Genomic DNA, 144,179 nt, shown 5'->3' with positions numbered 1-144,179 from the left:
AGAGCTCTATAATAATAGATAATGTCATGTTTATAGGCTGAGCAGAGCTCTATAATAATAGATAATGTCATGTTTATAGGCTGATCAGAGCTCTATAATAATAGATAATGTCATGTTTACAGGCTGATCAGAGCTCTATAATAATAGATAATGTCATGTTTATAGGCTGATCAGAGCTCTATAATAATAGATAATGTCATGTTTACAGGCTGATCAGAGCTCTATAATAATAGATAATGTCATGTTTATAGGCTGAGCAGAGCTCTATAATAATAGATCATGTTTATAGGCTGAACAGAGCTCTACAATAATAGATAATACCATGTTTATAGGCTGAGCAGAGCTCTATAATAATAGATAATGTCATGTTTACAGGCTGATCAGAGCTCTATAATAATAGATAATGTCATGTTTACAGGCTGAGCAGAGCTCTATAATAATAGATAATGTCATGTTTATAGGCTGAACAGAGCTCTATAATAATAGATAATGTCATGTTTATAGGCTGATCAGAGCTCTATAATAATAGATAATGTCATGTTTATAGGCTGAACAGAGCTCTTTAATAATAGATAATGTCATGTTTACAGGCTGATCAGAGCTCTATAATAATAGATAATATCATGTTATAGGCTGAGCAGAGCTCTATAATAATAGATAATGTCATGTTTATAGGCTGAGCAGAGCTCTATAATAATAGATAATGTCATGTTTATAGGCTGAACAGAGCTCTTTAATAATAGATAATGTCATGTTTACAGGCTGATCAGAGCTCTATAATAATAGATAATGTCATGTTTATAGGCTGAGCAGAGCTCTATAATAATAGATAATGTCATGTTTATAGGCTGATCAGAGCTCTATAATAATAGATAATGTCATGTTATAGGCTGAGCAGAGCTCTATAATAATAGATAATGTCATGTTTATAGGCTGAGCAGAGCTCTATAATAATAGATCATGTTTATAGGCTGATCAGAGCTCTATAATAATAGATAATGTCATGTTATAGGCTGATCAGAGCTCTTTAATAATAGATAATGTCATGTTATAGGCTGATCAGAGCTCTTTAATAATAGATAATGTCATGTTATAGGCTGAACAGAGCTCTATAATAATAGATAATGTCATGTTATAGGCTGATCAGAGCTCTATAATAATAGATAATGTCATGTTATAGGCTGAACAGAGCTCTATAATAATAGATCATGTTTATAGGCTGATCAGAGCTCTATAATAATAGATAATGTCATGTTTATAGGCTGAACAGAGCTCTATAATAATAGATCATGTTTATAGGCTGAGCAGAGCTCTATAATAATAGATAATGTCATGTTTACAGGCTGATCAGAGCTCTATAATAATAGATAATGTCATGTTTATAGGCTGATCAGAGCTCTATAATAATAGATAATGTCATGTTTATAGGCTGATCAGAGCTCTATAATAATAGATAATGTCATGTTTATAGGCTGATCAGAGCTCTATAATAATAGATAATGTCATGTTATAGGCTGATCAGAGCTCTATAATAATAGATAATGTCATGTTATAGGCTGATCAGAGCTCTATAATAATAGATCATGTTTATAGGCTGAGCAGAGCTCTATAATAATAGATAATGTCATGTTTATAGGCTGATCAGAGCTCTATAATAATAGATCATGTTTATAGGCTGATCAGAGCTCTATAATAATAGATAATGTCATGTTATAGGCTGATCAGAGCTCTATAATAATAGATAATGTCATGTTATAGGCTGATCAGAGCTCTATAATAATAGATAATGTCATGTTTATAGGCTGAGCAGAGCTCTATAATAATAGATAATGTCATGTTTATAGGCTGAGCAGAGCTCTATAATAATACATAATGTCATGTTTATAGGCTGATCAGAGCTCTATAATAATAGATAATGTCATGTTTATAGGCTGATCAGAGCTCTATAATAATAGATAATGTCATGTTATAGGCTGAACAGAGCTCTTTAATAATAGATAATGTCATGTTATAGGCTGATCAGAGCTCTATAATAATAGATAATGTCATGTTTATAGGCTGATCAGAGCTCTATAATAATAGATAATGTCATGTTATAGGCTGATCAGAGCTCTATAATAATAGATAATGTCATGTTTATAGGCTGATCAGAGCTCTATAATAATAGATAATGTCATGTTTATAGGCTGATCAGAGCTCTATAATAATAGATAATGTCATGTTTATAGGCTGATCAGAGCTCTATAATAATAGATAATGTCATGTTATAGGCTGATCAGAGCTCTATAATAATAGATCATGTCATGTTATAGGCTGATCAGAGCTCTATAATAATAGATAATGTCATGTTTATAGGCTGATCAGAGCTCTATAATAATAGATAATGTCATGTTATAGGCTGATCAGAGCTCTTTAATAATAGATCATGTTTATAGGCTGATCAGAGCTCTATAATAATAGATAATGTCATGTTTATAGGCTGATCAGAGCTCTATAATAATAGATAATGTCATGTTATAGGCTGAACAGAGCTCTATAATAATAGATAATGTCATGTTTATAGGCTGATCAGAGCTCTATAATAATAGATAATGTTTATAGGCTGAGCAGAACTCTATAATAATAGATAATGTCATGTTATAGGCTGAACAGAGCTCTATAATAATAGATAATGTCATGTTATAGGCTGAACAGAGCTCTATAATAATAGATAATGTCAAGTTTATAGGCTGAGCAGAGCTCTATAATAATAGATAATGTCATGTTTATAGGCTGAGCAGAGCTGTATAATAATAGATAATGTCAAGTTTATAGGCTGAGCAGAGCTCTATAATAATAATTAATGTCATGTTTATAGGCTGATCAGAGCTCTATAATAATAGATAATGTCATGTTTATAGGCTGATCAGAGCTCTATAATAATAGATCATGTTTATAGGCTGAACAGAGCTCTATAATAATAGATAATGTCATGTTTATAGGCTGAACAGAGCTCTATAATAATAGATAATGTCATGTTTATAGGCTGAACAGAGCTCTATAATAATAGATCATGTCATGTTTATAGGCTGAACAGAGCTCTATAATAATAGATAATGTCATGTTTATAGGCTGATTAGAGCTCTATAATAATAGATCATGTTTATAGGCTGAGCAGAACTCTATAATAATAGATAATGTCATGTGTATAGGCTGATCAGAGCTCTATAATAATAGATAATGTCATGTTATAGGCTGATCAGAGCTCTATAATAATAGATAATGTCATGTTATAGGCTGAACAGAGCTCTATAATAATAGATAATGTCATGTTTACAGGCTGATCAGAGCTCTATAATAATAGATAATGTCATGTTTATAGGCTGAACAGAGCTCTATAATAATAGATAATGTCATGTTTATAGGCTGAACAGAGCTCTATAATAATAGATAATGTCATGTTATAGGCTGAACAGAGCTCTATAATAATAGATAATGTCATGTTATAGGCTGAACAGAGCTCTATAATAATAGATAATGTCATGTTTACAGGCTGATCAGAGCTCTATAATAATAGATAATGTCATGTTTATAGGCTGAACAGAGCTCTATAATAATAGATAATGTCATGTTTATAGGCTGAACAGAGCTCTATAATAATAGATAATGTCATGTTATAGGCTGAACAGAGCTCTATAATAATAGATAATGTCATGTTATAGGCTGATCAGAGCTCTATAATAATAGATAATGTCATGTTATAGGCTGATCAGAGCTCTATAATAATAGATAATGTCATGTTATAGGCTGATCAGAGCTCTATAATAATAGATCATGTCATGTTATAGGCTGATCAGAGCTCTATAATAATAGATCATGTTTATAGGCTGAACAGAGCTCTATAATAATAGATCATGTTATAGGCTGATCAGAGCTCTATAATAATAGATCATGTTATAGGCTGAACAGAGCTCTATAATAATAGATAATGTCATGTTTATAGGCTGATCAGAGCTCTATAATAATAGATAATGTCATGTTTATAGGCTGATCAGAGCTCTATAATAATAGATAATGTCATGTTATAGGCTGAACAGAGCTCTATAATAATAGATAATGTCATGTTATAGGCTGATCAGAGCTCTATAATAATAGATAATGTCATGTTATAGGCTGATCAGAGCTCTATAATAATAGATAATGTCATGTTTATAGGCTGAACAGAGCTCTATAATAATAGATAATGTCATGTTATAGGCTGATCAGAGCTCTATAATAATAGATAATGTCATGTTATAGGCTGAACAGAGCTCTATAATAATAGATAATGTCATGTTTATAGGCTGAGCAGAGCTCTATAATAATAGATAATGTCATGTTATAGGCTGATCAGAGCTCTATAATAATAGATAATGTCATGTTTATAGGCTGATCAGAGCTCTATAATAATAGATCATGTTTATAGGCTGATCAGAGCTCTATAATAATAGATCATGTCATGTTATAGGCTGATCAGAGCTCTATAATAATAGATAATGTCATGTTATAGGCTGAGCAGAGCTCTATAATAATAGATAATGTTTATAGGCTGATCAGAGCTCTATAATAATAGATAATGTCATGTTATAGGCTGATCAGAGCTCTATAATAATAGATAATGTCATGTTTATAGGCTGAGCAGAGCTCTATAATAATAGATAATGTCATGTTTATAGGCTGAACAGAGCTCTATAATAATAGATAATGTTTATAGGCTGATCAGAGCTCTATAATAATAGATAATGTCATGTTATAGGCTGATCAGAGCTCTATAATAATAGATAATGTCATGTTTATAGGCTGATCAGAGCTCTATAATAATAGATAATGTCATGTTTATAGGCTGAACAGAGCTCTATAATAATAGATAATGTCATGTTATAGGCTGATCAGAGCTCTATAATAATAGATAATGTCATGTTATAGGCTGATCAGAGCTCTATAATAATAGATAATGTCATGTTATAGGCTGATCAGAGCTCTATAATAATAGATAATGTCATGTTATAGGCTGTATTTGATCCAATGTAAATAACATTTTGTTGGTGTCCCACTTCATCTCTAAAGTAATAATTACCATACTTTCTAAATGATAATTCTTTAGTTCAGCCTTTCCTTGAAATGGCTATTTTATTTTATGTTTTTTTGTAGACTTACAAACGTTTGCTAATATGTTCAGTCTCCCCAAAACGCTTGTCCTTTTGCTAATATGTTCAGTCTCCCCAAAACGCTTGTCCTTTTGCTAATATGTTCAGTCTCCCCAAAACGCTTGTCCTTTTGCTAATATGTTCAGTCTCCCCAAAACGCTTGTCCTTTTGCTAATATGTTCAGTCTCCCCAAAACACTTGTCCTTTTGCTAATATGTTCAGTCTCCCCAAAACGTTTGTCCTTTTGCTAATATGTTCAGTCTCCCCAAAACACTTGTCCTTTGGCTAATATGTTCAGTCTCCCCAAAACGCTTGTCCTTTTGCTAACATGTTCAGTCTCCCCATAACACATGTCCTTTTCATGTCAACAATGCTTCTGAAAAAACCTACACTCGATCCCTCCGATGTCAACAACTACAGACCAGTATCCCTTCTTTCTTTTCTCTCCAAAACTCTTGAACGTGCCGTCCTTGGCCAGCTCTCTTCCTATCTCTCTCAGAATGACCTTCTTGATCCTAATCAGTCAGGTTTCAAGACTGGGCATTCAACTGAGACTGCTCTTCTCTGTGTCACGGAGGCTCTCCGCACTGCTAAAGCTAACTCTCTCTCCTCTGCTCTCATCCTTCTAGACCTATCTGCTGCCTTCGATACTGTGAACCATCAGATCCTCCTCTCCACCCTCTCCGAGCTGGGCATCTCCGGCAAGACGGAGCTGCTCTTCCTCCCGGGGAAGGACTGCCCGTTCCATGATCTCGCCATCACGGTTGACAACTCCCTTGTGTCCTCCTCCCAGAGTGCTAAGAGCCTCGGCGTGACCCTGGACAACACCCTGTCGTTCTCCACTAACATCAAGGCGGTGACCCGGTCCTGTAGGTTCATGCTCTACAACATTCGCAGAGTACGACCCTGCCTCACACAGGAAGCGGCGCAGGTCCTAATCCAGGCACTTGTCATCTCCCGCCTGGATTACTGCAACTCGTTGTTGGCTGGGCTCCCTGCTTGTGCCACTAAACCCCTACAACTCATCCAGAACGCCGCAGCCCGTCTGGTGTTCAACCTTCCCAAGTTCTCTCACGTCACCCCGTTCCTCCGCTCTCTCCACTGGCTTCCAGTTGAAGCTCGCACCCGCTACAAGACCATGGTCCTTGCCTACGGAGCTGTGAGGGGAACGGCACCTCCGTACCTTCAGGCTCTGATCAGGCCCTACACCCAAACAAGGGCTCTCCGTTCATCCACCTCTGGCCTGCTCGCCTCCCTACCTCTGAGGAAGCACAGTTCCCGCTCAGCCCAGTCAAAACTGTTCGCTGCTCTGGCACCCCAATGGTGGAACAAGCTCCCTCACGACGCCAGGACAGCGGAGTCAATCACCACCTTCCGGAGACACCTGAAACCCCACCTCTTTAAGGAATACCTGGGATAGGATAAAGTAATCCTTCTAACCCCCCCCCCCCCCTTAAAAGATTTAGATGCACTATTGTAAAGTGGTTGTTCCACTGGATATTATAAGGTGAATGCACCAATTTGTAAGTCGCTCTGGATAAGAGCGTCTGCTAAATGTCTTAAATGTAAATGTTATTTTATGTATTTCTCCAACATTTAGAAATCTGAGTTTTGCGGGTATACACACTCTACGCAAGGCCTACAATAGACACACGTCAAAAGTTTCATTTATAACTTGTTTGCCATTCTGTGAGACAATTAAGTTGTGATTTTGTGGTGGGGGGACTCTGATGGTATACACATGTTACAGTTAAGCAATAAGACCAGAGGAAGTGTGGTATATGGCCAATATAGCATGGGTAAAGACTGTCCTTATGCACAACACAACACAGAGTGCCTGGATACAGCCCTTAGCCGTGGTATATTGGCCATATATCACAAACCAGAGGTGGCTTATTGCAATTATAAACTGGTTACCAACGTAATCAGAACAGTAAAAATACATGTTGTCATACCCATGGTATACGGCCTGATATACCACGGCTGTCAACCAATCAGCATTCAGGGATTTAATCACCCAATTTAAAATTTAGCTTTAACATTATATTATAACATAAATTCCTAGAGTACAGAACAACATTTTCAAGTATAGAATTTCAGTATGCTGCTTTAAAACAACACATTCGTTCAAACCCTTTGGACAGTTAGAGTCCGTTTTAAGACAGTACTTACTGGTGGTAATCAGATCTCCTGACTCCTCTGTCAATATGACCGTTATCTCTCCCTTTCTTCACTCCAAAAACTGCATCCTCTTCTTTCTCTTCCTCCTCTTCTTTTACAGTAACATCCCCCTCCTCCTTCACTCTGAACGCGTCTTCCTTCTCCTCTTTCATGACAATGTTCAGCCACAGAGCTTCTTTCTCCGTCCAGCAGACCTCCCCTTCTTTAGTAGGCGAGGAATACATCAGTGAGCTCATGGTCGGGGATGTTAGCTAGCTAGTTAGCATGAGCGACTAGTTTAGTGCTAGGCTAACTTATCAAGCCAGCTAGTTGACTAACAATGTACCTATAACATTTAAATGGGGGCAATTAACTAGATGTCAGAAGTATATTTAAAACACAGAGGCAAATATGCACAGAAACAGTCTAAATGTTTCGGCTGTAGGCTACCAAGGTGGCTGACTCGTTGTTGTTGATCCGTTCCGTCCACTAGATTATACGTCACGCTGCAGCATCGCCTGAAAGACGCACATCGCCGTCTGCTGACTGGAGGGAAATGCAGTTAAGATTGTTGTTTTTTTTGCACACAAATTTATTTTTCATTCCTTTCATGAAATAATAATATTATATTGAGACGTTCAAATAGAGCACTGCATATTTTAAGTGAGAATTTAAAACATAATATCATTCACATCTGTATTTAAGGTAGTTTCATATTCATAATTTTATTTATTTTTTATTATTATTTAATTTTTTATTTTATTTTTGGGTTTACAGTAATGTATTCGCTAACTATTATTTTTTTATTTTTTTAGTTTGCACAGATCTTTATTTAACTTGCTGTAAATAACAGTAACATGCAAAACATAAACATAACATAACAGCCAGAGGGAATCCAAAGAGATTAGAGAAAAATAAAAAAAACTATTATATCAAATCAAATACAGACATATATCGAATACATTTTTTTGACATATTGTTTTGTATACGTTTTAAAGATTCTACGTACTGTTCCAAATCAGATAAAAAAATTAAGAAAAGGGGCTTTTTCTTCATAAATTTTGATTTGTGGATAAAAGATTTTCCTAATAAAATAAAGAGATTTATGACATACTCACGTTCAATTGTGGAATCAGTGTAGTAAAATAATATGTCAAACTTAGTAATATCAATGGTTGTATGCAATTTGCGGCTAAGATATAGTTTTACATCAGTCCAAAACACTTCGCTATATAAACAATTACAGAATAAGTGTTCAATAGATTCAGTTTCTAGTTCACAAAAACTGCATTCACTGGTAACGTCAAATATATATTTAGAAATCAAGCTATTACACGGATAGCATCTATGGATTATCTTAAAGGAGATCTCCTTTACTTTATTGGTCACCATAAATCTGTGTGGAGTGAGCCAAGCACGGCGCCAGTTTACATCAGACGATGAAGCCCAACAAAATATCGCAGAGGGAATAGACTTCCTGTAGAAAATATCCCTTATTAAACGATTGTTGAATTTCGTATCTAGTAGACCACTGAATATCGCTTACAATCGGAGATAATCCAAAATATGCATTATTCTGAAGTAAAGTTTTTATCCCACTAGGTATAGCTTTAATAACAGTGTCATATTCCTTGCTTGAAACCTCAAAGTTGTATATTTCCATAAATTCTCTCTGTGTAAATAGATTCCCACTGTTATTAACCAATTGGCTGACAAGAACAATGTTTTTCGAGAACCATTTATGGTTAAATAACATCTTATTTCTATGTAATATTGACCCATTGTTCCAAATAAAACATTTATGAGGTGAAAAGTTGTGTTTATACAACAAAGCCCAGCACATTAAAGCCTGCTTGTGAATAACTGTTGTTGCTGTTGAAAGAAGCGTTCCGTCCACTAGATTATACGTCTCACCAACAGCATCGCCTTAAATTCCCAGACCGCCATCTGCTGACTGGAGTGGGTAACGCAGTAGAGTAAAATGTTTATTTTAGTTTCAGACAAGTTTAATTGTAGGAAGCATAAGTTTTTACTCACCAGTGTAACAACACAGTGTGGTTAAAGACTTAGCAGCCTAGTTGTAGTCACGATATGGTTACCTATAAGTACAAACAGCTATGTTTTTGTGTTATTACATATTTATTCACTTATTTATGGAAATCTTCTAAACTACCCACAATGCACTAGTTCTTAACGTCATATGTATTATCAACTCTATGCTACCGAGTTTGTATGCCAGTGTAACGGTGTAATGCAGTTACATTTAAAAAATGTATTTAACCATTATTTAACCAGGAAAGCCTGCTAAGGACAAATTATTATTTACAATGACGGCCAAACCCCTGCCAAACCCCGGCCAAACCCTAACCCAGACGATGCTGGGCCACTGTGCGTTGCCCTATGGGACTCCCTGTCACGGCCTGTTATGATACAGCCTAGTTTTGAACCAGGGTCTGTAGTGACGCCTCTAGCACTGAGATGCAGTACCTTAGATCGCTGCTCGTGTGTTTACATTACAGTCAGTGATAAAGGATGTGATTCTGGGTAACTCAATGTGATTCTGGGTAACCCACAGCAGATTTCTGGAGAAATTGGAAATTGAGTGGTCCTGGGATACAAATGTATAAAGTTGACATTACATCATAAAATCCACCTTTTACATCATAAATTAGCAATTTATGTTTTAGTAACTTCTGTTGTTGGTTTGGCCTCTCTTTATATGTTATTTGCCGAATCTCAGTTTTCCATGTGGGTTTTATGCTGAAGTTCCCTCTATCAAGTTGGTAGCAAACTGGAAAATGCATCTTCTTTAGGAGTGCTATTTATATCCTGATCATTCATCCACACTGCATCTTCTTTAGGAGTGCTATTTATATCCTGATCATTCATCCACACTGCATCTTCTTTAGGAGTGCTATTTATATCCTGATCATTCATCCACACTGCATCTTCTTCAGGAGTGCTATTTATATCCTGATCATTCATCCACACTGCATCTTCTTTAGGAGTGCTATTTATATCCTGATCATTCATCCACACTGCATCTTCTTTAGGAGTGCTATTTATATCCTGATCATTCATCCACACTGCATCTTCTTTAGGAGTGCTATTTATATCCTGATCATTCATCCTCACTGCATCTTCTTTAGGAGTGCTATTTATATCCTGATCATTCATCCACACTGCATCTTCTTTAGGAGTGCTATTTATATCCTGTCACTAGTGATCATTCATCCACACTGCATCTTCTTTAGGAGTGCTATTTATATCCTGATCATTCATCCACACTGTGTGTCTCATCAATGCAGGTAATTTATGACATGTATAAAGTATGTGTTTTATAAACTCATGAACACCAGCCAGTTTATCAGCCCGGTTCTGTTAGTTTAGGTGGATTATACTTCTTCACCACCAGAGGGGGACGTTGAGTAATATTCCAGGTTAATTTGATATATTTTGAAACTAAAATGGATGACAGTTTATTCTGATGTTGTGAATATGAGATTACACATGGAAACTATGTATTTATTTTATTATAGTACATTAGGAATTAGTAGGAATTGTTAAATCCACCATGCGATCACAAAAACTTTGATAGACATTTCAACAACAAAAAAGTTAATATACATCTTGATTTCTTTTTTTGTTAGTATATTATACGGCAGATTTGTGGATAATTACTATCGGAGTGCTATTTATATCCCGTCACTACTGATCATTCATCCATACTGTGTGTGTCCCATCATTGCAGCTTTGGAAATAAATGAACTATCCATCCATTGCTCCTTCCTGTGTTGACTCACTGACTTGAGAGACGGGAACAGGAAGGTCGATATCTAGCTCAAGCTTCACCTCATACCTTTCATGAACTGTGTGGTTGTGTTATCTAGAGGAAACCCGTTAGCACGGTAGGCTCTGGTGCCTTCTTGCTGTGGGCTCAAATCGACAGAGGAAATCAACCTGCTTGCTACTTTTTGTTTTGACAACTTTTCATTAGGGATGTTATGTTTGATACCGGAGCTACGAGGCCTGCGTCCAAATCGCTAAGCAGTAAACTTCAAAGCAGTGTACCGATGCCTGTATCACTTTATCAGCAGCACGTCATCAATGGCGTCTGAAGCTTCATTTGATCAAACAACCACCTGATTGGTTTGGTATTGGGCTTGTTCGACATTGCAGGCGACTGCCGACTGACTGATCTACACATCACCTTACAACATAAATAACTACTCATTATTATTTATAAATCAGTCAGCCAGTGACCATTTACCCACAATGCAGCATGGATTTGATGCTCTCGAACACGGCCAGTGGTTTAGTAGATGACAAAAAGGCCCCACTGCGCATGCGATTCGGTGCTCAAACCTGTTGAACCTACATTGCCGTTCAAAAGTTTGGGGTCAATTAGAAATGTCCTTGTTTTCCATGAAAACATTCATGAAATGAGTTGCATAATGAATAGGAAATATAGTCAAGTCTTTGACAAGGTTTTAAATAATGATTTTTAATTGGAATAATAATTGTGTCCTTCAGACTTTGAATCCTTGCAGCAATTACAGCCTTGCAGATCTTTGGCATTCTAGTTGTCAATTTGTTGAGGTAATCTGAAGAGATTTCACCCCATGCTTCCTGAAGCACCTCCCACAAGTTGGATTGGATTGATGGGCACTTCTTACGTATCATACGGTCAAGCTGCTCCCACAACAGCTCAATAGGGTTGAGATCCGGTGACTGTGCTGACCACTCCATTATAGACAGAATACCAGCTGAATGCTTCTTCCCTAAATGGAGCTGTGCTTTGGGTCATTGTCCTGGTGTAGGAGGAAGTTGGCTCCAATTAAGTGCCGTCCACAGGGTATGGCACGGCTTTGCAAAATGGAGTGATAGCCTTCCTTCTTCAAGATCCCTTTTACCCTGTACAAATCTCCCACTTTACCACCACCAAAGCACCCCAGACCATCACATTGCCTCCACCATGCTTGACAGAAGGAGTCAAGCACTCCTCCAGCATCTTTTCATTTTTTCTGGAACTCACGAATGTTCTTGTTTGTGATCCGAACACATCAAACTTAGATTCGTCTGTCCATAACACTTTTTTCCAATCTTCCTCTGCCCAATGTCTGTGTTAGTTTGCCCATCTTAATCTTTTCCTTTTTTTAAACGGTCTGAGATATGGATTTTTCTTTGCAACTCTGCCTAGAAGGCCAACATCCCGGAGTCGCCTCTTCACTGTTGACGTTTAGACTGGTACTATTTGATAAAGCTTCCAGTTGAAAACTTGTGAGGCGTCTGTTTCTCAAATTAGACACTAATGTACTTGTCCTCTTGCTCAGTTGTGCACTGGGGCCTCCTTCCATTCTGGTTAGAGCCAGTTTGCGCTGTTCTGTGTAGGGAGTAGTACACAGCATTGTACGAGATCTTCAGTTTCTTGGCAATTTTTCGCATGGAATAGCCTTCATTTCTCAGAAATAGAATAGACTAACAATTTTCAGAAGAAAATGATTTGTTTCTGGCCATTTTGAGCCTGTAATCGAACTCACAAATGCTGATGCTCCAGATACTCAACTAGTCTAAAGAAGGCCAGTTTTATTGCTTCATTAATCAGAACAACAGTTTTCAGCTGTGCTAACATAATTGCAAAAGGGTTTTCTAATGATCAATTAGCCTTTTAAAATGATAAACTTGGAGAATATAAAATATAGAATATATTTTGATTTGTTTAACACTTTTTTTTGGTTACTACATGATTCCATATGAGTTATTTCATAGTTTTGATGTCTCCACTATTATTCTACAACATAGACAATAGTTAAAATAAAGAAAAAACATTGAATTTGGAGGTGTGTCCAAACAATTGACCGGTACTGAATATGCATTGTGGAGGAGAACTGATCCTAGATCTGTACAAAGGCATAACATCTACAGCAGAAACAACTGTCTGTGTTAAAAAGGCCCAGCTGGATTGAATTGCGCCATTTAAAATGACATATTTGAATGTGAAATGATTTTCGGCTAAAATATCCTGGTTGTGGGTAAAGTTTATTTATTTTATACAGTAATTTTAGCTCATCTTTATCAAGGGTATCAATAACTAGGTGCTTATTTTGATATCTAGTTATTTGACTGAATCAGAAATACAGATGTGGAGTAGATGTAGAGTTTGTTTTAAATTCTCATAAAAAATCTGAACTAATCAAACAACACTTGTTGCTCTTTGTACGTGTTGATATAATATTCATATTTAATGGAGAGGAAAAAAACGTTTCCCTAAACTGCTTTATAATGTTATAATTCAATGAAGAATAAAAATAGTTTTCCCTCCAACTGCGTTTCCTCCCTCCAGACAGCAGATGGCGACATGTGTCTTTCAGGCGATGTTTCTAGTGTGACGTGTAATCTAGTGGACGGAACTCTTCAACAACTGCAGCCACCTCGGTAGCTCGCTAGCCAACAAAGTCGGCACAATCAAGTTCTTTAGACAATTTCGTGGTTTAATTGCCATTTTGCTTTAAACATACTTATGTGGAAACAACTAGCTACCCCATTAAATTTAATATTTACGTTGTAAGTCAACTAGCTGGCTGGTTAAATTAGCACTAGTCTAGTCGCTAATGCTAACTAGCTATTATCTCCGACCATGAGTTCACTAAGCTACTCTCCTCCTGTTAAAGAAGAGGATGTCTGTTGGACGGAGAAAGAAGCTCTGGTGAAAGAGGAGGAGGAAGAGGAGGCTGTTACAATACAAAAACAAGTAGAGGGTGAGGCTGTTACAGTGAAAGAAGAAGAGAAAGACGTTACAGTGAAAGAAGAGGAAGACGTGTTAAGAGTGAAGGAGGAGGAGGATGTTACTGTGAAAGAAGAGGAGAAAGACGTTTCCGTGAAAGAGGAGGAGGATGTTACTGTGAAAGAAGAGGAGGAAGATGCAGTTTTTGGAGTGGAGGATGAAGTGAAAGAAGATGAAGACGTTTTTGGAATTAAGGCTGAAGAGGGGGAGATTACTGTCACATTAGAGGAGGACGAAGAAGAGAAGACTGGAGAACTGATTAACACCAGTAAATACAGTGAGTACTATCTAATAAAACAGGGACATTGATCTGATTAACACCAGTAAATACAGTGAGTACTATCTAATAAAACAGGGACATTGATCTGATTAACACCAGTAAATACAGTGAGTACTATCTAATAAAACAGGGACATTGATCTGATTAACACCAGTAAATACAGTGAGTACTATCTAATAAAACAGGGACATTGATCTGATTAACACCAGTAAATACAGTGAGTACTATCTAATAAAACAGGGACATTGATCTGATTAACACCAGTAAATACATTGAGTACTATCTAATAAAACAGGGACATTGATCTGATTAACACCAGTAAATACAGTGAGTACTATCTTATAAAACAGGGACATTGATCTGATTAACACCAGTAAATACAGTGAGTACTATCTAATAAAACAGGGACATTGATCTGATTAACACCAGTAAATACAGTGAGTACTATCTAATAAAACAGGGACACAAACCATTTTGAGAACTTGTTCTCAACTGGCCTACCTGGTTAAATAAAGGTAATATATATATATATAGTAACTTTATTGACAACACCCAAATGGATACGGTCATTAATGTGGTTCTTCAATAATTACACATAATTCATAATACTGTAGCTGTTTAGTTACAGTCACATGTTCAACTATCATCAGCTGATCCAGGAAATCATTTTCTGAATGACAGTCACATGACAAACATCACGACATGCAACAACAACCAAAGTGCTTCTTCATTCATTACTCTGGTAAAGACAGTTATGCCGTGCTCCATGTTGGATCCAACATCCCTAACAAATTGATGTTTATAAAGTGTTATTGTCTACTTGATTTACTGTAGGGTCTCGTTAGTCTGTTTGGAAACAGAGATACTTAGCTCATCATGTGTAGAGAACTGTTCCTTGATGGATAGGCTATTGTACAACACACAGAGATATTTTCCTATATTTGTTGTTATGGGTCCTACAGTAGGTCTATGTTGTTGTTAGGTGAAGTTATGGGTCTTACAGTAGGTCTATGTTATTGTTAGGTGAAGTTATGGGTCCTACAGTAGGTCTATGTTATTGTTAGGTGAAGTTATGGGTCCTACAGTAGGTCTATGTTATTGTTAGGTAAAGTTATGGGTCCTACAGTAGGTCTATGTTATTGTTAGGTGAAGTTATGGGTCCTACAGTAGGTCTATGTTGTTGTTAGGTGAAGTTATGGGTCCTACAGTAGGTCTATGTTGTTGTTAGGTGAAGTTATGGGTCCTACAGTAGGTCTATGTTGTTGTTATGGGTCCTACAGTAGGTCTATGTTATTGTTATGGGTCCTAGAGGACACTATGTATGTCATGCAACAACAACCAAAGTGCTTCGTTCATTACATAGGTATGTTTGTTGTTAGGTGAAGTTATGGGCCAATTTGGCAAACAGTGTACAAACCCTCATTGTCAGGCTGATGGAAAAGCCAAAGAGCATTTTACTGGTTGAAGTGTTTTTTACGTACAAAGTGGTTGATTTGCGATGACGACACAAACATTATATTAAGCAGGACATTCAAACGAGCCTTACAATTATAATCCAAAGTAGTGTGAAATGAACTCATCATCAACCTGGAAATGGAGGTTACTCCCCTGAATTTCCCCCATTCACATTCAGAATACATTGTGAAAAACTAAAATCTTTGCTCACCATTTTTGCTCCAGGCAGATATACTACATCCATAACTAGTGGTTTCCTCATTACCAGATATACTACATCCATAACTAGTGGTTTCCTCATTACCAGATATACTACATCCATAACTAGTGGTTTCCTCATTACCAGATATACTACATCCATAACTAGTGGTTTCCTCATTACCAGATATACTACATCCATAACTAGTGGTTTCCTCATTACCAGATATACTACATCCATAACTAGTGGTTTCCTCATTACCAGATATACTACATCCATAACTAGTGGTTTCCTCATTAGCAGATATACTACATCCATAACTAGTGGTTTCCTCATTACCAGATATACTACATCCATAACTAGTGGTTTCCTCATTTCCAGATATACTACATCCATAACTAGTGGTTTCCTCATTAGCAGATATACTACATCCATAACTAGTGGTTTCCTCATTACCAGATATACTACATCCATAACTAGTGGTTTCCTCATTACCAAATATACTACATCCATAACTAGTGGTTTCCTCATTAGCAGATATACTACATCCATAACTAGTGGTTTCCTCATTACCAGATACACTACATCCATAACTAGTGGTTTCCTCATTACCAGATATACTACATCCATAACTAGTGGTTTCCTCATTACCAGATACACTACATCCATAACTAGTGGTTTCCTCATTACCAGATATACTACATCCATAACTAGCGGTTTCCTCATTAGCAGGGAGGAGTTTCTGCAATCAAATTGTGTGCGCATTGCCTTCGTGCTGCAATTTTAGCAAACACAGAAAGGGACCTATATTGGAGACCAATAGTTGTCTGGCACACTGCTTAGAGTTACAACAACTTTAATAACTTATTTCTAGTTACTACTGATTTGAAAACAAGACAAAATATGATTGTTGCTAAGTTGACTGTCTTAATGGTCAAATAATTTAACAGAAGTCAATTGTTGTACAAGTTCATGGGTATGATCTGGGCATCACCTTTTACCTCAAATAAACAGTGGATTTCTGCTGTTGTGGGCATTTAACCATCTGTCTGACTTTGTTGTTCACACAGGAGAGATATGGGACTATCGTGGATCCTCTGGGGAGCCTCAACAACCTCATGATGCTGACGAGGCAGAGAAGAGTCTCTCCAGATCAGAACACCTCAATAAACACCAGCAGAGACCCACAGGGAAGAAATCTCACTCCTGCTCTGACTGTGGGAAGAGATTCACCTCATCAGGCATTAAAATTCATCCGAGAATCCAGACAGGAGATAAATCTTTTAGCTGTACTCAATGTGGGGTGAGTTTTACTCAGTCAACCAGCCTCATATCACACCAGAGAATACACACAGGAGAGAAACCGTATCGCTGTGGTCAATGTGGGAAGAGTTTTTTAAAATCTAGAGATCTGACGGTGCACCAGAGAATACACACAGGAGAGAAACCTTATAGCTGTACTCAATGTGGGAAGAGTTTTGTTCAATCTGGCCAGCTCAAATTACACCAGAGAACACACACAGGAGAGAAACCTTATAGCTGTGGTCAATGTGAGAAAAGTTTTGGTCAATCTGGCCATCTGACAGTGCACCAGAGAACACACATAGGAGAGAAATCTTATAGCTGTACTCAATGTGGGAAGAGTTTTGTTCAATCTTGCCAGCTCAAATTACACCAGAGAACACACACAGGAGAGAAACCTTATAGCTGTTGTCAATGTGGAAAGAGTTTTGCTGAATCTGGCAATCTGACAAGACACCAGCAAGTACACACAGGAGAGAAACCATTCCACTGTTCAGATTGTGGAAAAAGATTCTCAACTTCACAGAATTTGAAGATGCACCAGAAAACACACACAGGAGAGAAAGCTTATAGCTGTGATCAATGTGTGAAGAGATACTTTGATAAAAGATCTCTGATCAAACATCAGAAAATTCATGAAGGAGTTGTTTCATGATATCAATGAATTAATGTCACAATGTAGAATGTTTAAACATTGTAGTAGGAGTATTTTAATGATGTCACAATGTAGAACCCTAAACGTTTGTCCCCTGTTCTATTGATTTCAACATGATATGGATATTAGCCTCAGGGGGAAAATCCAGTCTCTGAAATGGAAGAGTACTATTTATGAGATTTAACAAAAAGTGACTAACAAAAAAAGAGCTGTGTTACACTTACCATGTTGGTGACCCACTTGAATCAAAATGCAACACTTCAAAATGTAGCGAGCTGTTTTCTACAAATTGTCCTCTAACCAGGGATGTACACATTATTCCCAGATTCCGTGTGGTTTTTGAGCTGTTCGTTTTAACAGGACGTGTAAACTCATCTTCCTCCTTTCGCACAATTGATTGCCAGCAGCATACCACCCTGCATCCCACTGCTTGCTTGCTTCTGAAGCTAAGCAGGGTTGGTCCTGGTCAGTCCCTGGATGGGAGACCAGATGCTGCTGGAAGTGGTGTTGGAGGGCCAGTAGGAGGCGCTCTTTCCTCTGGTCTAAACAATATCCAAATTCCCCAGGGCAGTGATTGGGGACAGTGCCCAGTGTAGGGTGCCGTCTTTCAGATGGGACGTTAAACGGGTGTCCTGACTCTCTGAGGTCATTAAAGATCCCATGGTGCTTATCGTAAGAGTAGGGGTGTTAACCCCGGTGTCCTGGCTAAATTCCCAATCTGGCCCTCATACCATCATGGATATCTAATCATCCCCAGCTTACAATTGGCTCATTCATCCCCCTCCTCTCCCCTGTAACTATTCCCCAGGTTCTTGCTGTAAATGAGAATGTGTTCTCAGTCAATTTACCTGGTAAAATAAAGGTAAAATAAAAAAATAAAAATAAAAATTCCACATGATATCGATGAGTTATGACAAATAAGTGTTGTGTTCCTTTGTTTAGTGACCCCTACATTTAAATGCATCACTCCAAAATGTAGCTGACTGTCTTCTGCAGGTTGTCCTCTAACCAGTGAGGTAACAGATATCTCCCATTTCCATGTGTTGTGTTTATTGTGGCAGATGTTTATGTATATAGCACATGTTATGTTTAGGTTTTCAATTTATCACAAACTGTTTCTGCATATTGGTTATTGATTTGGACACGTTAAAACTGTGTTTTGACATTGGGGATATCCCACCTAGCAACATGTCATTGAAAAGCTGTTGAAAGTAGACTATGCAACCAAATATTTCATATTTACATTTCATGTAACATTTAGTAATGATTATTTTTAATGCAACCAATTTTCATTTTTTGGGTACAATTATATTGACATTGTTGCCCTGCTATTAGAATATCAGGGTTCATTCTCAGATGTGCCAACCCAAATGTACTAGAGCATGACATTGGGGACTGGGCCCCGTTCCAACAACATGCCTATCTAGTGAACCCTGAAAAGAGAGAGAAGCTCCGCAGTGAGGTGTGGAAAGTTACTATGGATATTGCAGGAGTTTCCTCTTGAAATCAGACATGTCCGTGGTAAGGACAACTTGGTTGCTGATTGTCTCAAGGGTGGGCAGTCAAAAAGATTTGTGTTTTGCGTTTAACCAGTGTGTTACCATGGATCACATATTATTTTGACACGTTTTTCCGTGTTGGAGATGAGTTTTATCTCTTATTATTTTCTGTAGGTTTTTGAAACTGCACTGTTGGTTAGGGGCTCGTAAGTCAGCATTTCACTGTTAGGTCTACAGGTCTACACCTGTTGTATTCGGCACACGTGACTAATACAATTTGATTTGAGTTTATTTTTGGGTTCCTTCCAAGGGGACGAGAGTTCTAGAAGCTAGTGAGTTTTAGGATTCTATAGTAAGAAAAAGGAGAATAAAATAATACGATTGTATATTATTATTTAAATAATTGTTTTTAATTGTTGACAGCCAGTAGACCCCATGTTTATATTGGTGAAGGTGAAGCATTGTAGTTGATTATAATGTGAAATGGAAGTTGTTTTCTGTTGTTGGTAAGCAAACTTGTCCATCAAAAATATAGGACATATTTGTTGTCTTAAGGGTGAAGGTGTTACAGGCTTTGGTTTTTCCATTTATGTTTTGAGGTTGGACTTTAGCGCGTCTAGCTCGTTAGCCCGTCTAGCTCGTTAGCCCGTCTAGCTCGTTAGCACGTTTAGCTCGTTAGCACGTCTAGCTCGTTAGCCCGTCTAGCTCGTTAGCTCGTTTAGCTCGTTAGCGCGTCTAGCTCGTTAGCCCGTCTAGCTCGTTAGCCCGTCTAGCTCGTTAGCCCGTCTAGCTCGTTAGCACGTCTAGCTCGTTAGCACGTCTAGCTCATTAGCACGTCTAGCTCGTTAGCCCGTCTAGCTCGTTAGCACGTAGGACGCACTGATTGGTGTCACCTCGTTAGTCAGTATGTGTTACACCTGTGCTGGCTTGTCCATCTCGTTAGTGGGAAGGTGTTTCACCTGAGCTGGTCCAGGTTCTATTTAAGAGTGTCTGGCCCAGTGCTCCAGTTGTCTTGATACATGTGGAGAGTCAACACCTTTAGTTGTTCCACCTTTTTGGTTTACTTCCTGTCTTTAAGTTTGGTGTGGGTTTTTCTTTTGTTTTCCTCTTCTTGGGCAGATTTAGTGGGTCTCATGGGTGGGTGTCTTTTAGGTCCCAGTTGTTGTTACTAGTCAACTTTCAGTAGACACTGTGAGCAAAACTGCAAGATTATGTTATAATACTTTTATTGAATCAAATGGTTGTTTTATGCAACAGAATAGAGGGTTCTTATAACTATTATGTCTGTGTTCTACTGAGGATGGGCCTCTGGGAGAAAACACTGACAGGAGATTTGCAATGTCTTTTGGGTGATAAAACCTAAAGAGACTGCATTCCAGAACATGAGTTAATGTTTCTGTTCTATATGGTACCAGGGAGAGATGACCCCAGGGCCAGACCCTGGTCTCTACACAGAGTACTGTTTTTACAGAAGATACACTCTGCTGAGAATTATGTGTCTTTCATACAAGTCTTAACCTTGTGACCCGTTCTATACATCTGTTGTTGGTCATGTAGGTTAAAAGGGGTGTGTCTTGGCTGTAAAAGACCTTTGTACTTTTGTCTCGGGGCTCTCAACGAATCTGGGGGTGATTCATCTCTCAATGAATCATCTGGGGGTGATTCATCTCTCAACGAATCATCTGGGGGTGATTCATCTCTCAATGAATCATCTGGGGGTGATTCATCTCTCAACGAATCATCTGCGGGTGATTCATCTCTCAATGAATCATCTGGGGGTGATTGTTCGACCAGCCATCATTATCATAGGGCACCCAATTGATTGACTTTATATGTGTGTTGTATTGACCTGCTCCCTTATAAGTGAATAAAGATTTAGTTTAAGAATAACTCTGACTTGTGTGATAAGTTTGTCTCAATTGATATTAAAGAAATTAACCACCACATTTGGCGACGGGGATGTGAATCTTCACTTGGTGACCGCTCCTGCCGACCTGGGTAAATGGTGCACAAGGGATCCCTCAAACTTGGGATCTCAGGGAAACCACACTGCGGGAACGGAGCAAATGGACCCACCTTTGATCTGAGAGGCAGTGAGCCGAGTGGATACCACATCTCCAACGTAGTTTAAAAAGGAAGAGGTGAGCGAAAGACGCAAAGTGGAGTTTTTAGAAAATCCTTGTAGGCTCTGAGTGTGTATTCCTGTGTGGAGGTGTAAACAGGGCCCAGTCAGTAGAATCTGAGGCTGAGTCAGCTATCTGTGCAAACTGGATGAAAACTAGAATCTGTGTTTACTAGTTAAGACCATTTATGATATAGTATAAGATAGTAAGGTGCACCTGTAATTGTTTTAAACCTGGACCCCATTTTAGAAGTATTGAAAGATGTAAATGTATTTGATTCATTATCCTAGGAACTAACTATGAGATACAAATTAGAAAATATTCCTGCAGGTTAAAATATTGTTGAAAAACAACTCATTGATTAGGTATGTTTGTGAATAGCACTGTGTGACTGTGATATGAGAGTTGTGTGACTGTGATATGAGAGTTGTGTGACTGAGTCTTAATCTGATGTTTGGATAATAACATAGAGATCTATAGTTCCTCCTAGAGATCTGTAGTTCCTCACAGAGATCTATAGTTCCTCCTAGAGGTCTATAGTTCCTCCTAGAGATCTATAGTTCCTCCTAGAGATCTATAGTTCCTCCTAGAGATCTATAGTTCCTCCTAGAGGTCTATAGTTCCTCCTAGAGGTCTATAGTTCCTCCTAGAGATCTATAGTTCCTCCTAGAGGTCTATAGTTCCTCCTAGAGATCTATAGTTCCTCACAGAGATCTGTAGTTCCTCTCAGAGATCTGGACTGCCAAAATAGCAGGATGATGTCCTCACCCCTGCCTCGCCTCTCTACCTCTGCTAGTCCTTATTCTCTTGTTGTCTATATCCATTCCATGGACTTTATTCATTTCTGAGAAGATAATTTGCACACATTTGTATGCTAATAGATTTCAGTTTGTATTGACTGCTATGTAGGTTAAATGTACACTTCAAATGCAGCTGTCCTACAACATATCTGTACCTTCTTGATCCCAATTGCATTGTGTCCATGTTCTGTCCTATAAGAATTTCAAAGGAAGAGAAAATGTGTCAAAGAATAGTCTTACAAGCATTAAAAGATATGTATAAAATAAATATTGAAATATAAATATTGAAAGATATATGGCATCAACATACAATGTAATGTAAAATAGAAGAACATATTGGAGAAAGCACTAGCCAATACAGTACTGCCATACAGTAACAGTACTGCCATACAGGCATAATATCACATTTCAAGATATCTTTGTACACAAATTGTTCAATATTTTATCAGGCTGACTTGAAAGATTATACGCAACATTTTGCTGCGTGGCAATACTGTGTTTGGATTCTGAAGAGCATTTATACAAAAGAGGTAGTCTAGACACTGTATTAATACCATTATGCATTTGAATCCCATCTACAGCTACCATCTAAGATATTAATTTCCCTCCACAAGGGGGCGGACATGTAACATTTCCAAAACGGGATAGTATTGTACATGTAACGTTTCCAAGATGGGATAGTATTGTACATGTAACGTTTCCAAAATGGGATAGTATTGTACATGTAACGTTTCCAAGATGGGATAGTATTGTACATGTAATGTTTCCAAAATGGGATAGTATTGTACATGTAACGTTTCCAAAATGGGACAGTATTGTACATGTAACGTTTCCAAAATGGTATAGTATTGTACATGTAACGTTTCCAAAATGGGATAGTATTGTACATGTAATGTTTCCAAAATGGGATATTATTGTACATGTAACATTTCCAAAATGGGATAGTATTGTACATGTAATGTTTCATCTCGTCTGGACAGGTCACCGTCCTTAGTTAGCTTCGTTAACTAACTAACTAACTAACTAACGTTAGCTAGTTCATTATCACAAAAGTGAGAACTGCTCTAGATTGGAAACTTACGTTAATGAGTGTAAAGCCATGTTGGCTTTATAGAAACGATATACAATATATGGGAAAGAATACAGTTGAGGAAATAATCCAAACCTAGTTGTGCCTAGTTAGGACATAACGTTAGCTAGCTAGCTAACGGTACTGTACTGTAGCTCATACAACGCCGACGGTCAAACCCGGCTTTCTAATATTTACGTTCATTAACTATAGTAACGTTATGGAAGATATTCACAGAAAACCATCATTGTCTTCGTTATTCATTATTAGTATGTTATATTATTATAATAAATGATTTCGAGACATATTCAGAGCCAAACATCAACCCAACTTAACCTTTTTAACTGTTGTCGCATCCAAACTTGTCACCATCGTTTTCAGTTGTAATTGCGAAGTTCCCGGAAGAAGTCCAGCAACAACGGAGGTTCCTCGATGAACCCACCTTCTAACAAGTTCTTTGAAGAACCTTTTGGGGCTGTTTTTCATTGACCAAGAACCCTACGGTTCTTAGGGGATCTGAGAACAACTCCAGTTGAACCCTTCATTTTTAGAGTGTAGTCGGCTCTATTTACTCTCAGATTCAAACATGATGATTAGTATCAACGATCAAGTCAGCTGCTGCTGCTCCAATACAGTATGAGGTGAGACGGTGAACTGGGCAGTCAGCTGCTGCTGCTCCAATACAGTATGAGGTGAGACGGTGAACTGATGTTGAACCGGGCAGTCAGCTGCTGCTGCTCCAATACAGTATGAGGTGAGACGGTGAACTGATGTTGAACCGGGCAGTCAGCTGCTGCTGCTCCAATACAGTATGAGGTGAGACGGTGAACTGATGTTGAACCGGGCAGTCAGCTGCTGCTGCTCCAATACAGTATGAGGTGAGACGGTGAACTGATGTTGAACCGGGCAGTCAGCTGCTGCTGCTCCAATACAGTATGAGGTGAGACGGTGAACTGATGTTGAACTGGGCAGTCAGCTGCTGCTGCTCCAATACAGTATGAGGTGAGACGGTGAACTGATGTTGAACTGGGCAGTCAGCTGCTGCTGCTCCAATACAGTATGAGGTGAGACGGTGAACTGATGTTGAACTGGGCAGTCAGCTGCTGCTGCTCCAATACAGTATGAGGTGAGACGGTGAACTGATGTTGAATCATAATGATTAAGTTAATTAAAATGAATTAGTGAAACTATAAAAAAAATAGTATTTGTCATATTAAATATATTACTCTATTGTTATCATATAGAAACATCATGGAATATTGTACATCATATTAAATATATTACTCTATTGTTATCAGATAGAAACATGATGGAATATTGTACATCATATTAGCATCAACATACATTATTGTTTCATACAATTTCACATAATAAGGATATTTAATATTTTCAAGTTCAGAAGTCAGAACCCATCACCTGCTATGTAAAAGAGACAGAAGAATGCACAATGGTCAATGCTATCTGGGATCCTTGGGACATCCCTACCCTAAACCCTAACCTTAACCCCTACCTTAACCATTTTAAATGTCAACTTCAACGGGCTAGGACGTCCCAAGGATGTATCTCTACCTGAAAATACATGATCTAAGTGATTGATAGTTGGTATTCAGCAGTCATAAAGCCTTATTTACTTTAATGAACTACTAAAATAGTGATTTAGTCAGACAGCATAGACAGCAGCTCTACACATTATTGACTGACTGATCCATTCATCCTTCCATCCCTCCTCAGCCTTCCTCTCCTCTGAAGACCCAGTGAGGGTGGAGCTCAGTCAGAGAGCTGTTGAGGGACTGGTTAGGCAGAACACTTCTACAGCCAGAGAGGTGAGAGGTCACACATGGTTTAGATGGTAAATATTTATGTCCCCTTAGCGGTTCATCACGTCAGCAAAAGGGAATATGTTCCATCTATGTTTATTTACATTAGTGCAAATTGTCCACTGATATTGGTGTAATTTCTCACCTCCCTTGGCTGTATGAAGTTAATTTCCCCTCAGGCACACACATTTGTTCTTTGATATTACGAAGGTCATTTGTGTATAATGTACTTTTCCCAACATCTCTTTACATTGCTGATGCATATTTGGTGGCCTGACTGTATCCATACTATATCAAAAGCCCATCCTGGTAGATCTGAACCTAATGCAGCTTGGAGTGATCAGATGACAGAAGTCACATTTAGGTGCCAGGTGTAACTGAGGCCATAGATACTCCATATCCATTACTTTGAGTGTTTTATATAATATGACTAAATGTGTTTCTTTCTGTGTTACAGGGACAGTCAAGAAATGGAACAGCAAGGCCACAGAACATGACATAAGCAGAGCTGTTTGATAATTTTGTTTGTTTTTTAATAGTTGAATCCTTTGACGTTGATTTAAAAAAAAGGGATACTAAATATCATACATTTTGACAGTGGAAGATATGAATTTATACTGTTTTCTTTCTTTTGTACATATCTGTTAATTGGTTTCCCAAGAGTGTTGATTGGTCAGTCATTGGGTTCATTTGTTTTACAGTATGTTCAAATCAAATCAAGCTTTATTTATACAGCACATTTCAGACATGGATGCAACACAAAGGCTCCACAGGAAAAAAACAAATATTTAGTACACAACAAACAGAATAATAACAACTGAAAGACTAATGAGCATTCTGATGAAATGCCATTGATTAAAAATCCTAAAATAGAAGAGGGGAACAAACAAAGAGTCACTGACAACAACCACAACTAAAATATAACTTGTTTTTTAGGAGGGTCTCTGATAGACACTAGACACTGAAAGTTGACTAGTAACAACAACTATGACCTAAAAGACACCCACCATGAGACCCACTAAATCTGCCCAAGAAGAGGCAAACAGAAGAAAAACCCACACCAAACTTAAACACAGGAAGCAAACCAAAAAGGTGGAGCAACTAAAGGTGTTGACTCTCCACATGTATCAAGACAACTGGAGCACTGGGCCAGACACTCTTAAATAGAACCTGGACCAGCTCAGGTGAAACACCTTCCCACTAACGAGATGGACAAGCCAGCACAGGTGTAACACATACTGACTAACGAGGTGACACCAATCAGTGCGTCCTACGTGCTAACGAGCTAGACGTGCTAACGAGCTAGACGTGCTAACGAGCTAGACGTGCTAACGAGCTAGACGTGCTAACGAGCTAGACGGGCTAACGAGCTAGACGTGCTAACGAGCTAGACGGGCTAGACGTGCTAAGGAGCTAAAGTTCAACCTCAAAACATAAATGGAAAAACCAAAGCCTGTAACACCTTCCCCCTTAAGACAACAAATATATCCTATATTTTTGTTGGACAAGTTTGCTCACCACCAACAGAAAACAACTTCCATTTCACATTATAATCAACTACAATGCTTCACCTTCTAGAATATAAATATGGTGTCTACTGGCTGTCAACAATTAAAAACAAGAAAAAAACACGTATTTCTAAATAATAATATACAATAATATTCTTTGTTTCTCCTTTTTCTTTCTATAGAATCCTAAAACTCACTAGCTTCTAGAACTCTCGTCTTCCTAAAACTCACTAGCTTCTAGAACTCTCGTCTTCCTAAAACTCACTAGCTTCTAGAACTCTCGTCTTCCTAAAACTCACTAGCTTCTAGAACACTCGTCTTCCTAAAACTCACTAGCTTCTAGAACTCTCCTCTTTCTAAATCCCACTAGCTTCTAGAACTCTCGTCTCCTTGGAACGAGCCCAAACAAAACTCATCTCCAATACGGAAAAACGTGCAGTCAAAATAAATAAAGATCCATAGCAACGCACTAGCTAAACGCAAAACACAAATCTTATATCCATTTGGGGGGAAATCAGGTTGAACCTGCTCTTGAAACTAACACAACAAAACACACATGGAAATGGAGATATCTTTTACCTCACTGATTAGAGGACAACCTGCAGAAGACAGTCAGCTACATTTTGGAGTGATGCATTTAAATGTAGGGGTCACTAAACAAAGGAACGCAAAACTTATTTGTCATAACTCATCGATATCATGTTGAAATCAATTGTGCCGAGAGGAGGGAGATGAGGTTGCACGTCCTGTTAAAACTAACAGCTCAAAAACCACACGGAATCTGGGAATAATGTGTACATCCCTGGTTAGAGGACAATTTGTAGAAAACAGCCAGATACATTTTGATTCAAGTGCGTCACCAACGTGGTAAGTGTAACACAACTCTTTTTTGTTAAATCTCATAAATAGTAACTCTTCCATTTCAGAGCCTGGATTTTCCCCCTGAGGCTAATATCCATATCATGTTGAAATCAATAGAACAGGGGACAAACGTTTAGGTTTCTACATTGTGACCCTATTAAAATATTCCTACTACAATGTTTAAACATTCTACATTGTGACATTATTTCATTGATATCATGAAACAACTCCTTCATGTCTTTTCTGATGTTTGATCAGATAACTTTTATATAAGTATCTCTTCCCACAATGATCACAGCTATAAGATTTCTCTCCTGTGTGTATTCTCTGGTGTAGAGTCAAAGTGAAAGATGCCGCAAATCTCTTCCCACATTGACCACAGATATAAGGTTTCTCTCCTGTGTGTGTTCTCTGGTGTAGAGTCAAAGTGAAAGATGCCGCAAACCTCTTCCCACATTGACCACAGATATAAGATTTCTCTCCTGTGTGTGTTCTCTGGTGCACTGTCAGCCCTCCAGATCCACCAAAACTCTTCCCACATTGGTCACAGCTATAAGGTTTCTCTCCTGTGTGTATTCTCTGGTGTGATACCAGATGGCCAGATTGACCAAAACACTTCCCACATTGATCACAGCTATAAGATTTCTCTCCTGTGTGTATTCTCTGGTGTAGAGTCAGAGTGAAAGATTGACCAAAACTCTTCCCACATTGATCACAGCTATAAGATTTCTCTCCTGTGTGTATTCTCTGGTGTAGAGTCAGAGAGCCAGATACACCAAAACTCTTCCCACATTGATCACAGCTATAAGATTTCTCTCCTGTGTGTGTTCTCTGGTGTGATACCAGATGGCCAGATTGACCAAAACTCTTCCCACATTGATCACACCTATAAGGTTTCTCTCCTGTGTGTATTCTCTGGTGTAGAGTCAGAGAGCCAGATTGACTAAAACTCTTCCCACATTGATCACAGCTATAAGATTTCTCTCCTGTGTGGATTCTCTGATGAATTTTAATGCCTGATGGTGAGGTGAATCTCTTCCCACAGTCAGAGCAGCAGTGAGGTTTCTTCCCTGTGGATGTCTGCAGGTGTTTCTTGAGGTGTTCTAATGTGGAGAGGCTCTTCTCTGCCTCTTCAGCATCATGATGTTGTTGAGGCGCCCCAGAGGATCCATGATAGTTAAGTATCTCTCCTGCGTGAACAACAAAGTCAGACAGATGGTTAAAGGCCCACAACAGCGGTAATCCACTGTAAAAGGTGATGCCAACAGTGGAGCCATGATGTTGGACAACAATTGACTTCTGTCATGAATATTAAAATTATTTGATATTTGCCTTAAAATGAGCAAGAATAGTCATATTTTGTCTTGTTTTCACATTAGCAGTAACATAGATGATTGTAGGCTAGAAATACGTTATTCATGTTGTTGAAACTCTAAGCAGTGTGCCAGACGACTTTTGGTCTCCAATATAGTCCCCTTTCTGTGTTTGCTAAAATTGCGGGACGAGGGCAATTTGATTGCAGAAACTCCTCCCTGCTAATGAGGAAACCGATAGTTATGGATGTACTATATCTGCCTGGAGCAAAAATGGTGAGCAAAGAGTTTAGTTTTTCACAATGTATTCTGAATGTGAATGGGGGAAATTCAGGGGAGTAACCTCCATTTCCAGGTTGATGATGAGTTCATTTCACACTACTTTGGATTATAATTGTAAGGATATTTGAATGTCCTGTTTAATATAATGTTTGCTAAAGCATTAAGAATTATGTGTAATTATTGAAGAACCGCGTTAATGACAGTATCCATTTGGGTGTTGTCAATAAAGTTAAGATTTTATTGATTTATTTAACCAGGTAGGCTAGTTGAGAACAAGTCCTTTATTTAACAAGTTCTCATTTACAACTGCGACCTGGCCAAGATAAAGCAAAGCAGTGCGACACAAACAACACAGAGTTACAAGTGGGATAAACAAACGTACAGTCAATAACACAACAGAAAAATCTATATACAGTGTGTGCAAATGGATTAACCTGTTGGGGATAGGGGGCAGTATTTGCACGGCCGGATAAAAAACGTACCCGATTTAATCTGGTTACTACTCCTGCCCAGAAACTAAATATGCCTATAATTGTTTGATTTGGATAGAAAACACCCTAAAGTTTCTAAAACTGTTTGAATGGTGTCTGTGAGTATTACAGAACTCATTTGGCAGGCCAAACCCTGAGAAGATTCCATACAGGAAGCGCTCTCTCTGACCATTTCATGGCCTTCTTGATCATCTCTAACCAAAACAGGGGATCTCTGGCATGACGTGACATTTTCTAACGCTCTCAGAAGGCGCCAGAAAGCTGAATGGTGGCTTTGCAGGCCATGGCTGAAAAACATTAGCGCATTTTGTAAGTGGTCGATCAGAGAACAATGAGACTGGAGGCACGTGCACGAGCCGACACCATGTTTACTTTCTCTCTCTTTGAACGAAAACAACGACTCCCGGTCGGAATATTATCGCTTTTTTTACGAGAAAAATAGCATAAAAATTGATTTTAAACAGCGGTTGACATGCTTCAAAGTACGGTAATGGAATATTTTGAAATTTTTTGTCACGAAACGCGTCGGGCGCGTCACCCTTCTTTACCCATCGGATAGTGTCTTGAACGCACGAACAAAACGCCACTATTTGGATATAATGATGGATTATTTGGAACCAAACCAACATTTGTTATTGAAGTAGCAGTCCTGGGAGTGCATTCTGACGAAGACGGCAAAGGTAATCAAACTTTTCTAATAGTAAATCTGAGTTTGGTGAGTACCACACTTGGTGGGTGTCTAAATAGATAGCCCAGCATCACAGGGCTATCTACTCAGAATATTGCAAAATGTGCTTTCACCGAAAAGCTATTTTAAAATCGGACATAGCGAGTGCATAGAGGAGTTCTGTATCTATAATTCATAAAATAATTCTTTTTTTGTGAACGTTTATCGTGAGTAATTTAGTAAATTCACCGGAAGTGTTCGGTGGGAATGCTAGTCACATGCTAGTCACTTGCTAATTTAAAAAGCTGGTTTTTGATATAAATATGAACTTGATTGAACAAAACATGCATGTATTGTATAACAATGTCCTAGGATTGTCATCTGATGAAGATCATCAAAGGTTAGTGCTGCATTTAGGGGTTGCCACAATGGCGGTGGAACATTTTAGAAAGAGAGGGTCCAGATTGTCTAGCCCAGCTGATTTTTACGGGTCCAGGTTTTGCAACTCTTTCAGAACATCAGCTATCTGAATTTGGGTGAAGGAGAAGCAGGGGAGGCTTGGGGAAGTAGCTGCGAGGGGTGGGGAGCTGTTGGCCGGGGTTGGGTTAGCCAGGAGGAAAGCATGGCCAGCCGTAGAGAAATGCTCGATTATTGTGGAGTTATCGGTGGTGACAGTGTTTCCTAGCCTCAGTGCAGTGGGCAGCTGGGATGAGGTGCTCTTATTCTCCATGGACTTTACAGTGTCCCAAAACTTTTTGGAGTTAGAGCTACGGGATGCAAATTTCTGTTTGAAAAAGCTAGCCTTTGCTTTCCTAACTGACTGTGTATTGGTTCCTGACTTCTCTGAAAAGTTGCATATCGCAGAGACTATTCAATGTTTTTGTGCTGGTCGGGGGCAGTCAGGCCTGGAGTGAACCAAGGGCTATATCTGTTCTTAGTTCTACATTTTTTGAAAGGGGCTTGCTTATTTAAGGTGGTGAGGAAATTATAATGAAAGAAAAATCAGGCATCCTCTACTGACGGGATGAGGTCAAAATCCTTCCAGGATACCCGGGCCAGGTCGATTAGAAAGGCCTGCTTACAGAAGTGTTTTAGGGAGCGTTTGACAGTGATGAGGGTTGGTCGTTTGACCGTGGACCCATAACGGATGCAGTCAACGATCGCTGAGATCCTGATTGAAATCAGCAGAGGTGTATTTGGAGGGCAAGTTGGTCAGGATAATATCTATGAGGGTGCCCATGTTTATGGATTTAGGGTTGTACCTGATGGGTTCCTTGATAATTTGTGTGAGATTGAGGGCATCTAGCTTGGATTGTAGGACGGCCGGGGTGTTAAGCATATCCCAGTTTAGGTCACCTAATAGAACCAACTCTGAAGATAGATAGGGGGCAATCAATTCACATATGGTGTCCAGGGCACACCTGGGAGCTGAGGGGGGTCTATAACAGGCGGCAACAGTGAGAGACTTATTTCTGGAGAGATTCATTTTTAAAATTAGAAGCTCGAACTGTTTGGGCATGGACCTGGGAAGTATGACAGAACTTTGCAGGCCATCTCTGCAGTAGATTGCAACTCCTCTCTTTTGACAGTTCTATCTTGACTGAAAATGTTGTGGTTGGGGATGGAAATTTCAGAATTGTTGGTTGCCTTCCTAAGCCAGGATTCAGACACGGCCAGGACATCACGCAGGGCCTGGGTTAACCTCTATATCACCCGAGGAACAGAGGAGTAGGATGAGGGTACGGCTAAAGGCTATCAGAATTGGTCGAATAGTGCGTTGGGAACAGAGAATAAAAGGAGCAGATTTCTGGGCGTGGTAGGATAGATTCAAGGCATAATGTACAGACAGGGGTATGGTAGGGTGCGGGTACAGTGGAGGTAAACCTAGGTGTTGAGTGACGATGAGAGAGGTTTCTCCTCTGGAGGCACCAGTTATGCTAGGTGAGGTCACCGCATGTGTGGGAGTTGGGACAAAAGAGCTCTCTGAGCCATGTTGAGTAGGACTAGGGGCTCTGCAGTAAAATAAAACAAGGATAACTACCATAAACAACAGTATACAAGGCATATTGACATTAGAGAGACATAAAGCGAGGCATAAAGCAATCACAGGTGTTGATTGGGAGAGCTAGCTAAGACAACAACGGGTAAGACAACAGTTAATCAGCTAAGATAATAACTGGTAAAATGTCGATGAATGGGCAGAGAGGGTCAGTTAACTACATACGGGGCCTGAGTTCGAGGCTGTGGCCGACAGATAAACAAAACAAACAAAATGGAGTACCGTGATTAATGAACAGTCCAGCAGGCATCAGCTATGTAGCCAAGTGATCATAGGGTTCAGTGAACAGCAATATATGAAACAGGGAAACCATTAGGAAGTCGTTACTACGCTAGCCGGGAGATGCGCCTGGCTTGAGGCTAACTGGTGCTAGCTTCGGGACAAGGGCATTAGCCACTATAGCCACTCCGGTGCAAAGGTCCAGAGCTTCCGGCAGGAATCCGGTGATGTAGTGGCTTCTAGTCGTCTTAGTGAAGAATCTGGGAGGCATCAGCTGTGTAGCTGAGTGATCATAGGGTCCACTGAGCAGGCCGGGAGATGCGCCTGGCTCAAGGCTAGCTTCGGGGCTGGGCCACTCGGTGGCAGCTAGCTAGCTGCGATTATCCGGTGTAATGGTCCAGAGCTTACGGCAGGAATATGGTGATGTAGTGGAGAAAAACAGTCCAATATGCTCAGGGTTGATATTGTGCTGTGCAGACTGGCAGGTATTATCCAGGCTAAAAGCAGCTGGGCTCCCTCTAGTCAGGTTATAGTGATGACTGGCTCGCTCCCTCCGTCTAGTCAGGTTATAGTGATGACTGGCTCGCTCCCTCCCTCTAGTCAGGTTATAGTGATGACTGGCTCCCTCCCTCTAGTCAGGTTATAGTGATGACTGGCTCCCTCCCTCTAGTCAGGTTATAGTGATGACTGGCTCCCTCCCTCTAGTCAGGTTATAGTGATGACTGGCTCCCTCCCTCTAGTCAGGTTATAGTGATGACTGGCTCCCTCCAGTCATTTGTGTTTAAATTATTTAATCAAACAGTGTGCTTAAAGCATCAGACAAGTTCAGTACATATAGTTGATTTTATAAAAACACATGGGGCGATTTGTAGAAAGAACAGATGACTCTTGGTTGACCAAGATGTATTTTAGTTGGGGACAGCACTAGAATATAATTTTGGGGCCCCTGAGTGGCGCAGCGGTCTAAGACACTATCTCAATGCTTGAGGCGTCACTACAGACACCCCGGTTCGAGTCCAGGCTGTGTCACAACCGGCCGTGATTGCGAGTTAAATAAAGGTTACATTTTTAAAAATGAAATAAAACATAGTTCATTCAGAAAGTTCACACCCCTTCCCTTTTTACACATTTTGTTATGTTACAGCATTATTTTAAAATGGACTAAAAAAAATAGAATCCTCATTAATCCACAATAATGAAAAAGTGAAAACAGGTAAAAAACAGAAATACCTTATTTACTGAAGTATTCAGACCCTTTGCTATGAGACTCGAAATTGCTTTCGGGTGCATCCTGTTTCCATTAAATCATCCTTGAGATGCATCAACAACTTGTTCGGAGTCCACCTGTGGTAAATTCAATTGATTGGATATGATTTGGAAGGCACACACCTGTCTATATAAGGTCCCAGAGTTGACAGTGCATGTCAGAGCAAAAACCAAGCAATGAGGACGAAGGAATTGTCCGTAGAGCTCCGAGACAGGATTGTGTTGAGGCACAGATCTGGGGAAGGGTACCAAAAAACACTCTGCAGCATTAAAGGTCCCTAAGAACACAGTGGCCTCCATTCTTAAATGGAATACTCTTCCTAGAGCTGGTCACCTGGCCAAACTGAGCGATTGGAGGAGGAGGGCCTTGGTCAAGGAGGTGACCAAAAACCTGATGGTCACTCTGACAGAGCTCCAGAGTTCCTCTGTGGAGATGGGAGAAACTTCCAGAAGGACAACCATCTCTGCAGCACTCCACCAATCAGACCTTTATGGTAGAGTGGCCAGATGGAAACCACTCCTCAGTAAAAGGCACATGACGGCCTGCTTGGAGTTTGACAAAAGGCACCTTAACTTCGGCGATGTCATTTTCAAAATAGCCTCCAACACTCTACTCAGCAAACTGGATGCAGTCTATCACAGTGCCATCCGTTTTGTCACCAATGCCCCATATACCACCCACCACTGCGACCTGTACGCTCTCGTCGGCTGGCCCTCGCTACATATTCGTCGCCAAACCCACTGGCTCCAGGTCATCTATAAGTCTTTGCTATGTAAAGCTCCGCCTTAACTCAGCTCACTGGTCACCATAGCAACACCCACCCATAGCACACGCTCCAGGAGGTATATCTCACTGGTCATCCCCAAAGCCAACACCTACTTTGGCCGCATTTCCTTCCAGTTCTCTGCTGCCAATGACTGGAACGAATTGCAAAAATCGCTGAAGTTGGAGACATATATCTCCCTCACTAACTTTAAGCATCAGCTATCTGATCAGCTTACCGATCGCTGCAGCTGTACACAGCCCATCTGTAAATAGCCCATCCAACTGCCTACCTCATCCCCATGTTTTTATTTACTTTTTTGCTCTTTTGCACCCCAGTATTTCTACTTGCACATCATCATCTGCACATCTATCTCTCCAGTGTTAATTTGCTAAATTTTAATTATTTCGCTACTATGGTCTATTTATTGCCTTGCCTCCGTACTCCATTTGCACACATTGTATGTAGATTTTTCTATTGTGTTATTGACTGTTCGTTTGTTTATCCCACGTGTAACTCTGTTGTTTTTGTCGCACTGCTTTGCTTTATCTTGGCCAGGTCACAGTTGTAAATGAGAACTTGTTCTCAACTAGCCTACCTGGTTAAATAAAGGTGAAATACATTTTTTTTTTTTTTAATCTTAGCTTTATTGACAACACTCAAATGGATACTGTCATTAACGCAGTTCTTCAATAATTACACATAATTCTTAATACTGTAGATGTTTAGTTACAGTCACATGATCAACTATCAGAAGATCCAGGAAATACTTTTCTGAATGCCAGTCAAATTACAAACATCAGGACATGCAACAACAACCAAAGTGCTTCTTCATTCATTACTCTGGTAAAGACAGTTATGCCGTGCTCCATGTTGGATCCAACATCCCTAACAAATTGATGTTTATAATGTGTTATTGTCTGCTTGATTTACTGTAGGGTCTCGTTAGTCCGTTTGGAAACGGAGATACTTAGCTCATAATGTGTAGAGAACTGTTCCTTGATGGATAGGCTATTGTTCAACACACAGAGCTATTTTCCTATATTTGTTGTTAGGTGTAGTTATGGGTCCTACAGTAGGTCTATGTTATTGTTAGGTGAAGTTATGGGTCCTACAGTAGGTCTATGTTATTGTTAGGTGAAGTTATGGGTCCTACAGTAAGTCTATGTTGTTGTTAGGTGAAGTTATGGATCCTACAGTAGGTCTATGTTATTGTTAGGTGAAGTTATGGGTCCTACAGTAGGTCTATGTTATTGTTAGGTGAAGTTATGGGTCCTACAGTAGGTCTATGTTATTGTTAGGTGAAGTTATGGGTCCTACAGTAGGTCTATGTTATTGTTAGGTGAAGTTATGGGTCCTACAGTAGGTCTATGTTATTGTTAGGTGAAGTTATGGGTCCTACAGTAGGTCTATGTTGTTGTTAGGTGAAGTTATGGGTCCTACAGTAGGTCTATGTTGTTGTTAGGTGAAGTTATGGGTCCAACAGTAGGTCTATGTTGTTGTTAGGTGAAGTTATGGGCCAATTTGGCAAACAGTGTACAAACCCTCATTGTCAGGCTGATGAAAAAGCCAAAGAGCATTTTACTGGTTGAAGTGTTTTTTTAAGTACAAAGCGGTTGATTTGCGATGACGACACAAACATTATATTAAGCAGGAGATTCAAGCGAGCCTGACAATTATAATCCAAAGTAGTGTGAAATGAACTCATCATCAACCTGGTAATGGAGGTTACTCCCCTGAGCAAACATCTTTTCTCACCAGCAAACATAAAAAAGGGCCTCCAATCTTAGATGTTACTACTAATGTGAAAACAAGACAAAATATGACTATTGTTGCTCATTTTAAGACAAATGTCAAGTAATCATTACATTCATTACAGATGTCAATTGTTGTTCAACATCATGGCTACGCTGTTGGCATGACCTTTTACAGTGGATTTCTGCTGTTGTGGGCCTTTAACCATCTGTATGACTTTGTCATTCACACAGGAGAGAGACGGGACTATCGTGGATCCTCTGGGGAGCCTCAACAACCTCATGATGCTGATGAGGCAGAGAAGAGTCTCTCCAGATCAGAACTCCTCAAGAAACACCAGCAGAGACCCACAGGGAAGATAATTAACCTCTCTGACTGTGGGAAGAGATTCACCTCATCAGGCATTAAAATTCATCAGAGAAGCCACACAGTAGAGAAAGCTTATTGCTGTACTCAATGTGGGAAGAGTTTTGATACATCTAGCCATCTTATTGTACACCAAAGAACACGCACAGGAGAGAAATCTTATAGCTGTGATGAATGTGGGAAGAGTTTTACTCATCGAAGCAGCCTGATATCACACCAGAGAATACACACAGGAGAGAAACTTTCTAGCTGTGATGAATGTGGGAAGAGTTTTACTCGTTCAACCAGCCTGAAATTACACCAGAGAACACACACAGGAGAGAAATCTTTTAGCTGTGATCAATGTGGGAAGAGTTTTACTCAACTAGGCAACCTGATAACACACCAGAGAACACACACAGGAGAGAAACCATATAGCTGTGATGAATGTGGGAAGAGTTTTACTCAATCAACCAGCCTGAAATTCCACCAGAAAAAACACACAGGAGAGAAACCTTTTAGCTGTGATCAATGTGGGAAGAGTTTTACTCATCGAAGCAGCCTGATATCACACCAGAGAATACACACAGGAGAGAAACTTTCTAGCTGTGATGAATGTGGGAAGAGTTTTACTCGTTCAACCAGCCTGAAATTACACCAGAGAACACACACAGGAGAGAAACCTTTTAGCTGTGATCAATGTGGGAAGAGTTTTACTCAGCTAATCAACCTGATAACACACCAGAGAACACACACAGGAGAGAAACCATACAGCTGTGATGAATGTGGGAAGAGTTTTACTCATTCAACCAGCCTGAAATTACACCAGAGAACACGCACAGGAGAGAAACCTTTTAGCTGTGATCAATGTGGGAAGTGTTTTACTCATCGAAGCAGCCTGATATCACACCAGAGAATACACACAGGAGAGAAACCGTATATCTGTGATGAGTGTGGGAAGAGTTTTACTTGCTTGCGCAATCTGACTCTTCACCAGAGAACACACACAGGAGAGAAACCCTATAGCTGTACTCGATGTGGGAAGTTTTTTTTTAAATCTAACCATCTGACGATACACCAAAGAAGACACACATGAGAGAAACCCTATAGCTGTACTCAATGTGGGAAGAGTTTTGTTCAATCTGGAGAACTGAAGATGCACCAGAGAAGACACACAGGAGAGAAACCCTATAGCTGTACTCGATGTGGCAAGAGTTTTGTTCAATCTGGCAAACTGAAGATACACCAAAGAACACACACGGGAGAAAAACCTTATAGCTGTGGTCAATGTGGGAAGAGGTTTGCTGCATCTAGCACTCTGACTCAACACCAGAGAACACACACAGGAGAGAAACCTTATAGCTGTGATCAATGTAACAAGAGATACTCTGATAAAAGACATCTGATCAAACATCAGAAAATACATGAAGGAGTTGTTTCATGATATCAATGATATGTCACAATGTAGAATGTTTTAACATTGTAGTAGGAGTATTTTAATGATGTCACAATGTAGAATGTTTTAACATTGTAGAAGGAGTATTTTAATGATGTCACAATGTAGAACCCTAAACGTTTGTCCCCTGTTCTATTGATTTCAACATGATATGGATATTAGCCTCAGGGGGAAAATCCAGGCTCTGAAATGGAAGAGTTACTATTTATGTGATTTAACAAAAAGTGACTAACAAAAAAATAGTTGTGTTATACTTACCATGTTGGTGACCCACTGGAATCAAAATGCAACACTTCAAAATGTAGCTAGCTGTTTTCTACAAATTGTCCTCTAACCAGGGATGTACACATTACTCCCATATTCCATGTGGATTTTGAGCTGTTAGTTTAACAGGACGTGCAACCTCATCTCCCTCCTCTCACACAATTGATTTCAACATGATATCGATGAGTGATGACATAAATGTTGTGTTCCTTTGTTTAGCGACCCCTACATTTAAATGTTTCACTCCAAAATGTAGCTGACTGTCTTCTGCTGGTTGTCCTCTAATCAGTGAGGTAAAAGACATCTCCCATTTCCATGTGTTTTTTTAGTTGTGCTAGTTTCAACATCACGTACAACCTGATTTCACCCTTAATCGATATCAGTGATTTATTGCTACTTGTCAAAACAACAGTGTTTCTGGTGCTTGTGCAGTTTATAAGGAGCTTGTTTTTAAAAAGTAATATGATTATTGTGGCAGATGTTTGTGTATGTAGCACATGTTATGTTTAGGTTTTCAATTTATCACAAACTGTTTCTGCATATTGGTTATTGATTTGTACATGTTAAAACTGTGTTTTGACATCGGGGCTATCCCACCTAGAAAAATGTCATTGAAAATACCTTGAAAAAAGGACTATGCAACCAAATATTTATTTATGCAACCAACTGACAATTTTGGTACAATTATATTGACATTGTTGCCCTGCTATTAGAATATCAGGGTTCATTCTCAGATGTGCCAACCCAAATGTACTAGAGCATGACATTGGGGACTGGGCCCCGATCCAACAACATGCCTATTTAGTGAACCCTGAGAAGAGAGAGAAGCTCGAAATGAGACATGTCCCTGGTAAGGACAACTTGGTTGCTGATTGTGGGCAGTTAATAAGTTTAATAAGGACGCACTGATTGGTGTCACCTCGTTAGTCAGTATGTGTTACACCTGTGCTGGCTTGTCCATCTCGTTAGTGGGAAGGTGTTTCACCTGAGCTGGTCCAGGTTCTATTTAAGAGTGTCTGGCCCAGTGCTCCAGTTGTCTTGATACATGTGGAGAGTCAACACCTTTAGTTGCTCCACCTTTTTGGTTTGCTTCCTGTCTTTAAGTTTGGTGTGGGTTTTTCTTTTGTTTTCCTCTTCTTGGGCAGATTTAGTGGGTCTCATGGTGGGTGTCTTTTAGGTCCCAGTTGTTGTTACTAGTCAACTTCCAGTGGACACCCCCATAGTGTCTTTCAGAGCCCCTCCTAAAACCCCACCTGTTTAGTTGTGGTTGTTGTCAGTGACTCTTTGTTAGTTCCTCTTCTATTTAAGGGACATTTCTGGTTTCCTGCTGGGGAACGTAACAACAAACAAACTTCTATTTTGGGTTGGATGTTGCATCATATTGTTAATATTTTAATCAAATGGCATTTCCTTAGAATGTTCATTAGTCTTCCATTTAATCTTGTTTTTTATCCTTAAGTTTGTTATGTAGTAAATGTGAGTTTTTATTCATTTTTTTCTTTCCGTGAAGCCATGTCTGAAATTTGCTATATAAATAAAGCTTGATTTGAATATATTGCGAAACGAATCAACCCAATGACCGACCAATCAACAGACTCTTGCAAAAGCAACACATATTTTGGGCAGCAGGTAGCCTAGTGGTTAGAGCGTAGGGCCAGTAACTGAAAATTTGCTTGATTGAATCCCCAAGCTGACAAGGTAAAAATCTGTTGTTATGCCCCTGAACAAGGCAGTTAACTCACTGTTCCCCGGTAGGCCGTCATTGTAAATAAGAATTTGTTCTTGCCTAGTTACATACATGTAATTTTTTTAAACAAAAAATATATATCTTAGTATGAAAAACAGTATAAATGATGTATATCAAAAATAGTGTTGAAATCAACAAAGGATTCAACTATTAAACATTGAAACAAACAAATGGATCAACCAGATCAATCCCACTTTTCCAGCCTGCTGAAGGCGTGGTGGAGTGGTAAACACCACCCCCGGCTCTACCAGGGGCTTGAGGTGGTCTCCCACAGCTCTGCTTATGTCATGTTCTGTGGCCTTGCTGTTCCATTTCTTGACTGTCCCTGCAACACAGAAACACATTTAGTTATATTATATAAAACACTCAAAGTAATGGATATGGAGCATCTATGGCCTCAGTTACTCCTGGCACCTAAATGTGACTTCTGTCATCTGATCACTCCAAGCTGCATTAGGTTCAGATCTACCAGGATGGGCCTTTGACATAGTCTGGATGCAGTCAGGCCACTGAATATACATAAGCAATGTAAAGAGATGGGGTGAATAAGTGGGGAAAGGTACATTTGACACAAATTACCTTCATAATATCAAAGAACAAATGTGTGTGTCTGAGGGGAAATTAACTTTCATACAGCCAAAAGGGGTGAGAAATTACACCAATATCAGTGGACAATTTGCACTAATGTAAATAAACATAGATATTCCCTTTTGCTGACGTGATGAACCGCTAAGGGGACATAAATATTTACCATCTAAACCATGTGTGACCTCTCACCTCTCTGGCTGTAGAAGTGTTCTTCCTAACCAGTCCCTCAACAGCTCTCTGACTGAGCTCCACCCTCACTGGGTCTTCAGAGGAGAGGAAGGCTGAGGAGGGATGGAAGGATGAATGGATCAGTCAGTCAATAAAGTGTAGAGCTACTGTCTATGCTGTCTGACTAAATCACTATTTTAGTAGTTCATTAAAGTAAATAAGGCTTTATGACTGCTGAATACCAACTATCAATCACTTAGATCATGTATTTTCAGGTAGAGATACATCCTTGGGACGTCCCTAGCCCGTTGAAGTTGACATTTAAAATGGTTAAGGTAGGGGTTAAGGTTAGGGTTTAGGGTAGGGATGTCCCAAGGATCCCAGATAGCATTGACCATCGTGCATTCTTCTGTCTCTTTTACATAGCAGGTGTAAAATAAACACAGACAAGACAAGTAGGCACGCAGTGCATTATGGTCATTGTAGTTTAAAATAGCATCTAATTATGTAGGGTGACCATACGTCCTCTTTTTCCCGGACATGTCCTCTTTTTGGACCTAAAAAAATGCGTCCGGCCGGGATTTCTAAATCGCCTAAAATGTCCGGGATTCGGCTTTTGCTTCCTACAGTCGCCATTCGTTGTGTGCGTTTTGGGGGTTTTGCATTGCTTTGACCTTTTTCAAGCGCTCGTACTAAGACCGAAACAATTGTTAACGCTGTGATAGCACCATATTCTGTCGACATAGCTCAGAAAGCACTAGAAGACATACCTTACTGTGGTGTTTCTACTGATGGGAGCAATCACGGTGCTGTGAAAATATTCCCTCTGCTTATTCAGTATTTTGATTGGAAGAATGGTGGCGTGCAAAGTAAATTAGTCGAAGTTAAAAACACTCCAAATGAGACAGCTGATACGATCGCGCAATACATCAAAGAAACACTGGAAAATAATGGGATTTTTTCCAAATATATTGCATTTACAGTAGGGTGACCATACGTCCTCTTTTTCCCGGACATGTCCTCTTTTTGGAAAACTAAAATTTGGTCACCCTAAATTATGCCAATCTGTATGTGGGGTTGTTAGAGAAGAATGTGATTGTCAGCCCTAACAATCCATTCTAGCACCTCACCAGGCTCTGAAAAAGTCTTCATTGATGACGTGTTCCATCTATTCCAGGGGACAGCAGAGGAACTTCATCGATTCCACTCATTCATCAATACAAGCAGTCAACATCTGAAATTCACCCTCACCTTTGATAAGCATGAAACAAGTTACCCGATGGTTGGACAATACTTTTCTCGTTAATCATCTTAAATACTTCAACTGGAAATCAACCAATCCTCCATTGTTAACGCAGTGGAAAGGTCAAATGCTTTATTATCTACACATGTAAAGTGAGTGAGACGGAGAGAAATAAAATGGTTAGGTTATGGTAAAGTTTATAAAAGATCAAATAAAATATTTTTCCCACAAATTGTTTTAAGTCCCAATGCAAAGTTACACCTCACGGTTCTATTTTTGGAGTTATTACATAAAACCAATAAGAATTCAGAAGAATGATAAAGGCAGGTGTGATGTAATATGGAAGACCGGTCTATTCCCTGTGATGTAAACAACAACAGAAAGAACTTCAAATTAAACCAATCGTTTAAACCAACGTTTTGGAAATACATAACGCTATCTAACCAAATATCAAAGAATGTTAGCTATATGCAGTTATCTTAGCCAGCCAGCTAACATTAGCTATTTAGCCAACTAGTTATGGTCAGCGAGCTGGAGCCCAACTACAAGAGACCAGTTAGAACCCGATTAACAAAACCCAACTAAAACATAACTGCAGATCAAAAGAGCAGAGACATAGAGAATGATGGCTGGGAAAATCCTCAACATCCAAAATAGATAGATTCCAGAAGTCAGTCAGCTAGTGCGCTAGCAGTAAGCCAAGGTGGAAAAAGTGACAAAACTCCCGTAGTCGACTTCACAGAGAACATGCTGAAAAGTAGTGATGGGGAAACAAAGCTTCCTGAAGCATTGACGCTTTTCAGCCTGTTGTGTCAACAAAAAAAACAAAAAAACGAGCAAGCAGGTTGATATCCCACGGCAAGAGGCACCAGAGCTACTGTGCTAACGGGTTCCCTCTAGATAACACAACCACACAGTTCATGAAAAGCATGAGGTGTGACTAACGTTTGCAAGCTTGAGCTAGATATCAACCTAGTGTGACCTTCCTGGTCCCGTCTCTCAAGTCAGTGAGTCAACACAGGAAGGAGCAATGGATGGATAGTTCATTTATTTCCAAAGCTGAAATGATGGGACACACACAGTATGGATGAATGATCAGTAGTGACGGGATATAAATAGCACTCCCACAGCAATTCTCCATAAATCTGCCCTATAATATACTAACAAAAAACAATCAAGATGTCTGTCAAAGTTATTATGATCATATAGTGGATTTAACAGTTCCTAATAATTCCTAATTTACTATAATAAAATAAATACATAGTTTCCATGTGTAATCTCATATTCACAACATCAGAATAAACTGTCATCCATTTTAGTATCAAAATATATCAAATTAACCTGAAATATTACTCAACGTCCCCCTCTGGTGGTGAAGAAGTATAATCCACCTAAACTAACAGAACCGGGCTGATAAACTGGCTGGAGTTCATGAGTTTATAAAACACATACTTTATACATGTCATAAATTACCTGCATTGATGAGACACACAGTGTGGATGAATGATCAGTAGTCGACAGGATATAAATAGCACTCCTAAAGAAGATGCAGTGTGGATGAATGATCAGAATATAAATAGCACTCCTATAGAAGATGCAGTGTGGATGAATGATCAGGATATAAATAGCACTCCTAAAGAAGATGCAGTGTGGATGAATGATCAGTAGTCGACAGGATATAAATAGCACTCCTAAAGAAGATGCAGTGAGGATGAATGATCAGGATATAAATAGCACTCCTAAAGAAGATGCAGTGTGGATGAATGATCAGGATATAAATAGCACTCCTAAAGAAGATGCAGTGTGGATGAATGATCAGTAGTCGACAGGATATAAATAGCACTCCTAAAGAAGATGCAGTGTGGATGAATGATCAGGATATAAATAGCACTCCTAAAGAAGATGCAGTGTGGATGAATGATCAGTATATAAATAGCACTCCGGAAGAAGATGCAGTGTGGATGAATGATCAGGATTTAAATAGCACTCCTAAAGAAGATGCAGTGTGGATGAATGATCAGGATATAAATAGCACTCCTATAGAAGATGCAGTGTGGATGAATGATCAGGATATAAATAGCACTCCTAAAGAAGATGCAGTGAGGATGAATGATCAGGATATAAATAGCACTCCTAAAGAAGATGCAGTGTGGATGAATGATCAGGATATAAATAGCACTCCTAAAGAAGATGTAGTGTGGATGAATGATCAGGATATAAATAGCACTCCTAAAGAAGATGCAGTGTGGATGAATGATCAGTAGTCGACAGGATATAAATAGCACTCCTAAAGAAGATGCAGTGTGGATGAATGATCAGGATATAAATAGCACTCCTAAAGAAGATGCATTTTCCAGTTTGCTACCAACTTGATAGAGGGAACTTTAGCATAAAACCCACATGGAAAACTGAGATTCGGCAAATAACATATAAAAAGAGGCCAAACCAACAACAGAAGTTACTAAAACATAAATTGCTAATGTATGATTTAAAAAGTGGATGGTTTATGATCTAATGTCAACTTCATACATTTCTATCCCAGGACCACTCAATTTTCAAATTCTCCATAAATCTGCTTTGGATTACCCAGAATCCCATACCTTTATCACTGACTGTAATGTAAAGACACGAGCAGCAGTCTAAGGTCCTGCATCTCAGTGCTAGAGGCATCACTACAGACCCTGGTTCAAAACTAGGCTGTATCATAACAGGCCGTGACAGGGAGTCCCATAGGGCAATGCACAGTGGCCCAGCATCGTCTGGGTTAGGGTTTGGCAGGGGTTTGGCAGGGGTAGGTCGGTCATTGTAAATAAGAATTTGTTCTTAGCTGGCTTGCCTGGTTAAATAATGGTTAAATACATTTTTTAAATGTAACTTCATTACACCGTTACACTGGCATACAAACTCGGTAGCATAGAGTTGATAATACATATGACGTTGGGAAATAGTGCATTGTGGGTAGTTTAGAAGATTTCCCGAAATAAGTTAATACATTTGTAATAATGCAAAAACATAGCTGTTTGTACTTATAGGTAACCATATCGTGACTACAACTAGCTTACTAGGTCTTTAACCACACTGTGTTGTTACGCTGGTGAGTAAAAACTCATGCTTCCTACACTTTAACTTTTTGTCTGACAATAAAATAAACATTTTACTCAACTGCGTTACCCACTCCAGTCAGCAGATGGCGGTCTGGGAATTTAAGGTAATGCTGTTGTTGTGACGTATAATCTAGTGGACGGAAAGCTTCTTTCAACAGTAGCAACAGTTAGTCAGACACCACGGTAGCTCGCTAGACAAAATAGCCGAACAATAAAGCTCTTTAGATGCTTTAGTGTATATTAGCCACTGTGTTTTAAACCCACTTCTGTCGTCTAGTTAGTTATCCGATTTAATTTCATATTTACGGTGTTTTTGTTATTGGTCAGCTAGCGGGCTGGTTAAGTTAGCATTAGCCTAGCTAGCTAACATCCCCGACCATGTGCTCACTAAGCTACTCTCCTCCTGCTAAAGAAGATGTCTGCTGGACGGAGAAAGAAGCTCTCGTCAAAGAGGAGGAGGAAGAGGAGGCTGTTTCAATACAAAAACAAGTAGAGGGTGAGGCTGTTACCGTGAAAGAAGAAGAGAAAGATGTTACAGTGAAAGAAGAGGAAGACGTGTTCAGAGTGAAAGAGGAGGAGGATGTTACAGTAAAAGAAGAGGAGGATGCAGTTTTTGGAGTGAAAGAGGAGGAGGGGGAGATGACTGTCACATCGAAGAAGGAAGAAGAGGAGGAAACTGTATATCTGGGCCCGGTTTCCCAAAGGCATGTTAAGGCATCCAATGGTTTTAACGATGAACGGGCCCTGATAAACACTAGTAAGTACTGTCTTAAATACAGAGGCACAAACTCTGCAGTTGTTTAACTGATGTGTGGTGTTAAAGGGGAAATCTGCAATTGTTACATCCATATTGTGACTTTTTAATGATTTTTTTTATAGCCATGTATTCTTGAAGAATATAACACATGTCTCATGAGCTTAGTTCAACTGTTGTACCCCATCAGAACCCCAAATAAGCTTTTTTTACTCCAATGTCTAGAAACAATGTAAATCAACACTGTATAGCCTCAACATGGTTAAAACTATAATGTTGATATCATGGATGGTCAGTCCTTGCATCCATAGGTCTGTCTGTCTGTAGTTACATTTCTCCAACCCCATCATCATCTTATTACCAAAACAGTGGTGGAATGACAGCTTTGTTATTGTATGAACGGCAGATTGCTGGGTTGTGTGGGTTTTTTCAACAGTAACAAAATGGCTGCCCAGAGGCTTGGTTTGGTAAACAGCTGAGGGATGGGGGAAGGAGGAGTGTAACCACTCAAATTTATTCATCCAGGATGTCATAATGATAGTTTAACCAGGTTTCTAGGATATATAGTATATTCTAGAATTCATCCATTATGTCATAATGATAGTTTAACCAGGTTTCTAGGCTATATAGTATATTCTAGAATTCATCCATGATGTCATAATGATAGTTTAACCAGGTTTCTGGGCTATATAGTATATTCTAGAATTCATCCATGATGTCATAATGATAGTTTAACCAGGTTTCTAGGCTATATAGTATATTCTAGAATTCATCCATGATGTCATAATGATAGTTTAACCAGGTTTCTAGGCTATATAGTATATTCTAGAATTCATCCATGATGTCATAATGATAGTTTAACCAGGTTTCTAGGATATATAGTATATTCTAGAATTCATCCATTATGTCATAATGATAGTTTAACCAGGTTTCTAGGCTATATAGTATATTCTAGAATTCATCCATGATGTCATAATGATAGTTTAACCAGGTTTCTAGGCTATATAGTATATTCTAGAATTCATCCATGATGTCATAATGATAGTTTAACCAGGTTTCTAGAATATATAGTATATTCTAGAATTCATCCATTATGTCATAATGATTGTTTAACCAGGTTTCTAGGCTATATAGTTTATTCTAGAATTCATCCATGATGTCATAATGATTGTTTAACCAGGTTTCTAGGCTATATAGTATATTCTAGAATTCATCCATGATGTCATATTGATAGTTTAACCAGGTTTCTAGGCTATATAGTATATTATAGAATTACCAGTGTAGATTTCCTGTGCGGGTCAAATTATTACAGCTGTTGATAAGTCATTGTATAATATTCAGCCAATTTTTTTCGTGTCATTACATTAAAGGCGAAACATACCTAGATTCAATAACATTCATGCATTGGTTTGAAACCTTTGTTTTAAACCCTTCTCAAATTTGGAGCCTTGACGGGTTTGTAAAAAACGGTTTGTCAAAAAACACTTATTTATTTAAATGTAACCTTTATTTAACTAGGCAAGTCAGTTAAGAACAAATTCTTATTTCCAATGATGGCCTACCCCGGACGACGCTGGGCCAATTGTGCACCACCCTATGGGACTCCCAATCACGGCCGGTTGTGATACAGCCTGTAGTGACGCCTCTAGCACTGAGATGCAGTGTCTTAGACCGCTGTGCCACTCGGGAGCCCCAACATCATGTTCTAGTGCTGTCCCCACCTAAAATACATCTTGGTCAACCAAGAGTCATCTGTTCTTTCTACCAATCGCTCCATGTGTTTTAATAAAATCAACTATATGTACGTAACTTGTCTGATGCTTTAAATAAGCCCCTTTCAAAAAATGTAGAACTAAGAACAGATATAGCCCTTGGTTCACTCCATACCTGACTGCCCTCGACCAGCACAAAAACATCCTGTGGCGTACTGCACTAGCATTGAATACTGCCCGCGATATGCAACTTTTCAGGGAAGTCAGGAACCAATTCACAGTCAGTTAGGAAAGCAAAGGCTAGCTTTTTCAAACAGACATTTTTATCCTGTCGCTCTAACTCCAAAAAGTTTTGGGACACTGTAAGGTCCATGGAGAATAAGAGCACCTCCTTCCAGCTGCCCACTGCACTGAAGCTAGGAAACACTCACCACCGATAACTCCACAATAATTGTGAATTTCAATTAGCATTTCCCGACGGCTGGCCATGCTTTCCTCCTGGCTACCCCAACCCCGGCCAACAGCTCCCCACCCCCCGCAGCTACTTGCCCAAGCCTCCCCGTCTTCTCCTTCACCCAAATCCAGATAGCTGATGTTCTGAAAGAGTTGCAAAACCTGGACCCTCTCTTTCTAAAATTATCCGCCGCCATTGTGGCAACCCCTATTACTAGTCTGTTCAACCTCACTTTCGTATCGTCCGAGATTCCTAAAGATTGGAACACTTCCGCGGTCATCCCCCTCTTCAAAGGGGGTGACACTCTAGACCCAAACTGTTACAGACCTATATCCATCATGCCCTGCCTTTCTAAAGTCATCAACATCCAAGTTAACAAACAGATCACTGACCATTTCGAATCTCACCGTACCTTCTCCGCTGTGCAATCCGGTTTCCGAGCTGGACACGGGTGCACCTCAGCCACACTCAAGGTACTAAACGATATCATAACCGCCATCGATAAAAGACAGTACTGTACAGCCCTCTTCTTCGACCTGGCCAAGGCTTTCGACTCTGTCAATCACTGTATTCTTATCGGCAGACTCAACAGTCTTGGTTTCTCAAATGACTGACTCGCCTGGTTCACCAACTACTTCTTAGATAGAATTCAATGTGTCAAATCGGAGGGCCTGTTGTCCGGACCTCTGGCAGTCTCTGTGGGGGTACCACAGGGTTCAATTCTCGGACCGGCTCTTTTCTCTGTATATACCGACGATGTTGCTCTTGCTGCGGGTGATTCCTTGATCCACCTCTACTCAGACGACACCATTCTGTATACATCTGGCCCTTCTTTGGACACTGTGTTAACCTCTCTAGGGTAGGGGGCAGTATTTTCACGGCCGGATAAAAAACGTACCCGATTTAAACTGGTTACTGCTCTTTTCCAGAAACGAGAATATGCATATAATTAGTAGATTTGGATAGCAAACACTCTAAAGTTTATAAAACTGTTTGAATGGTGTCTGTGAGTATAACAGAACTCATATGGCAGGCCAAAACATGAGAAGATTTCATACAGGAAGTGCCCTCTCTGACCATTTCTTGTGCTTCTGTAGCATCTCTGTCGAAAATACAGGATCTCTGCTGTAACGTGACAATTTCTAAGGCTCCCATAGGCTCTCTGAAGGTGCCAGAAAGTGGAATGAGATCTCTGCTGTCTCTGGGCTAGGTACAGGAGTGCTGTTTGTGAGGGGTCAGTGGCCATGTTTTTCTTTCAGCCTTTGACCGAAAACAACTACACCCGGTTGGAATATTATCGCTATTTTACGAGAAAAATAGCATAAAAATTGATTTTAAACAGCGTAATGGAATATTTAGAAATTTTTTGTCACGACATACATCATATGAATCACATAAAGTCATATGTTTGAGAAATTGAAGTAATAGCATTTTTAAGGTTTTTCGTATTTCGCGCCACTCGATTCCACTGGCTGTTGACTAGGTGGGACGATTCGTCCCACATACCCGAGAGAGGTTAACCTGTCTAGGCGAGGTCAACAGCCAGTGGAATCGCGTGTCGTGAAATACAAATACCTCAAAAATGCTATAACTTAAATTTCTCAAACATATGATTATTTTACACCATTTTAAAGACAAGACTCGTTAATCTAACCACATTGTCCGATTTCAAAAAGGCTTTACAGCGAAAGCAAAACATTAGATTGTCAGGAGAGTACCCAGCCAGAAATAATCAGACACCCATTTTTCAAGCTAGCATATAATGTCACAAAAACCAAAACCACAGCTAAATGCAGCACTAACCTTTGATGATCTTCATCAGATGACACTCCTAGGACATTATGTTATACAATACATGCATGTTTTGTTCAATCAAGTTCATATTTATATCAAAAACCAGCTTTTTACATTAGCATGTGACTTTCAGAACTAGCATACCCACCGAAAACTACCGGTGAATTTACTAAATTACTCACGATAAACGTTCACAAAAAACATAATTATTTTAAGATTTATAGATACAGAACTCCTTTATGCAATCGCGGTGTCCGCTTTTCGGTGAAAGCACATTTTGCAATATTCTGAGTAGATAGCCCGGCCATCACAGGCTAGCTATTTTGACACCTACCAATTTTGGCACTCACCAAACTGAGATTTACTATAAGAAAAATTGGATTACCTTTGCTGTTCTTCGTCAGAATGCACTCCCAGGACTTGTACTTTACACCCAATGTTGTTTTGGTTCCAAATAATCCATAGTTATATCCAAATAGCGGCGTTTTGTTCTTGAGTTCAAGACACTATCCGAAGGGTGATGCGCTGGCGCGTATCGTGACAAAAGATTTCAAAATATTCCATTACTGCACTTCGAAGCATGTCAAACACTGTTTAAAATCAATTTTTATGCGATTTTTCTCGTAAAATAGCGATAATATTCCGACCGGGAGACATTGTTTTCGTTCAAAGACTGACAGAAGAAATGGTGTCTTCACGTGCATGCGCGCACCCGTGTCATTGTTCTCAGATCGACCACTATCCAAATGCGCTACTGTTTTTAGCCCAGGGACTACAGAGTCATCATTCAACATTCTGGCGCCTTCTGAGAGCCTATGGGAGCCTTAGAAAATGTCACGTTACAGCAGAGATCCTCTGTTTTCGATAAAGAGGCTATAGAAGGCCAAGAAATGGTCAGAGGGCACTTCCTGTATAGAATCTTCTCAGGTTTTGGCCTGCCATATGAGTTCTGTTATACTCTCAGACACCATTCAAACAGTTTTAGAAACTTTAGGTAGTTTTCTATCCAAAGCTAACAATTATATGCATATTCTAGTTTCTGGGCAGGAGTGATAACCAGATTAAATCGGGTAACATTTTTATCCGGCCGTGAAAATACTGCCCCCTATCCATAACAGATTAACAAACCTCCAAATGAGCTTCAATGCCATTCAATGCAATACCAAACTCCTTCTGTGGCCACCAACTGCTCTTAATTGCTAGTAAAATTAAATGCATGCTCTTCAACCAATCTTCTCTGCACCCGCCGCCTGACTAGCATCACTACTCTGGACGATTCTGACTTAGGTATTTGTTGTTGTCCACATATTCTAAGTGTCTGGTAAACTCTCCTTCCAGACTCATATTAAAATATTAAGCATCTCCAATCCAAAATTGAATGTAGAATTGGCTTCCTATTTCGCAAACAAAGCCTCCTTCACTCACACTGCCAAACATACCCTCGTAAAACTGACTATCTTATAAATCCTTGACTTCGGCGATGTCATTTTCAAAATAGCCTCCAACACTCTACTCAGCAAACTGGATGCAGTCTATCACAGTGCCATCCGTTTTGTCACCAATCCCCATATAGCACCCACCACTGCGAACAGTATGCTCTCGTCGACTGGCCCTCGCTACATATTCGTCGCAAAACCCACTGGCTCCAGGTCATCTACAAGTCTTTGCTAGGCCGCCTTAACTCAGCTCACTGGTCACCATAGCAACACCCACCCATAGCACGCGCTCCAGGAGGTATATCTCACTGGTCATCCCCAAAGCCAACACCTCCTTTGGCCGACTTTCCTTCCAGTTCTCTGCTGCCAATCACTGGAACAGGAAAAAAATGTATGCATTCACTACTGTAAGTCGCTCTGGATAAGAGCGTCTTCTAAATGACTAAAATGTAAAAAAATTGAAGGAATTGCAACAATCGCTGACTTTAAAGACTTATATCTCCCTCACTACCTTTAAGCATCAGCTATCTGAGCAGCTTACCGATTGCTGCAGCTGTACACAGCCCATCTGTAAATAGCCCATCCAACTGCCTACCTCATCCCCATGTTTTTATTTACTTTTTTTGCTCTTTTGCACCCCAGTAACTCTACTTGCACATCATCTGCACATCTATCACTCCAGTGTTAACCTGTTTAGGATAGGGGGCAGTATTGACACGGCTGGATAAAAAACGTACCCGATTTAATCTGGTTACCACTCCTACCCAGTAACTAGAATATGCATATACTTATTACATATGGATAGAAAACACCCTAAAGTTTCTAAAACTGTTTGAATGGTGTCTGTGAATATAACAGAACTCATTTGGCAGGCAAAAACCTGACAAGGTTTCAGGCAGGAAGTGGCCTGTCTGACAAGGTGTCGTTCTTCTTGTCTCTGTTTATTGAAGAGTGAGGATCTTAGCTGTCCCGTGACACTTCCTACGGCTGCCATAGGGTCTCAGAAGGCGGCAAAAAGCTGAATCGTGGCTTTGCAGGCTCTGGCTGAAACAAAGTAGCGCGTTTGGGTAGTGGCTGGTTACAGTACTGTGAGACTCAGGCGCGTGCCCGCGTCGACCGAAAGCTTTGTTTACTTTCCTCAGTTTAGCTAAATGGACATTCCCGGTCGGAATATTATCGCTTTTTTACGAGAAAAATTGCATAAAAATGGATTTTAAACAGCGGTTGACATGCTTCGAAGTACGGTAATGGAATATTTAGATTTTTTTTGTCACGAATTGCGCCATGCGCACGACCCTGATTTACCATTTCAGATAGTGTCTGGGACGCACGAACAAAACGCCGCTATTCGGATATAACGATGGATTATTTTGGACCAAACCAACATTTGTTATTGAAGTAGCAGTCCTGGGTGTGCATTCTGACGAAGACAACAAAATGTAATCAAACTTTTATAATAGTAAATATGATTATGGTGAGTGCTAAACTTGCCGGGTGTCTAAATAGCTAGCCCGTGATGCCTGGGCTATGTACTTAGAATATTGCAAAATGTGCTTTCACCAAAAAGCTATTTTAAAATCGGACATATCGAGTGCATAGAGGAGGTCTGTATCTATAATTCTTAAAATAATTGTTATGCTTTTTGTGAACGTTTATCGTGAGTAATTTAGTAAAATGTTAGCGAATTCCTCCGGAAGTTTGCGGGGGGTATGCTAGTTCTGAACGTCACATGCTAATGTAAAAAGCTGGTTTTTGATATAAATATGAACTTGATTGAACAAAACATGCATGCATTGTATAACATAATGTCCTAGGGTTGTCATCTGATGAAGATCATCAAAGGTTAGTACTGCATTTAGCTGTCTTCTGGGTTTTTGTGACATTATATGCTAGCTTGAAAAATGGGTGTCTGATTATTTCTGGCTTGGTACTCTGCTGACATAATCTAATGTTTTGCTTTCGTTGTAAAGCCTTTTTGAAATCGGACAGTGTGGTTAGATTAACGAGAGTCTTGTCTTTAAATAGCTTTAAAATAGTCATATGTTTGAGAAATTGAAGTAATAGGATTTTTAAGGTTTTGAAAATCGCGCCACAGGCTTCAAGTGGCTGTTACGTAGGTGGGACGAATTCGTCCCGCCTAGCCCATAGAGGTTAATTTGCTAAATTGTAATTACTCTGCTACTATGGCCTATTTATTGCCTTACCTCCTTAATCCATTTGCACACACTGTATATAGATTTTTCTGTCGTGTTATTGACTGTACGTTTGTTTATCCCACTTGTAACTCTGTGTTGTTTGTGTCGCACTGCTATGCTTTATCTTGGCCAGGTCGCAGTTGTAAATGAGAACTTGTTCTCAACTGGCCTACCTGGTTAAATAAATAAATAAAATCTGAACTTTATTGACAACACCCAAATGGATACTGTCATTAACGCAGTTCTTCAATAATTACACATAATTCTTAATGCTTTAGCAAACATTTTATTAAACAGGACATTCAAAAATATCCTTACAATTATAATCCAAGGTAGTGTGAAATGAACTCATAAGCAACCTGGAAATGGAGGTTACTCCCCTGAGTTTCCCCCATTCACATTCAGAATACATTGTGAAAAGCTAAAATCTTTGCTCACCATTTTTGCTCCAGGCAGATATCGTACATCCGTAACTATCGGTTTCCTCATTAGCAGGGAGGAGTTTCTGCAATCAAATTACCCTCGTGCCGCAATTTTAGCAAACACAGAAAGGGGCAGAATATTGGAGACCAAAAGTCGCCTGGCACACTGCTTAGAGTTTCAACAACATGAATAACTTATTTCTAGCCTACAATCATCGATGTTACTACGAATGTGAAAACAAGACAAAATATGACTATTCTTGCTCATTTTAAGGCAAATATCAAATAATTTTAACATTCATTACAGACGTCAATTGTTGTCCAACATCATGGCTCCGCTGTTGGCATCACCTTTTACAGTGGATTACCGCTGTTGTGGGCCTTTAATCATCTGTCTGACTTTGTTGTTCACACAGGAGCGATATGGGACTATCGTGGATCCTCTGGGGAGCCTCAACAACATCATGATGCTGAAGAGGCAGAGAAGAGTTGCTCCAGATCAGAACACCTCAAGAAACGCCAGCGGAGACCCACAGGGAAGAGAACTCACTGCTGCTCTGACTGTGGGAAGAGATTCACCTCCCCATCAGGCATTAAAATTCATCAGAGAATCCACACAGGAGAGAAACCTTATAGCTGTACTCAATGTGGGAAGAGTTTTGGTCTATCTGGAAGTCTGACTGCACACCAGAGAACACACACAGGAGAGAAATCGTATAGCTGTGATCAATGTGGGAAGAGTTTTGGTCAATCTGGCCATCTGGTATCACACCAGAGAATACACACAGGAGAGAAACCTTATAGCTGTGGTCAATGTGGGAAGAGTTTTGGTGAATCTGGCCATCTGGTATCACACCAGAGAACACACACAGGAGAGAAACCTTATAGCTGTGGTCAATGTGGGAAGAGTTTTACTATATCTAGCACTCTGACTCAACACCAGAGAACACACACAGGAGAGAAACGTTATAGCTGTGGTCAATGTGGGAAGAGTTTTACTACATCTAGATATCTGACTTTACACCAGAGAACACACACAGGAGAGAAATCTTATAGCTGTGGTCAATGTGGGAAGAGTTTTACTACATCTAGCACTCTGACTCAACACCAGAGAACACACACAGGAGAGAAACCTTATAGCTGTGGTCAATGTGGGAAGAGTTTTACTACATCTAGCACTCTGACTCAACACCAGAGAACACACACAGGAGAGAAACCTTATAGCTGTGATCAGTGTGACAAGAGATTCACAGATAAAAGACCTCTGATCAAACATCAGAAAATACATACATGAAGGAGTTGTTTCATGATATCAATGATATGTCACAATGTAGAATGTTTTAACATTGTAGTAGGAGTATTTTAGTGATGTCACAATGTAGAATGTTTTAACATTGTAGAAGGAGTATTTTAATGATGTCACAATGTAGAATGTTTTAACATTGTAGAAGGAGTATTTTAATGATGTCACAATGTAGAACCCTAAACGTTTGTCCCCTGTTCTATTGATTTCAACATGATATGGATATTAGCCTCAGGGGGAAAATCCAGGCTCTGAAATGGAAGAGTTACTATTTATGTGATTTAACTAAAAGTGACGAACACAAAAAGAGTTGTGTTACACTTACCATGTTGGTGACCCACTTGAATCAAAATGCAACACTTCAAAATGTAGCGAGCTGTTTTCTACAAATTGTCCTCTGACCAGGGATGTACACATTATCCCCAGATTCCGTGTGGTTTTTGAGCTGTTCGTTTTAACAGGACGTGTAACCTCATCTCCCTCCTTTCGCACAATTGATTGCCAGCAGCATACCACCCTGCATCCCACTGCTGGCTTGCTTCTGAAGCTAAGCAGGGTTGGTCCTGGTCAGTCCCTGGATGGGAGACCATATGCTGCTGGAAGTGGTGCTGGAGGGCCAGTCGGAGGCACTCTTTCCTCTGGTCTAAACAATATCCCAATGCCCCAGGGCAGTGACTGCCCAGTGTAGGGTGCAGTCTTTCGGATGGGACGTTAAACGGGTGTCCTGACTCTCTGAGGTCATTAAAGATCCCATTGCACTTATTGTAAGAGTATGGGTGTTAACCCCGGTGTCCTGGCTAAATTCCCAATCTGGCCCTCATACCATCACGGCCACCTAATCATCCCCAGCTTACAATTGGCTCGTTCATTCCCCTCCTCTCCCCTGTAACTATTCCCCAGGTTGTTGCTGTAAATGAGAATGTGTTCTCAGTCAACTTAACTGGTAAAACAACGGTAGAAAAATAATCCACATGATATCGATGAGTTATGACAAATAAGTGTTGTGTTCCTTTGTTTAGCGACCCCTACATTTAAATGCATCACTCCAAAATGTAGCTGACTGTCTTCTGCAGGTTGTCCTCTAACCAGTGAGGTAAAATATATCTCCCATTTCCATGTGTTTTTTTAGTTGTGTTAGTTTCAACAGCACGTACAACCTGATTTCCCCCCTAATCGATATCAGTGATTTATTGCTACTTGTCAAAACAACAGTGTTTTTGGTGCTTGTGCAGTTTATAAGGTGCTTGTTTTAAAAATTACAAGTAATATGATTATTGTGGCAGATGTTTGTGTATATAGCACATTTTATGTTTAGGTTTTCAATTTATCACAAACTGTTTCTGCATATTGGTTATTGATTTGGACACGTTAAAACTGTTTTGACATTGGGGATATCCCATCTAGCAAAATGACGTTGAAAATATGACTATGCAATCAAATATTGACATTTCATGTAACATTTAGTAGTGATAATTATTTATGCAACCAACTGACAATTTTTTTGGTACAATTATAATGACATTGTTGCCCTGTTTTTAGAATATCAGGGTTCATTCTCAGATGTGCCAACACAAATGTACTAGAGCATGACATTGGGGACTGGGCCCCGTTCCAACAACATGCCTATCTAGTGAACCCTGAAAAGGGAGAGAAGCTCTGCAGTGAGGTGGAAAGTTACTACGGATATTGCAGGAGTTTCCTCTTGAAATCAGACATGTCTGTGGTAAGGACAACTTGGTTTCTGATTGTCTCAAGGGTGGGCAGTCAAAAAGATTAGTTTTTTTGCGTTTAGCTAGTGCGTTGCTATAGATCACAATTTATTTTGACTACACGTTTTTCCGTGTCGGAGATGAGTTTTGTTTGGGCTCGTTCCAAGGGGATGAGAGTTCTAGAAGCTAGGGAGTTTTAGGAAGATGAGAGTTCTAGAAGCTAGTGGGGAGAATATATATATTTTTTCTTGTTTATAATTGTTGACAGCCAGTAGACACCATGTTTATATTGGTGAAGGTGAAGCATTGTAGTTGATTATAATGTGAAATAGAAGTTATTTTCAACTAGTAGAAAAATGAGGAAGGGAAGCGCTACTAAGGTACACAATAGTAAATGTTGGTAGACAGAAGGTGCTCTTTGGTAAAAGGGGTGAGTTGGTCATCAAAAAGAAAGGAGGACCAAGGCACTCTTCATATAATTTATTAAAATGCCTTTATTAGTATGGCAGGTTCAATAGAAACAATGTTTAAAAAAAAATCCAACGCGTTTCGGCTGCATGGCCTTCGTCAGGGAGTACAAAGAAATGATACAATGTCCTCTTTTTAACAGCTTTTCCAATTAGCCCTAATTTGAAGAGGGAGTGGTTACAAAATTGATTGGACACACCTAGTAAGCAATACTATACACATTAAAAAGTGAAACACTGTGGCTGTGTCATCACAAAAAAGGAAAGGTAATACAACTCCAAGCTAGAGGCACTAGAACACCCAGCAAGGTAGTTCCAACCCTAAACATGTCTGGGAGAGAAGTCAAGAACAAGAAAGCAATCTATTCCCTAGTACACTTGAACCCAACAAAACATGAACAACAGTCTAAACATAGCTGAGGGCAATTGAGAAGAAAGACCACTAGATGACAGCAAATGGACCTATCACAACCCTACAGGAAGGGTGAGAAATCCATATCTTCATGTAAACCAGGGTATTTAGTGGCTTGTAGTTTGTAAATCCATATCTTCATGTAAACCAGGGTATTTAGTGGCTTGTAGTTTGTAAATCCATATCTTCATGTAAACCAGGGTATTTAGTGGCCTGTAGTTTGTAAATCCATATCTTCATGTAAACCAGGGTATTTAGTGGCCTGTAGTTTGTAAATCCATATCTTCATGTAAACCAGGGTATTTAGTGGCCTGTAGTTTGTAAATCCATATCTTCATGTAAACCAGGGTATTTAGTGGCCTGTAGTTTGTAAATCCATATCTTCATGTAAACCAGGGTATTTAGTGGCCTGTAGTTTGTAAATCCATATCTTCATGTAAACCAGGGTATTTAGTGGCTTGTAGTTTGTAAATCCATATCTTCATGTAAACCAGGGTATTTAGTGGCTTGTAGTTTGTAAATCCATATCTTCATGTAAACCAGGGTATTTAGTGGCTTGTAGTTTGTAAATCCATATCTTCATTTAAACCCGGGTATTTAGTGGCCTGTAGTTTGTAAATCCATATCTTCATGTAAACCAGGGTATTTAGTGGCCTGTAGTTTGTAAATCCATATCTTCATGTAAACCAGGGTATTTAGTGGCCTGTAGTTTGTAAATCCATATCTTCATGTAAACCAGGGTATTTAGTGGCCTGTAGTTTGTAAATCCATATCTTCATGTAAACCAGGGTATTTAGTGGCCTGTAGTAATAAATCCATATCTTCATGTAAACCAGGGTATTTAGTGGCCTGTAGTTTGTAAATCCATATCTTCATGTAAACCAGGGTATTTAGTGGCCTGTAGTTTGTAAATCCATATCTTCATGTAAACCAGGGTATTTAGTGGCCTGTAGTTTGTAAATCCATATCTTCATGTAAACCAGGGTATTTAGTGGCCTGTAGTTTGTAAATCCATATCTTCATTTAAACCAGGGTATTTAGTGGCCTGTAGTTTGTAAATCCATATCTTCATGTAAACCAGGGTATTTAGTGGCCTGTAGTTTGTAAATCCATATCTTCATGTAAACCAGGGTATTTAGTGGCCTGTAGTTTGTAAATCCATATCTTCATGTAAACCAGGGTATTTAGTGGCCTGTAGTTTGTAAATCCATATCTTCATGTAAACCAGGGTATTTAGTGGCCTGTAGTTTGTAAATCCATATCTTCATGTAAACCAGGGTATTTAGTGGCCTGTAGTTTGTAAATCCATATCTTCATGTAAACCAGGGTATTTAGTGGCCTGTAGTTTGTAAATCCATATCTTCATGTAAACCAGGGTATTTAGTGGCTTGTAGTTTGTAAATCCATATCTTCATGTAAACCAGGGTATTTAGTGGCTTGTAGTTTGTAAATCCATATCTTCATGTAAACCAGGGTATTTAGTGGCCTGTAGTTTGTAAATCCATATCTTCATGTAAACCAGGGTATTTAGTGGCCTGTAGTTTGTAAATCCCAAAACTTTCCCTTTGGTTTAACTGTTTAAGACGGTCCCCTTTTCTAATAGAGGCCGGAATGTGATCAATACCCACAAAATACAGTACTGAAGCAGAGAACATTAAAATAATCATTAAAAATAATTGGGGAATTATCCAAAGTGATACTCTACTACGCCAAGTCTTTCCTGAGCCACCAGTCATAAGCTTTAAAAGATGTCCTACCCTAAATGATAAATTAGTACACAGTTATCTTCCGGGTGACTCTCAAAAAAACTTGGCTTGACCACAAACCCAAGGGCTCTTTTAAATGTAACCACTGCAGAAATATTGCACAGAAAAAGTATTTTGTTGATACAGCTTCCAAAATGGAGTATTACGTCAAGCATTTCATTAACTGCAAAACCACTCATGTCATCTATAGATTGGAATGTCCACAGTGCAAGGTGTTCTACATTGGACGGACAAAGAGACGCCTTCAAGACCGCCTAGCGGAACACAAGTACGCCATACGGGTAGGCAATGACGACTACCCCATGGCAAGGCACTATAAGTCCTTACACCAAGGCAACCCTGCCTCCCTCTCTTCGCCCCAACCCGGGCTCAAACCAGGGACCCTTGCACACATCAACAACTGACACCCCACGAAGCATCGTTACCCATCGCGCCACAAAAGCCGCGGCACTTGCAACGCAAGGGGAAACCCTACTTCAAGTCTCAGAGCGAGTGACGTCACTGATTGAAACGCTATTAGCGCGCACCACCGCTAACTAACTAGCCATTTCACATCGGTTACACCTACAAGCTGTGGGTATTGATCACATTCCGGCCTCTATTAGAAAAGGGGACCGTCTTAAACAGTTAAACCAAAGGGAAAGTTTTGGGATTAAATATTTATGTCCCCTTAGTGGTTCATCACGTCAGCAAAAGGGAATATGTTCCATTTATGTTTATTTAGTGCAAATTGTCCACTGGTATTGCTGTATGAAAGTGAATTTCCCCCCAGGCATACATACATGTTCTTTGTTATTACCCGAGCCACTGCCTGTTCACCCCGCTATCATTCAGAAGGCGAGATCAGTACAGGTGCATCAAAGCTGAGACCGAAAGACTGAAAAACAGCTTCTATCTCAAGGCCATCAGACTGTTAAACAGCACAGAGAGGCTGCAGCCTACATATAGACTTGACATCATTGGCCACTTTAATAAATGGAACACTAGTCACTTTAATAATGTTTACATATCTTGCATTTCTCATATGTATAAACTGTATCTCAGTCTATGCTGCTCTGACATTGTTTATTCATATATTCCTAATTCCATTACGAACCAGCTCTGAGTTCGCAACAAAAGGGAGACAATGTGGAGACAAGGAGTATCAAAAATATATATTTATTAGATAACACAACCAAAATCAACAAGGTGTCTGCATGGAGAGTCTCCCTTCATGACTGTGGAAGAGGTCTATTTATCCTGGGACACACCCGGGCCCAGGTGCTTCCCATTTAGCTGACGACCCTCCCAGCTCCGCCCACCGGCATCCTAATAAGGAAACAAGAACAGAGAGAATACGGCAGACAGAGGGAGGGGCGTTAAATATATTACTCTATTGTTATCATATAGAAACATCACTTGTTAGATATTACTGCACTGTGGGAACTAGAAGGACAAGCATTTCACTACACCTGCAATAACATCTGCTGAACATCTGTATGTGACCAACAACATTTGATTTATTACGAAGGTAATTTGTGTCAAATGTACTTTTCCCCTCATTCACCCCATCTCTTTACATTGCTTATGCATATTCAGTGGCCTGACTGCATCCAGACTATGTCAAAGGCCCATCCTGGTAGATCTGAACCTAATGCAGCTTGGAGTGATCAGATGACAGAAGTCACATTTAGGTGCCAGGTGTAACTGAGGCCATAGATGCTCCATATACATTACTTTGAGTGTTATATATAATATAACTAAATGTGTTTCTGTGTTGCAGGGACAGTCAATAAATGGAACAGCAAGGCCACAGAACATGACATAAGCAGAGCTGTGGGAGACCACCTCAAGCCCCTGGTAGAGCCGGGGGTGGTGTTTACCACTCCACCACGCCTTCAGCAGGCTGGAAAAGTGGGATAGATACAGTTTTTCATACTAAGGTGGACCAATAGTTTGTTGATTGGTCAGTCATTGGGTTAATTTGTTTTACAATATGTTCAAATCAAATCAAGCTTTATTTATACAGCACATTTCAGACATGGATGCAACACAATGGCTTCACAGGAAAAAACTATGAAAATAAAAAGAAATATTTAGTACACAAATATGAGGATAAAAAACAATAACAACTGAAAGATGAATGAGCATTGTAAGGAAATGCCATTGATTAAAATATCAACAATATGATGCAACATCCAACCCAAAATATAACTTGTTTTTTAGGAGGGGCTCTGAAAGACACTATGGGGGTGTCCACTGGAAGTTGACTAGTAACAACAACTGGGACCTAAAAGACACCCACCATGAGACCCACTAAATCTGCCCAAGAAGAGGAAAACAAAAGAAAAACCCACACCAAACTTAAAGACAGGAAGTAAACCAAACAGGTGGAGCAACTAAAGGTGTTGACTCTCCACATGTATCAAGACAACTGGAGCACTGGGCCAGACACTCTTAAATAGAACCTGGACCAGCTCAGGTGAAACACCTTCCCACTAACGAGATGGACAAGCCAGCACAGGTGTAACACATACTGACTAACGAGGTGACACCAATCAGTGCACCCAAGACACATTTCAGTTGAATGTATTCAGTTGTACAATCAATCAATCAAATGTATTTATAAAGCCCTTCTTACATCAGCTGATATCTCAATGTGCTGTACAGAAACCCAGCCTAAAACCCCAAACAGCAAGCAATGCAGGCGTCTAAGCACGGTGGCTAGGAAAAACTCCCTAGAAAGGCCAAAACCAAGGAAGAAACCAGGCTATGAGGGGTGGCCAGTCCTCTTCTGGCTGTGCCGGATGGAGATTATAACTGAACATGGCCAAGATGTTCAAATGTTCATAGATGACCAGCAGGGTCAAATAATAATAATCACAGTGGTTGTCGAGGGTGCAACAGGTCAGCACCTCAGGAGTAAATGTCAGTTGGCTTTTCATAGCCGATCATTCAGAGTATCTCTACAACTTCCATTTCACATAATCATCTACAAAGCTTCACCTTCTACAATATAAACATGGTGTCTACTGGCTACACGTATTTCTAAATAATAATATACAATTATACTTTTTTATCCTTTCTCTTTCTATAGAATCCTAAAACTCACGAGCTTCTAGAACTCTCGTCCCCTTGGAACGAGCCCAAACAAAACTCATCTCCAATACATTTATTGTATATATACAATACAGTGTGTTCTCTGGTGTAATGTCAGCTGGCTAGATTGACCAAAACTCTTCCCACATTGATCACAGCTATAAGATTACTCCCCTGTGTGTGTTCTCTGGTGCACTGTCAGATTGCCAGATTGACAAAAACTCTTCCCACATTGACCACAGCTATAAGGTTTCTCTCCTGTGTGTGTTCTCTGGTGTAATGTCAGCTGGCTAGATTGACCAAAACTCTCCCCACATTGACCACAGCTATAAGGTTTCTCTCCTGTGTGTATTCTCTGGTGTAAAGTCAGCTGGCTAGATGTAGTAAAACGCTTCCCACATTGATTACAGCTATAAGGTTTCTCTCCTGTGTGTATTCTCCGGTGTAAAGTCAGAGAGCCAGATGTAGTAAAACTATTCCCACACTGATCACAGCTGTAAGGTTTCTCTCCTGTGTGTATTCTCTGGTGTTGAGTCAGATGGCAAGATCGACCAAAACTCTTCCCACATTGATCACAGATATAAGATTTCTCTCCTGTGTGTGTTCTCTGGTGTAGATTCAGAGAGCCAGATGTAGTATAACTCATCCCACATTGATCACAGCTGTACGGTTTCTCTCCTGTGTGTGTTCTCTGGTGCACTGTCAGCTGTCCAGAATGACCAAAACTCTTCCCACATTGACCACAGCTATAAGATTTCTCTCCTGTGTGTATTCTCTGGTGCACTGTCAGCTCTCTAGATTGACCAAAACTCTTCCCACATTGTTCACAGCTATAAGGTTTCTCTCCTGTGTGTATTCTCTGGTGTTGAGTCAGATGGCAAGATTGGCCAAAACTCTTCCCACATTGATCACAGCTATAAGGTTTCTCTCCTGTGTGTATTCTCTGGTGTTGAGTCAGATGGCAAGATTGACCAAAACTCTTCCCACATTGATCACAGCTATAAGGTTTCTCTCCTGTGTGTGTTCTCTGGTGTAGATTCAGAGAGCCAGATGTAGTAAAACTCTTCCCACATTGATCACAGCTGTAAGGTTTCTCTCCTGTGTGTGTTCTCTGATGAATTTTAATGCCTGATGAGGTGAATCTCTTCCCACAATCAGAGCAGCAGTGAGTTCTCTTCCCTGTGGGTCTTTGCAGGTGTTTATTGAGGTGTTCTGATCTGGAGAGACTCTTCTCTGCCTCTTCAGCATCATGAGGTTGTTGAGGCTCCCCAGAGGATCCATGATAGTGAAGTTTCTCTCCTGTGTGAACAATAAAGTCAGACAGATGATTAAAGGCCCACAACAGCGGTAATCCACTGTAAAAGGTGATGCCAACAGTGTAGCCATGATGTTGGACAACAATTGACGTCTGTCATGAATGTTAAAATTATTTGACAATTGTCTTAAAATGAGCAAGAATAGTCATATTTTGTCTTCTTTTCACATTAGCAGTAACATAGATGATTGTAGGCTAGAAATAAGTTATTCATGTTGTTGAAACTCTAAGCAGTGTGCCAGACAACTTTTGGTCTCCAATATAGGCCCCTTTCTGTGTTTGCTAAAATTGCAGCACGAGGGCAATTTGATTGCAGAAACTCCTCCCTGCTAATGAAGAAACCGATAGTTATGGATGTAGTATATCTGTCAGGAGCAAAAATGGTGAGCAAAGATTTTAGTTTTTCACAATGTATTCTGAATGTGAATGGGGGAAACTCAGGGGAGTAACCTCCATTTCCAGGTTGATGATGAGTTCATTTCACACTACTTTGGATTATAATTGTAAGGCTCGTTTGAATGTAATGTTTAATATAATATTTGCTACAGTATTATGAATTGTGTGTAATTATTAAAGAATCGTGTTAATGACAGTATCCATTTGGGTGTTGTCAATAAAGTTAAGATTTTATTTTTTATTTAACCAGGTAGGCCAGTCGAGAACAAGTTCTCATTTACAACTGCGACCTGGCCAAGATAAAGCAAAGCACTGCGACGAAAAAACAACAGAGTTACACGTGGGATAAACAAAAGTACAGTCAATAACACAATAGAAAAATCTGGAGTACGGAGGAAAAGCAATAAATAGGCCATAGTAGCGAAGTAATTACAATTTAACCTCTCTAGGGTCGGCGGGACGAAATCGTCCCACCTACTCAACAGCCAGTTGAATCCCGTGGCGCGTTATTCAAATACCTTAGAAATGCTATTACTTCAATTTCTCAAACATATGACTATTTTACACCATTTTAAAGACAAGACTCTCGTTAATCTAACCACACTGTCCGATTTCAAAAAGGCTTTACAACGAAAGCAAAACGTTAGATTATGTCAGCAGAGTACCCAGCCAGAAATAATCAGACACCCATTTTCAAGCAAGCATATAATGTCACATAAACCCAAACCACAGCTAAATGCAGCACTAACCTTTGATGATCTTCATCAGATGACAACCCTAGGACATTATGTTATACAATACATGCATGTTTTGTTCAATCAAGTTCATATTTATATAAAAAAACAGCTTTTTACATTAGCATGTGACGTTCAGAACTAGCAAACTTCTGGTGAATTTACTAAATTACTCACAAAAAACATAACAATTATTTTAAGAATTATAGATATGCACTCGCTATGTCCGATTTTAAAATAGCTTTTTGGTGAAAGCACATTTTGCAATATTCTCAGTAGATAGCCCGGCATCACAGGGCTAGCTATTTAGACACCCACCAAGTTTAGCACTCACCAAAATCAGATTTACTATAAGAAAAATGTTATTACCTTTGGTGTTCTTCGTCAGAATGCACTCCCAGGACTTCTACTTCAATAACAAATGTTGGTTTGGTTCAAAATAATCCATAGTTATGTCCAAATATCCTCTGTTTTGTTCATGCGTTCAAGACACTATCCGAATGGTAAAGAAGGGTGACGCGCACGACGCATTTCGTGACAAAAAAATTCAAAATATTCCATTACCGTACTTCGAAGCATGTCAACCGCTGTTTAAAATCAATTTTTATGCCATTTTTCTCGTAAAAAAGTGATAATATTCCAACCGGGAAAGCGTGTTTAGGTTCAAAGACGAAAGAAAATAAAACATGGGGTCGCCTCGTGCACACGCCTCAGTCAGATTGTCCTCTGATAGAGCACTTGCCAAAAGCGCTAATGTTTTTCAGCCAGTGGCTGGAATTACATCATTCAGCTTTTTCCCGCCTTCTGAAAGCCTATGGGAGCCGTAGGAAGTGTCACGTCACAGCAAAGATCCTCAGTCTTCAATAAACAGAGTCAAGAAGCTCAAGGAATGGTCAGACAGGCCACTTCCTGTACAGAATCTTCTCAGGTTTTTGCCTGCCATATGTGTTCTGTTATACTCACAGACACCATTCAAACAGTTTTAGAAACTTTAGGGTGTTTTCTATCCAAAGCCAATAATTATATGCATATTCTAGTTTCTGGGCAGTAGTAATAACCAGATTAAATCGGGTACGTTTTTTTATCCGGCCGTGTAAATACTGCCCCCTACCCCCAACAGGTTAACAAATTAACACTGAAGTGATGGATGTGCAGATGATGATGTGCAAGTAGAAATACTGATGTGCAAAAGAGCAGAAAAAGTAAATAAAAACATGGGGATGAGGTAGGCAGTTTGATGGGCTATTTACAGATGGGCTGTGTACAGCTGCAGCGATCGGTAAGCTGCTCGGATAGCTGATGCTTAAAGTTAATGAGGGAGATATAAGTCTCCAACTTTAGCGATTTTTGCAATTCGTTCCAGTCATTGGCAGCAGAGAACTGGAAGGAAATGCGGCCAAAGGAGGTGTTAGCTTTGGGGACGACCAGTGAGATATACCTTCTGGAGCGCGTGCTACGGGTGGGTGTTGCTATGGTGACCAGTGAGCTGAGTTAAGGCGGCCTAGCAAAGTCTTATAGATGACCTGGAGCCAGTGGGTTTGGCGACGAATATGTAGCGAGGGCCAGCCGACAAGAGCATACAGGTCCCAGTGGTGGGTGGTATATGGGGCTTTGGTGACAAAACGGATGGCACTGTGATAGACTGCATCCAGTTTGCTGAGTAGAGTGTTGGAGGCTATTTTGAAAATGACATCGCCAAAGTCAAGGATCGGTAGGATAGTCAGTTTTACGAGGGTATGTTTGGCAGCGTAAGTGAAAGAGGCTTTGTTGCGAATTAGGAAGAAATAGGAAGCCGATTCTAGATTACATTTTGGATTGGAAATGCTTAATATTAGCCTGGAAGGAGAGTTTACAGTCTAGCAAGACACCTAGGTATTTATAGTTGTCCACATATTCTAAGTCAGAAACGTCCAGAGTAGTGATGCTGGACGGGCGGGTGCGGGCAGCGATCGGTTGAAGAGCATACATTTAGTTCTACTAGCGTTTAAGAGCAGTTGGAGGCCATGGAAGGAGTGTTGTACGGCATTGAAGCTCGTTTGGAGGTTTGCAAACACAGTGTCCAAAGAAGGGCCAGATGTAAACAGAATGGTGTCTTCTGCGTAGAGGTGGATCAAAGAATCACCTGCAGCAAGAGCAACATCGTTGGTATATACAGAGAAAAGAGTCGGTCTGAGAATTGAACCCTGTGGTACCCCCATAGAGACTGCCAGAGGTCCGGACAACAGGCCCTCCGATTTGACACACTGAACTCTGTCTGAGAAGTAGTTGGTGAACCAGGCAAGTCAGTCATTTGAGAAACCAAGGCTATTGAGTCTGCCGATAAGAATACGGTGATTGACAGAGTCGAAAGCCTTGGCCAGGTTGATGAAGACGGCTGCACAGTACTGTCTTTTATCGATGGCGGTTATGATATCGTTTAGTACCTTGAGCGTGGCTGAGGTGCACCTGTGACCAGCTCGGAAACTGGATTGCACAGCGGAGAAGGTACGGTGGGATTCAAAATGGTCAGTGTTCTGTTTGTTAACTTGACTTTTGAAGACTTTAGAAAGGCAGGGCAGGATGGATACAGGTCAGTAACAGTTTGGGTCTAGAGTGTCACCCCCTTTGAAGAGGGGGATGACCACGGAAGCGTTCCAATCTTTAGGAATCTCGGACGATACGAAAGAGAGGTTGAACAGACTAGTAATAGGGGTTGCCACAATGGCGGTGGATAATTTTTGAAAGAGAGGGTCCAGATTGTAAAGCCCAGCTGATTTGTACGGGTCCAAGTTTTGCAACTCTTTCAGAACATCAGCTATCTGAATTTGGGTGAAGGAGAAGCTGGGGAGGCTTGGGGAAGTAACTGCGGGGGGTGGGGAGCTGTTAGTGCAGTACGCCACAGGATGTTTTTGTGCTGGTCGAGGGCAGTCAGGTCTGGAGTGAACCAAGGGCTATATCTGTTCTTAGTTCTACATTTTTTGAAAGGGGCATGCTTATTTAAGGTGGTGAGGAAATTATAATTAAAGAACAAGCAGGCATCCTCTACTGACGGGATGAGGTCAATATCCTTCCAGGAGACCAGGGCCAGGTTGATTAGGAAGGCCTGCTTGCAGAAGTGCTTTAGGGAGCGTTTGACAGTGATGAGGGGTGGTCGTTTGACCGCGGACCCATAACGGATGCAGGCAATGAGGCATTGATCACTGAGATACTGATTGAAAACAGCAGAGGTGTATTTGGAGGGCAAGTTGGTCAGGATAATATCTATGAGGCTGCCCATGTTTACGGATTTAGGGTTGTACCTGGTAGGTTCTTTGATAATCTGTGTGAGATTGAGGGCATCTAGCTTGGATTGTAGGATGGCCGGGGTGTTAAGGATATCCCAGTTTAGGTCACCTAACAGAACGAACTCTGAAGATAGATGGGGGCCAACCAATTCACATATGGTGTCCAGGGTACAGCTGGGAGCTGAGGGGGGTCTGTTAACAGGCGGCAACAGTGAGACTTATTTCTGGAGAGATTAATTTTTTTAATTAGAAGCTCGAACTGTTTGGGCATAGACCTGGAAAGTATGATAGAACTCCGCAGGCCATCTCTGCAGTAGATTGCAACTCCTCCCCCTTTGGCAGTTCTATCTTCACGGAAAATGTTGTAGCTGGGGATGGAAATTTCAGAATTTTTGGTGGCTTTCCAAAGCCAGGATTCAGACACGGCAAAGACATCAAGGTTGGTGGAGTGTGCTAAAGCAGTGAGTAAAACAAACTTAGGGAGGAGGCTCTGATGTTAACATGCATGAAACCAAGGCTTGTTCGATTACAGAAGTCAACAAATGAGAGCGCCTGGGGACACACAGGGCCTGGGTTAACCTCTACATCACCCGAGGAACAGAGGAGTAGGATGAGGGTACGGCTAAAGGCTATCTGAACTGGTCATCTAATGCGTTGTGAACAGAGAATAAAAGGAGCAGAATTCTGGGCGTGGTAGGATAGATTCAAGGCATAATGTACAGACAGGGGTATGGTAGGGTGCGGGTACAGTGGAGGTAAACCTAGGCGTTGAGTGATGATAAGAGAGGTTGCATCTCTGGAGGCACCAGTTATGCTAGGTGAGGTCACCGCATGTGTGGGAGGTGGGACAAAAGAGTTCTCCGAGGCATGTTGAGTGGGACTAGGGGCTCCGCAGTAAAATAAAACAAAAGTATACAAGGCATATTGACATTAGAGAGACAAAGCGAGGCATAAAGCAATCACAGGTGTTGATTGGGAGAGCTAGCTAAGACAACAACGGGTAAGACAACAGTTAATCAGCTAAGACAACAACAACAGGTAAAATGGCGATGAATGGGCAGAGAGAGTCAGTTAACTACACACAGGGCCTGAGTTCGAGGCTGGGGCCGACAGATAATTAATCACGGAACTCCGTTTTGTTTAACAGTACAGCAGGCATCAGCTATGTAGCCAAGTGATCATAGGGTCCAGTGAACAGCAATATATGAACCAGGGAAGCCGTTAGGTAGTCGTTACTATGCTAGCCGGGAGACGCGCCTGGCTTGATGCTAACTGGTGCTAGCTTCGGGACAAGGGTGTTAGCCACTATAGCCACTCCGGTGCAAAGGTCCAGAGCTTACGGCAGGAATCCGGTGATGTAGTGGCTTCTAGTTGTGTTAATGAAGAGTCTAGGAGGCATCAGCTGTGTAGCCGAGTGATCATAGAGTCCACTGAGCAGGCCGGGAGATGGGCTGGGCCACTCGGTAGCAGCTAGCTAGCTGCGATTATCCGGTGTAATGGTCCGCTAGCAGTGGCTAACAATGACTAAATAGCTAGTAGCTAATTAGCTGGTTAGCTTCTGATGGCTAGCTGCTGATGGAGTTTCTAGATATAATGTCTAAAAAAATAGCAGATCCCTATCACATTGGGTGAGGCGGGTTGCCAGAAGGAATATTTAATTTAAAAATGGAAAAAGAGATTGAAATATATTGCAATATACATTTGAAGTCGGAAGTTTTCATAAACCTTAGCCAAATACATTTAAACTACATCTTTCACAATTCCTGACATTTAATCCTAGTAAATATTCCCTGTCTTAGCTCAGTTAGGTTCACCACTTTATTTTAAGAATGTGTAATGTCAGAATAATAGTAGAGAATTATTTATTTCAGGTTTTATTTCTTTCATCACATTCCCAGTGGGTGAGAAGTAGGAAATACATTCAATTAGTATTTGGTAGCATTGCCTTTAAATTGTTCAACTTGGGTCAAACGTTTTGGGTAGCCTTCCACAAGTTTCCCACAATAAGTTGGGTGAATTTTGGCCCATTCCTCCTGACAGAGCTGGTGTAACTGAGTCAGAATGTAGGCCTTATAGCTCGCACACACTTTTTCAGTTCTGCCCAAAACATTTCTATAGGGTTGAGGTCAGGACTTTGTGATGGTCACTCCAATACCTTGACTTTGTTGTCCTTAAGCCATTTTGCCTCAACTTTGGAAGTATGCTTGGGGTCATTGTCCATCTGGATGAATCATTTTCGACCAAGATTTAACTTCCTGACTGATGTCTTGAGATGTTGCTTCAATATATCCACATGATTTTCCTCCCTCATGATGCCATCTATTTTGTGAAGTGCACCAGTCCCTCCTGCAGCAAAGCACTACCACAAAATTGTTATACATTTTGTCAACGTTTATGAGTTCTTCTGTAAATTAATGTGCCCATTCACCGATAGTTATGGGGAGAAAACATTTTCTGAACGTCATGCGCCAATGTAAAAATTGGGTTTTTGGATATAAATATGAACTTGATCGAACAAAAAATGCATGTATTGTGTAACATGATGTCCTAGGAGTGTCATCTGATGAAGATTGTCAAAGGTTAGTGCTTAATTTTAGCTGTATATCTGGTTTTGTGATGGCTATCCGTGCTTGGAAAATGGCTTTTTTTTGTTGCTAAGGTGCTATCCTACAATAATCTAATGTTTTGCTTTCACCGTAAAGCCTTTTTGAAATCGGACAATGTGGTTGGATTAACGAGTAGAGTATCTTTAAAATGCCGTATAATACTTGAATTTAAATTTTGAGAAATTTTTTGGGGGAATTTCACGCCGTGCTATCTCACTGGTTGTTGTCCAACCAATCCCGTTAACCTCTCTAGGGTATGTGGGACAAAATCGTCCCACCTACTCAACAGCCAGTGGAATCCCGTGGCGCGTTATTCAAATACCTTAGAAATGCTATTACTTCAATTTCTCAAACATATGACTATTTTACACCAATTTAAAGACAAGACTCTCGTTAATCTAACCACACTGTCCGATTTCAAAAAGGCTTTACAGCGAAAGCAAAACATTAGATTATGTCAGCAGAGTACCCAGCCAGAAATAATTAGACACCCATTTTTCAAGCTAGCATATAATGTCACATGAACCCAAACCACAGCTAAATGCAGCACTAACCTTTGATGATATTCATCAGGTGACACTCCTAGGACATTATGTTATACAATACATGCATGTTTTGTTCAATCAAGTTCATATTTATATCAAAAAACAACTTTTTACATTAGCATGTGACGTTCAGAACTAGCATACCCACCGCAAACTTCCGGTGAATTTACTCAATTACTCACGATAAACGTTCACAAAAAACATAACAATTATTTTAAGAATTATAGATACAAAACTCCTTTATGCAATCGCTATGTCCGATTTTAAAATAGCTTTTCGGCAAAAGCACATTTTGCAATATTCTGAGTAGATAGCTCGCCGTCACGGGCTAGCTATTTTGACACCCACCAAGTTTGGCCCTCACCAAACTCAGATTTACAATTAGAAAAATGTGATTACCTTTGCTGTTCTTCGTCAGAATGCACTCCCAGGACTTCTACTTCAATAACAAATGTTGGTTTGGTTCAAAATAATCCATAGTTATATCCAAATAGCGGCGTTTTGTTCGTGCGTTCAAGACACTATCCAAGGGTGATGAAGGGTTACACGGCCGACGCGTTTCGTGACAAAAAAAATCTAAATATTCCATTACCGTACTTCGAAGCATGTCAACCGCTGTTTAAAATCAATTTTTATGCTATTTTTCTCGTAAAAAAGCGATAGTATTCCGACCGGGAGTCGTTGTTTTCGTTCAAAGACGAAATAATAAAAACATGGGGTCGCCTCGTGCACGCGCCTCCAGTCTCTGTTCTCTGATCGACCACTATCAAAATGCGCTAATGTTTTTCAGCCAGGGCCTGCAAAGCCACCATTCAGCTTTTTGCCGCCTTCTGAGTGCCTATGGGAGCCGTAGGAAGTGTCACGTAACAGCAGAGATCCCCTGTTTTGGATAGAGATGATCAAGAAGGCCAAGAAATGATCAGACAGGGTACTTCCTGTACAGAATCTTCTCAGGTTTTGGCCTGCCAAATGAGTTCTGTTATACTCACAGACACCATTCAAACAGTTTTAGAAACTTTAGGGTGTTTTCTATCCAAATCAAACAATTATATGCATATTGTAGTTACTAGGCAGGAGTAGTAACCAGATTAAATCGGGTACGTTTTTTATCCGGCCGTACAAATACTGCCCCCTATCCCCAACAGGTTAAGCACCAGCTGTTAGAGCAGCTCACAGATCACTGCACCTGTACATAGCCCATCTATAATTTAGTCCAAACAACTACCGCTTCCCCTACTGTATTAATTTATTTATTTTGCTCCTTTGCACCCCATTATTTCTATTTCTACTTTGCACTTTCTTCCACTACAAATCTACCATTCCAGTGTTTTACTTGCTATATTGTATTTACTTCACCACCATGGCATTTTTTGCCTTACCTCCCTTATCTCACCTCATTTGCTCACATTGTATATAGACTTCTTTTTCTACTGTATGTTTGTTTTACTCCATGTGTAACTCTGTGTTGTTGTATGTTGTCGAACTGCTTTGCTTTATCTTGGCCAGGTCGCAATTGTAAATGAGAACTTGTTCTCAACTAGTCTACCTGGTTAAATAAATGACTTGTTCTCAACTAGCCTACCTGGTTAATTAAAGGACTTGTTTTCAACTAGCCTACCTGGCTAATTAAAGGACTTGTTCTCAACTAGCCAACCTGGTTAATTAAAGGACTTGTTCTCAACTAGCCTACCTGGTTTAATAAAGGACTTGTTCTCAACTAGCCTACCTGGTTAAATAAAGGTGAAATAAATATAATGTCTCATCAGAGTAGGAGCTCTGACCTAGGAACAGATCCCACCTGTCCATCTAAAACTGATCTGAGACCAGCCTTCCTACTGAGACGCTTGATAAGAGTAGGAGCTCTGACCTAGGAACAGATCCCACCTGTCCATCTAAAACTGATCTGAGACCAGCCTTCCTACTGAGACGGTTGATAAGAGTAGGAGCTCTGACCTAGGAACAGATCCCACCTGTCCATCTAAAACTGATCTGAGACCAGCCTTCCTACTGAGACGCTTGATAAATACAGCCTTCGGATGGGATTCCTTCTTCTACATGTCAGATGTTCTACAACGATAGATTTATGTCTGGATGAATGGCCGTGTTTGAGAGCATCAAAACTGATGTACCATGGGTAAATTGCGACTGACTGATGTACAAATAATATCGAGCAGTTATACACACGATGCAAGGTGATCAGTCAGTTGACTCAACTTTAAAAAATAAAAAAGTCGGCCGCCATGTCGAACGAACCCAACGTTAATCAACACAGTATGGACCCAACAGACCCATCAGAACAGGGTTTCCTGACCCTCTACTCAGGGACCAGAACCCAACGTTAATCAACACAGTATGGACCCAACAGACCCATCAGAACAGGGTTTCCTGACCCTCTACTCAGGGACCAGAACCCAACGTTAATCAACACAGTATGGACCCAACAGACCCATCAGAACAGGGTTTCCTGACCCTCTACTCAGGGACCAGAACCCAACGTTAATCAACACAGTATGGACCCAACAGACCCATCAGAACAGGGTTTCCTGACCCTCTACTCAGGGACCAGAACCCAACGTTAATCAACACAGTATGGACCCAACAGACCCATCAGAACAGGGTTTCCTGACCCTCTACTCAGGGACCAGAACCCAACGTTAATCAACACAGTATGGACCCAACAGACCCATCAGAACAGGGTTTCCTGACCCTCTACTCAGGGACCAGAACCCAACGTTAATCAACACAGTATGGACCCAACAGACCCATCAGAACAGGGTTTCCTGACCCTCTACTCAGGGACCAGAACCAAATGTTAATCAACACAGTATGGACCCAACAGACTGGTTAAATAAAGGTGAAATAAAAAATAAATAAAATAAAAGATCAATGTCCCTGTTTTATTAGATAGTACTCACTGTATTTACTGGTGTTAATCAGATCAATGTCCCTGTTTTATTAGATAGTACTCACTGTATTTACTGGTGTTAATCAGATCAATGTCCCTGTTTTATTAGATAGTACTCACTGTATTTACTGGTGTTAATCAGATCAATGTCCCTGTTTTATTAGATATTACTCACTGTATTTACTGGTGTTAATCAGATCAATGTCCCTGTTTTATAAGATGGTACTCACTGTATTTACTGGTGTTAATCAGATCAATGTCCCTGTTTTATTAGATAGTACTCACTGTATTTACTGGTGTTAATCAGATCAATGTCCCTGTTTTATTAGATAGTACTCACTGTATTTACTGGTGTTAATCAGATCAATGTCCCTGTTTTATTAGATAGTACTCACTGTATTTACTGGTAATAATCAATTCTCCAGTCTTCTCTTCTTCGTCCTCCTCTAATGTGACAGTAATATCCCCCTCTTCATCCTTCATTCCAAAAACGTCTTCATCTTCTTTCACTTCATCCTCTTCTTTCACAGTAACATCCTCCTCCTCCTTCACTCTGAACACGTCTTCCTCTTCTTTCACTGAAACGTCTTTCTCTTCTTCTTTCACGGTAACAGCCTCACCCTCCACTTGTTTTTGTATTGTAACATCTTTCTCTTCTTCCTCCTCTTTCACCAGAGCTTCTTTCTCCGTCCAGCAGACCTCTTCTTTAACAGGAGGAGAGTAGCTTAGTGAACTCATGGTCGGGGATAATAGCTAGTTAGCATTAGCGACTAGACTAGTGCTAACTTAACCACCCAGCTAGCTGACTTACAACGTAAATATTACATAAAATGGAGTACTATGTTTAAATCACAGTGGCAATTAAACCACGAAATTGTCTTAAGAACTTGAATGTTCAGACTTTGTCAGCTAGCGAGCTACCGAGGTGGCTGCAGTTGTTGAAGAAGCGTTCCGTCCACTAGATTATACGTCACACTAGAAACATCGCCTGAAAGACACATATCGCCATCTCCTGTCTGGAGGGAGGAAACGCAGTTGAGGAGGGAAAACTATTTTTATTCTTCATTGAATTATAATATTATAAAGCAGTTTAGGAAAACGTTTTTTCTCTCCATTAAATATGAATATTATATCAACACGTACAAAGAGCAACAAGTGTTGTTTGATTAGTTCAGATTTTTTTTTATGAGAATTTAAAACAAACTCTACATCTACTCCACATCTGTATTTCTGATTCAGTCAAATAACTAGATATCAAAATAAGCACCTAGTTATTGATACCCTTGATAAAGATGAGCTAAAATGACTGTATGAAATAAATAAATAAACTTTACCCACTACCAGGATATTTTAGCCCAAAACCTGGTTACCTCTCTGCTAGGAGGCTGAGACTTGGCCATAAGTGGATCTTCCAGCAAGACACATCAACATCCACAAAGAAATGGTTATTTGGGCACAAAAATCAACATTTTCAATGGCCATCTCAGTCTTCGGACTTGAACTCCATTGAAAACCTGTGGTTTGAATTGAACAGGGCAGTCCATAAGACAGACTAAATAAATCAAGGACATGGAGAGATTCTGTATGGAGGAATGGTCTAAGGTCCCACCCAATGTGTTCTCTAATCTCATTAAACATTTCAGTGTCATTATCCTCCCAAGGGGAGGGTGCTGGAGTATTGAAAACATGGGTGGCAATAATTCAGACCCCTACCTTTTGAGAATTACATGTTAAACTCTATATTTTTCTCTGAGCAATTGTATTAGTATAAAATAATATAATTTCCCTTTATTTTTTATACAATATAGCTCAGTATTTGAATTCTTTATTTTATAGAGTCGTTTTTGCTCATCTTTATCAAGGGTGTCAACAATTTTGTCCCCCACTGTACCTCCATACTGCTGCTACATGGTGTAACAATACATCATGTAGATGTATATAATGAACAGACTAGGTCTATACTGCTCCTACATGGTGTAACAATACATCATGTAGATGTACATAATGAACAGACTAGGTCTATACTGCTCCTACATGGTGTAACAATACATCATGTAGATGTATATAATGAACAGACTAGGTCTATACTGCTCCTACATGGTGTAACAATACATCATGTAGATGTATATAATGAACAGACTAGGTCTATACTGCTCCTACGTGGTGTAACAATACATCATGTAGATGTATATAATGAACAGACTAGGTCTATACTGCTCCTACATGGTGTAACAATACATCATGTAGATGTATATAATGAACAGACTAGGTCTATACTGCTCCTACATGGTGTAACAATACATCATGTAGATGTATATAATGAACAGACTAGGTCTATACTGCTCCTACATGGTGTAACTATACATCATGTAGATGTATATAATGAACAGACTAGGTCTATACTGCTCCTACATGGTGTAACAATACATCATGTGGGGCTTTAAGGCGATGTTAGTGTGACGTATAATGTAGTGGACGGAACGCTTCATAATTTTTTTTTTTTTTTGCACAAATCTTTATTTAACTTGCTGTAAATAACAGTAACATGCAAAACATAAACAACAGCAGCAACAGGGGATTTGTAGATCAGTCAGTCTGCAGTCGCCTGCAGTGTCGAACAAGCCCAATACCAAACCAATCAGGTGGTTGCTTGATGAAATGAAGCTTCAGACGCCATTGATGACGTGCTGCTGATAAAGTGATACAGGCATCGGTACACTGCTTTGAAGTTTACTGCTTATCGATTTGGACGCAGGCCTCGTAGCTCCGGTATCAAAAGTAACATCCCTACTGACAACAAGGCAGCAGAGTCTACCGTGCTAATGCGTTCCCACTAGATATCACAACCACACAGTATATGAAAGCATGAGGTGTGGCTGACGTTTACAAGCTGGAGCTAAATACCGAGCTAGCTCAAACTCTGTAGCACATAGTGCATTGTGGGTAGTTTAGAAGATATCCGGAAATAAGTTTAAGAAATATGTAACAACGCAAAAACATAACTGTTTGTACTTATAGGTAACCAGATTGTGACTACAACTAAGTTACTAAGTCTTTAACCACACTGTGTTGTTACACGGGTGAGTAAAAACGAACGCTTCCTACCCTTTAACTTTTTGTCAGAAAATAAAATAAACATTTTACTCAACTGCGTTACCCACTCCAGTCAGCAGATGGCGGTGTGGGAATTTAAGGTAATGCTGTTGGTGTGACGTATAATTTAGTGGACGGAACGCTTCTTTCAACAGCAGCAACAGTTATTCAGCCTCCTCGGTAGCTTGCTAGACAAAATAGCCGAACCGATAAAGCTCTTTAGACGCGTTAGTGTATATTAGCCACTGTGTTTTAAACCCACTACTGTCGTCTAGTTAGTTATCCGATTTAATTTAATATTTACGGTGTTGTTGTTATTATTCAGCTAGCGGGCTGGTTAAGTTAGCATTAGCCTAGCTAGCTAACATCTCTGACCATGCGGTCACTGAGCTACTCTCCTGCTAAAGAAGAGAATATCACAGTAAAACAAGAAGTAGAGGGTGAGGCCGTTACTGTGAAAGAAGAAAAAGACGCGTTCAGAGTGAAAGAGGAGGAGGATGTTACAGTAAAAGAAGAGGAGGATGCAGTTTATGGAGTGAAAGAGGAAGAGGGGGAGATGACTGTTACATCGATAGAGGAGGAAACTGGACATCTGGGCCCGGTTTCCCAAACGCATCTTAAGGCGTCCAATGGTTCTAACGGTGAACTTAGCCATAAGATGGTTTTGAGAAACCGTTCCCTGATTAACACTAGTAAGTACTGTCTTAAATACAGAGGCACAAACTCTGCAGTTGTTGAACTGATGTGTGGTGTTAAAGCTGAAATATGCAATAGCTACATCCATATTGCGACTTTTAAATTATTAATTCATAGCCATTGATTGTTGAAGAATATAACACATGCCTCATGAGCTTAGTTCGACTGTTGTACCCCATCAGAACCCCAAATAAGCTTTTTTTTACTCCAATGTTTAGAAATGTAAACCAACACTGTATAGCCTCAACATAGTTAAAACTATAATGTTGATATCATGGATGGTCAGTCCTTGCATCCATAGGTCTGTCTATGAATTTGAAAGTAGTTACATTTCTCCAACCCCATAATCATCTTATAACCAAAACAGTGGTGGAATGACAGTTTTGTTGTTGTATGAACGGCAGATTGCTGGGTTGTGTGGGTTTTTTCAACAGTAACAAAATGGCTGCCCAGAGGCTTGGTTTGGTAAACAGCTGAGGGATGGGGGAAGGAGGAGTGTAACCACTCAAATTTATTCATCCAGGATGTCATAATGATAGTTTAACCAGGTTTCTAGGCTATATAGTATATTCTAGAATTCATCCATGATGTCATAATGATAGTTTAACCAGGTTTCTAGGATATATAGTATATTCTAGAATTCATCCATGATGTCATAATGATAGTTTAACCAGGTTTCTAGGATATATAGTATATTCTAGAATTCATCCATGATGTCATAATGATAGTTTAACCAGGTTTCTAGGATATATAGTATATTCTAGAATTCATCCAGGATGTCATAATGATAGTTTAACCAGGTTTCTAGGATATATAGTATATTCTATAACTGCCAGTGTAGATTTCCTGTGGAGGCAAATTATTAGAGCTGTTGATAAGTCATTGTATAATATTCAGACAATTGTTTTTCATGCCATTACATTAAAGGCAAGACATACCTAGATTCAATTACATTCATGAATTGGTTTGAAACCTTTGTTTTAAACCCTTCTCAAAATTGGTGCCTTGCCGGATTTGTAAAAAATGGTTTGTCATGAAACTCAATTTTTTAAATGTATTTAAATGTAACCTTTATTTAACTAGACAAGTCAGTTAAGAACAAATTCTTATTTACAATGACTGCCTACCCCGGACAACGCTGGGCCAATTGTGCGCCGCCCTATGGAACTCCCAATCACGGCCGGTTGTGATACAGCCTGGATTTGAACCAGGGTGTCTGTAGTGAAGCCTCAAGCACTGAGATGCAGTGTCCGCTGCGCCACTCGGGAGCCCCAAAATCACTATAACCTGACTGGAGGGAGCCAGTCATCACTATAACCTGACTGGAGGGAGCCAGTCATCACTATAACCTGACTGGAGGGAGCCAGTCATCACTATAACCTGACTAGAGGGAGGGAGCCAGTCATCACTATAACCTGACTAGAGGGAGGGAGCCAGTCATCACTATAACCTGACTAGAGGGAGGGAGCCAGTCATCACTATAACCTGACTAGAGGGAGGGAGCCAGTCATCACTATAACCTGACTAGAGGGAGGGAGCCAGTCATCACTATAACCTGACTAGAGGGAGGGAGCCAGTCATCACTATAACCTGACTAGAGGGAGGGAGCCAGTCATCACTATAACCTGACTAGAGGGAGGGAGCCAGTCATCACTATAACCTGACTAGAGGGAGGGAGCCAGTCATCACTATAACCTGACTAGAGGGAGGGAGCCAGTCATCACTATAACCTGACTAGAGGGAGGGAGCCAGTCATCACTATAACCTGACTAGAGGGAGGGAGCCAGTCATCACTATAACCTGACTAGAGGGAGCCAGTCATCACTATAACCTGACTAGAGGGAGCCAGTCATCACTATAACCTGACTAGAGGGAACCAGTCATCACTATAACCTGACTAGAGGGAGCCAGTCATCACTATAACCTGACTAGAGGGAGCCGACCAGTTCTGAAAGCCTTTTGCCGTACCCTCACCCTACTCCTCTGGTGATGTAGAGGTTATCCCAGGCCCTGTGTGTCCCCAGGCGCTATCATTTGTTGACTTCTGTAACCGTAAAAGCCTTGGTTTCATGCATGTTAACATCAGAAGCCTCCTCCCTAAGTTTGTTTTACTCACTGCTTTAGCACACTCCGCCAACCTTGATGTCCTTGCCGTGTCTGAATCCTGGCTTTGGAAGGCCACCAAAAATTCTGAAATTTCCATCCCCAACTACAACATTTTCCGTCAAGATAGAACTGCCAAAGGGGGAGGAGTTGCAATCTACTGCAGAGATGGCCTGCAAAGTTCTATCATACTTTCCAGGTCTAAGCCCAAACAGTTCGAGCTTCTAATTAAAAAAATTATTCTCTCCAGAAATAAGTCTCTCACTGTTGCCGCCTGTTACAGACCCCACTCAGCTCCCAGCTGTGCCCTGGACTCCATATGTGAATTGATTGCCCCCCATCTATCTTCAGAGTTCATTCTGTTAGGTGACCTAAACTGGGATACCTGGTTGTTCTTTAAAAGTAATTTCCTCACCACCTTAAATAAGCACGGCCCTTTCAAAAATGGTAAAACTAACAACAGATATAGCCCTTGGTTCACTCCAGACCTGACTGCCCTCGACCAGCACAAAAACATCCTGTTGCGTACTGCACTAGCATCGAATAGTCCCCGCGATATGCAACTTTTCAGAGAAGTCGGGAACCAATACACAGTCAGTTAGGAAAGCAAAAGCTAGCTTTTTCAAACAGAAATTTGCATCCTGTAGCTTTAACTCCAAAAATTTTGGGACACTGTAAAGTCCATGGAGAATAAGAGCACCTCATCCCAGCTGCCCACTGCACTGAGGCTAGGAAACACTGTCACCACCGATAAATCCACGATAATCGAGAATTTCAATAAGCATTTCTCTACGGCTGGCCATGCTTTCCTCCTGGCTACCCCAACCCCGGCCAACAGCTCCCCACCCCCCGAAGCTACTTCCCCAAGCCTCCCCAGCTTCTCCTTCACCCAAATCCAGATAGCTGATGTTCTGAAAGAGTTGCAAAACCTGGACCCGTAAAAATCAGCTGGGCTAGACGATCTGGACCCTCTCTTTCTAAAATGTTCCACCGCCATTGTGGCAACCCCTAAATGCAGCACTAACCTTTGATGATCTTCATCAGATGACAATCCTAGGACATTGTTATACAATACATGCATGTTTAGTTCAATCAAGTTCATATTTATATCAAAAACCAGCTTTTTAAATTAGCAAGTGACTAGCATGTGACTAGCATTCCCACCGAACACTTCCGGTGAATTTACTAAATTACTCACGATAAACGTTCACAAAAAAAATAACAATTATTTTATGAATTATAGATACAGAACTCCTTTATGCACTCGCTATGTCCGATTTTAAAATAGCTTTTCGGTGAAAGCACATTTTGCAATATTCTGAGTAGATAGCCCGGCCATCACAGGCTAGCTATTTTGACACCCACCAAGTGTGGTACTCACCAAACTCAGATTTACTATTAGAAAAGTTTGATTACCTTTGCTGTCTTCGTCAGAATGCACTCCCAGGACTTCTACTTCAATAACAAATGTTGGGTTGGTTCCAAATAATCCATAGTTATATCCAAATAGTGGCGTTTTGTTCGTGCATTCAAGACACTATCCGATGGGTAAAGAGGGGTGACGCGCCCGACGCGTTTCGTGACAAAAAAATTCAAAATATTCCATTACCGTACTTCGAAGCATGTCAACCGCTGTTTAAAATCAATTTTTATGCTATTTTTCTCGTAAAAAAAGCGATAATATTCCGACCGGGAGTCGTTGTTTTCGTTCAAAGAGAGAGAAAGTAAACATGGTGTCGGCTCGTGCACGTGCCTCCAGTCTCATTGTTCTCTGATCGACCACTTACAAAATGCGCTAATGTTTTTCAGCCATGGCCTGCAAAGCCACAATTCACCTTTCTGGCGCCTTCTGAGAGCGTTAGAAAATGTCACGTCATGCCAGAGATCCCCTGTTTTGGTTAGAGATGATCAAGAAGGCCATGAAATGGTCAGAGAGAGCGCTTCCTGTTTGGAATCTTCTCAGGTTTTGGCCTGCCAAATGAGTTCTGTTATACTCACAGACACCATTCAAACAGTTTTAGAAACTTTAGGGTGTTTTCTATCCAAATCAAACAATTATAGGCATATTCTAGTTTCTGGGCAGGAGTAGTAACCAGATTAAATCGGGTACGTTTTTTATCCGGCCGTGCAAATACTGCCCCCTATCCCCAACAGGTTAATCCATTTGCACACACTGTATATAGATTTTTCGGTTGTGTTATTGACTGTACGTTTGTTTATCCCACTTGTAACTCTGTGTTGTTTGTGTCGCACTGCTTTGCTTTATCTTGGCCAGGTCGCAGTTGTAAATGAGAACTTGTTCTCAACTGGCCTACCTGGTTAAATAAATCAATAAAATCTTAACTTTATTGACAACACCCAAATGGATACTGTCATTAACGCGGTTCTTCAATAATTACACATAATTATTAATGCTTTAGCAAACATTATATTAAACAGGACATTCAAATATCCTTACAATTATAATCCAAAGTAGTGTGAAATGAACTCATCATCAACCTGGAAATTGAGGTTACTCCCCTGAGTTTTCCCCCATTCACATTCAGAATACATTGTGAAAAACTTACATCTTTGCTCACCATTTTTGCTCCAGGCAGATATAGTACATCCATAACTATCGGTTTCCTCATTAGCAGGGAGGAGTTTCTGCAATCAAATTGCCCTCGTCCCGCAATTTTAGCAAACACAGAAAGGGGCCTATATTGGAGACCAAAAGTCGTCCGGCACACTGCTTAGAGTTTCAACAACATGAATAACGTATTTCTAGCCTACAATCATTGATGTTACTACGAATGTGAAAACAAGACAAAATATGACTATTCTTGCTCATTTTAAGGCAAATATCAAATAATTTTAACATTCATTACAGACGTCAATTGTTGTCCAACATCATGGCTCCGCTGTTGGCATCACCTTTTACAGTGGATTACCGCTGTTGTGGGCCTTTAATCATCTGTCTGACTTTGTTGTTCACACAGGAGAGAGACGTGACTATCGTGGATCCTCTGGGGAGCCTCAACAACCTCATGATGCTGACGAGGCAGAGAAGAGTCTCTCCAGATCAGAACACCTCAATAAACACCAGCAGAGATCCACAGGGAAGAGAACTCACTGCTGCTCTGACTGTGGGAAGAGATTCACCTCATCAGGCATTAAAATTAATCAGAGAACACACACAGGAGAGAAATCTTATTGCTGTGGTGAATGTGGGAAGAGTTTTGTTCAATTTACAGGTCTGAGAGTGCACCAGAGAATACACACAGGAGAGAAACCTTATAGCTGTACTCAATGTGGGAAGAGTTTTGTTCAATCTACAGATCTAACAGTGCACCAGAGAAGACACACAGGAGAGAAATCTTATAGCTGTACTCAATGTGGGAAGAGTTTTGCTGCATCAAGCATTCTGACTCTACACCAGAGAACACACACAGGAGAGAAATCTTATAGCTGTGGTCAATGTGGGAAGAGTTTCACTCAGTCAGGTGGCCTGAAATCACACAAGAGAACACACACAGGAGAGAAATCTTAGAGCTGTGATCAGTGTGACAAGAGATACTTTGATAATGTCACAATGTAGAATGTTTTAACATTGTAGTAGGAGTATTTTAATGATGTCACAATGTAGAATGTTTAAACATTTTAGTAGGAGTATTTTAATGATGTCACAATGTAGAACCCTAAACGTTTGTCCCCTGTTCTATTGATTTCAACATGATATGGATATTAGCCTCAGGGGGAAAATCCAGGCTCTGAAATGGAAGAGTTACTATTTATGTGATTTAACAAAAAGTGACTAACACAAAAAGAGTTGTGTTACACTTACCACGTTGGTGACCCACTGGAATCAAAATGTATCTGGCTGTTTTCTACAAATTGTCCTCTAACCAGGGATGTACACATTATTCCCAGATTCCGTGTGATTTTTGAGCTGTTAGTTTTAACAGGACGCGCAACCTCATCTCCCTCCTCTCGGCACAATTGATTTCAACATGATATCGATGAGTTATGACAAATAAGTGTTGTGTTCCTTTGTTTAGGGACCCCTAAATTTAAATGCATCACTCCATAATGTAGCTGACTGTCTTCTGCAGGTTGTCTAACCAGTGAGGTGAAATATATCTCCATTTCCATGTGTTTTTTGTTTTGTTGTGTTAGTTTGAAGAGCAGGTTCAACCTGATTTCCCCCCAAATGGATATAAGATTTGTGTTTTGCGTTTAGCTAGTGCGTTGCCATGGATCTTTATTTATTTTGGCTGCATGTTTTTCCGTATTGGAGATGAGTTTTGTTTGGGCTCGTTCCAAGGAGACGAGAGTTCTAGAGGCTAGTGGGATTTAGGAAGACGAGAGTTCTAGAAGCTAGTGTTTTTTAGGTAGACGAGTGTTCTAGAAGCTAGTGAGTTTTAGGAAGAGGAGAGTTCTAGAAGCTAGTGAGTTTTAGGAAGACGAGAGTTCTAGAAGCCAGTGAGTTTTAGGAAGACGAGAGTTCTAGAAGCTAGTTAGTTTTAGGAAGAGGAGAGTTCTAGAAGCTAGTGAGTTTTAGGAAGACGAGAGTTCTAGAAGCTAGTGAGTTTTAGGAAGACGAGAGTTCTAGAAGCTAGTGGGATTTAGGAAGAGGAGAGTTCTAGAAGCTAGTGGGATTTAGGAAGACGAGAGTTCTAGAAGCTAGTGGGATTTAGGATTCTATAGAAAGAAAAAGGAGAAACAAATAATCCTATTGTATATTATTATTTAGAAATACGTGTTTTTTTCTTGTTTTTAATTGTTGACATCCAGTAGACACCATGTTTATATTGGTGAAGGTGAATCATTGTAGTTGATTATAATGTGAAATGGAAGTTGTTTTCCGTTGGTGGTGAGCAAATTTGTCCAAAAGAAATATAGGATATATTTGTTGTCTTAAGGGGGAAGGTGTTACAGGCGTTGGTTTTTCTATTTATGTTTTGAGGTTGGACTTTAGCACGTCCAGCTCGTTAGCCCGTCTAGCTCGTTAGCACGTCTAGCTCGTTAGCGCGTCTAGCTCGTTAGCCCGTTAGCCCGTCTAGCTCGTTAGCAGGTCTAGCTCGTTAGCCCGTCTAGCTCCGTCAGCACGTCTAGCTCGTTAGCCCGTCTAGCTCCGTCAGCACGTCTAGCTCGTTAGCACGTCTAGCTCGTTAGCACGTCTAGCTGGTTAGCACGTCTAGCTCGTTAGCACGTCTAGCTCATTAGCCCGTCTAGCTGGTTAGCACGTCTAGCTCGTTAGCCCGTTAGCACGTCTAGCCCGTTAGCCCGTCTAGCTCGTTAGCACGTAGGACGCACTGATTGGTGTCACCTCGTTAGTCAGTATGTGTTACACCGGTGCTGGCTTGTCCATCTCGTTAGTGGGAAGGTGTTTCACCTGAGCTGGTCCAGGTTCTATTTAAGAGTGTCTGGCCCAGTGCTCCAGTTGTCTTGATACATGTGGAGAGTCAACACCTTTAGTTGCTCCACCTTTTTGGTTTGCTTCCTGTCTTTAAGTTTGGTGTGGGTTTTTCTTTTGTTTGCCTCTTCTTGGGCAGATTTAGTGGGTCTCATGGTGGGTGTCTTTTATGTCCCAGTTGTTGTTACTAGTCAACTTTCAGTGGACACTGTGAGCAAAACGGCAAGATTATGTTATAATACTTTTATTACATCAAATGGTTGTTTTATGCAACAGAATAGAGGGTTCTTAGAACTAACTTGTGTCTGTGTGTTCTACTGAGGATGGGCCTCTGGGAGAAAACACTGACAGGAGATTTACAATGTCTTTTGGGTGATAAAACCTAAAGAGACTGCATTCCAGAACATGAGTTAATGTTTCTGTTCTATATGGTACCAGGGAGAGATGACCTCAGGGCCAGACCCTGGTCTCTACACAAAGAGTACTGTTTTTACAGCAGATACTGTCTGCTGAGAATTATAAGTATCTTTCATACAAATCTTAACCTTGTGACCCGTTCTATACATCTGTTGTTGGTCATTTAGGTTGAAAGGGGTGCATCTTGGCTGTAAAATACCTTTGTACATTTGTATCGTGGCTCTCAAGATTCATCGACCAGCCATCATTTATCGTAGAGCACTCAATTGATTCACTTTATATGTGTGTGTTGTTTTGACCTGCTTCCGTATTAGTAAGTGAATAAAGATTTAGTTTTAGAATAACTCTGACTTGTGTGATAAGTTTGTCTCAATTGATATTAAAGAAATTAACCACCACGTATGGGGATGTGAATCTTGACTTGGTGAGCGCTCCTGGTGACCTGGGTAAATGGTCCCCAAGGGATTCCTCTAACTTGGGATCTCAGTGAGACCACACTTAGAGAACGGAGCAAATGGACCCACCTTTGATCTGAGAGGCAGTGAGCCGAGTGGATACCACATCTCGAACGTAGTTTAAAAAAAGAAAGAGGTGAGCGAAACACAAAGTTGAGTTTTTAGAAAATCCTCGTAGGCTCTGAGTGTGTATTCCTGTGTCTAGGTGTAAACAGGGCCCAGTCAGGAGGCTCTGAGGCTGAGTCAGCTATCTCTGTAAACTGGATGAGAACTAGAATCTGTGTTTACTAGTTAAGACCATTTATGATATAGTGTAAGATATTAAGGTGCACCTGTAATTGTTTTAAACCTGTAATTGTTTTAAACCTGGACCCCATTTTAGAAGTATTGAAAGATGTAAATGTATGAGTTTCATTATCCTAGGAACTAACCATTAGATAGAAATGTGGAAATATTCCTGCAGGTTAAAATATTGTTGAAAAACAACTAATTGGTTAGGTATGTTTGGGAATAGCATTGTGTGAATGTGGTATGAGAGTTGTGTGACTGTGATATGAGAGTTGTGACTGTGATATGAGAGTTGTGTGACTGTGATATGAGAGTTGTGTGACTGTGATATGAGTCTTAATCTGTCGTCTGGATAGTAACATATAGAAATATGCTTAATCAGATGATTGAAATATGGATAATAAGCGGGATGATATTTTAGAAAGCAGCGGAAGGTCTATAGTTCCTGGGAGGCTTGATTTTGCCATGGTCTCTGGGAGGTTAGAGAACCGTTGAGGATCCCATGGTCATTGTCTGGGAAACTAAAGTTTATTTTTTGTTCTGCTGGGAGGATGTTTGGAGAGCTGCTTCGTTGCTATGGAGAGTCCCTGAAAAAGCAAATGGAATGGTTGTCGTGACTACCTGAGAATTTCTTACGTTTTATATGGATTCTGTGAATATATGAAAATATGATGAATTGTATGTGTGTATAATCGATTACTAGAGATATGATGAAGTAATACTGGGAATATAATTAGATACAATTTAAACAACCCATATGTAGACGAATATAGGTTTTGAGTTGGTATCTTTAATGGATCATTTGATAAAGATGAGGGTTAAGCATTATTAAACTGTCTACAAAGTCTGGGCAATTGTCTCAGAAACTGATGGGAGTGTGTCCACTTTAGGTTATTTTACCCTAACAATGTAACTATAAAACGCTTATTGGATTTTCTCTGTCCAGGTACTACATTTGAAATAAACTGCCCTTAATGCCTGGGGGGGTTCTTCCCAGTATGAGAGGAGTTGCTGGATTTATTGAATAAACCTTTTTCCATAAAGTTAGAGTGAACCAAGGTGTCTGACTAGCTGTTGATGCTGAAGAAGCGTCCGGTCCACTAGATTATACGTCACAGTGGCAGAATCACCTGAAAGACGCACATCGCCATCTGCTGACTGAGGTTGGTATCGCAGTTGAGAAAATACTTTCAGACAAAAAGCTCAAAAGCGACTGCCCCTAAAAACCAACGACTCCCTTTGAAAACGGGCGATGTGGCATCAGAAACATTAATTATAGTGTAAAAATGTACTACAAAGTGTAGCTAAATATAATAACTTTGGTCATACCCAGTCAGCACGTGATGTCCATGGACGTTGAATTATGGTCGATATCAGGTCTATCTGTTGTGGCCGTTATTTCACCCTAAAATAGTCATCCCAAATTGGGCTGTGTATAACTATGTAAATGTCTCTCGGACAAGGAGACTTTTATCAATATACACTCTAAAAAGATAAGGTTCCTGGAGTATCCTTTAGGGGTTCTTCAAACTGGAACTGTGGGGGAACCCCTAAAAGTTATTTGAAGAACCTTTTGTGGGAACCCCTAAAAGTTCTTTGAAGAACCCCTTATCATGGTTCCTCAAATAACCTTTTGGGGTTAATTTTTTTAACTCCCTGTCCACCCTCCCTCCATTATAAAAACATTTGAATAATAATAATAATAATAATATTCACAATATTGATTTAAATAATTCATTGTTTATTTAGTGGCACCACAACTGTGAATTAATATTTACAAAACCACTTACCAAGCAAAACACATTACCAAATTGCAACATTTCTGCAGACATGTCAGACCATAATAAATAATACTTTTACTTTGTATAGTGCTTTTCATGACATTTTTTTTACATTTGACATTTTAGTCATTTAGCAGACGCTCTTATCCAGAGTGACTTTTCATGACATTTAAAATGTATAAAATAATGATGTAAAATAAAAACAACATTAAAAATGAATCACAGGTTAACTAACAACATTGTAGACTTGATGCTAAATACAGATTTTTCAGCTTTAGTGTGTATATCGTATCCACTTAGTTATGTTAGGAAGTTTTCCATCTTTATGACCGGCCCTGGTAACTTCTCCCCAACTTCTCTGATCCCCAGAACACAGTAACTTCACAACATAATAGTTTTTCTGACATTTTGGGGAAATGTTACAGAAAATAAAAATCCAGTCGTAGCAGAGCTCCAAGTCCCATGGGGGACGTCCTCGAGGGTGTGGATGTTCTCCCCATCAAAGGCCAGCGGGATTTCACTCTCATGGTGAAATGGATTTCCACCGATGTGCAGTAAAGGAGTGAAGAGCGGTGAAATCTGTGTCAACAAAAGTAAGAAAAGATTAATACACAAACAATTAACAAAGAACAGAACAAATGTTCAGCTGTTGTTTTATATAAGCATGCACACCTATGTTTATGAAGAAACAGATGATTGTTGCATAGACATACCTTGTCACGGACATAAAGGCCACTCGGGTCCTCATTGAAGAGGTAGGGCAAGAGCAGAATCGCTGCTGTGGTCTCCAGTCCTAGTAAAGTAAAGCAATGATCTTACTACACTTGCTAATTTCATTACAAAATACATTAGAGAAAGGGAAGGAATAAGAGCAGATCCCTCTTCTGTATTGTCCTTCAGGGACTGTCAGAATAGCAGGATGATGTCCTCACCCCTGCCTCGCCTCTCTACCTCTAATAGTCCTTGAATTATCTTTTTGTCTAAATCCATTCCATGGACTTGATTCATTTCTGAGAAGATCTGAAAAGATAATTTGCACACATTTGTATGCTAATAGATGTCAGTTTGTATTGACTGCTATGTAGGTTAAATGTACACTTCAAATGCAGCTGTCCTACAACATATCTGTACCTTCTTCTTGATCCCAATTGCATTGTGTCCATCTTCTGTCCTATAAGAATTTCAAAGGAAGAGAAAATGTGTCAAAGAATAGTCTTACAAGTATTAAAATATATATATATATATATATATATATATATATATTTTTTTTTTTAAATGAATATTGAAAGATAAATGGCATCGACAAATAATATAATGTAAAATGGAAGAACATATTGGAGAAAGCACTAGCCAATACAGTACTGCCATACAGTAACAGTACTGCCATACAGCCCTAATATCACATTTCAAGATATCTTTGTACACAAATTGTTCAATATTTTATCAGGCTGACTTGAAAGATTATACACAACATTTTGCTGCGTGGCAATACTGTGTTTGGATTCTGAAGGGCATTTATACAAATGAGGTAGTCTAGACACTGTATTAATACCATTATGCATTTGAATCCCATCTACAGCTACCATCTAAGATATTAATTTCCCTCCACAAGGGGGCGGACATGTAACGTTTCCAAAATGGCATAGAATTGTACATGTAACGTTTCCTAAATGGGATAGTATTGTCCATGTAACGTTTCCAAATGGGATAGTATTGTACATGTAACGTTTCCAAAATGGGATAGTATTGTACATGTAACGTTTCCAAAATGGGATAGTATTGTACATGTAACGTTTCCAAAATGGGATAGTATTGTACATGTAACGTTTCCAAATGGGATAGTATTGTACATGTAACGTTTCCAAAATGGGATAGTATTGTACATGTAACGTTTCCAAAATGGGATAGTATTGTACATGTAACGTTTCCAAAATGGGATAGTATTGTACATGTAACGTTTCCAAAATGGGATAGTATTGTACATGTAACGTTTCCTAAATGGGATAGTATTGTCCATGTAACGTTTCCAAATGGGATAGTATTGTACATGTAACGTTTCCAAAATGGGATAGTATTGTACATGTAATGTATCCAAAATGGGATAGTATTGTCCATGTAACGTTCTGCCCCCTTGTGAGTTAATAGTATTGCATGCTGTAGCAGGTTATATAAAGAGGAAGACCTCCATTGACGATTCAGTTCGTTGTAACATCTCGTCTGGACAGGTCACCGTCCTTATTATAGGACATAACGTTAGCTAGCTAGCTAACGGTACTATACTGTAGCTCAGGTGGCTGTTTTTCATTGACCAAGAACCCTACGGTTCTTAGGGGATCTGAGAACAACTCCAGTTGAACCCTTCATTTTTAGAGTGTAGTCGGCTCTATTTACTCTCAGATTCAAACATGATGATTAGTATCAACGATCAAGTCAGCTTCTGCTGCTCCAATACAGTATGAGGTGAGACGGTGAACTGATGTTGAATCATAATGATTAAGATAATTAAAATGAATTTGTGAAACGGTTAAAAAAATTGTATATGGCATATTAAATATATGACTCTATTGTTATCATATAGAAACATCATGGAATATTGTACATCATATTAAATATATTACTCTATTGTTATCATATAGAAACATCATGGAATATTGTACATCATATCAGCATCAACATACATTATTGTTTCATTCAATTTCACATAATAAGGATATTTAATATTTTCAAGTTCAGAAGTCAGAACCCATCACCTGCTATGTAAAAGAGACAGAAGAATGCACAATGGTCAATGCTATCTGGGATCCTTGGGACATCCCTACCCTGAACCCTAGCCTTAACCCCTACCTTAACCATTTAAAATGTCAACTTCAACGGGCTAGGGACGTCCCAAGGATGTATCTCTACCTGAAAATACATGATCTAAGTGATTGATAGTTGGTATTCAGCAGTCATAAAGCCTAATTTACTTTAATGAACTACTAAAATTGTGATTTTGTCAGACAGCATAGACAGCAGCTCTACACTTTATTGACTGACTGATCCATTCATCCTTCCATCCCTCCTCAGCCTTCCTCTCCTCTGAAGACCCAGTGAGGGTGGAGCTCAGTCAGAGAGCTGTTGAGGGACTGGTTAGGAAGAACACTTCTACAGCCAGAGAGGTGAGAGGTCACACATGGTTTAGATGGTAAATATTTATGTCCCCTTAGCGGTTCATCACGTCAGCAAAAGGGAATATGTTCCATCATCTATATTTATTTACATTAGTGCAAATTGTCCACTGATATCGGTGTAATTTCTCACCCCTTTAAGCTGTATGAAAGTGAATTTCCCCTTAGGCATACATACATGTTTTTTGTTATTACCCGAGCCACCTGAGCCACTGCCTGTTCACCCGCTATCATTCAGAAGGCGATATCAGTACAGGTGCATCAAAGCTGGGACCGAAAGACAGAAAAACAGCTTCTATCTCAAGGCCATCAGACTGTTAAACAGCACAGAGAGGCTGCAGCCTACATATAGACTTGACATCATTGGCCACTTTAATAAATGGAACACTAGTCACTTTAATTATGTCCCTTTAATAATGTTTACATATCTTCCATTTCTCATCTCTATGTATAAACTGTATCTCAGTCTATGCTGCTCTGACATTGTTTATCCATATATTTATATATTCCTAATTCCATTCCTTTACTTAGATTTGTGTGTATTAGGTATTTGTTGTGGACAAGCATTTCGCTACACCCGCAATAACATCTGCTGAACACCTGTATGTGACCAACAACATTTGATTTATGAAGGTCATTTGTGTAAAATGTACTTTTCCCAGCATATCTTTACATTGCTTATGCATATTCAATGGCTGGACTGCATCCAGACTATGTCAAAAGCCCATCCTGGTAGATCTGAACCTAATGCAGCTTGGAGTGATCAGAAGTCACATTTAGGTGCCAGTTGTAACTGAGGCCCTAGATGCTCCATATCCATTACTTTGAGTGTTTTATATAATATGACTAAATGTGTTTCTGTGTTGCAGGGACAGTCAGAAATGGAACAGCAAGGCCACAGAACATGACATAAGCAGAGCTGTGGGAGACCACCTCAAGCCCCTGGTAGAGCCGGGGGTGGTGTTTACCACTCCACCACGCCTTCAGCAGGCTGGAAAAGAGTGATTGATACGGTTTTTCATACTAAGGTGGACCAATAGTTTGTTGATTGGTCAGTCATTGGGTAAATTTGTTTTACAATGTGTTCAAATCAAATCAAGCTTTATTTATACAGCACATGTCAGACATGGATGCAACACAATGGCTTCACAGGAAAAAACTATGAAAATAAACATTTAGTACACAAATATGAGGATAAAAAACAATAATAACAACTGAAAGACTAATGAGCATTGTAAGGAAATGCCATTGATTAAAATATCAACAATATGATGCAATATCCAACCCAAAATATAACTTGTTTTTTGGAGGGGCTCTGAAAGACACTATGGGGGTGTCCACTGGAAGTTGACTAGTAACAACAACTGGGACCTAAAAGACACCCACCATGAGACCCACTAAATCTGCCCAAGAAGAGGCAAACAAAAGAAAATCCCACACCAAACTTAAAGACAGGAAGTAAACCAAAAAGGTGGAGCAACTAAAGGTGTTGACTCTCCACATGTATCAAGACAACTGGAGCACTGGGCCAGACACTCTTAAATAGAACCTGGACCAGCTCAGGTGAAACACCTTCCCACTAACGAGATGGACAAGCCAGCACAGGTGTAACACATACTGACTAACGAGGTGACACCAATCAGTGCGTCCTACGTGCTAACGAGCTAGACGTGCTAACGAGCTAGACGCGCTGACGGAGCTAGACGGGCTAACCAGCTAGACGGGCTGACGTGCTGACGAGCTAGACGTGCTGACGAGCTAGACGTGCTGACGGAGCTAGACGGGCTAACCAGCTAGACGTGCTAACGCGCTAGACGGGCTAACGCGCTAGACGGGCTAACGAGCTAGACGGGCTGACGAGCTAGACGTGCTAACGAGCTAGACGGGCTGACGTGCTGACGAGCTAGACGTGCTGACGAGCTAGACGTGCTGACGAGCTAGACGTGCTAACGAGCTAGACGAGCTGACGAGCTAGACGTGCTAACGAGCTAGACGGGCTGACGTGCTGACGAGCTAGACGTGCTGACGAGCTAGACGTGCTGACGAGCTAGACGTGCTAACGAGCTAGACGCGCTAACGAGCTAGACGTGCTAAAGTCCAACCTCAAAACATAAATGGAAAAACCAAAGCCTGTAACACCTTCCCCCTTAAGACAACAAATATATCCTATATTTTTGTTGGACAAGTTTGCTCACCACCAACAGAAAACAACTTCCATTTCACATTATAATCAACTACAATGATTCACCTTCACCAATATAAACATGGTGTCTACTGGCTGTCAACAATTAAAAATAAGAAAAAAACACGTATTTCTAAATAATAATATACAATAGGATTATTTGTTTCTCCTTTTTCTTTCTATAGAATCCTAAATCCCACTAGCTTCTAGAACTCTCGTCTTCCTAAAACTCACTAGCTTCTAGAACTCTCGTCTTCCTAAAACTCACTAGCTTCTAGAACTCTCGTCTTCCTAAAACTCACTAGCTTCTAGAACTCTCGTCTTCCTAAAACTCACTAGCTTCTAGAACTCTCGTCTTCCTAAAACTCACTAGCTTCTAGAACTCTCGTCTTCCTAAAACTCACTAGCTTCTAGAACTCTCGTCTTCCTAAATCCCACTAGCTTCTAGAACTCTCGTCTTCCTAAATCCCACTAGCTTCTAGAACTCTCGTCTTCCTAAAACTCACTAGCTTCTAGAACTCTCCTCTTCCTAAAACTCACTAGCTTCTAGAACTCTCGTCCCCTTGGAACGAGCCCAAACAAAACTCATCTCCAATACGGAAAAACGTGCAGTCAAAATAAATAAAGATCCATAGCAACGCACTGCCTAAACACAAAACACAAATCTTATATCCATTTGGGGGGAAATCAGGTTGAATCTGCTCTTGAAACTAACACAACAAAACAAAAAACACATGGAAATGGAGATATATTTTACCTCACTGGTTAGAGGACAACCTGCAGAAGACAGTCAGCTACATTTTGGAGTGATGCATTTAAATTTAGGGGTCGCTAAACAAAGGAACACAACACTTATTTGTCATAACTCATCGATATCATGTTGAAATCATTTGTGCGAGAGGAGGGAGATGAGGTTGCATGTCCTGTTAAAACGAACAGCTCAAAAACCACACAGAATCTGGGAATAATGTGTACATCCCTGGTTAGAGGACAATTTGTAGAAAACAGCCAGATACATTTTGATTCCAGTGGGTCACCTACATGGTAAGTGTAACACAGCTCTTTTTTTGTTAGTCACTTTTTGTTAAATCACATAAATAGTAACTCTTCCATTTCAGAGCCTGGATTTTCCCCCTGAGGCTAATATCCATATCATGTTGAAATCAATAGAACAGGGGACAAACGTTTAGGTTCTACATTGTGACATCATTAAAATACTCCTTCTACAATGTTAAAACATTCTACATTGTGACATTATCTCATTGATATCATGAAACAACTCCTTCATGTATTTTCTGATGTTTGATCAGATGTCTTTTATCGGAGTATCTCTTGTTACATTGACCACAGCTATAAGGTTTTTCTCCCGTGTGTGTTCTTTGGTGTGATACTAGGCTGGTTAGCCAAGCAAATCTTGTCCCACATTGATCACAGCTATAAGATTTCTCTCCTGTGTGTGTTCTCTGGTGTGATGTCAGCTGGCCAGATTGACCAAAACGCTTCCCACATTGACCACAGCTATAAGATTTCTCTCCTGTGTGTGTTCTCTGGTGTATCTTCAGTTCGCCAGATTGAACAAAACTCTTGCCACATCGAGTACAGCTATAAGGTTTCTCTCCTGTGTGTCTTCTCTGGTGCATCTTCAGTTCTCCAGATTGAACAAAACTCTTCCCACATTGAGTACAGCTATAGGGTTTCTCTCCTGTGTGTCTTCTCTGGTGTGATATCAGGCTGCTTCGATGAGTAAAACACTTCCCACATTGATCACAGCTAAAAGGTTTCTCTCCTGTGCGTGTTCTCTTGTGTAATTTCAGGCTGGTTGAATGAGTAAAACTCTTCCCACATTCATCACAGCTAGAAAATTTCTCTCCTGTGTGTTTTCTCTGGTGTGATATCAGGCTGCTTCGATGAGTAAAACTCTTCCCACATTCATCACAGCTATAAGATTTCTCTCCTGTGTGTGTTCTTTGGTGTACAATAAGATGGCTAGATGTATCAAAACTCTTCCCACATTGAGTACAGCAATAAGCTTTCTCTACTGTGTGGCTTCTCCGATGAATTTTAATGCCTGATGAGGTGAATCTCTTCCCACAGTCAGAGAGGTTAATTATCTTCCCTGTGGGTCTCTGCTGGTGTTTCTTGAGGAGTTCTGATCTGGAGAGACTCTTCTCTGCCTCATCAGCATCATGAGGTTGTTGAGGCTCCCCAGAGGATCCACGATAGTCCCGTCTCTCTCCTGTGTGAATGACAAAGTCATACAGATGGTTAAAGGCCCACAACAGCAGAAATCCACTGTAAAAGGTCATGCCAACAGCGTAGCCATGATGTTGAACAACAATTGACATCTGTAATGAATGTAATGATTACTTGACATTTGTCTTAAAATGAGCAACAATAGTCATATTTTGTCTTGTTTTCACATTAGTAGTAACATCTAAGATTGGAGGCCCTTTTCTATGTTTGCTGGTGAGAAAAGATTTTTGCTCAGGGGAGTAACCTCCATTACCAGGTTGCTTATGAGTTCATTTCACACTACTTTGGATTATAATTGTCAGGCTCGCTTGAATCTCCTGCTTAATATGTTTGTGTCGTCATCGCAAATCAACCGCTTTGTACTTAAAAAACACTTCAACCAGTAAAATGCTCTTTGGCTTTTCCATCAGCCTGACAATGAGGGTTTGTACACTGTTTGCCAAATTGGCCCATAACTTCACCTAACAACAACATAGACCTACTGTAGGACCCATAACTTCACCTAACAATAACATAGACCTACTGTAGGACCCATAACTTCACCTAACAATAACATAGACCTACTGTAGGATCCATAACTTCACCTAACAACAACATAGACCTACTGTAGGACCCATAACTTCACCTAACAATAACATAGACCTACTGTAGGACCCATAACTACACCTAACAACAAATATAGGAAAATAGCTCTGTGTGTTGAACAATAGCCTATCCATCAAGGAACAGTTCTCTACACATTATGAGCTAAGTATCTCCGTTTCCAAACGGACTAACGAGACCCTACAGTAAATCAAGCAGACAATAACACATTATAAACATCAATTTGTTAGGGATGTTGGATCCAACGTGGAGCACGGCATAACTGTCTTTACCAGAGTAATGAATGAAGAAGCACTTTGGTTGTTGTTGCATGTCGTGATGTTTGTAATTTGACTGGCATTCAGAAAAGTATTTCCTGGATCTTCTGATAGTTGATCATGTGACTGTAACTAAACATCTACAGTATTAAGTATTATGTGTAATTATTGAAGAACTGCGTTAATGACAGTATCCATTTGAGTGTTGTCAATAAAGCTAAGATTAAAAAAAAAAAAAATGTATTTCACCTTTATTTAACCAGGTAGGCTAGTTGAGAACAAGTTCTCATTTACAACTGCAACCTGGCCAAGATAAAGCAAAGCAGTGCGACAAAAACAACAGAGTTACACGTTGGATAAACAAACGAACAGTCAATAACACAATAGAAAAATCTATATATAGTGTGTGCAAATGGAGTACGGAGGTAAGGCAATAAATAGGCCATAGTAGTGAAGTAATTACAATTTAACACTGGAGTGATAGATGTTCAAGTAGAAATACTGGTGTGCAAAAGAGCAAAAAAACGTAAATAAAAACATGGGGATGAGGTAGGCAGTTGGATGGGCTATTTACAGATGGGCTATTTACAGATGGGCTGTGTACAGCTGCAGCGATCGGTAAGCTGCTCAGATAGCTGATGCTTAAAGTTAGTGAGGGAGATATATGTCTCCAACTTCAGCGATTTTTGCAATTCGTTGCAGTCATTGGCAGCAGAGAACTGGAAGGAAAGGTGGCCAAAGGAGGTGTTGGCTTTGGGGATGACCAGTGAGATATACCTCCTGGAGCGCGTGCTATGGGTGGGTGTTGCTATGGTGACCAGTGAGCTGAGTGAAGTCGGCCTAGCAAAGACTTATAGATGACCTGGAGCCAGTGGGTTTGGCGACGAATATGTATACCAGGTCGATTAGAAAGGCCTGCTCGCAGAAGTGTTCTAGGGAGCATGTGACAGTGATGAGGGGTGGCCGTTTGACCGCAAACCCATAACGGATGCAGGCGATGAGGCAGTGATCGCTGAGATCCTGATTGAAAACAGCAGAGGTGTATTTGGAGGGCAAGTTGGTCAGGATAATATCTATGAGGGTGCCCATGTTTACAGATTTAGGGGTTGTACCTGGTGGGTTCCTTGATAATTTGTGTGAGATTGAGGGCATCTAGCTTGAATTGTAGGACGGCCGGGGTGTTAACCTCACTAGGGTAGGGGGCACTATTTTCACCTCTGGATGAAAAGCGTGCCAAAGTAAACTTGGTAGATTTGGATAGAAAACACTCTAAAGTTTCCAAAACAATGTCTGTGAGTATAACAGAACTGATATGACAGGCGAAAACCTGAGAAAAATACATCCAGGAAGTGGGATTTGTTTTTGTTGTAGTTTTCCATTGACTGCCTATACAGATTCCATTGACTTAGGTCTCAAATTGCACTTCCTAGGGCTTCCACTAGATGTCAACAGTCTTTAGAAATAGTTTCAGGCTTGCATCCTGAAAAATGAGAGTGTAAGACCACTCTGAATGAGTGGACCATTCAGTATCTCAGAGATTTTTCATGCGCGAGACCGAGAGCGCACCTTTCTTGTTTACCTTTTATATTGACGACGTTATTGTCCGGTTGAAATGTTATATATTATTTAGGCTAAAAACAACCTGAGGATTGATTATAAACATCGTTTGACATGTTTCTACGAACTTTACTGATACTTTTAGGATTTTTCGTCTGGCTGTAGTGACTGCCTTTGAGCCTGTGGATTACTGAACAAAACGCATGAACAAAACGGAGGTTTTTGGATATAAAGAGAGACTTTATCGAACAAAACAAACATTTATTGAGTAAATGGGAGTCTTGTGAGTTGCAACGATATGAAGATCATCAAAAGTAAGTGATTCATTTTATCGCTATTTCTGACTTGTGTAACTCCTCTACTTGGCTGGTAACTGTTACTAATGATTTGTCTGCTGGGCGCTGTTCTCAGATAATCGCATGGTATGCTTTCACGGTAAAGCCTTTTTGAAATCTGACACCGTGGTTTGATTAACAAGAAGTTAATCTTTAAACCGATGTATAACACTTGAATGTTTTATGAATTCTTATAATGAGCATTTCTGTTTTTGAATTTGGTGCTCTGCAATTTCACTGGATGTTGGCCATGTGGGACGGTAGCGTCCCACACCCCCTAGAGAGGTTAAGCATATCCCAGTTTAGGTCACCTAACAGAACAAACTCTGAAGATAGATGGGGGCCAATCAATTCACATATGGTGTCCAGGGCACAGCTGGGAGCTGAGGGGGGTCTGTAACAGGCGGCAACAGTGAGAGATTTATTTCTGGAGAGATTCATTTTTTTAATTAAAAGCTCGAACTGTTTGGGCTTAGACCTGGAAAGTATGATAGAACATTGCAGGCCATCTCTGCAGTAGATTGCAACTCCTCTCATTTTGATGGAAAATGTTGTAGTTGGGGATGGAAATTTCAGAATTTTTGGTGACCTTCCAAAGCCAGGATTCAGACACGGCAAGGACATCAAGGTTGGCGGAGTGTGCTAAAGCAGTGAGTAAAACAAACTTAGGGAGGAGGCTTCTGATGTTAACATGCATGAAACCAAGGCTTTTACGGTTACAGAAGTCAACAAATGAGAGCGCCTGGGGACACACAGGGCCTGGGATAACCTCTACATCACCAGAGGAGTAGGGTGAGGGTACGGCAAAAGGCTTTCAGAACTGGTCGGCTCCCTCTATTCAGGTTATAGTGATGACTGGCTCCCTCTAGTCAGGTTATAGTGATGACTGGCTCCCTCCCTCTAGTCAGGTTATAGTGATGACTGGCTCCCTCCCTCTAGTCAGGTTATAGTGATGACTGGCTCCCTCCCTCTAGTCAGGTTATAGTGATGACTGGCTCCCTCCCTCTAGTCAGGTTATAGTGATGACTGGCTCCCTCCAGTCAGGTTATAGTGATGACTGGCTCCCTCCAGTCAGGTTATAGTGATGACTGGCTCCCTCTAGTCAGGTTATAGTGATGACTGGCTCCCTCTAGTCAGGTTATAGTGATGACTGGCTCCCTCCAGTCAGGTTATAGTGATGACTGGCTCCCTCCAGTCAGGTTATAGTGATTTTGGGGCTCCCGAGTGGCGCAGCGGACACTGCATCTCAGTGCTTGAGGCTTCACTACAGACACCCTGGTTCAAATCCAGGCTGTATCACAACCGGCCGTGATTGGGAGTTCCATAGGGCGGCGCACAATTGGCCCAGCGTTGTCCGGGGTAGGCAGTCATTGTAAATAAGAATTTGTTCTTAACTGACTTGTCTAGTTAAATAAAGGTTACATTTAAATACATTTAAAAAATAGAGTTTCATGACAAACCATTTTTTACAAATCCGGCAAGGCACCAATTTTGAGAAGGGTTTAAAACAAAGGTTTCAAACCAATTCATTAATGTAATTGAATCTAGGTATGTCTTGCCTTTAATGTAATGGCATGAAAAACAATTGTCTGAATATTATACAATGACTTATCAACAGCTCTAATAATTTGCCTCCACAGGAAATCTACACTGGCAGTTATAGAATATACTATATATCCTAGAAACCTGGTTAAACTATCATTATGACATCCTGGATGAATTCTAGAATATACTATACATCCTAGAAACCTGGTTAAACTATCATTATGACATCATGGATGAATTCTAGAATATACTATATAGCCAAGAAACCTGGTTAAACTATCATTATGACACCATGGATGAATTCTAGAATATACTATATAGCCTAGAAACCTGGTTAAACTATCATTATGACATCATGGATGAATTCTAGAATATACTATATAGCCTAGAAACCTGGTTAAACTATCATTATGACATCATGGATGAATTCTAGAATATACTATATAGCCTAGAAACCTGGTTAAACTATCATTATGACATCCTGGATGAATAAATTTGAGTGGTTACACTCCTCCTTCCCCCATCCCTCAGCTGTTTACCAAACCAAGCCTCTGGGCAGCCATTTTGTTACTGTTGAAAAAACCCACACAACCCAGCAATCTGCAGTTCATACAACAACAAAGCTGTCATTCCACCACTGTTTTGGTTATAAGATGATTATGGGGTTGGAGAAATGTAACTACTTTCAAATTCATAGACAGACGTATGGATGCAAGGACTGACCATCCATGATATCAACATTATAGTTTTAACCATGTTGAGGCTATACAGTGTTGATTTACATTGTTTCTAGACATTGGAGTAAAAAAAGCTTATTTGGGGTTCTGATGGGGTACAACAGTTGAACTAAGCTCATGAGGCATGTGTTATATTCTTCAACAATCAATGGCTATAAATTAATAATTTAAAAGTCACAATATGGATGTAGCTATTGCATATTTCCGCTTTAACACCACACATCAGTTCAACAACTGCAGAGTTTGTGCCTCTGTATTTAAGACAGTACTTACTAGTGTTAATCAGGGAACGGTTTCTCAAAACCATCTTATGGCTAAGTTCACCGTTAGAACCATTGGACGCCTTAAGATGCGTTTGGGAAACCGGGCCCAGATGTCCAGTTTCCTCCTCTATCGATGTAACAGTCATCTCCCCCTCTTTCACTCCATAAACTGCATCCTCCTCTTCTTTTACTGTAACATCCTCCTCCTCTTTCACTCTGAAAGCGTATTTTTCTTCTTTCACAGTAACGGCCTCACCCTCTACTTCTTGTTTTACTGTGATGTCCTCTTCTTTAGCAGGAGAGTAGCTCAGTGACCGCATGGTCGGAGATGTTAGCTAGCTAGGCTAATGCTAACTTAACCAGCCCACTAGCTGAATAATAACAACAACACCGTAAATATGAAATTAAAACGGATAACTAACTAGACGACAGAAGTGGGTTTAAAACACAGTGGCTAATATACACTAAAGCGTCTAATGAGCTTTAATGGTTCGGCTATTTTGTCTAGCAAGCTACCGAGGTGGCTGAATAACTGTTGCTGCTGTTGAAAGAAGTGTTCCGTCCACTAGATTATACGTCACACCAACAGCATCGCCTTAAATTCCCACACCGCCATCTGCTGACTGGAGTGGGTAACGCAGTTGAGTAAAATGTTTATTTTATTTTCTGACAAAAAGTTAAAGGGTAGGAAGCGTTCGTTTTTACTCACCCGTGTAACAACACAGTGTGGTTAAAGACTTAGTAACTTAGTTGTAATCACAATCTGGTTACCTATAAGTACAAACAGTTATGTTTTTGCGTTGTTACATATTTCTTAAACTTGTTTCCGGATATCTTCTAAACTACCCACAATGCACTATGTGCTACAGTGTTTGTATGCTAGCTCGGTATCTAGCTCCAGCTTGTAAACGTCAGCCACACCTCATGCTTTCATATACTGTGTGGTTGTGATATCTAGTGGGAACGCATTAGCACGGTAGACTCTGCTGCCTTGTTGTCAGTAGGGATGTTACTTTTGATACCGGAGCTACGAGGCCTGCGTCCAAATCGATAAGCAGTAAACTTCAAAGCAGTGTACCGATGCCTGTATCACTTTATCAGCAGCACGTCATCAATGGCGTCTGAAGCTTCATTTCATCAAACAACCACCTGATTGGTTTGGTATTGGGCTTGTTCGACACTGCAGGCGACTGCAGACTGACTGATCTACAAATCCCCTGTTGCTGCTGTTGAAAGAAGCGTTCCGTCCACTACATTATACGTCACACTAACATCGCCTTAAAGCCCCACATGATGTATTGTTACACCATGTAGGAGCAGTATAGACCTAGTCTGTTCATTATATACATCTACATGATGTATTGTTACACCACATAGGAGCAGTATAGACCTAGTCTGTTCATTATATACATCTACATGATGTATTGTTACACCATGTAGGAGCAGTATAGACCTAGTCTGTTCATTATGTACATCTACATGATGTATTGTTACACCATGTAGGAGCAGTATAGACCTAGTCTGTTCATTATATACATCTACATGATGTATTGTTACACCATGTAGCAGCAGTATGGAGGTACAGTGGGGGACAAAATTGTTGACACCCTTGATAAAGATGAGCAAAAACGACTCTATAAAATAAAGAATTCAAATACTGAGCTATATTGTATAAAAAATAAAGGGAAATTATATTATTTTATACTAATACAATTGCTCAGAGAAAAATATAGAGTTTAACATGTAATTCTCAAAAGGTAGGGGTCTGAATTATTGCCACCCATGTTTTCAATACTCCAGCACCCTCCCCTTGGGAGAATAACGACACTGAAATGTTTAATGAGATTAGAGAACACATTGGGTGGGACCTTAGACCCTTCCTCCATACAGAATCTCTCCAGGTCCTTGATTTATTTAGTCTGCGCTTATGGACTGCCCTGTTCAATTCAAACCACAGGTTTTCAATGGAGTTCAAGTCCGAAGACTGAGATGGCCATTAAAAATGTTGATTTTGTACCCAATTAACCATTTCTTCGTGGATGTTGATGTGTCTTGCTGGAAGATCCTCTTATGGCCAAGTTTCAGCCTCCTAGCAGAGAGGTAACCAGGTTTTGGGCTAAAATATCCTAGTAGTGGGTAAAGTTAATTTATTTATTTCATACAGTAATTTTAGCTCATCTTTATCAAGGGTATCAATAACTAGGTGCTTATTTTGATATCTAGTTATTTGACCGAATCAGAAATACAGATGTGGAGTAGAGGTTAAGTTTGTTTAAAATTCTCATAGAAAATCTGAACTAATCAAATAACACTTGTTGCTCTTTGGACGTGTTGATATAATATTCATATTTAATAGAGAGGAAAAAAACGTTTCCCTAAACTGCTTTATAATATTATAATTCAATGAAGAATAAAAATAGTTTTCCCTCCTCAACTGCGTTTCCTCCCTCCAGACAGCAGATGGCGATATGTGTCTTTCAGGCGATGTTTCTAGTGTGACGTATAATCTAGTGGACGGAACGCTTCTTCAACAACTGCAGCCACCTCGGTAGCTCGCTAGCCAACAAAGTCTGAACATTCAAGTTCTTTAGACACTTTCGTGAAAGAAGAGGAAGACGCGTTCAGAGTGAAAGAGGAGGAGGATGTTATTGTGAAAGAAGAGGAGGAAGTGAAAGAAAATGAAGACGTTTTTGGAATGAAGGATGAAGAGGGGGAGATTACTGTCACATTAGAGGAGGACGAAGAAGAGAAGACTGGAGGACTGATTAACACCAGTAAATACAGTGAGTACTATCTAATAAAACAGGGACATTGATCTGATTAACACCAGTAAATACAGTGAGTACTATCTTATAAAACAGGGACATTGATCTGATTAACACCAGTAAATACAGTGAGTACTATCTAATAAAACAGGGACATTGATCTGATTAAAACCAGTAAATACAGTGAGTACTATCTAATAAAACAGGGACATTGATCTGATTAACACCAGTAAATACAGTGAGTACTATCTAATAAAACAGGGACATTGATCTGATTAACACCAGTAAATACAGTGAGTACTATCTAATAAAGCAGGAACATTGATCTGATTAACACCAGTAAATACAGTGAGTACTATCTTATAAAACAGGGACACAAACTCTGCAGTTGTTGAACTAATGTGTGATTTTTAAAAGGGCATTCTACACTCAAATATGTTTTTGTACTGTCGGAATTGTTCATGACGTCCTCCAGGGATTTTTTAACTTTTCCTGTTGAAAAGTGATATAAATACAGTAAATTATAAACACACTAAAGGGAAACAAATAAATGTTTTGAGCAAAATAGTGTTTTTTTAACAACTGCAAACTAGAAGGAGTGAGTGATGTCATAGTAAGGCCTCCAAGGAGTTGGCTTGATGGGAAGTCGTGATGTCATCCAATAGGAGACTGATCTTCATGTGAATATTCATTATTCTTTTTAAAATCCTTCCTGTTCTGTCAAGTTGGTTGTTGATCATTGCTAGAAAGCCATTTTCAAGTCTTGCTATAGACTTTCAAGATGATTTAAGTCCAAACTGTAACTAGGCCACTCAGGAACATTCAATGTCATCTTGGTAAGCTCCTCCAGTGTAGATTTGGCCTTGTGGTTTAGGTTATTGTCCTGTTAGGACAGTTTTTTGTATTCAGATCTCTGAAATGCTCTCTACCTACGTAACATTTAGTGTTTCCTTATGTTACGCTGGGAAAACAGTTTTCATGGGAACAGAAATCCTAAATCATTTCAGAGTTTGCTAAATCCAATGGTTCTAACCGAGAGTCACCTTAACTTTATTGACAACACCCAAATGGATACTGTCATTAATGTGGTTCTTCAATAATTACACATAATACTTAATACTGTAGCTGTTTAGTTACAGTCACATGTTCAACTATCATCAGCTGATCCAGGAAATCATTTTCTGAATGACAGTCACATGACAAACATCAGGACATGCAACAACAACCAAAGTGCTTCTTCATTCATTACTCTGGTAAAGACAGTTATGCCGTGCTCCACGTTGGATCCAACATCCCTAACAAATTGATGTTTATAATGTGTTATTGTCTGCTTGATTTACAGTAGGGTCTCGTTAGTCTGTTTGGACACAGAGATACTTAGCTCATAATGTGTAGAGAACTGTTCCTTGATGGATAGGCTATTGTACAACACACAGAGCTATTTTCCTTTATTCAGGACATTTAGAATGACAACACATTACAGAGTAGCCTAGTGGGATTATTCACAAAATGATCTGGTGATCAGGTTATGAAATGTCATGACAAAGACATTTTAGTTTCCATGTTTCACCTGAAATATTAAATGATTTATAGTCCTAGGTCTATGTTGTTGTTAGGTGAAGTTATGGGTCCTACAGTAGGTCTATGTTATAGTTATGGGTCCTACAGTAGGTCTATGTTGTTGTTAGGTGAAGTTATGGGTCCTACAGTAGGTCTATGTTGTTGTTAGGTGAAGTTATGGGTCCTACAGTAGGTCTATGTTATTGTTAGGTGAAGTTATGGGTCCTACAGTAGGTCTATGTTGTTGTTAGGAGAAGTTATGGGTCCTACAGTAGGTCTATGTTGTTGTTAGGAGAAGTTATGTTAAACACTTAGTGGACAAACACTCATTGTCAGGCAGATGGCAAAGCGCAATATTAGCAAACACAGAAAGGGGCCTATATTGGAGACCAAAAGTCGTCTGGCACACTGCTTAGAGTTACAACAACTTTAATAACTTATTTCTAGTTTCTACTAATTTGAAAACAAGACAAAATATGATTGTTGCTAAGTTGACTGTCTTAATGGTCAAATAATTTTACAGACATCAGTTGTTGTATAACTTCATGTGTATGATCTGGGCATCACCTTTTACCTCAAATAAACAGTGGATTTCTGCTGTTGTGGGACTTTAACCATCTGTCTGACTTTGTTGTTCACACAGGAGAGAGACGTGACTATCGTGGATCCTCTGGGGAGCCTCAACAACCTCATGATGCTGAAGAGGCAGAGAAGAGTCTCTCCAGATCAGAACACCTCAAGAAACACCCGCAGAGACCCACAGGGAAGAGAACTCACTGCTGCTCTGATTGTGGGAAGAGATTCACCTCATCAGGCATTAAAATTAATCAGAGAACACACACAGGAGAGAAATCTTATTGCTGTGGTGAATGTGGGAAGAGTTTTGTTCAATCTACAGGTCTGAGAGTGCACCAGAGAATGCACACAGGAGAGAAATCTTATAGCTGTGGTCAATGTGGGAAGAGTTTTACTGACTCTAGTGGTCTAACGAAACACATGAGAATACACACAGGAGAGAAATCTTATAGCTGTAATCAATGTGGGAAGAGATACTCTGATAAAAGATCTCTGATTAAACATCAGAAAATTCATGAAGGAGTTGTTTCATGATATCAATGAATTAATGTCACAATGTAGAATGTTTTAACATTGTAGTAGGAGTATTTTAATGATGTCACAATGTAGAACCCTAAACGTTTGTCCCCTGTTCTATTGATTTCAACATGATATGGATATTAGCCTCAGGGGGAAAATCCAGGCTCTGAAATGGAAGAGTTACTATTTATGTGATTTAACAAAAAGTGACTAACAAAAGAAAGAGTTGTGTTACACTTACCACGTTGGTGACCCACTTGAATCAAAACGCAACACTTCAAAATGTAGCGAGCTGTTTTCTACAAATTGTCCTCTAACCAGGGATGTACACATTATTCCCAGATTCCGTGTGGTTTTCGAGCTGTTCGTTTTAACAGGACGTGTAAACTCATCTTCCTCCTTTCGCACAATTGTTGCCAGCAGCATACCACCCTGCATCCCACTGCTTGCTTGCTTCTGAAGCTAAGCAGGGTTGGTCCTGGTCAGTCCCTGGATGGGAGACCATATGCTGCTGGAAGTGGTGTTGGAGGGCCAGTCGGAGGCACTCTTTCCTCTGGTCTAAACAATATCCCAATGCCCCAGGGCAGTGACTGCCCAGTGTAGGGTGCCGTCTTTCGGATGGGACGTTAAACGGGTGTCCTGACTCTCTGAGGTCATTAAAGATCCCATTGCACTTATCGTAGGGGTGTTAACCCCGGTGTCCTGGCTAAATTCCCAATCTGGCCCTCATACCATCACGGCCACCTAATCATCCCCAGCTTACAATTGGCTCATTCATCCCTGTAACTATTCCCCAGGTTGTTGCTGTATTGGAGATGTGTTTTGTTTGGGCTCGTTCCAAGGGGACGAGAGTTCTAGAAGCTAGTGAGTTTTAGGAAGACTAGAGTTCTAGAAGTGTATATATATTGTCTTGAATTGTTGACAGCCACCATGTTTATATTGGTGAAGCATTGTAGTTGATTATAATGTGAATTGGAAGTTTTTTTCTGTTGTTGGTAAGCATTCTCTTAAGGTGTTACCGTCTTTGGTTTTTCCATTTTTGTTTTGAGGTTTGGAATGTAGCACGTCTAGCTCGTTAGCCCGTCTAGCTCGTCAGCTCGTCTAGCTCGTTAGCACGTCTAGCTCGTTAGCCCGTCTAGCTCGTTAGCACGTCTAGCTCGTTAGCACGTCTAGCTCGTTAGCACGTCTAGCTCGTTAGCACGTCTAGCTCGTTAGCCCGTCTAGCTCGTTAGCACGTCTAGCTCGTCAGCTCGTCTAGCTCGTTAGCACGTCTAGCTCGTTAGCACGTCTAGCTCGTTAGCCCGTCTAGCTCGTCAGCCCGTCTAGCTCGTTAGCACGTCTAGCTCGTCTAGCTCGTCAGCACGTCTAGCTCGTCAGCACGTCAGCCCGTCTAGCTCGTTAGCTCGTCAGCACGTCAGCCCGTCTAGCTCGTTAGCACGTCTAGCTCGTCAGCCCGTCTAGCTCGTTAGCCCGTCTCGCTCGTTAGCGCGTCTCGCTCGTATAGCTCGTTAGCCCGTCTAGCCCGTTAGCCCGTCTAGCTCGTTAGCCCGTCTAGCTCGTTAGCACGTAGGACGCACTGATTGGTGTCACCTCGTTAGTCAGTATGTGTTACACCTGTGCTGGCTTGTCCATCTCGTTAGTGGGAAGGTGTTTCACCTGAGCTGGTCCAGGTTCTATTTAAGAGTGTCTGGCCCAGTGCTCCAGTTGTCTTGATACATGTGGAGTGTCAACACCTTTAGTTGCGCCACCTTTTTGGTTTGCTTCCTGTCTTTAAGTTTGGTGTGGGTTTTTCTTTTGTTTTCCTCTTCTTGGGCAGATTTAGTGGGTCTCATGGTGGGTGTCTTTTAGCTCCCAGTTGTTGTTACTAGTCAACTTTCAGTGTCCCAAGCTTATATTTTGGGTTGGATATTGCATCCAATTAACATTTTAATCATTAGTTTTTCAGTTTAGTCTTCTGTTTTTTATCCTCTTATTTTTGTTGTGTACTAAATATTTCTGTTTATTTTCAATGTTTTTAAAAATATTTTTCCTGTGAAGCCATTTTGTTGCATCCATGTCTGAAATGTGCTGTATGAATCAAGCTTGATTTGATTTGACCATATAATAAAACAAATGAACCCAGTGACTGACCAATCAACAGACTGCTGAAGAGGTAAACACCACCCCCGGCTCTACCAGGGGCTTGAGGTGGTCTCCCACAGCTCTGCTTATGTCATGTTCTGTGGCCTTGCTGTTCCATTTCTTGACTGCACCTGCAACACAGAAACACATTTAGTCATATTATATAAACCACTCAAAGTAATGGATATGGAGCATCTATGGCCTCAGTTACACCTGGCACCTAAATGTGACTTCTGTCATCTGATCACTCCAAGCTGCATTAGGTTCAGATCTACCAGGATGGGCTTTTGATATAGTATGGATACAGTCAGGCCACCGAATATGCATCAGCAATGTAAAGATATGTTGGGAAAAGTACATTATACACAAATGACCTTCGTAATATCAAAGAATGAAATGTGTGTGTCTGAGGGGAAATTAACTTCATAGTGTACAATTTGCACTAATGTAAATATGTAAAGAGATGTTGGGGAAAAGTATTTGACACAAATGACCTTCATAATATCAAAGAACAAATGTGTGTGTCTGAGGGGAAATTAACTTCATACAGCCAAAAGGGGTGAGAAGTTATACCAATATCAGTGGACAATTTGCACTAATGTAAATAAATATAGATGATGGAACATATTCCCTTTTGCTAACGTGATGAACCACTAAGGGGACATAAATATTTACCATCTAAACCATGTGTGACCTCTCACCTCTCTGGCTGTAGAAGTGTTCTTCCTAACCAGTCCCTCAACAGCTCTCTGACTGAGCTCCACCCTCACTGGGTCTTCAGAGGAGAGGAAGGCTGAGGAGGGATGGAAGGATGAATGGATCAGTCAGTCAATAAAGTGTAGAGCTGCTGTCTGACAAAATCACTATTTTAGTAGTTCATTAAAGTAAATAAGGCTTTATGACTGCTGAATACCAACTATCAATCACTTAGATCATGTATTTTCAGGTAGAGATACATCCTTGGGACGTCCCTAGCCCATTGAAGTTGACATTTAAAATGGTTAAGGTAGGGGTTAAGGTTAGGGTTTAGGGTAGGGATGTCCCAAGGATCCCAGATAGCATTGACCATCGTGCATTATTCTGTCTCTTTAACATAGCAGGTGTAAAATAAACACAGACAAGACAAGTAGGCACGCAGTGCATTATGGTCATTGTAGTTTAAAAAATAGCATCTATTTATGTAGGGTGACCATACGTCCTCTTTTTCCCGGACATGTCCTCTTTTTGGACCAAAAAAAATGCGTCCGGCCGGGATTTCTAAATCGCCTAAAATGTCCGGGATTCGGCTTTTGCTTCCTACAGTCGCCATTCGTTGTGTGCGTTTTGGGGGTTTTGCATTGCTTTGACCGCTTTCAAGCGCTCGTACTAAGACCGAAGCAATTGTTAACGCTGTGATAGCACCACATTCTGTCGACATAGCTCAGAAAGCACTAGAAGACATACCTTACTGTGGTGTTTCTACTGATGGGAGCAATCACGGTGCTGTGAAAATATTCCCTCTGCTTATTCAGTATTTTGATTGGAAGAATGGTGGCGTGCAAAGTAAATTAGTCGAAGTTAAAAACACTCCAAATGAGACAGCTGATACGATCGCGCAATACATCAAAGAAACACTGGAAAATAATGGGATTTTTTCCAAATATATTGTGTTGGCATGTGGACTAATATGTTGTTGAGTTGTGTTCTTACACTGGTACAGTCATGCCCTATGAGAGATGTATGACTGCGCATGTGCGAAAATAAATAAAGTGCATTTTCCCCGTTCTGGTTAAAACACCAATGATGAACATGTGTGTTTATTCCTCCGTTAAGTAAACCGGTATTCCTGTCCTGAAGATGTCAGCACCAACACCGGAGCTACGAGGCCTGCGTCCAAATCGCTAAGCAGTAAACTTCAAAGCAGTGTACTGATGCCTGTATCACTTTATCAGCAGCATGTCATCAATGGCGTCTGAAGCTTCATTTCATCAAACAACCACCTGATTGGTTTGGTATTGGGCTTGTTCGACACTGCAGGCGACTGCCGACTGACTGATCTACAAATCCCCTGTTGCTGCTGTTGAAAGAAGCGTTCCGTCCACTATATATACACGTCACACTAACATCGCCTTAAAGCCCCACATGATGTATTGTTACACCATGTAGGATCAGTATAGACCTAGTCTGTTCATTATATACATCTACATGATGTATTGTTACACCACGTAGGAGCAGTATAGACCTAGTCTGTTCATTATAGACATCTACATGATGTATTGTTACACCATGTAGGAGCAGTATAGACCTAGTCTGTTCATTATATACATCTACATGATGTATTGTTACACCATGTAGGAGCAGTATAGACCTAGTCTGTTCATTATATACATCTACATGATGTATTGTTACACCATGTAGGAGCAGTATAGACCTAGTCTGTTCATTATATACATCTACATGATGTATTGTTACACCATGTAGGAGCAGTATAGACCTAGTCTGTTCATTATATACATCGACATTATGTATTGTTACACCATGTAGGATCAGTATAGACCTAGTCTGTTCATTATATACATCTACATGATGTATTGTTACACCATGCTCTTTGTACGTGTTGATATAATATTCATATTTAATGGAGAGGAACAAAACGTTTCCCTAAACTGCTTTATAATATTATAATTCAATGAAGAATAAAAATAGTTTTCCCTCCTCAACTGCGTTTCCTCCCTCCAGACAGCAGATGGCGACATGTGTCTTTCAGGCGATGTTTCTAGTGTGACGTATAATCTAGTGGACGGAACGCTTCTTCAACAACTGCAGCCACCTCCGTAGCTCGCTAGCCGACAAAGTCGGAACATTCAAGTTCTTTACACAATTTCGTGGTTTATTTGCTACTATGATTTAAACATACTTATGTGGAAACAACTAGCTACCCCATTTAATTTAATATTTACGTTGTAAGTCAACTAGCTGGCTGGTTAAATTAGCACTAGTCTAGTCGCTAATGCTAACTAGCTATTATCTCCGACCATGAGTTCACTAAGCTACTCTCCTCCTGTTAAAGAAGAGGTCTGCTGGACGGAGAAAGAAGCTCTGGTGAAAGAGGAGGAGGAAGAGAAAGATGTTACAATACAAAAACAAGTAGAGGGTGAGGCTGTTACCGTGAAAGAAGAAGAGAAAGACGTTACAGTGAAAGAAGAGAAAGACGCGTTCAGAGTGAAAGAGGAGGAAGATGCAGTTTTTGGAGTGGAGGATGAAGTGAAAGAAGATGAAGTCGTTTTTGGAATTAAGGCTGAAGAGGGGGAAATTACTGTCACATTAGAGGAGGACGAAGAAGAGAAGACTGGAGAATTGATTAACACCAGTAAATACAGTGAGTACTATCTTATAAAACAGGGACATTGATCTGATTAACACCAGTAAATACAGTGAGTACTATCTTATAAAACAGGGACATTGATCTGGTTAACACCAGTAAATACAGTGAGTACTATCTTATAAAACAGGGACATTGATCTGATTAACACCAGTAAATACAGTGAGTACTATCTAATAAAACAGGGACATTGATCTGATTAACACCAGTAAATACAGTGAGTACTATCTAATAAAACAGGGACATTGATCTGATTAACACCAGTAAATACAGTGAGTACTATCTAATAAAACAGGGACATTGATCTGGTTAACACCAGTAAATACAGTGAGTACTATCTAATAAAACAGGGACATTGATCTGATTAACACCAGTAAATACAGTGAGTACTATCTAATAAAACAGGGACACAAACTCTGCAGTTGTTGAACTAATGTGTGATTTTTAAAAGGGCATTCTACACTCAAATATGTTTTTGTACTGTATGAATTGTCCATGAAGTCCTCCAGGGATTTTTAAACTTTTCCTGTTGAAAAGTGATATAAATACAGTAAATTATAAACACACTAAAGGGAAACAAATAAATGTTTTGAGCAAAATAGTGTTTTTTTAACAACTGCAAACTAGAAGGAGTGATGTCATAGTAAGGCCTTCAAGGAGTTGGCTTGATGGGAAGTCGTGATGTCATCCAATAGGAGACTGATCTTCATGTGAACATTCATTATTCTTTTTAAAATCCTTCCTGTTCTGTCAAGTTGGTTGTTGATCATTGCTAGAAAGCCATTTTCAAGTCTTGCTATAGACTTTCAAGACGATTTAAGTCCAAACTGTAACTAGGCCACTCAGGAACATTCAATGTCATCTTGGTAAGCTCCTCCAGTGTAGATTTGGCCTTGTGGTTTAGGTTATTGTCCTGTTAGGACGTTTTTCTGTATTCAGATCTCTGAAATGCACTCTACCTACGTAACATTTAGTGTCTCCTTATGTTACGCTGGCAAAACAGTTTTTATGGGCACAGAAATCCTAAATAATTTCAGAGTTTGCTAAATCCAATGGTTCTAACCGAGAGTCACCTTAACTTTATTGACAACACCCAAATAGATACTGTCATTAACGTCGTTCTTCAATAATTACACATAATACTTAATACTGTAGCTGTTTAGTTACAGTCACATGTTCAACTATCATCAGCTGATCCAGGAAATCATTTTCTGAATGACAGTCACATGACAAACATCACGACATGCAACAACAACCAAAGTGCTTCTTCATTCATTACTCTGGTAAAGACAGTTATGCCGTTCTCCATGTTGGATCCAACATCCCTAACAAATTTATGTTTATAAAGTGTTATTGTCTGCTTGATTTACAGTAGGGTCTTGTTAGTCTGTTTGGACACAGACATACTTAGCTCATAATGTGTAGAGAACTGTTCCTTGATGGATAGGCTATTGTACAACACACAGAGCTATTTTCCTTTATTCAGGACATTTAGAATGACAACACATTACAGAGTAGCCTAGTGGGATTATTCACAAAATTATCTGGTGATCAGGTTATGAAATGTCATGACAAAGACATGTTAGTTTCCATGTTTCACCTGAAATATTAAATTATATATAGTCTTAGGTGAAGTAGGTCTATGTTGTTGTTAGGTGAAGTTATGGGTCCTACAGTAGGTCTATGTTGTTAGGTGAAGTTATGGGTCTTACAGTTGGTCTATGTTATTGTTAGGTGAAGTTATGGGCCAATTTGTTAAACACTTAGTGTACAAGCCCTCATTGTCAGGCTGATGTTAAAGCTAGCCAAAGAGCATTTTACTGGTTGAAGTGTTTTTTAAGTATAAATCAGTTGATATGCGACAATAACACAAACATATTAAGTAGGTGATTCAAGCGAGTCTTACAATTATAATCCATATTTAATGTGAAATGCACTCATAAGCAACCTGTAAATGGAGGCTATTTTTACTGTCAGCCTATGAGAACTCCCCTGAGTTTCCCCCACGGTGGTGAATTAGTGAATAGACACAGAGCTTAATGTGAGTTTCCTTGAGTAGCACTCCTGATCTTGTGCTGTAATATTCAGAATACATTGTGAAAACTAAAATCTTTGCTCACTATTTTTTGCTCCAGGCAGATATACTACATCCATAACTAGTGGTTTCCTCATTACCAGATATACTACATCCATAACTAGTGGTTTCCTCATTACCAGATATACTACATCCATAACTAGTGGTTTCCTCATTACCAGATATACTACATCCATAACTAGTGGTTTCCTCATTACCAGATATACTACATCCATAACTAGTGGTTTCCTCATTACCAGATACACTACATCCATAACTAGTGGTTTCCTCATTACCAGATATACTACATCCATAACTAGTGGTTTCCTCATTACCAGATATACTACATCCATAACTAGTGGTTTCCTCATTAGCAGGGAAGTGTTTCTGCAATCATTTTTGTGTGCGCATTGACCTCGTGTCGCAATTTTAGCAAACACAGAAAGGGGCCAATATTGGAGACCAAAAGTCATCTGGCACACTGCTTAGGGTTTCAACAACTTTAAAAACTTTTCTAGTTACTACTAGTGTGAAAACAAGACAAAATATGATTGTTGCTAAGTTGACTGTCTTAATTGTCAAATATTTTAACAGACGTCAATTGTTGTACAACTTCATGGGTATGCTCTGGGCATCACCTTTTACCTCAAATAAACAGTGGATTTCTGCTGTTGTGGACCTTTAACCATCTGCCTGACTTTGTTCTCACAGGAGAGAGACGGGACTATTGGGATCCTGGGGATCCTCAACAACATCATGATGCTGACGAGGCAGAGAAGAGTCTCTCCAGATCAGAACTCCTCAAGAAACACCAGCGAGTTCACACAGGAGAGAAATCTCACTGCTGCTCTGACTGTGGGAAAATATTCAACTCTTCACTAGGCCTTAAAATACATCAAAGAATTCACACTGGAGAGAAATCTTATGGCTGTGATCAATGTGGGAAGGGTTTTACTCAGCTAAACAGCCTGATAGTACACCAGCGGACACACACAGGAGAGAAACCTTATGGCTGTAATCAATGTGGGAAAAGTTTTACGACATCTAGCTATCTAACTATACACAAGAGAACACACACAGGAGAGAAACCATATAGCTGTAATCAATGTGGGAAGAGTTTTACTCAGCTAAACAGCCTGATAGTACACCAGCGGACACACACAGGAGAGAAACCTTATGTCTGTGATCAATGTGTAAAGAGTTTTAGTACGTTTGGCTGTCTGACTGCACACCAGAGGGCACACACAGGAGAGAAACCTTATAGCTGTGATCAGTGTGGGAAGAGTTTTACTACATCTAGCTGTCTAACTAAACACCAGAGAACACACACAGGACAGAAACCTTATAGCTGTGATCAGTGTGGGAAGAGATACTCTGATAAAAGATCTCTGATCAAACATCAGAAACTACATGAAGGAGTTGTTTCATGATATCAGTGAAATAATGTCACAATGTAGAATGTTTTAACATTGTAGTAGGAGTATTTTAATGATGTCACAATGTAGAACCCTAAACGTTTGTCCCCTGTTCTATTGATTTCAACATGATATGGATATTAGCCTCAGGGGGAAAAATCCAGGCTCTGAAATGGAAGAGTTACTATTTATGTGATTTAACAAAAAGTGACTAATAAAAAAAGAGCTGTGTTATACTTACCACGTTGGTGACCCACTGGAATCACAATGCAACACTTCAAAATGTAGCTAGCTGTTTTCTACAAATTGTCCTCTAACCAGTGATGTACACATTATTCCCATATTCCATGTGGTTTTTGAGCTGTTAGTTTTAACAGGACGTGCAACCTCATCTCCCTCCTCTCGCACAAATGATTTCAACATGATATCGATGAGTGATGACAAATAAGTGTTGTGTTCCTTTGTTCAGCGACCCCTAAATGTAAATGCATCACTGTTGCCCTGCTTTTAGAATATCAGGGTTCATTCTCAGATGTGCCAACCCAAATGTACTAGAGCATGACATTGGGGACTGGGCCCCGATCCAACAACATGCCTATCTAGTGAACCCTGAAAAGAGAGAGAAGCTCTGCAGTGAGGTGGAAAGTTACTATGGATATTGCAGGAGTTTCCTCTTGAAATCAGACATGTCTGTGGTAAGGACAACTTGGTTGCTGATTGTCTCAAGGGTGGGCAGTTAAAAAGTTTAGTGTTTTGTGTTTAGCCAGTGTGTTGCCATGGATCACAATTTATTTTGACTGCACGTTTTTCCGTATTGGAGATGAGTTTTGTTTGGGCTCGTTCCAAGGGGACGAGAGTTCTAGAAGCTAGTGAGTTTTAGGAAGATGAGAGTTCTAGAAGCTAGTGAGTTTTAGGAAGATGAGAGTCCTAGAAGCTAGTGGGGAGAATATATATATTTTTTCTTGTTTATAATTGTTGACAGCCAGTAGACACCATGTTTATATTGGTGAAGGTGAAGCATTGTAGTTGATTATAATGTGAAATAGAAGTTATTTTCAACTAGTAGAAAGAGGAGGAAGGGAAGCGCTACTAAGGTACACAATAGTAAATGTTGGTAGACAGAAGGTGCTCTTTGGTAAAGGGGTGAGTAGGTCATCAAAAAGAAAGGAGGACCAAGACACTCTTCATATAATTGATTAAAATGCCTTTATTAGTATGGCATGTTCAATAGAAACAATGTTTTTGTTTAGAATAACTATTTATTAAATGTGCTACTTTGACCATGGCCTCCAGTCTCCCCTCTCCTGCAAAGTGAATTTATCTGAAATGACAAGGCTTGATCTCTGAATGTGTTTCTCTGTAGGCTACATACTGAAACCTTAAAGCTACAATCCTTAGTTACTAATTCCATTATTGGACGGTTAAATTTTGCGGGTGCCAGGCAGGATCAGCTGCAGAAGTTATTAATTTTTTTAAAGATGACAATGGTGATCTAGATATTCACATGACAATATTTACACAATAATCTACATTGATGATGGTGATCTAGATATTCAAATGACAATATTTGCAAAATAATCTAAATTGACTTGCCTAGTTAAATATAGGTTAAATAAAATATATTTACAAACTCCACAACTAACAGGTCAATGAAAAGACAATACTTTAGAGGAAGCAAACCTGTATTCCATTAGACTCTTGGGGTATATCAGGCTCAAGTCAGGTTCTCCTCACCATGACATAAATAGTAAATGACATGCAACAATGACCTGTATCACATCTAACAATTAAACAGAAATGTGCTTCTTTCAACCCCAAAAGAGCAATAAAACATACCATTATAAACAAAGGTTCAGGAATACAATGAGATCAATTAAAAAGCAATGGACATGTTAAAAACAACACACCATCAGCCTCATTCATCTATTCCTCTATCAATATCACCATCGTTGTTGTAGTCATCACCCTCAGCCTCATTCATCTATTCCTCCATCAATATCACCATCGTTGTTGTAGTCATCACCATCAGCCTCATTCATCTATTCCTCCATCAATATCACCATCGTTGTTGTAGTCATCACCCTCAGCCTCATTCATCTATTCCTCCATCAATATCACCATCGTTGTCATCGTCATCGTCGACATCATAATAGTCATCCTCCTCCTCTTCATAGTTTCTGCCCTCAAAAAAAGCCCTTCTGAACGATTCACATTGTCCTTCTGCGTGCTGTAGCTCATCAAGCTTTCCAGCAAGGACAGCTCTTTCCCCAAGACAACATCCATCTTGCTCTGTGAAATGTTGTAAGGCCTCCACGATCAGTTCCTGCTCTGTGTAATGTTGTAAGGCCTCCACGATCAGTTCCTGCTCTGTGTAATGTTGTAAGGCCTCCACGATCAGTTCCTGCTCTGTGTAATGTTGTAAGGCCTCCACGATCAGTTCCTGCTCTGTGTAATGTTGTAAGTCCTCCACGATCAGTTCCTGCTCTGTGTAATGTTGTAAGGCCTCCACGATCAGTTCCTGCTCTGTGTAATGTTGTAAGGCCTCCACGATCAGTTCCTGCTCTGTGTAATGTTGTAAGGCCTCCACGATCAGTTCCTGCTCTGTGTAATGTTGTAGGGCCTCCACGATCAGTTCCTGCTCTGTGTAATGTTGTAAGGCCTCCACGATCAGTTCCTGCTCTGTGTAATGTTGTAAGGCCTCCACGATCAGTTCCTGCTCTGTGTAATGTTGTAAGGCCTCCACGATCAGTTCCTGCTCTGTGTAATGTTGTAAGGCCTCCACGATCAGTTCCTGCTCTGTGTAATGTTGTAAGGCCTCCACGATCAGTTCCTGCTCTGTGTAATGTTGTAGGGCCTCCACGATCAGTTCCTGCTCTGTGTAATGTTGTAAGGCTTCCACGATCAGTTCCTGCTCTGTGTAATGTTGTAAGGCTTCCACGATCAGTTCCTGCTCTGTGTAATGTTGTAAGGCCTCCACGATCAGTTCCTGCTCTGTGTAATGTTGTAAGGCTTCCACGATCAGTTCCTGCTCTGTGTAATGTTGTAAGGCCTCCACGATCAGTTCCTGCTCTGTGTAATGTTGTAGGGCCTCCACGATCAGTTCCTGCTCTGTGTAATGTTGTAAGGCCTCCACGATCAGTTCCTGCTCTGTGTAATGTTGTAAGGCCTCCACGATCAGTTCCTGCTCTGTGTAATGTTGTAAGGCCTCCACGATCAGTTCCTGCTCTGTGTAATGTTGTAGGGCCTCCACAATCAGGTCCTGCTCTGTGTAATGTTGTAAGGCCTCCACGATCAGTTCCTGCTCTGTGTAATGTTGTAAGGCCTCCACGATCAGTTCCTGCTCTGTGTAATGTTGTAAGGCCTCCACGATCAGTTCCTGCTCTGTGTAATGTTGTAAGGCCTCCACGATCAGTTCCTGCTCTGTGTAATGTTGTAAGGCCTCCACGATCAGTTCCTGCTCTGTGTAATGTTGTAAGGCCTCCACGATCAGTTCCTGCTCTGTGTAATGTTGTTAGGCCTCCACGATCAGTTCCTGCTCTGTGTAATGTTGTAAGGCCTCCACGATCAGTTCCTGCTCTGTGTAATGTTGTAAGGCCTCCACGATCAGTTCCTGCTCTGTGTCATGTTGTAAGGCCTCCACGATCAGTTCCTGCTCTGTGTAATGTTGTAAGGCCTCCACGATCAGTTCCTGCTCTGTGTAATGTTGTAAGGCCTCCACGATCAGTTCCTGCTCTGTGTAATGTTGTAAGGCCTCCACGATCAGTTCCTGCTCTGTGTAATGTTGTAAGGCCTCCACGATCAGTTCCTGCTCTGTGTAATGTTGTAAAGCCTCCACGATCAGTTCCTGCTCTGTGTAATGTTGTAAGGCCTCCACGATCAGTTCCTGCTCTGTGTAATGTTGTAAGGCTTCCACGATCAGTTCCTGCTCTGTGTAATGTTGTAAGGCCTCCACGATCAGTTCCTGCTCTGTGTAATGTTGTAAGGCCTCCACGATCAGTTCCTGCTCTGTGTAATGTTGTAAGGCCTCCACGATCAGTTCCTGCTCTGTGTAATGTTGTAAGGCCTCCACGATCAGTTCCTGCTCTGTGTAATGTTGTAAGGCCTCCACGATCAGTTCCTGCTCTGTGTAATGTTGTAAGGCCTCCACGATCAGTTCCTGCTCTGTGTAATGTTGTAAGGCCTCCACGATCAGTTCCTGCTCTGTGTAATGATGTAAGGCCTCCACGATCAGTTCCTGCCCTGTGTAATGTTGTAAGGCCTCCACGATCAGTTCCTGCTCTGTGTAATGATGTAAGGCCTCCACGATCAGTTCCTGCTCTGTGTAATGTTGTAAGGCCTCCACGATCAGTTCCTGCTCTGTGTAATGTTGTAAGGCCTCCACGATCAGTTCCTGCTCTGTGTAATGTTGTAAGGCCTCCACGATCAGTTCCTGCTCTGTGTAATGTTGTAAGGCCTCCACGATCAGTTCCTGCTCTGTGTAATGATGTAAGGCTTCCACGATCAGTTCCTGCTCTGTGTAATGTTGTAAGGCCTCCACGATCAGTTCCTGCTCTGTGTAATGTTGTAAGGCCTCCACGATCAGTTCCTGCTCTGTGTAATGTTGTAAGGCCTCCACGATCAGTTCCTGCTCATGTGAGTAGAACATCTTGGCAGTGAAGACATCATCCTCAATCTACCGCTTCTCTTCACAAAGAGCACCAAGAGCCTTAGCTTGAGGTGCACCTCCCCATCATCCTCTGCTCCTCCTGGTCTCCAGGACCAATCAGTGCTGTCCACCTGCACTGCATCCTCATACACCAGGGCCTGTAGGAGCTGTGAGGACAAACCTCGTCTCCTCAGGTTGTAGTCCTTCTCATGTGTTTTTATGCTACTACCGACCGTGGCCTTTTGGACAGGCAGTTGGCAATACCTTGACCATCTATTGATAACAGATAATCAATACCTTGACCATCTATTGATAACAGATAATCAATACCTTGACCATCTATTGATAACAGATAATCAATACCTTGACCATCTATTGATAACAGATAATCAATACCTTGACCATCTATTGATAACAGATAATCAATACCTTGACCATCTATTGATAACAGATAATCAATACCTTGACCATCTATTGATAACATATAATCAATACCTTGACCATCTATTAATAACAGATAATCAATACCTTGACCATCTATTGATAACAGATAATCAATACCTTGACCATCAATTAATAACAGATAATCAATACCTTGACCATCAATTAATAACAGAATATCAATACCTTGACCATCAATTAATAACAGATAATCAATACCTTGACCATCGATTGATAACAGATAATCTGTCACAGCTGTGGAAAGGAGTAGACCAAGGTGCAGCGTGGAAGATGTTCATCTTGTATTTATTTTACTCAGAACACTCTGACAATCAAACAAAACGACAGCAAAACAGTTCTGTCAGGTTTCACCAACTAAACAGAAAATAACTTCCCACAAGGACAAAGGAAAAACAGGCTGCCTACGTATGGCTTCCAATCAGAGACAACGAAAGACACCTGCCTCTGATTGGAAACCATACCCGGCCAAAACATAGAAAATAAAACATAGATTGCCCACCCACCTATCACACCCTGGCCTAGCTAAACAGAGAAAACACAGCTCTCCTAGGTCAGAGTGTGACATAATCAATACCTTGACCATCTATTGATAACAGATAATACAGACAGAAAATATGTTAAAGGTAATCCAATCTAAACAAAAAATAAATAAATCAAAAATTACCTAAAGCTGCTATAAAATTACTCTGATTACCATCCAACAATAGATCATTAGCAACAGAAACCAAGTTCAGAAACAGATACAAATAAACATTATTATTGTGTTTGACCACCCAGAATTATCATAGAACTGATATGAGTTGACTTGTTCCTATTGTTGAATATATATCTATAACCTGCATATTTTCAGGCCACAGAGGAACCTCTGTTCTAGCAGCAGACTGAAGGTTCCCTCCAGATTGGTCCTCAATCTGTTCCTCTGCAGTCTGTGGAGTGCAGTCTGGAAGAGACTGCTGGTGGGGGACCATCAATCTGTTACTCTGCAGTCTGTGGAGTGCAGTCTGGAAGAGACTGCTGGTGGGGGACCATCAATCTGTTACTCTGCAGTCTGTGGAGTGCAGTCTGGAAGAGACTGCTGGTGGGGGACCATCAATATGTTACTCTGCAGTCTGTGGAGTGCAGTCTGGAAGAGACTGCTGGTGGGGGACCATCAATCTGTTCCTCTTCAGTCTGTGGAGTGCAGTCTGGAAGTGACTGCTGGTGGGGGACCATCAATCTGTTCCTCTGCAGTCTGTGGAGTGCAGTCTGGAAGAGACTGCTGGTGGGGGACCATCAATCTGTTACTCTGCAGTCTGTGGAGTGCAGTCTGGAAGTGACTGCTGGTGGGGGACCATCAATCTGTTCCTCTGCAGTCTGTGGAGTGCAGTCTGGAAGAGACTGCTGGTGGGGGACCATCAATCTGTTCCTCTGCAGTCTGTGGAGTGCAGTCTGGAAGAGACTGCTGGTGGGGGACCATCAATCTGTTACTCTGCAGTCTGTGGAGTGCAGTCTGGAAGAGACTGCTGGTGGGGGACCATCAATCTGTTACTCTGCAGTCTGTGGAGTGCAGTCTGGAAGAGACTGCTGGTGGGGGACCATCAATCTGTTACTCTGCAGTCTGTGGAGTGCAGTCTGGAAGAGACTGCTGGTGGGGGACCATCAATCTGTTACTCTGCAGTCTGTGGAGTGCAGTCTGGAAGAGACTGCTGGTGGGGGACCATCGATGGAGGATGCTGTTCTTCCTCTCCATCGTCTTCAGTTTTCTGTCATCAGAAAGGTTCTAAATACTTTGACCAGGGAGATCAATTATATTCATTGATCTAACAATTACACTGTTAAAAACTGAGGAAGTACCTATCGAACTGCACAAGCTGAAAAACAGCTGTTCCATCTCCACTTTCCTGCTGTGCCCTGAAAATAAAACATGGATTACAGAGGGCATACAATAATGCATGTCGAAAAATAACAACTTTGCTTAGTCATTTGAAATGAATTACATACATTGCAATTGTATGTTGCTGGAGCATTGCAACATATTGCTCCTCCCAGCACAGAGCAGGTTTTTGCCTCTCAAGGGTGACACTGACATTCCTGCCCCAATCCCTAATGGTGCCCAGTGTTGTTCCTACAACATAACAACACTGACATTCCTGCCCCAATCCCTAATGGTGTCCAGTGTTGTTCCTAAAACATAACAACACTGACATTCCTGCCCCAATCCCTAATGGTGTCCAGTGTTGTTCCTACAACATAACAACACTGACATTCCTGCCTCAATCCCTAATGGTGTCCAGTGTTGTTCCTACAACATAACAACACTGACATTCCTGCCCCAATCCCTAATGGTGTCCAGTGTTGTTCCTACAACACAACAACACTGACATTCCTGCCCCAATCCCTAATGGTGTCCAGTGTTGTTCCTACAACATAACAACACTGACATTCCTGCCCCAATCCCTAATGGTGTCCAGTGTTGTTCCTACAACATAACAACACTGACATTCCTGCCCCAATCCCTAATGGTGTCCAGTGTTGTTCCTACAACACAACAACACTGACATTCCTGCCCCAATCCCTAATGGTGTCCAGTGTTGTTCCTACAACATAACAACACTGACATTCCTGCCCCAATCCCTAATGGTGTCCAGTGTTGTTCCTACAACATAACAACACTGACATTCCTGCCCCAATCCCTAATGGTGTCCAGTGTTGTTCCTACAACATAACAACACTGACATTCCTGCCCCAATCCCTAATGTTGTCCAGTGTTGTTCCTACAACATAACAACACTGACATTCCTGCCCCAATCCCTAATGGTGTCCAGTGTTGTTCCTACAACATAACAACACTGACATTCCTGCCCCAATCCCTAACGGTGTCCAGTGTTGTTCCTAAAACATAACAACAGTGACAGATGTGACAACATTTCTAATCAATACTGAAATTCTATGCTTAGATTATTGATACAATGGTTTACCTGGAAGAGACTGTGCAATTTCTTCCATTTCCCTTTTTGCCTCTGTTGCGACTTCTGTTGCTGGGGAAACCCTCTATGGCAGAGAGTCCACTACATCAAAACAACAGGAAATGTTAGGAACATCACTAGAGTCAACCAGCATCAAGTAAATGAATAACAATTCCAAGTGTACTAACGTAGCCTCTGGCGTTTTCCCATTTGTGGAGAAGTGCATCAGTCAGGAGGTCAATAAGATGGGACGGCCTCATTTCTTTGGTGACCTTCCCAAAGCGCCTCAGATACGACCACAGCCTCTCCATCTGCTCCCCATCTGCCAGTCCAGCACCTTCCACATATCGGGTGTTGAATTTCATCTACAAATATAAAATCATGTCATACCATGGTAAAAGGGTTATTTGGTTAAACCTTATAAAATATGAATATATACCTACTGATAATATTAATGATCCTGTTCAAGTACCTGACATGGCAAGTCATGTCCATCAGCATGGAAACCTGGAACAACCAATCTGGTCCCATGCTTCAATTCAGGAAACTTTCTCTAAAAAGTTATGGACAAAATGTTCATGTTAAAACTATTGTTGGAGAAACTGCTTTTCAAATGTTAAAGTCAATGAGATCTTGAATAAAAAAGGTTAATTACTTGCACATGCAGCTGCATCTGACATCAATGTCCTCCATGAAGATGAGACTGATGTTCTGACCTCTCATCACCTCCTTCATCTCTCAGCAGGTTCACTGCATCTGGCATCAATGTCCTCCATGAAGATGAGGTTGATGTTCCGGCCTCTCATCCCCTCCTTCATCTCTCAGCAGGTTCACTGCATCTGGCATCAATGTCCTCCATGAAGATGAGGTTGATGTTCTGGCCTCTCATCCCCTCCTTCATCTCTCAGCAGGTTCACTGCATCTGGCATCAATGTCCTCCATGAAGATGAGGTTGATGTTCTGGCCTCTCATCCCCTCCTTCATCTCTCAGCAGGTTCACTGCATCTGGCATCAATGTCCTCCATGAAGATGAGGTTGATGTTCTGGCCTCTCATCCCCTCCTTCATCTCTCAGCAGGTTCACTGCATTTGACAAACTACAGAAGAAGTACATCATTATCTGCACTAAATAACTAAATACAATTTACTAAATTAACTCAATTAATCAACACTGAAATAAAATACTGAAAAAGAAACTGAAAAAAACTCCTTATTACTGCATCCCACCTTTCAGCCTTTTTCATGTTCAGGAAGTGAAGCGGGTGGTCATGCTGGCAGGAAACCCCAACACGCCTGTCTCCTACAATTTCCTTGTTTTGGGTTTGGACCTGATGGCATTGCCTGCTTGAAATCCATGGCAACCCTAAAATATCTATAATAATATAAAGCACAATACAAGTATTATGTACTGAAATGCTTCCTTGCAGGTTAACCTCTTGACAATACAACAACAATAGAACAAGTCAGTAGCTAAGTTAATAAAAAAAGTAATACAATAGTAATAAACCCTTCATTCATCAGTACCCTGAACAAAGCTGGGTGTTTCTGGGATAGAGGGTTGATATTAAAGTCAGTACTACAATAGTAATAAACCCTTCATTCATCAGTACCCTGAACATAGCTGGGTGTTTCTGGGATAGAGGGTTGATATAAAAGTCTATATATTAAGATGTAAGCAATACAATAAGCAATACCCCCAGGCTATATGAATATAAAGAGACATGAGACAAAACAATCATAATGAATCAGATTACATGGAGAGGGGGGACCTGATCCTAGATCATAATGAATCAGATTACATGGAGAGGGGGACCTGATCCTATGTCATAATGAATCAGATTACATGGAGAGGAGGACCTGATCCTAGATCATAATGAATCAGATTACATGGAGAGGGGGGACCTGATCCTAGATCATAATGAATCAGATTACATGGAGAGGGGGGACCTGATCCTAGATCATAATGAATCAGATTACATGGAGAGGGGGACCTGATCCTAGATCATAATGAATCAGATTACATGGAGGGGGGACCTGATCCTATATCATAATGAATCAGATTACATGGAGAGGGGGGACCTGATCCTATATCATAATGAATCAGATTACATGGAGAGGGGGGACCTGATCCTAGATCATAATGAATCAGATTACATGGAGAGGGGGGACCTGATCCTAGATCATAATGAATCAGATTACATGGAGAGGGGGACCTGATCCTAGATCATAATGAATCAGATTACATGGAGAGGGGGACCTGATCCTGATTCAGCACTCCTCCTTTGAGACACTGCCTTTATGAATAAGGAATGCTGTTGTAAAGTGTAGTTACAGCAGGTGTTTACTGCCATCTAGTGGAAGATACCAATAAAACACTTTATTATCAGGATGGGGAGACGGCTGAGTGCAGGATCCATGGTGAGATGACAAAAGAGGAAAACACACTATATGGAGAGAAGTACAAATAAAGTATTTCTGAACAATAAAGGACAGAGTAAGATAATGAATACCTGGAATTACATATTATTACTAGTTAGTAGATCTCTTCTGTCATCATTATTTACCCATACACCAGTGACGTCAGAAGGGACGTGATTTACTCATATGAAAGTGAAAGTAACTGTGGTTACAAAATGTAGCGCACATTTCTCTGCAACATTAGAAGCAGGATAAATGTGTTGATTTGAAGGACAGACGTACAGACTCTGGTAAGTCTTGGCTACATATAACTATTATAAAGTTAGGTCGTAGTCAGACATTCAATCGACAGAGTAACCTTGAGATATGATTCTTTATCATGCTGACCAACCTGGGCCCGGTTTCTGCGATAGAATTTAGACTTAACGCTGGAAACGCATAATAAAAAAAAATACAGTGTTGAGTAAACGCTATTTTACAAATAAAAAGGTGTGTAAGTGCGTTTACATGGGTTTACCCTCCATCACATCCCCGTTGAGGTGGTGTGCAGCGTAGAGTGCATAGTCATTTAGTCTCTATGGGCCTGTTGGTGAGGGCCACAGCATAGTCCTTTAGTCTCTATGGGCCAGATGGTGAGGGCCACAGCATAGTCCTTTAGTCTCTATGGGCCAGATGGTGAGGGCCACAGCATAGTCCTTTAGTCTCTATGGGCCAGATGGTGAGGGCCACAGCATGGGAAAATAAACTGTTCAGATGGGGTCTATAACATCCAATCACATACTCCTCAAGATGAGGCTCATGATTTATAAGTTATATACCTTTTAATCTTTACATATATTGTCTTTATTTAAACCAAGGTAGTTTGAGTTAGTAGCGATGAAGTAGCAACTGTCAGCTGCTGTAAACCTGTGACAGTCTTCATAAGAGAGCTGATCTCGGATCAGTTTAGCTTATTATATCATATTGATACTGCTGTTAACCATCTGACAGTCTTCATAGGAGAGCTGATCTCAGATCAGTTTAGCTTATTATATCATATTGATACTGCTGTAAACCTGTGACAGTCTTCATAGGAGAGCTGATCTCGTATCAGTTTAGCTGTTTATATCATATTGATACTGCTGTAAACCTGTGACAGTCTTCATAGGAGAGCTGATCTCGTATCAGTTTAGCTGTTTATATCATATTGATACTCCTGTAAAGTCAGGTTACAGCAGGTGTTTACTGCCATCTAGTGGAATATGTTTTATTTTTATTTCACTTTTATTTAACTAGGTAAGTCAGAACAAATTCTTATTAACAATGACGGCCTACCCCGGCCAAACCTTGACGACGCTGTGCCAATTGTGCGCCGCCCTATGGGACTTCCAGTCATGCAGCCTGGACTCTAACCAGGTACTGCAGTGACGCAAGAGGCGGGACTGCACCACTCGGGAGGCGGCTGAGCTGAAACAGAAATTAAAGTTGTTCTTTTGTTCAGGATCCATTTTGAGACGACAGAGCAGAAAACACTATATGGAGATTATTGAAAAATAAAGTAAGTATTTCTGAATAATAATTTATTCTAAATGACAGAGTATGTGAATGAATACTAGGAATGAGATATTACTAGTTAGTAGAACTGCTACTTGAGCTGAGTTGCTGATAGACAGCAGTTTTCAAAGTGGAAACTAATCAGTAGGTCTACATGTTATCAGTAAAACGTCTGGTAAAGATGGTGGAGGAGCTTTTACATTATATGGTTTTATGTTTATCTCAGGGTTTCTCAATACTTTAATTATTATACAGCACGTACACACCTGATTCAACTAATCATGAAATATTTTAAGACAGTTTAATATTTGAGGCATACAAGTGAACATTCTCAAATTAAAACTTTTGGGTTAGTAGGCCTGTTAACAATTATTATAGTCCTACAGTAACTCATATTTTGGAGAGAAAAAAACACAACTAAACCTGGTTTCCAGTAAATTGTATGTAACTATTGTGACCTCAAAGAAATAGAGAATGAAACTAATTTGATCCTCTATTGCCCTTTCTACCATGATATACGCTTGCTCTTATTCCAGAAAGCACACCAGATATACCCTGGCAGTATGTGATGAGGAGAAATTAAATGTTTTTTGTCCATTGTGTATTTCCATTTGCAGAATATTTAGATGTTACCTTTATTTAAACTAGGCAGTACGTTAAGAACAAATTCTTATTTTCAATGACAGCTCAATGAAAATAAGAATTTGTTCATAACTGACTTGCCTAGTTTAAATAAAGGTAAAACCTAAATATTCTGCAAATGGAAATACACAATGGACAAAAAACATTTAATTTGTCCTCATCACATACTAGGAACAGTGGGTTAACTGCCTTGTTCAGGGGCAGAACAACAGATATGTACCTAGACTGTCTCCCATATGAATCTTCTCTTTGTGCCAGACTGGGTTCAAATGCCTTCTGTTTATTTTTTTCTGTATATGTTATGTATGTATGTGTATATATACAGTGTGTATGTATGTATGTGTATGTATGTATGTGTGTGTATGTATGTATGTGTATATATACAGTGTGTATGTATGTGTATATATACAGTGTGTATGTATGTGTATATATACAGTGTGTATGTATGTGTATATATACAGTGTGTATGTATGTATGTGTATATATACAGTGTGTATGTATGTATGTGTATATATACAGTGTGTATGTATGTATGTGTATATATACAGTGTGTATGTATGTATGTGTATATATACAGTGTGTATGTATGTATGTGTATATATACAGTGTGTATGTATGTATGTGTATATATACAGTGTGTATGTATGTGTATATATACAGTGTGTATGTATGTGTATATATACAGTGTGTATGTATGTATGTGTATATATACGTATGTGTATATATACAGTGTGTATGTATGTATGTGTATATATACAGTGTGTATGTATGTGTATATATACAGTTGTTACGCACGCCTCTAGAAAGAGGGAACGCAACACCCTGCTACAACTTAACTCTCCGTGTTGTGAAAGAGGTATGGAAGTGTAGGCGTGAGCAAGGATGACACAAAGGCAGAGAATACCGTTAACAGGGAATTTATTCCTTCACGCGGTAAGGTTGGGGAAAAGGGGCTGGACGGAACCAAAGCAAAGAAACTAAATATCAAAACCCCCTCTCCTACCTTACCTGCCTACCCACTACTTACCTAACTAGCACCACCTGGTGCACTAACCAAAATACAGGGGATGGTCCGCCCAGGTCTTTCCTAGTGTGCATAGACAGCAAACTACTACGGGTATATGTATGCCCGCGGGCCTCTTGCCTAAACACTCCCTAGGTGCCTTCCCCTTCCCCCCTGGGAACAAATGAAACAGAATTACACAAATGTAAGTCAATCAAAACACTGCATCCGATTGACACACACAACCAATCAGCTCCCTCAGCAACAACGGACACAGTACATACCAAAATTCTTGGAAACAACCAACATTCTATAACCCTCAGCCATTAGCCTTGTCTCTCAGCAATCATCTCTGTCTCCCCCCTCCCTGAGCAACAGCACACTGGCTTATATTGGGGTTGTTAATTGAGACAGCTGCGTCCTGACGAGGGGGCGGGGTCAGCTCTCCAATCAGCAATGGGGCCGACCAATCAGCTGCTTGGAGAACTTCAGGAAGCCATTACCTGAAACACACTAACAAATATACAAACTACAACACAGAAACTGGGGAACGTAACACGCCCACCACAAAAAATGCAAACATACAGTTTGCAATAACAAAAATCAACGCTTCCCCAGTTACTAAACCCGTGATAGAGCGTCGGCAACCACATTTGCCGAGCCCTTCACATAGGCTATCTGTACATTATATCCTTGTACAATCAGAGCCCACCGCATAAGGCGGCGGTTCTGATTGTACATTTGCTTTAAGAACACCAAAGGATTATGGTCCGTGAAGACCATTACAGGCAAGGCACTGGAACCCACATATACCTCAAAGAACTGTAATGCTAGCAATAAAGCCAGCGTTTCCTGTTCAATTGTGGAGTACCTTGACTGACACGAGTTGAACTTACGGGAGAAGAAACTGACGGGTCGATCCACTCCATCTTCATCTTCCTGCAAGAGAACCGCACCCACCCCCACTATACTAGCGTCTACCTCCAACTTAAAAGGTTTGTCAAAGTTGGGGGCGGCAAGCACTGGGGCACTACAAAGTAGCGCTTTAGCGGACTCAAAAGCATAGTTACAGTCCTGGGACCACTTAAATGGTACCTTCGGACTAAGCAGAGATGAAAGGGGAGCTACTACCGTCGAGAAATTCTTACAGAAAGTACGATAGTAACCTACCATCCCCAGGAATCTGCGCAACTGGCGGCGAGTTGTGGGAGCAGGAAAAGCAACAATTGCTTCCACTTTGCCAGTTACTGGGCGCACTTGACCTCGTCCCACTTGTTTCCCCAAGTAAGTCACTGTAGCCTTCCCAAACTCACACTTGGCCAAATTGAGGGTTAAAGAAGCATTCGCCAACCGCTGAAACACACTTTTCAAGGTGGCGAAATGATCAGACCAAGTAGACGAATGTATTACCACATCGTCAAGATAAGCAGTACAATTTGGTACATCGGCAAAAACAATGTTAACTAACCGCTGAAAAGTAGCAGGTGCATTACACATTCCAAAGGGCATCACAGAATATTGTACGAAGTTATCTGGCGTAACGAAAGCCGAGATGTCAGAAGCTCGAGAGGTCAAAGGCACCTGCCAATAACCTTTTAGCAAATCTAATTTACTAACGTAAGCAGCAGAGCCAATTCTATCAATGCAGTCATCTAAGCGAGGTAGAGGAAAAGAATCAGTCTTTGTAACGGCATTTACTCGACGATAATCCGTACATAAGCGAGACGTACCGTCAGGCTTAGGAACAAGAATACACGGGGAACTCCAGGAGCTGTTACTGGGTTTTGCCATGTCATTCTGTAATAAATAAGCTATCTCACTTTTCATTACCTCCCTTTTCTTACAAACCACCATCACACCTCAATCACAAATCACAGAGAGCTCAGTGCAGCAGGGTTCAGTGGGTTTAATGGAATCCCGGATGAGCCCCCATTATGTTACGCATCAAAACTCCTGCTTCCATAAAGTAGGCAGTCTCTTTAGTTTTAGCTTCCTCAATGGAAGTTACCGAAGCAAAACACTTGCGAAGACTGATGTCTCCCTTTTGACATTCAATCACCTTCTCGGGGGTGACAGTCAAAAGAATGTCATGTAATTGGGGCGCGATTTCACTTCCCCCGGGCTGTTTGTCAGAGGTGATCAGCTTCTTAGAGGTAGTACACAACCCATCCTCTTGATCAACTTCTTTAAACAAAACAGTTTTTGACAAATCTATCACGTCACCCATTTGTCTTGCCTGAGCACGAGTGACAGCACAAGCGGGGAACACATGGGGATAACTCTGTGCCAACTCATTGGAGAGAGAGTGGTCACTTTTATCCAACACTTCCAATATGGGTACTACCTTTCCTCCAGCAATATCGTTACCCATTATAAAGGTCACACCTTTTACTGGCAACTTAGGACGTACCCCTACTCTGAATATTCCACTGATTAACTCAGAGTGTACATTCACAAAGTGCAACGGCACTGGGACAAAACCCATTTCAATACCCTGAACTAACACACTGGAACCACAGTATGTATTGTCGGATAAGGGCAACACATCAACCAATATAAATGACTGCGCCGCCCCTGTATCTCTAAGGATTTTAACAGGACGCTGAGATGCTTCGTCATTCGCTATGGACACAAACCCCTCAAAAATGAACGGTTCGTAACTGCGGTCGGGTACTGAGACTTTCAAACTACATTTACTCTGAGGCACCTGTTTTGTTTCAGACCTCACAACAGTACGAATTAGCCCAACACCTGTTGGCGGCTTGGCACGAAAAGGCATCCCTTGTTTGCGTTTTAGTAGGAAGCAATCATTAATCACATGTCCCACTTTATGACAATAGAAACAGGGACGCTCATTTTTCTGGCGTGCTTGATATACTGTGGGCCGACTGGGACTAAAAGTAGGCAACTCAGTAGCTCTACTCTCAGTATGAGCCGAAAACACACTCTTGTGCGTCAACACAAACTCGTCTGCCAACACAGACGCTTCTGACAGGGAGGATACTTTCTGTTCATTTAGGTATACTACAATGCGTTCGGGTAAGCAATTTTTAAACTCTTCCAACAAAATTAACTCCCGGAGAGAGTTGAAATCAGTTACCTTACTAGCAGCATGCCATTTATCAAACAGATTTCCCTTGTCTCTAGCAAATTCCACATAAGTCTTACTAGGAGACTTTCTATGAGACCTAAATCTCTGTCGGTATGCCTCAGGCACAAGCTCATAAGCACGAAGAACGGTAGCTTTGACCACTTCATAGTTCAAACTATCTTCCAAAGGTAGCGCTGATAAAACCTCTTGGGCTTTTCCAGTTAATTTACACTGAAGTAATAAGCACCATACTTCTTCAGGCCATTTCAAGGCTACGGCTATACGTTCAAACACACAAAAATAGGAGTCAACCTCTGATTCTCTAAACAAAGGTACTAAGGCAATCTGCCTACTAATGTCAAACGTGTTGGAAGCTCCAGCTGGTGAGGACGACTCACTAACAAGCACAGTAGGAACAAAGGCTAGCCTCGCTGTCTCTGCCTCCAATTCCATTTGGCGCATTTTGAAATCCATCTGCCGCTGTTCTCTTTCTGCCTCTATTTTACAGATTTCCAACTGCCGCTGTTCTCTTTCTTTTTCAGCCTCTATTTTACAGATTTCTAACTGGAGATTTTCTCGCCTAATTTGGGCTCTCTCTTCCGCTTCCAGTTGAAACTGTATAGAACGGACATCCCTTCTGGCATCACCAGTTGACAGTGGGGAGAGCGGATCAAAACGGGGCAATGTGGCTGGAGCTTTAGCCTCGCCTTCGGTCTCAGAAACCGACGGGCTTACAGGAGCAGCAACATCCCCTACAGGGGTAGTAGGTTCAGGCAGCGGTAACACAAGCACCTGCTCTTCTATCAATACATTTAACACTAGTTTCTTAACCTCCGCCTTAACTAAATTGTGCGAAATAGACAATGAATAATGGTCAGCCAAGGTCATTAAATCACTTTTACGACACTTATTAAACACCTCCCACGACGGGTTATCCAAAAAGGATTGTACATCAAAAGTAGCCATTGTAAACTACTACACCAAACACAAGAGCCAACAAATAGCTAATGCTATGACGCTCAACACTGAACTAACCACAAACTAAACTAGTCACCCTTTTCTCACAAACCACCATCACACCTCAATCACAAATCACAGAGAGCTCAGTGCAGCAGGGTTCAGTGGGTTTAATGGAATCCCGGATGAGCCCCCATTATGTTACGCACGCCTCTAGAAAGAGGGAACGCAACACCCTGCTACAACTTAACTCTCCGTGTTGTGAAAGAGGTATGGAAGTGTAGGCGTGAGCAAGGATGACACAAAGGCAGAGAATACCGTTAACAGGGAATTTATTCCTTCACGCGGTAAGGTTGGGGAAAAGGGGCTGGACGGAACCAAAGCAAAGAAACTAAATATCAAAACCCCCTCTCCTACCTTACCTGCCTACCCACTACTTACCTAACTAGCACCACCTGGTGCACTAACCAAAATACAGGGGATGGTCCGCCCAGGTCTTTCCTAGTGTGCATAGACAGCAAACTACTACGGGTATATGTATGCCCGCGGGCCTCTTGCCTAAACACTCCCTAGGTGCCTTCCCCTTCCCCCCTGGGAACAAATGAAACAGAATTACACAAATGTAAGTCAATCAAAACACTGCATCCGATTGACACACACAACCAATCAGCTCCCTCAGCAACAACGGACACAGTACATACCAAAATTCTTGGAAACAACCAACATTCTATAACCCTCAGCCATTAGCCTTGTCTCTCAGCAATCATCTCTGTCTCCCCCCTCCCTGAGCAACAGCACACTGGCTTATATTGGGGTTGTTAATTGAGACAGCTGCGTCCTGACGAGGGGGCGGGGTCAGCTCTCCAATCAGCAATGGGGCCGACCAATCAGCTGCTTGGAGAACTTCAGGAAGCCATTACCTGAAACACACTAACAAATATACAAACTACAACACAGAAACTGGGGAACGTAACACAGTGTGTATGTATGTATGTGTATATATACAGTGTGTATGTATGTATGTGTATATATACAGTGTGTATGTATGTATGTGTATATATACAGTGTGTATGTATGTTATGTATGTGTATATATACAGTGTGTATGTATGTATGTATGTATGTGTATATATACAGTGTGTATGTATGTATGTATGTATGTGTATATATACAGTGTGTATGTATGTATGTATGTATGTGTATATATACAGTGTGTATGTATGTATGTGTATATATACAGTGTGTATGTATGTGTATATATACAGTGTGTATGTATGTGTATATATACAGTGTGTATGTATGTATGTGTATATATACAGTGTGTATGTATGTATGTGTATATATACAGTGTGTATGTATGTATGTGTATATATACAGTGTGTATATTATTGTACTGCTCTAGGGATATAATTATTGTTTGCATCACCTTATTTACTATTATGTATTGATTTTTACCTTACGCTGTTTTCATTCTTCATGTGATGCTCAATGCAGAGAGCACTGAAGAGGAATTATCATTTAATTACCACAGTGAATTATTGTAATGTTTGTTTATGTGGCAATTAACCCCATAAGGGATGAGTTGCCAGTTGGCGATTTGACACAAAAATAAAATGTCATTCATTCATTCATTTTTCATTCATATTATTTAATTTAAGTTTTTCTGTGTCCCCCTAATATCACTTACACCCTGTTAGTTTGTTGTAATTCCTAGAGCAAAACAGAGAACACCATCGTGTTCGTACGAATCTCAGCTTTCAATAGAGGTACCATAATAGTTTGTTGGCCAAACCATTCAGACTCTACATACGATTTTGTGAGAATACAGATTTTCAGGATGTCTCATGGTCTGACAAACACCACTCTAGCTCTGACAACTAGATCATAATGAATCAGATTACATGGAGAGGGGGACCTGATCCTAGATCATAATGAATCAGATTACATGGAGAGGGGGACCTGATCCTAGATCATAATGAATCAGATTACATGGAGAGGGGGGACCTGATCCTAGATCATAATGAATCAGATTACATGGAGAGGGGGGACCTGATCCTAGATCATAATGAATCAGATTACATGGAGAGGGGGGACCTGATCCTAGATCATAATGAATCAGATTACATGGAGAGGAGGGACCTGATCCTAGATCATAATGAATCAGATTACATGGAGAGGAGGGACCTGATCCTAGATCATAATGAATCAGATTACATGGAGAGGGGGGACCTGATCCTATATCATAATGAATCAGATTACAAGGAGAGGGGGGGCCTGATCCTATATCATAATGAATCAGATTAAATGGAGAGGAGGACCTGATCCTAGATCATAATGAATCAGATTACATGGAGAGGAGGGGGGGACCTGATCCTAGATAATAATGAATCAGATTACATGGAGAGGAGGACCTGATCCTAGATCATAATGAATCAGATTACATGGAGAGGATTGACCTGATCCTGATTCAGCACTCCTCCTTTGAGACACTGCCTTTATGAATAAGGAATGCTGTTGTAAAGTCTAGTTACAGCAGGTGTTTACTGCCATCTAGTGGAAGATACCAATAAAACACTTTATTATCAGGGTGGGGAGACGGCTGAGTGCAGGATCCATGGTGAGATGACAAAAGAGGAAAACACACTATATGGAGAGAAGTACAAATAAAGTATTTCTGAACAATAAAGGACAGAGTAAGATAATGAATACCTGGAATGACATATTATTACTAGTAAGTAGATCTCTTCTGTCATCATTATTTAACCATACACCAGTGACGTGCGAATTGACGTGTTTCCTCATATGAAAGTGAAAGTAACTGTGGTTACAAAATGTAGCGCACATTTCTCTGCAACATCAGAAGCAGGATAAATGTGTTGATTTGAAGGACAGACGTACAGACTCTGGTAAGTCTTGGCTACATATAACTATTATAAAGTTAGGTCGTAGTCAGACATTCAATAGACAGAGTAACCTTGAGATATGATTCTTTATCATGCTGACCAACCTGGGCCCGGTTTCTGCGATAGAATTTAGACTTAACGCTGGAAACGCATAAGAAGTGGTAAATGATAATTAACAAAATACAGTGTTGAGTAAACGCTATTTTACAAATAAAAAGGTGTGTAAGTGCGTTTACGTGGGTTTACCCTCCACCACATCCCCGTTGATGTGGTGTGCAGCGTAGAGTGTATAGTCATTTAGTCTCTATAGACCAGGTGGCCAGTTGGTGAGAAACTGTTCAGATGGGTTGGTTTAGACCACTGCACCACCCAGGAGGTGACTGAAAGTAAATATGTGATTTTGTACAGGATCCATTTTGAGATGACAGAGCAGAAAACACTATATGGACAATACTGACAAATAAAGTAAGTATTTATGAACAATAATTCATTCTAAATGACGGAGTATGTGAATGAATACTAGGAATGATATATTACTAGTTAGAACTGCTACTTGAGCTGAGTTGCTGACAGACAGCAGTTTTCAAAGTGGAAACTAATCAGTAGGTCTACATGTTATCAGTAAAACGTCTGGTAAAGATGGTGGAGGAGCTTTTACATTATATGGTTTTATGTTTATCTCAGGGTTTCTCATCCTTTGGTTCTTATCCAGCACGTACACACCTTACAGGGGAAAAACACAACTAAACCTGATTTCCAGTAAATTATAAGTTTAGCTAAAATAATGTAAGAGAGATGTCTTGAAGAAGGACTATAACATTTTTTAAGCAAGATTCAGAACAATGTCACGTTACTGCTGTCTCATGTAACTGACTGTTAGCCCCACCCTCTGGTTACTGTTGTTATGTGAAGGGTGACTCCTTGACTACAGTTGAAACTGACTGTTAGCCCCACCCTCTGGTTACTGTTGTTATGTGAAGGGTGACTCCTTGACTACAGTTGAAACTGACTGTTAGCCCCACCCTCTGGTTACTGTTGTTATGTGAAGGGTGACTCCTTGACTACAGTTGTAACTGACTGTTAGCTCCACCCTCTGGTTACTGTTGTTATGTGAAGGGTGACTCCTTGACTACAGTTGAAACTGACTGTTAGCCCCACCCTCTGGTTACTGTTGTTATGTGAAGGGTGACACCTTGACTACAGTTGAAACTGACTGTTAGCCCCACCCTCTGGTTACTGTTGTTATGTGAAGGGTGACACCTTGACTACAGTTGAAACTGACTGTTAGCTCCACCCTCTGGTTACTGTTGTTATATGAAGGGTGACACCTTGACTACAGTTGAAACTGACTGTTAGCTCCACTCTCTGGTTACTGTTGTTATATGAAGAGTGACTCCTTGACTACAGTTGTAACTGACTGTTAGCTCCACCCTCTGGTTACTGTTGTTATACGAAGGGTGACTCCTTGACTACAGTTGAAACTGACTGTTAGCTCCACCCTCTGGTTACTGTTGTTATGTGAAGGGTGACTCCTTGACTACAGTTGAAACTGACTGTTAGCCCCACCCTCTGGTTACTGTTGTTATATGAAGAGTGACTCCTTGACTACAGTTGAAACTGACTGTTAGCTCCACCCTCTGGTTACTGTTGTTATATGAAGGGTGACTCCTTGACTACAGTTGAAACTGAATATAAGAAAGTATCTGTACAGGGTCATTTTGAGATGACAGAGCAGCTCATAGTTTAACCTCTAAACTGCAACTCAGTTTCCAAGTAAAGTGAGTATTTCAGGTTAATAATGTAGAATAAAGTAGAGGGAACATTTGGAATCCACTAAACTAGTGTCTAGGTGCTGCTGAGTCATTCCTACCATGTGGTGTCTTTTCTGTCCCCGGGAAAAATCAGTTCTTATTTAGTGTAAAATGTGGATTCAAAAAGGCTTTAAATATCAGGTGTCCTTTACCTTATAAACACCAAAATATGGATCCTGAAAGGGAATGTTATGCATTTTAACACTTTTTGTCAGAAGATGTAGGCGTTTTTGTCCCCAGGTGTTATTTAACAACTTCTACAATAAATATAAGCCATAAAATAACAAAATGTTAAACTGTTTCTTCATTATTTTATAGTCCTAGTTGAAGTCTCTTTCATCAATGACTTTTTTCATGATTATTGTATTTATCTATCCATAGGGGAAGCCTGGGCAACTGAAATGTCTGAGCTTTTTCAACAGTGTAACTATGAACATCTGTACCAAAACCAAATGAAGGGAGACATAGATATGATTAAAAAACAACTGTTGATGCGACATGAAAAAAAGATGGGTGGAGGAGATGAATCATCAACCCAAATTGAGAACCTTTTGTTTGATTCAGGGTGAATTGGTGTGTGAGAGATATATTATGTATAACCTACCTAAAAGCAAGAGATCTCTATGTGCACAGGGAAGATCAGGGATATTGTCTCTGTGTATTGAAACAGGTCAGATCAGGGATATTGTCTCTGTGTATTGAAACAGGTCAGATCAGGGATATTGTCTCTGAGTATTGAAACAGGTCAGATCAGGGATATTGTCTCTGAGTATTGAAACAGGTTATTTCAGGGATATTGTCTCTGTGTATTGAAACAGGTACGATCAGGGATATTGTCTCTGCCTATTGAAACAGGTCAGATCAGGGATATTGTCTCTGTGTATTGAAACAGGTCAGATCAGGGATATTGCCTCTGAGTATTGAAACAGGTAAGATCAGGGATATTTTCTCTGAGTATTGAAACAGGTCAGTATTGTGGTGAAATGGAGGAAAGACTATGTAACTATTGTGACCTTAGAGAATTAAACTGATTTAATCCTCTATTTCCTGTTCTACCATGATATACGCTTGCTCTTATTCCAGAAAGACCACCAGATATACCCTGGCAGTATGTGATGAGTGATGAGGAGAAATTGAAATGTTTTTTTGTCCATTGTGTATTTCCGTTTGTGGAATATTTAGATAAATCCTGGAATATAAGAAAAATGTTTACCTATAATTAAATTGTAAAAATATTTAGCTTCTGCGTGGTAAATGGTACATGTGTATATAGATTGTGTATAGACTTGTCTCCCATATGACTCATCTATGTGGTAAATGGTATGTGTATATATAGATTGTGTATAGACTTGTCTCCCATATGAATATTCTATGTGGTAAATGGTATGTGTGTATATAGATTGTGTATAGACTTGTCTCCCATATGAGTCTTCTATGTGGTAAATGGTATGTGTATATATAGATTGTGTATAGACTTGTCTCCCATATGAATCTTCTATGTGGTAAATGGTATGTGTATATATAGATTGTGTATAGACTTGTCTCCCATATGAATCTTCTCTTTGTGTCAGACTGGGTTCAAATTCCTTCTGTTTATTTTTCTGGGTTGATGATTCACCTCCTCTACCCATTTTCTGTATTTATTTATCTGTATATGTATGTATGTATGTGTATATATACAGTGTGTATGTATGTATGTGTATATATACAGTGTGTATGTATGTATGTGTATATATACAGTGTGTATGTATGTATGTGTATATATACAGTGTGTATGTATGTATGTATGTGATGTGTATATATACAGTGTGTATATATGTATATTATTGTTTTGCTCTAGGGATATAATTATTGTTTGCATCACCTTATTTACTATTATGTATTGATTTTTACCTTATTTTTTTCACTATTCATGCGATGCCCAATGCAGAGAACACCGGAAGGAGAATTATCATTTAATTACCACAGTCAATTATTGTAATGTTTGTTTATGTGGCAATTAACCCCATAAGGGATGGGTTGCCAGTTGGCGATTTGACACAAAAATAAAATATCATTCATTCATTCATTTGTTCATTCATTTGTTCATTCATGTTATTTAATTTAAGTTTTTCTGTGTCCCCCTAATATCACTTTCCACAATGTTAGTTTGTTGTAATTCCTAGAGCAACACATAGAACACCAGCTTGTTTGTACGAGTCACAGTTTACAATAGAGAGGTAACATAATAGTTTGTTGGCCAAACCGGAATGTCTCATAGTCTGACAAACACCACTCTAGCTCTGACAACTAGATCATAATGAATCAGATTACATGGAGAGGGGGGACCTGATCCTAGATCATAATGAATCAGATTACATGGAGAGGAGGGACCTGATCCTAGATCATAATGAATCAGATTACATGGAGAGGGGGACCTGATCCTAGATCATAATGAATCAGATCACATGGAGAGGGGGGACCTGATCCTATATCATAATGAATCAGATTACATGGAGAGGAGGGACCTGATCCTAGATCATAATGAATCAGATTACATGGAGAGGAGGGACCTGATCCTAGATCATAATGAATCAGATTACATGGAGAGGGGGGACCTGATCCTAGATCATAATGAATCAGATTACATGGAGAGGAGGGACCTGATCCTAGATCATAATGAATCAGATTACATGGAGAGGAGGGACCTGATCCTAGATCATAATGAATCAGATTACATGGAGAGGAGGGACCTGATCCTAGATCATAATGAATCAGATTACATGGAGAGGGGGGACCTGATCCTAGATCATAATGAATCAGATTACATGGAGAGGGGGGACCTGATCCTAGATCATAATGAATCAGATTACATGGAGAGGAGGACCTGATCCTAGATCATAATGAATCAGATTACATGGAGAGGGGGGACCTGATCCTAGATCATAATGAATCAGATTACATGGAGAGGGGGGACCTGATCCTAGATCATAATGAATCAGGTTACATGGAGAGGGGGGACCTGATCCTGATTCAGCACTCCTCCTTTGAGACACTGCCTTTATGAATAAGGAATGCTGTTGTAAAGTCTAGTTACAGCAGGTGTTTACTGCCATCTAGTGGAAGATACCAATAAAACACTTTATTATCAGGGTGGGGAGACGGCTGAGTGCAGGATCCATGGTGAGATGACAAAAGAGGAAAACACACCATATGGAGAGAAGTACAAATAAAGTATTTCTGAACAATAAAGGACAGAGTAAGATAATGAATACCTGGAATTACATATTATTACTAGTTAGTAGATCTCTTCTGTCATCATTATTTACCCATACACCGGTGACGTCAGAAGGGACGTGATTTCCTTATATGAAAGTGAAAGTAACTGTGTAGTCCACGTCATTTCAAAATGACTGTAGAAACTGTAGCGCACATTTCTCTGCAACATTAGAAGCAGGATAAATGTGTTGATTTGAAGGACAGACGGACAGACTCTGGTAAGTCTTGGCTACATATAACTATTATAAAGTTAGGTCGTAGTCAGACATTCAATAGACAGAGTAACCTTGAGATATGATTCTTTATCATGCTGACCAACCTGGGCCCGGTTTCTGCGATAGAATTTAGACTTAACGCTGGAAACGCATAAGAAGTGGTAAACGATAATTAACAAAATACAGTGTTGAGTAAACGCTATTTTACAAATAAAAAGGTGTGTAAGCGCGTTTACGTGGGTTTACCCTCCACTACATCCCCGTTGATGCGGTGTGCAGCGTAGAGTGCATAGTCATTTAGTCTCATTTAGGCCAGATGGTGAGGGCCACGGCATAGTCCTTTAGTCTCTATGGGCCAGATGGTGAGGGCCACAGCATAGTCCTTTAGTCTCTATGGGCCAGATGGTGGGGGCCACAGCATAGTCCTTTAGTCTCTATGGGCCAGATGGTGGGGGCCACAGCATAGTCCTTTAGTCTCTATGGGCCAGATGGTGGGGGCCACAGGATAATCCTTTAGTCTCGATGGGCCAGATGGACAGATGGTGAGGGCCACAGCATAGTCCTTCAGTCTCTATGGGCCAGATGGTGAGGGCCACAGCATAGTCCTTCAGTCTCTATGGGCCAGATGGTGAGGGCCACAGCATAGTCCTTTAGTCTTTCTGGGCCAGATGGTGAGGGCCACAGCATAGTCCTTTAGTCTCTATGGGCCAGATGGTGAGGGCCACAGCATAGTCCTTTAGTCTCTATGGGCCAGATGGTGAGGGCCACAGCATGGGAAAAGAAACTGTTCAGATGGGGGTCTATAACATCCAATCACATACTCCTCAAGATGAGGCTCATGATTTATAAGTTATATACCTTTTAATCTTTACATATATTGTCTTTATTTAAACCAAGGTAGTTTGAGTTAGTAGCGATGAAGTAGCAACTGTCAGCTGCTGTAAACCTGTGACAGTATTCATAGGAGAGCTGATCTCAGATCAGTTTAGCTGTTTATATCATAATGATACTCCTGTAAACCTGTGACAGTCTTCATAGGAGAGCTGATCTCAGATCAGTTTAGCTTATTATATCATATTGATACTGCTGTAAACCTGTGACAGTCTTCATAAGAGAGCTGATCTCAGATCAGTTTAGCTGTTTATATCATAATGATACTGCTGTAAAGTCAGGTTACAGCAGGTGTTTACTGCCATCTAGTGGAATATGTTTTATTTTTATTTCACTTTTATTTAACTAGGTAAGTCAGAACAAATTCTTATTAACAATGACGGCCTACCCCGGCCAAACCTTGACGACGCTGCGCCAATTGTGCGCCGCCCTATGGGACTCCCAGTCATGCAGCCTGGACTCTAACCAGGTACTGCAGTGACGCAAGAGGCGGGACTGCACCACTCGGGAGGTGGCTGAGCTGAAACAGAAAGTAAAGTTGTTCTTTTGTTCAGGATCCATTTTGAGACGACAGAGCAGAAAACACTATATGGAGATTATTGAAAAATAAAGTAAGTATTTCTGAACATTAATTTATTCTAAAGGACAGAGTAAGAGAATGAATATCTGGAATGAGATATTACTAGTTAGTAGAACTGCTACTTGAGCTGAGTTGCTGACAGACAGCAGTTTTCAAAGTGGAAACTAATCAGTAGGTCTACATGTTATCAGTAAAACGTCTGGTAAAGATGGTGGAGGAGCTTTTACATTATATGGTTTTATGTTTATCTCAGGGTTTCTCATCCTTTGGTTCTTACCAGCACTTACACACCTGATTCAACTAATCATTAAATATTTTAAGACAGTTTAATATTTGAGGCATACAAATTAACATTCTCAAATTAAAACTTTTGGGTTTGGTAGATCTGTTAACAATTATTATAGTCCTACAGTAACTCATATTTTGGAGATAAAAAACCCCCAACTAAACCTGGTTTCCAGTAAATTGTATGTAACTATTGTGAACTCAAAGAAATAGAGAATGAAACTAATTTGATCCTCTATTGCCCTTTCTACCACGATATACGCTTGCTCTTATTCCAGAAAGACCACCACATATACCCTGGCAGTATGTGATGAGGAGAAATTAAATGTTTTTTTGTCCATTGTGTATTT

At 40.3% G+C, this 144,179-nt stretch overlaps 1 protein-coding gene, 1 long non-coding RNA gene and 2 pseudogenes across 2 annotated transcripts; 3 read left to right on the top strand and 1 right to left on the bottom strand.

Moving 5' to 3' along the window:
- Positions 1-13,733: 13,733 nt before the first annotated feature.
- Positions 13,734-18,164, top strand: LOC145875956 (uncharacterized). Its single transcript, XM_082971728.1, has 2 exons — positions 13,734-14,386; positions 17,114-18,164. Exons 1-2 carry the CDS (start codon positions 13,963-13,965, stop codon positions 17,998-18,000), a joined length of 1,311 nt encoding a protein of 436 aa, XP_082827854.1. The 5' UTR covers positions 13,734-13,962; the 3' UTR covers positions 18,001-18,164.
- An 18,492-nt stretch (positions 18,165-36,656) lies between these two features.
- On the top strand, positions 36,657-38,450 carry LOC145875964 (uncharacterized; annotated as a pseudogene).
- Positions 38,451-61,810: 23,360 nt separating this feature from the next.
- LOC145875963 (uncharacterized) lies at positions 61,811-124,979 on the bottom strand (annotated as a pseudogene).
- Positions 124,980-136,672: 11,693 nt separating this feature from the next.
- Positions 136,673-139,608, top strand: LOC145875955 (uncharacterized). The gene is made up of 3 exons (XR_014391376.1): positions 136,673-136,792; positions 137,198-137,254; positions 138,982-139,608. It is a non-coding gene; the product is annotated as an uncharacterized LOC145875955 (long non-coding RNA).
- The last annotated feature ends 4,571 nt before the right edge of the window (positions 139,609-144,179 follow it).

Source organism: Salmo salar, unplaced genomic scaffold (genome assembly GCF_965601325.2).
Source record: "Salmo salar unplaced genomic scaffold, fSalSal1 ptg000408l, whole genome shotgun sequence".
Lineage (NCBI taxonomy): Eukaryota > Metazoa > Chordata > Actinopteri > Salmoniformes > Salmonidae > Salmo > Salmo salar.
Note: the sequence above shows the minus strand (reverse complement) of the source record. Positions and strands in the feature narration are given on the sequence as shown.

Bases quoted from the DNA above. Each gene is read 5' to 3' on its own strand.
- LOC145875956 (XM_082971728.1), top strand. From the start codon at position 13,963: ATGAGTTCACTAAGCTACTCTCCTCCTGTTAAAGAAGAGGATGTCTGT. The intron at 14,387-17,113 runs GTGAGTACTATC...TTGTTCACACAG, and splicing joins GATTAACACCAGTAAATACA to GAGAGATATGGGACTATCGT.